Below are 120,630 nucleotides of genomic sequence, written 5' to 3' on the forward strand. Positions count from 1 at the left end.
GTTAGTTAGTCCACTAGCGGTTAGATAACCACCAAAACTAGCTAATGTTATCAATATGAGATAATTAGCTATGGTAAGAGGTCATGGAGGGATTGCAAATTTGCAAATTCACGTATTTTAATTCAACTCAATCTAAGTATTTTCATTGACGCTTATTGTTTAGAGATCTCAGGCATTGTAATTACTTTTAGGCCATGAAACCTTTCATGCTATAAACAATTCCAGTGATGAATTTTCCCAGAGCCGATTAGAAAGTATACTAAAACTTGGCATGTCAGTCAGAATATTTTTGAGACATGCCCAGTCAGAAACACAGAGTGAAATGAGGTAGGAGGAGCAGTGCATGCTTTTCCACTGACTTTCCCACGTCTCTGTGTCTCCTGAAGTCTTTATCAGTGGCATCAGACATGCTGAAGCATGTTCTTTATTTTTCTTTTTTTTTCACGCCCCTTTTTGCAGCTACTTTCTATAGGAATCTGTTGCAGAAGTGAGTTCCCCATGATAGCCTCAGATGCTTGTTCTTGACCGGCAGCACTGTAAACTAATGCGGTCTTGTGCAGTTGCAGTCATCCACCTCGAGGTTCTATGTTTTTGTTCATGCGGATGCACCAGAACAGGGTGAAGACATCACAGAGGGCCTACTCAGTGTTTTTTGTATTTTGCACCAACTCAGAGACTGTGTGAAAATCCAAGCAGATCAGTGGTTTATAAAAATAACACTTACATTACCAACACCTATGCCATGGTCAAAGACCACAGTGATCACGTTTTTTCTGTATGCTCACCGTGTGTGTGTGTGTGTGTGTGAAAGAAAGAAAGAGAGAGAGAGAGAGAGAGAGAAACTATAACAGCTCCAATCTGGCAACATGTCCCTCCTGCGGATTTGCTAGCCACACCCCTTTCCCTCGTGGCCCCGCCCCTCTGCTCTAGGTCTCTTCATTCTGACTGATCCTGCGGAGGCTGTAACACATCAAAGGGCTCGCGTGCCTCACATTGTCTTTCCCGCTGCAACCTGTCGCGTGAGGATTTTTTCCTAAAAACACGGTAGAGAAAATCGTTGAGGATTTCAACTGTAACGGGAAAAACACACGTTAAAGGATTTTAACGGAAATCCGCCGGATCCGGCGAGATCTCGCGCGCTGTTTAACTGAGGTAAAGCCAGGCTGTTTAATGTCTACCATTAAAATAACACCCCTTAAACCTGTCACGCGCATTTGCGCCTTTTTTTTTGTTTGGGTGGTGGTGCTGGTGGTGCTGGTGGTGTTGGGGGGGGGATTTGTTGTTTGTGTGTTGACCGGATGTAGTTCTTAACCACATCAAGGGAATTTCACGTCCATTAACGTGCCTTTTGAGTTATAATAAAGTGAAATTTTTCTGTTGGAGTTTATAAATGTATTTAAAGTTTATAATAAATGTACTGTTAGTAAACCATGAAAGCCATGTGGTGCACGTGGGTTAAGTAAGGGTGCTCTCATTCTGGTACCCTACTAAGTAAAGTTATTGGAGGTGGAGTAGGAAGCTGAAACTCGCATAGCTTTCTGCTGACCATGTGCACTAATGTCCATCCAGTGTAGGAGCCATTATCTCACATTGCATGTAGTAAAACTTTTCAGGAAGCTGAAACAAGTATTTTTATACCATATGTAGTGTTCTTGTATAGGGAGTACCTAACCCCTTAATATTATATTTAATATCAATTATAAACTGCAGTACACATGTTAAATATCCCATTTGTTAATATCTAAACCTTTCAAAACTCCATCCTGGACAAGAGTTTTTACTTTATATCCTATGTATGGTGCACTATATAGGCTCCAGTGACAGGGTTTGTACATAGCCTGTGTAGTGTCCCTTTTTAGGGAGTAGGGAGCTGAATGCTAAATGGTTCCCCTTTTGTCAATACAGTGCACTGGCCTGGAAGGAACCCGGAGGCTTTATATCATGTAATTCAGCAGGTTAGCATTGACACGAAACTTTCAGAGGGACTGCAGAGTTGAGGAACTGCCCTAAAGCAGATCTCTGGTTCCTGTACAGTTTCCTGTTCCTACAGGAACCTGCTAGTTTATTGTCTATAAAGGAAATGATGTCGAAGTGTATAATGGTGACATCATTTTCTCTACCCTTTTTTCCACTGATATGAAACTGCAGCTTTTTTGGGAACTTCCTTTTTTGAGAAGCGAGCTAATTTGCATCAGGTTTAGCGGCGAGACTTTTGCTTCCTTTTCTTGAACAAGTTTCTGTAATGTTCAATTTATGAGTCATTTGCTGCTCCGAAATGTATGTTCACAGTTCTATGAATCAGATAGTATGAGTTGGTGACCTAAAGCCAAAGACTTGGCGTCAGTGTTAATTATTAGGGGTCAGATAACGATCAAAATCGTCTGTGTATAGTTCACGTCTCGGAGCACTCCAGATGTTCACTGGGAAGATGCAGAATTTTCATTTAAGCCCAAAAAAAATAAAAAATGGACTGAAAATTAGCATTTTATCCTTAAAATGATTTAAAAATGAAAAAAAGACTTATAAAATTTTATATATATATATATATATATATATATATATATATATATATATATATATATATATATATAGGAGTCTAATATGTTGCCAGTATATATATTGGTGGATAAATAGTCAAGGTCTAGTTGTAATGATCAATGCACATTTAGTTTACTTGAATAATATTCCCTCATTCCTCAGCAACCTGATTGCACACATTCTATTATTTTGCTTTTTATTTATTTTTATATACATTAAAATGTATAATTTGAGCAGTTATTATTTATGTATTTTATTTAGGCTATTTTATTGCAACTTTTAATAAATAAATAAATAATTTATTAATAAATAATAAATTAATTAATTAATTAATAATCAAAGGTTTTTTTGGATATTTGTTGTGTGTATGTATATGTATATATATGTGTATATATATGTGTGTATATATATATATATATATATATATATATATATATATGTATGTGTGTGTGTATGTGTGTATGTGTGTATGTATGTATAAATATATATATACATATATATATATATATATATATATATATATATATATACATACATACATACATACATACATACATACATACATACATATATATATATATATATATATATATATATATATATATATATATATATATATATATATATATATATATATATATATATATATATATATATATACATACATACATACATACATACATACATACATACATACATACATACATATATAAAACCTGCTATGCTTCCATCTCGGGTCATCTACGGGTTATTTTATCATTGAATTAAACAATGTCTGTGTGTAAGAAGTGTCTTCTACAATGTCATTGCTTTTCATTGGCTATAAAGCGACATTACTGTTAATGAATTCATTATTTAATTAACAGCATTGTGTTTACTTATTTAATATTAGTATGGAGTAGTATTCAAACACAAATTTCAGCGTAGATACACCGATCAGCCATAACATTATGACCCCTGACAGGTGAAGGGAATAACACTGATTATCTCCTCATCATGGCACCTATTAATGGGTGGGATATATTAGGCAGCAAGTGAACATTTTGTTCTCAAAGTCGATGTGTTAGAAGCAGGAAAAATGGACAAGCTTAAGGATTTGAGCGAGTTTGATGAAGGGCCAAATTGTGATGGCTAGACGACTGGATCAGAGCATCTCCAAAACTGCAGCTCTTGTGGGGTGTTCCCTGTCTGCAGTGGTCAGTATCTATCAAAAGAAGGAACAGTGGTGAACCAGCGACAGGGTCATGGGCGGCAAAAGGCTCATTGATGCATGTGGGGAGCGAAGGCTGGTGGCAGGTGGTCATAATGTTATGCCTGATCGGTGTACATCAAACTGCCAAGCTCAGAACTGAAACTCCATTGCTTATATGTAACTCTCAAGCAGATTCTGAATAATCCTGAGGTCTGAATAACAAAGTGCTCAATTATGGTATTAAAGCCTAAACTATCAATACAGATGTGTACACATTCTAGGCTATAAATCTATATAAAGTCTATATATTTATATAAACAGTGAATATAAGATCTTCTTTTGTTTTAGCATGCAGATCTGAGTATGCAGTGTTTGAGGTGAAGCTCTCTAGGATGCTGCTGATGTGCGGATGATTGCAGTATAAAGCTGCACATCATCACTACGTTGTAGAAATTAAGAGCCGAAGTGTGTTTAGTGAATAAAATAATGAGTGTTGACTAAAATGACAGGTGATTACACATAGATCCTGGCTGTTATTGTGTATACACACACACGCACACACACGGAGCCTTGGTGAGTGGTTAAGTGAAACCCACTCTGACGCTGTAACCTAAGCCGTGTCTTGTCTTGTTTTCGTTATTGACGTGTCGGACCTGTAGGCCTGGAGACTTAACGTCAGGATGTTCAGGTGCATTCCTCTCCGTCTCCTGAACAAACACAGTCTCAGCCCTCAGGGAACCGATTTCCTTATGAATAGGACATGCGTTAACCGTACATATAATAACGCTGACGTCTGAAATGCTGGAAGATGCTTTCACCCTTTCACTGTGCATGGTGGGCATCAGAATATTTGAATGGGAGCGTGTTCGAAAGTGGACTTTTAGCCTGGACTGGATAATGTGATGGAAAACTAGACCGTTTAAAGAGTCTGTAATGTAAAGGGTAATGATTGATCGCAAGTTAATATCATAAAGCTGTGAAAGTTTTTTCTTTCCTTTTATAATGGACACCAAATCAGCATGGTTTCTGCAGTTTCTCACCTCAGATGGCTAATCATTAGTGGACAGTAGGCAGGTCTGATTTGAATTTCAAGCAGGCTACCAATGTGTTGTACCTGTGTCTCTGTGTCTGAGATTTTTGTGCAGACTGATGTGTCTGTGATCTCTTTTTTTCTGTGCAGACTGATGTGTGTGTGTGTGTGTGTTTTGAGATTTATTTTCCTGTACAGATTGATGTGTGCTGACTCATGGCTATATGATATTGATTTTGAAATCTATATGAATACAATTATATCCACTTTTCTGACTATAATCCTGATCATCGGGTGTCAGTCCTTTTTATAAAAGCGTCATTGGGCAGTGAGACGTGTAACTGGATGGAGTCTGTTTGTGTACCAGCTACGATTACATGCTTAGTCACGGCGTATGATTTGATATACCTCACTCTCAACTTTTTTTAAAATGCATTTTTAGTCTATTAATGTCTAACCCCCCCCCGCCATTCCATTCCCCTTTCTCCAATGCTTCTCATCCCTTTTGTGTCTGGCTGCGACTCCCCAAAAATTTCACACACCCCCTCCCTCAGGACTCGCCCTGAATCACTGTACAGCAGCTCTGTTTCTCGGCACAGGGCCACGACTGTGCTGTAAACTCTTTAATCCTCTACTACTGTAAACACCTCCTATTGCCGCTCCGAGCGGGTTTCCTACTCGAAGCCGCACACATAACGGCTATCAAGCGTTCACAGAAGTGCATTTCTGACCCGAACTAAACCACATAGCGCTCTCATTTTTTCAACACCGAACACTGCTGTGCTAGTTACTTTTTTTTTTGGCCTTAACAGAAACAATGGGCCTCATTTAACAACAAACGGATCTTTCAGACAGGCGTTGGCACGAGAAACGTGTTCGTTAAAATCCTGAGTGTGCGTGTCGGCATCATCGGCATGGATTTCTGTGCTCTTATATAGCCATTATAGCATCACGTTTGAATATAGCTTATTTAGCAGATTCAGAAACACGTCCTTATGCGAGTTCACTAGGTCAGAGATTATGAAAAAATGAATGTAAAAAAAATAATAAAAAGTTTTATATTATTGCCGTTCATTGAAGAATTTAAAAAGTAAGTCGACGCAAAAGTATAGCCAAGTAAAACGTTTAATGGCATGGTAGCGAGTCAAAATAACTTCCCCTTCTCCCCCCTGTTTATTTCTTTTTCCCAAGATATCTGTGCAATTCCGTTTTTATGGGTTTTGAGATGCGTCACGACATCGATAGGAGCTGCACCATGCACGTTTTAGGTGATTAACATGCTACACACGTGTGTATGTAGGAAATTAGAAACCCAAACCTCCATAAATCCGGCAGAAAATTTCAGATCGTTTAGGCTTACGCAGACTTTTACACACAACTTCACTGTAAGAATGATATCTGAGGCTGTGTGTAAGATGTCGTTCTCAAAGATCTCGTTGTGAGGAAAGAATCGTTTTATTTTCTTCTGGTTTTTTTTATTATACTCGCGAGCGTGTGCAAAGACACTTTTCTACTAAGAATTTATAACAAATCTCATTTGTCACTAATAGCTAGATATTGTGAAACAGTGACATTTTTAGACTAGGTTATTCGAACTTTGTCATTACAATTTAGTCTCCTTTACAACATTAAATATATATTTTATGATTTCTCGACTTGCTTCATGTTTTGTTGATAGCTCTGTTTAGTAAAGCCTCGGTAAAACTAGATGATGTGATGTATACAGTCTGTCGAGATGCCGAAATGTCGCAGTGTGTTCTTTTGGACTCGTCCACCAAATTCGTATTTAACAGCAATCAACTAACAGAGGATTCTCACACCCAAACCTAATTATCCAGCAGCAAGACACCGACACAGTTCACGCACGTCTTTAAATAAACTGGTGTAACTTTACACTGTTAATGTTGTCATCACACACACTGTCTCTCTGACTCAGTTATTTAAACAGTTTATCTCAGGTGTATCTGGAGCAATGTTTAATCCAAGAACAATTTTTTTTTTTTTTTTGAGAAATATAATCAGATAAGAATCAGAAAAAGACAGTCTTGCGACTCAGGCATTTTACACAGGGTCACAGGGAGCCAGGGGACATGCTGGATGGTGTGGCAACCCATCACAGGAAACACACATACATTTACATTTCTGGTATTTGACCGTTATCCAGAGCAACTTACAGTTCATCTCATTTTATACAACTTAGCATTTGAGGGATAAGGGCCTTGCTCCAGGGGCCCAGCAGTGGCAGTTTGGTAGACCTGGGCTTTGAGCTCACAACCTTCTGTTAGGTCCAATGCCTTAACCATGAGCTCTTCTGTATTCATTTTGAAAAACACAGTATTCTAGATAGTCAGTAATGAGGTCTCTAACATTTAGCTGAACATTAGTGTGACACAATGTCTCTCCACAGCAATGAACCCACATTAACGCTCATCTCATCCGTTCTGTCCACTTCTTTCCCTTCATTAAGAAGAAAATGAAGTCAGTCTGTTCCTTAGTGGTTCATTTCATTTCTCACTATAATAGTAACATGGAATTTAACTTGGGCTCATTTCTCCTGCCTCGTTATTAGTCACGGATTTGAATAGGCTAACCTTTTAGTTAGCCTTCAATCAAACATTAATTAATACAGGCATTAACATTACTGGTAATAAACGCTACAGATGCAGTTAAACAGGAAGAAGTATTAATTTCTTACAGGAGCATGTTCAAAGTGATTTTATTTAATTTCTTGCGCCACGGCAGTTTGCCTATAGTTATGATACACCGATCAAGCATAACATTATGACCACCTGCCTAATATTGTGTTCCCCCTCATGCTGCCAAAACATCCCTCACCCGTCATGCACTGTGTATTCTGACACCTTTCTATCAGAACCAGCATTAACGTCTTCAGCAATTTGAGCAACAGTAGCTCGTCTGTTGGATCGGACCACACGGGTCATCCTTCGCTCGCTCCCCACGTGCATCAGTGAGTCTTGGTCGCCCATGACCCTGTCGTCAGTTCACCACTGTTCCTTCCTTGGACCACTTTTGATAGATACTGACCACTGCAGACCGGGAACACCCCACAAGAGCTGCAGTTTCGGAGATGCTCTGATCCAGTCGTCTAGCCATCACAATTTGACCCTTCATCAAACTCGCTCAAATCCTTACTCTTGCCCATTTTTCCTGCTTCTAACACATCAACTTTGAGGACAAAATGTTCACTTGCTGCCTAATATATCCCAGTTATCCCATAGTTAATAATGTGTAAACTCCTCTCCTCTCTTATTCCCATGTAGGAAAATCTAAAGTTATGGTTTTATATCAACAGTTACATAATTTTGAATAATCTGTTTAAGTGAAACATCAAGTTTATGAGTCCCCCTGAATGAGGTATTTCTGTAGAAAGGATATGTTTTAGAATAAGCGCATTAATATAAACTGGTGATTTACAGTCTCTGTTATGGAAATTGAATCAACACCAAACAAACAGTGCTGTGGGATGATCTCAAGCTGAATTTAAAGCGTTATCAAGGTGTGTTATATGACAGAAACCCTGTAGCAAGCAACTGTGTTCCTCTGGAAACTGTGTGTGTGTGTGTGTGTGTAATGGGTGGAGCCGCCTAACAACCTGACTTCCTGTGATGAAACTAAAAGCAGGACAAAGGTGAAGTTTCTGCCCTTTGTGTGTGTGTGTGTGTGTGTGTGTGTGTTTGACCTTGTTCCTCACCCTTGTGGTGCGAAACTCGCCATGGTGTGAGTCACTAACCCTATCTCACACACACACATTCCTAGCATTCCTGCTTTCACCAGTGAGATTCCTCATGAGTGTTTTATTGGATTTGACGATTGTGCTGAATTGTGGTGCTTCACAGACAAAACCTGCCCCAGCATGAGGACTCGCCTCGTTTATGGACGTAAAACTCCAGGAGGAGCAGAACAGTGACATGAAACATGCCCTGACCAGGCCTGGCCTGAAATACATTACATTAATACGCATCCAGCAGGATTTGATCTGCTAGTTCAGAAGCCGTGATTAAAATCAGTCACCTCAGGATCAATCCCAGGTTGCTGGAGCAGCGAGGCCGCAAAATTGACCACCACACAAGGCTTAATTCTGGTAGTTTAATACTGTAGTTATTTCTTCCTGACGGCGCCGACATCCTCGCGTAAATCTGACCAAACACATACTCCCTGGTTCTCAGTGTAGCTCGACTCCTCACATTCCAACACTGAGACCCGGTCAGTGAGAACACGCCTCTTCTGGGCCGCTCCAGCAAAAATGGATTCTTTAAATTGCAGTCTCCTTTACTATTACCTTTTTTAAAAAGAGAGAAAAAACAAACAAACAACAACATGCAGTAATGTATGTAAGCAGTACATCAGGCTCTAGCACCAATCTAGCCACTCTACACGGTCATTAATTTTACTCTCAAAATAAATGTCAAATGTTAGCCCTTTGCCCTGGTTGTACCTCTTATTTGAGATGACTAATTTGCGTTTCTTTAGAATTTTATTATTCATTTAAATAATGAATTGTTTCTGCTCATTTTGCAGTAATAGATTTTATTATTAGTATTGTGATTTATCACACGTCTCTCACTAGGGCTTTCCTGCATTTCAATAAATAGATTAAATGAAAACTCTTGGCATGTGTTTGCTCTGTTTAATGGATCTTTCGAAAATGAAACAGTCTTTGCGCTGCTGCTTTGGGTGTTTAGACTGAGTTCAGTATGTACATACAGGGTCACTGACGAGTCACACAATATATACTATTATCAGCTGTGTTTAGCAGCAGCTGTATACAATTGCTGTGTGTAGAATCAGTTTGAATGCTCCGTCTCCATTTCCCCCCCCCCCAGGTGTCTGAGGTCTCGCATTCGTCAACGCATCATGACCTGCGAGCCTTCTCTCTGCTCCGCCCGTTTCACCCACCTGTAATCCAGAGCTCCATCCTGCCCCAACAGGAAGCGTGTCGCATAAAATGTCAGCGTGCAGTGAGTTTGCAGAGCACGTGTGGAAACCGGGATCCTGTAAGAACTGCTTCCACCCTCGTAGTGCCCACGCTAACACTAGAGGCAGGAAGAGCTTGTGCAGGGACGAAGAGGAGGATGAAGGTGCCTCGGCCTCGACCCACATTAAGCCCACTATCGCTGTCAAGCCCACAATGATGAATTTAGACACAACCGAGAAGACGGCGGAGTTTACCATGAACACACAGCAGGTATTTGTGGGAAAACTCTTGCTCTTCCTTTTGCATGTGCACCAGTCACCTGAAACGTCCATTAAATGTCAAAATGGAACTATGTTACCACTCTTTATGTGTATTATACACACCTATTATTTCTTTCTTTAATTTGTCCGTTCATTTATTTTTCTAAAGGCCCATAAGAGTTCAATTGGACTGAAGAACATTCTGGATTTGTCATCTCTCTACATCAGCAGTAATGGCTGCAGTACAACTCTGAAGGACATGATGCTGCAGAATGGCATTTCCACAAAGCTGGATTATTCAAGCAGGACTCCTGCATCTCCTAAAGCACCGCCCAACCCAGGCTGTGTGTTTATCATGCAGGAGGATTGCCGCAGTCCTATTGGGCTAAAAGAGAACTTCAGTCCTCAGGTGGCCAAAACACCGAAGTGCACTTACATCACTTCCTGTGATTCCCTTCTACATCATCATAAGCAGGAAGTGCAGGTCATAATAAACACAGCGACGGGAAATATAAACGGGACTGTTAACGGTGCATCCGCAGAGACACACAGTGTTCTGTCATCGCCCGTGGCGAGCCCGGAATCCCTTAATAACGCCGGCGTGTCGGATTTGTTTTCACATTGCAGCAGTTCAGACTCACTGCCTGGCCTGGCCGCAATCCAGTCAGAGCCCATCTACGCAGAGAGCTCAAAGAGGAAGTGCCGTCCTCGCCGAAACGCTGATCTCATCACCGAGGTCAGTGATGATGCGGACAGTCAAAGGGCGACCATCACTGTTATGGCCGCCCACACGGAGGAAAACAACCGCACCTTTTACCTGAGCAGCCCCGATTCTGCTGTTAGTACTCAATGGCGCAGATTCAGCCCTACAACCCCTGATGATCCCTCCAGCCCCGTCTTCAGCTGGCCATCTTCCCCTGTCGTCACGGGAACAACCCCTTTGTCCGCCGACCTGTCCGGGCAAACCGAGACCAAAGCGAGCCCGCCCATTCCTCCCAAAAGAAACTCACGTTCTCCGAAACTGGGCACGTCCAGTTTGTCTCCTCTTCCTGAACTTAACTTCCACGTGTCTCCACCCCTCAAACTGTCTCAGGGTGAAGCCCACTCCTCCTGCCCAGGTACAAATGCTCATGGGACGTGTATGTATAAGAGTAGGTTTAGTAACACAGTAATTTCAGAGATTGTTCCTTAGTGCTGATTAGCTGTAACAACTTTTCTTCACAGTATTGAGCAGCTTGTGGAGCTCAGAGCCTCGAGCTGAGGAGGAGAGAAGGGAGGAGGAGAAGAAGAAAACAGAAAGAGAATGGAAGGACAAGTGTGACTCTACGCCTGGCACCGATGAGAGGAACAACAGTCCCAGTGAGAAACAGGCGGAGATGAAATCTGACAGCAGCAGCAGTGAGCCCAGACCTCCACTGCCTCCACCCAAAAAACACCACCGGTAAGGACCACTTTCAGTGTCATTTTATCTGTTAATATACTGTATAGTGTTCTTTCTGTCATCTACAATAGATCCACTTTAAAGCTTGATTTTTTTTTTTTTGTACTGGAAATTTGATGCTAAATTAGCCAACAAGTAACAGACTCTCCATTTTTTCAGTCTCATGTCTCAGTGCCTCAAATAGATTTGTTCATGTGGTTTCTGGCTCTGTATGATGACTGTTATTCATAAACATGTACAAAGGGACAAAGAGGGGAAAAAAAAGTCTACAGATTTAGATCAGTGCAGATTAATAAACTCAAAACATCCTTTATTGCGGTTAAACTATAAGCACTCTAAGCGAAACATTTTCGAACACAAAATAAAAGTAAGGGAACTGTATATGTGACTGGGTGGAAGAGGAAACTGTGTGCGATGTTGAGCTGTAATTGCACACTCGTGTATGTTCACGTTACACCACAGTCCTCTGGATGCTGGGTGATCCGTAGGTGCGGAGTCATTTGTGCAATCAACTCAGAATCAGAAGGTTTACGTTAATATCTAATGGGATAATTCCAGCTCTTTCAGAACATGGTAACGTCAGAGGTAAAACTGATCAACCTTAAAAGTTAACACTAACGCTTAGTAACTATCATATAACAGAATATACTCCAGCAGTGTGTAGTGAAGGAAATTGTCACTGTGGTGCTCAGTCCTGCCTCACTCCACAACACACACATACACGCACATACACACACACACACACACACACACACACACACAGTCTTCTTGTTAGATAGAACAAATCCACAACCCCCCATGACACACACACACCCATTCATTCACACACTCTGAATGAGTTTGTATTAGAGCTGAATTAATTCCTTGTTATTTCAGGTTTTTCAAATTCTAATTTAATATGCAATTGTATTCTATTAAAATTTGATTTAAACGGTATGGGGGGTGTGTGTGTGTGTGTGTTTCTGACAGTTAAAACTCCTTGTGCTTTCACAACAAACAGCAAATGATAAAGAGCCTCTGAGTTGGTGGTGTCCTCTTACCCTGAGGTCCCATCACCAACTATTAATCCTCTCACCCTGCCTGAATACTCACCCAGTGTTCCTGATTCAGATTTAGTGCTGGTTGCCATGGTTTCCTAGCAGCACCTAGCTAGTGCAGTAGCCTCTACATTAACTTTCTCTCCTGTGTAGCGTAAAGTGTACATTCGGTACATAACCAATTATTTATTCAGTTCATTATTTATTTGCACACTAATTAAAACACTTAATTATTAGACAACTTTGACACTGATTAATTGACTATGAGAAGTACAATGTGTTCTGATTGGCTGTGAACAATACAACATGTTCTCATTGGCTGAGAGGAGTACAATGTGTTCTGATTGGCTGTGAACAATACATGTTCTCATTGGCTGAGAGCAGTACAGTGTGCTCTGATTGGCTGAGAGTAGTACTGTGTGCTCTGATTGGCTGAGAGCAGTACAGTGTGTTCTGATTGGCTGAGAGTAGTACTGTGTGCTCTGATTGGCTGAGAGCAGTACAGTGTGTTCTGATTGGCTGAGAGTAGTACTGTGTGCTCTGATTGGCTGAGAGCAGTACAGTGTGCTCTGATTGGCTGAGAGTAGTACTGTGTGCTCTGATTGGCTGAGAGCAGTACAGTGTGTTCTGATTGGCTGAGAGCAGTACAGTGTGTGCTGATTGGCTGTGAACAATACAACATGTTCTGACTGGCTGAGAGCAGTACAGTGTGTTCTGATTGGCTGAGAGCAGTGCAACGCGTTCTCATTGGCTGAGAGCAGTCCAACGCGTTCTCATTGGCTGAGAGCAGTGCAACGCGTTCTCATTGGCTGAGAGCAGTGCAACGCGTTCTCATTGGCTGAGAGCAGTGCAACGCGTTCTCATTGGCTGAGAGCAGTGCAACGCGTTCTCATTGGCTGTGAACAATACATGTTCTCATTGGCTGAGAGCAGTACAGTGTGCTCTGATTGGCTGAGAGTAGTACTGTGTGCTCTGATTGGCTGAGAGCAGTACAGTGTGTTCTGATTGGCTGAGAGTAGTACTGTGTGCTCTGATTGGCTGAGAGCAGTACAGTGTGTTCTGATTGGCTGAGAGTAGTACTGTGTGCTCTGATTGGCTGAGAGCAGTACAGTGTGCTCTGATTGGCTGAGAGTAGTACTGTGTGCTCTGATTGGCTGAGAGCAGTACAGTGTGTTCTGATTGGCTGAGAGCAGTACAGTGTGTGCTGATTGGCTGTGAACAATACAACATGTTCTGACTGGCTGAGAGCAGTACAGTGTGTTCTGATTGGCTGAGAGCAGTGCAACGCGTTCTCATTGGCTGAGAGCAGTCCAACGCGTTCTCATTGGCTGAGAGCAGTGCAACGCGTTCTCATTGGCTGAGAGCAGTGCAACGCGTTCTCATTGGCTGAGAGCAGTGCAACGCGTTCTCATTGGCTGAGAGCAGTGCAACGCGTTCTCATTGGCTGAGAGCAGTGCAACGCGTTCTCATTGGCTGAGAGCAGTCCAACGCGTTCTCATTGGCTGAGAGCAGTCCAACGCGTTCTCATTGGCAGAGAGCAGTGCAACGCGTTCTCATTGGCAGAGAGCAGTGCAACGCGTTCTCATTGGCAGAGAGCAGTGCAACGCGTTCTCATTGGCTGAGAGCAGTGCAACGCGTTCTCATTGGCTGAGAGCAGTCCAACGCGTTCTCAATGGCTGAGAGCAGTCCAACGCGTTCTCAATGGCTGAGAGCAGTGCAACGCGTTCTCATTGGCTGAGAGCAGTGCAACGCGTTCTCATTGGCTGAGAGCAGTGCAACGCGTTCTCATTGGCTGAGAGCAGTGCAACGCGTTCTCATTGGCTGAGAGCAGTGCAACGCGTTCTCATTGGCTGAGAGCAGTGCAACGCGTTCTCATTGGCTGAGAGCAGTGCAACGCGTTCTCATTGGCAGAGAGCAGTGCAACGCGTTCTCATTGGCTGAGAGCAGTATAGTACTGATTGGCTAAGAGAAATGGTACAACTTTTTTGGGTAGTGTATTTAGTGTCACCCCACATGCTCCAGGTCTCATTCCAATCACACTATCTAGTTGCCCTAGCTTTGTGACAGTATTGTATATGTTTGTGAGAGGCCATGAGGAACAGAGCTGGATATATAGTGATAGACTGATAATAACAGACAGACATGCACAGAGAAAGGGACAGAAAGAGAGACCGGGGGAGAGAGATGGACAGATACAAAGATTGAGGAAGAAAACGAGACAGGAGAAAAACTGACAGGAAACGAGAGCCACCTTAGTAGGTTTCAGGTAAGTGTCAGTGATTCATCATTCCACTAAATGCAGCATGGGATCATCAGGGGTTGTAGAGCTGAAGCGGCACCACTGAGTTCATGCAGCAAACATACTGCAGTACTGTGAGCAATACATTACACCCTAACTGCTGTGAGGACGAGATTAAAACTGAACACAGCAAATTAAAAAGGCAGTGAAGTGTTACTGTAATGAAACAAATATTTATTCAACCTTCTGGATATATCAAATATTAGATTTATTTTCCATGCCCATTATTTTAATGAGTTCAGAGTGTGTTTATGTTTATGTGGTGAGCTGTGAATTTAATGTGTGTGTGTGTGTGTGTGTGTGTGTGTGTGTGTGTACATACAGCTCCTGTGTTAAGCTCAGTGTGAGCAGTATGGAATTGGATCACCGGGGATCAGTGGAGTCACTCCCTCACTCAATGAAGGAAATGAACACAACCTCTTCAGATAGTCTGCCGGCTCTGAACGATTCTGGTGAGTTCACCACACCATCACAAGCGACTGCCCTGGGTCCAGCTCTCCAACTCTCTAGCAGACTAAAGAGGAGTGGTAAATGATAAGGGGACAGATAATGAGAGGATAATAAGAGGAAATAAGGGTTTGTCATTCACCACAGGCATTTATCCCCATGAAACTACTCATTACACACACACACACACATACAGTTCTCTATCTCTTTCACTCTGTTTATCTTTTTACTATTTCTCATTCCCTGCCCTTTTCTCATTCTATTTATTTTTCTTTCCAGTTATTTTTTGTTTGTCTGTGTGTCTCAGGTGTGTGTAATCCTGTTTCAGGTAGTAATCAGTGCTGTCTCACTATGTTTACGCAGACCACACACACCCTGATAAAACACACTGCTCTCATTCCACGTCTCACTGTGTTAAAGGCGTTACCTAGTTAAACAGTAACACACACACACAAAGGGGAGGCAGTCTGTCTGTCTCTCCAGTGCTCATATAATCTAGCCATCATGTCTCTCTGTTTTTGGCATGGCATTCCCAAAGACTGAGAATGATTTTCTGACTGGAAGTCACATGGCCAGTATAATAAATCTCTCTCTCTCTCTCTCTCTCTCTCTCTCTCTCTCACTAGTTGTTCAGGAATCGACTCAGCACTCCTGTCCTTCTCTGTTCCCAAGTCCGAGTCTTTGTCCACCTCCATTACCAGAGAAAAAGCTCCTGAGCCGCACCACCTCCTCCGACATCGAAACAAAGTTCAGAAGTCACTCTGTCACTTCCTGTTCATCTCCTCAGCTCTCGTATTCGTCCTCAGCGTCTCTGCAGACACTCCTGAGTGGTGGAGCAAGTCGGGAATGCGTGTACGCTCGGCTGGGTGGGCTGTACGGCGAGTGTGTGCGGCGTTTGTCACTGAAGTGTGAGGAGCGTTTTACGCACACACAGAAACACACACACCGCTTCTTCAATGAGCACGAGTGGAGCTTGTTCAAACTGAGCTGCAGCCATGCCGTGTGTGTGACCAGGGATGCCGCATACTACCCCGCCTCCTGCTCTTCTGACATGCACACACCCTACGCTGTCAAGGTCAGAGAGAGAGCGAGAGTGTGTGTGTGTGAGAATATGTGCACAGATTTTTATACATTTCTATTAGAATTGTGATGATGCATTGTGCATCACAGTGCAAAACATCTGAAGATGTGCATTGTGGGAATGCATGATTCACAAGATCCAGATTTTTATTAATTATGTATATCATGTAATTGCACTGTTTGAACACTAGAGGTCTCCATTACTCATAAAGTTAAAGAGCACACTGGGCCCAATAGCTCTGAATTGCAACACCTGACACATTATAGGTTATAATGTGATGCAGCCATGTTATATCCATTAAAAGAAGCTCTTCAGTAGCTTTTAAATGACACCAGCAATGTGGTGTTTGACCTACAGCACCTAATAAAGAAACCATGGAATTAGGGTGTTTTAATAGCCAATTTTGGAGCTCTATTTCCAGTTAAAATGACACTTTAGGTGCTGTTAGAGAGCTCATTATGTTTCAGTTGATCACTTTCCAAAGGTCAGAGCATATTATTGAATGAAATGTGAAAATAGTAATAGGCAGTGAATGTGAGAAAAATGGATGGATGGAAGAATAAAAAGGAAAACGGGGTGGAAGATAAGACAGAATGAGAGCACAGATACAGGGAAGAATTAGATAAAGAAAGTGATCAAACATATATCTCTAACTATTTACATGTCTGTCTTCTGTCCTATATGCAGATCTGTAAAGGTCATACCCAGGAAGTAAGGCGGTCTCACCTGTTTGGTCTATCTGTTCAGCAGTCGATTCCACCCCACTTTAACCTGCAGCAGGACTGCGGTCACTTCATCGCCTGCGTCCCTCTGAGCATGCTCCCTGGCCAAGAAGAGACTCTAGCCCCGCCTTCTTCCCCAGCAAGTACCACCCCCTTGGATCAACAGGAGCGTGTGGTGGTAATCACACGTGATGTGCCAAGTCAGAGTGTGGCAGACTTTGTGAGCGAGTATCAGTCTTTCCATCGCTCTCACCCCGAGGTGTATGAGCGGCGTGTGTGTTTCCTCCTGTTGCAGCTCTGTAATGCTCTTGAGCACCTTAAAGCTCATGGCGTCACTCACCGTGACCTCTGCCTCGAAAACATGATCCTGGTGCCTCAGAGACAACCCGTAACCTCCAACCCCACCCATCAGGAGCCTTTACCTCGCCTCCTAATTAGCAACTTCTCCAAAGCGAAGCGGCGCTGTGAGACAGACGAGAAACAGCGAGCCGAGCTGACCCGCATGGCTCCTGAGATCGTGTCTGCCTCTCAGTACCGCAAGGTTGACGAGTTCCAGACGGGTATCCTGATCTATGAGATGCTGCACCTGCCGAACCCTTTCGAGGCCGTCCCATCACTCCGTAACCGCCATTACCGCATCGAGGAGCTTCCCTCCATCCCTTCCGTTTCCATCTACTCGTCCGGACTGGAGCGCCTCGCCCGTCTCCTGCTGCGTCCCGACCCGGATGAGAGGATCCATATCGCGGAGGCTAAGCGTGGCCTGCAGAGTCTACTGTGGGGGCCGCGCCGAGAGCTCCTCGACCGTGTCACTGCTGACAACAGGAAGGACAAGGACCAGGACACGCTGTTGAACTGGCTGGATGTGAAGCGCGCATTGCTCATGATGAAGTTTGCCGAGCGCTCGCTGGAACCTGAAAAGAGCCCAGAGCTCGAGGACTGGCTCTGCTGTCAGTATTTCTCCAACACGCACCCACCGTCCCTACTGCTCACTGCCCAGATGATGCACCTTATCAAACCCACACATTGACATAGGGGGGCATGACTGCATTCGAGTATTGTTTGCATTGCTTTTTCCGTTCCTGCTGTTTTTAAACAAGACTTTTAATCATGAAATGTTGATTAATTCATGCATTTGTTTAAACAAGTTATTTTCAGGACACTTTCAGCTGTCCTGCTGGCTTTCAAACACGTCCTAAAAATTATTCTCACTGCCACAGAGTGACCGCTGTCCTGCTGAACATACACAATGTGTGAGATTTCCAGAAAAAGCCACAATAAAGACAGAGAAGGACTGATACCTGTGTGCTGATATTAAATTTCTGTATTACTATTTTTGATGAGACATTTCATGTGCATTTCCCTGTATTTCAGCACTGACATTACCTCATACTGCCTAGTGTTAACGTAAGAAGCGTTAGTTAATCGGCTCAGATGTAGAGAATGCAGTTTCTTTATTAACATTTAACACTGAGATCCTGAACTCTTTATTTGCTGATGATCCAGTCAGAGTTGTCACACAAAGCTTTGGGTCCTGTACATGCTGTATCTAATGATCTAAATTTATATCTAAATAACATTACAGGGTTAACATCTTCAGCCACAATAATAATTATAAACACAGGTAGTGTAAATGAGGTCTTTATACACCGTGTTGTAGTGTGTTCAGACTGTTTAAAAAAAAAAAGTGAAATGTGTACAGAAACTGTGTCAAGCAAGTCTTAATGAGAATGACATCTGATCACTGATATGCCTGTTTGCCTGTCTGTAATAAGCCAGTGTGTATGCTGTTTGTTTTTACAGCCAGAATTCAATGCGAAAATCACTGTAGTGATGCTGTGAGTTATAAATGTTGCGCTGAATATTATTGTCTGTAATTAACCTGCTGGAAATCCATCAATAAACTGTAAATATCTTTTCAGTACTGAGGGATTTTATTGTTTCTTTACATATTTCAAAATACACCAATCAGGCATAACATTATGAGCACTGAGAGGTGAAGTGAATAACACTGATGATCTCCTTATCATGGCTCCTGTTAGTGGGTGGGATATATTAGGTAGCAAGTGAACATTTTGTCCTCAAAGTTGATGTGTTAGAAGCAGGAAAAATGGACAAGTGTAAGGATTTGAGCGAGTTTGACAAAGGGCCAAATTGTGATGGCTAGACGACTGGATCAGAGCATCTCCAAAACTGCAGCTCATGTAGGGTGTTCCCGGTCTGCAGTGGTCAGTATCTATCAAAAGTATCCTTTAAGTCCTTTAAGTTGCAAGGTGGAGGGGTGGGGCCAGTTTACAGGACTTCTAACATCTTGGTGCCAGATACCACAGCACACCTTCAGGGATCCATGCCTCGTCAGGTCAGGGCTGTTTTGGCAGCAGAAGGAGGACCGACACAAAATTAGGCAGGTGGTCATAATGTTATGCCTGATTGGTGTAGATTATAGTTTGTATTGCTCTCATAGGATATCTTAATTTATATGTATTGGTTTGACAGATGCATTATCAAGAACAGCCGAAAGATGCAAGTGATTGGTCTCGTATATTGGGCGCGTATATCTTCTATAAGGTGGATAGAGTAATAAAGTTATCAATGCGACGGCGCCAATGGAAGCTATGCAGTCTGTTCAGAGATATGTTTTACAATAATCAGGTACATCATTTGTGCTGAAATGAAAACAAAATGAAACAAATCGGACACTTCAGGTTGTTTCAGGGTCACAGACATCTTTACAGATGTTCCAGCAGGGGGCGAGATGAGCATTGTCACGTGACTGCAGGGGATTTTTTTTGGGGGAAAGTCCCCTGGGGATCTGCGGACTTTGATGGCACCGCGATCAGGAACACATCGTGTTATATGTACAAGCCAAACTTCTTTTCTTTTTTCATTTTAAAGTGAGAATAAGGTGTGTGTGTTTAAAAAAGTTCACCAGACTTTACCCATAAGCTGTTTCAGTGCTTCATTAGTATCATTAGTAACAGGGGTAAACAGAACATCTGCATTTCTGTGAGCTCTAAGGTTATTGTGGTTTATAGCATTTTTATCTACTAGTGTATCTTTTATCTAAGCTGGTTTCAACTGTGAGTCAGTTTAACATACACTATATTGGCAAACGTTTTGGGACGTCTGCCTTTACATGCACATGAATGTTATGTGGAGTTGTCCGGCCCTTTGCATCAGCTTCAAACCTTCTAGGGAGGCTTTCCACAAGGTTTAGGAGTGTGTTTATGGGACTTTTTGACCATTCCTCTAGATGTGCATTTGTGAGGCACTGATGTTGGACGAGAAGGTCTGACTCATAGTCTCCGCTCTGATTCATCCCAAATGTGTTCTGTCAGGTTGAGGTCAGGACTCAGTCAAGTTCCTCCACACCAAACTCGCTCATCCATGTCTTTATGGACCTTGCTTTGTACACTGGTGTGCAGTCATGTTGGAACAAGAACGGGGTCATCCCCAAACTGTTCCCACAAAGTTGGGTGCATGAAATTGTCCAAAATGTCTTGGTATGCTGAAGCATTAAGAGTGCCTTTCACTGGAGCTAAGGGGCCGAGCCAAACCCCTGAAAAACAACACCTGAATTCAATGATTTGGCTCGGTGTCCCAAAACTTTTCGCAAAATATAGTGTGTTTTTGCTTCAAAGAAATTACTCACATTGTCTGAATTCATGTCATAGCTTTGCACTTTAGCATTCAATGTACCTTGTCTCCAAGCAGCTTTACATAACATAAGAAACATAGTACAAAAGTCCAAGATTAATGTTAGACAAAAACTTAGACAGCTGAGGCGACTGAGATTCTTTATACTAGCATGAAATTTAAAAGCACAAATACATCGTAGAAAATGATTTACAAAAGAAAAAGTACATTTCTGATGGTAGATGAGCCAAGGAAGATGTGAAGACATTGAATAAGGAACTTACAACAGCTTTATTTCTATTGACTCAAACAATGATAATAACTCTGATCACACAAACTAACTGAACAAACATACACATACAAACTGTTCACAGCAGCAGACAGATTATGAGCATGATATTTTGCATCACTTGCTGTTAAAATTTCATTTTGAAGCTGTCTGATGTCCTATATTAATTTACAGACATTATTAGAGAGAGACTTAGTCACAAGTGAAATAGTGAAAACTTAACAACCAGACTAACAAATGTACTCTATGAATGTAACTTATACCATACCATATACCATAAGAGCTGTATAACCTGCATATACCTTATAACTCTAACTTATATCTGTTATACTGTGGAATTCTGGTTTCTGATTGGTCAGATTAGTTTTCTATAACAGCAGTGCAAGTGCTAATAACAGCTTTATATAAAAGTCTTTTATATAAATTAAAATATATATATTAAATATATATATTTATAAATTAAATAAATATATTTTATTACATTATTGTTTCTATAGCAACACCTCATTCACAAGGGACAGACATGGCAGATGTTCCACATAAAGTTTTCTGTAAGTGTCAGTGTACCATTTAGAGGTCAAGCTGTACTTTTAAAGACTTCAGGACAAAGGAGTGCATGGTCAGTGGTTTCTTGGGAACCTCCAAGGTGCATTTTTGCTTGTCTTGTAAACAAGAGAGAGATAAAAACCTTGTGGTGTGACTTGATATCTGTATATCTGATCTGATCTGTTTTATCTAACTTGCTGATTTGTTCACATAATTGCTGTCACTGAATTACTATATGACCACAGATAACATCACTATAAAATGAATGTTCTAGGTAAAGTCTGTGCTAAATGACCCTGAGGCTGCTTTTAGCTGATGTAAGTCGTTTGAAGACGTCACGTCGCTCACGGCTGTGTGCTTTCACTGGTCATGTCGTTTGAAGAAAAAAAAACAGCTGAGAGTGTACACAACAGAGTGTGTATAATTTAGGGTTTTTAGTTAGAAACATGCAATCTATGCACATTAACAAGGCAAAACTTGCTGGGAAACTTGTGAAAATGCTCATGGGATCATGGCTGGGGTCAAGAAAAAGTCACAGAGTGGCAACTAACACCCATTTCTCATGTATCAGCTTTTAAAGTTCCAAATTTCCAAATGATTCAATTGATTACAAAACTTTCATTAACACACATTTCCGCTCACAAAACACATCACATCCCGATTACAGGTACAATAGAGACCAAATAGTTCAAGAATACTAGAATGACCACTGAGAGGTGAAGTGAATAACACTGATGATCTCCTCATCATGGCCCCTGTTAGTGGGTGGGATATATTAGGCAGCAAGTGAACATTTTGTCCTCAGATTTGATGTGTTAGAAGCAGGAAAAATGGGCAAGTGTAAGGATTTGAGCGAGTCAAGGGCCAAATTGTGATGGCCAGACGACTGGATCAGAGCATCTCCAAAACTGCAGCTCTTGCGGGGTGTTCCCGGTCTGCAGTGGTCAGTATCTATCGAAAGTGTCCTTTAAGCTTACAGGACTTCTAACATCTTGGTGCCAGATACCACAGCACACCTTCAGGGATCCATGCCTCATCAGGTCAGGGCTGTTTTGGCAGCAAAAGGGGGACTGACACAAAATTAGGCAGGTGGTCATAATGTTATGCCTGATTGGTGTAGATTATAGTTTGTGTTGCTCTTATAGAATATCTTAATTTATATGTATTGGTTTGACAGATGAATTATCAAGAACAGCCGAAAGATGCAAGTGATTGGTCTCCACCAAGAAGTGATGTCTGAAAGGCACGTATATCTTCTATAAGGTGGATAGAGTAATTTGAGTGAGTTTGACAAGGGCCAAATTGTGATGGCTAGATGACTGGATCAGAGCATCTCCAAAACTGCAGCTCTTGTGGGGTGTTCCCGGTCTGCAGTGGTCAGTATCTATCAAAAGTGGTCCAAGGAGGGAACAGTGGTGACCTGGCGACAGTGTCATGGGCGGCCAAGGCTCACTGATACATGTGGGGAGCTAAGGCTGGCCCGTGTGATCCGATACAACAGATGAGCTACTGTTGCTCAAATTGCTGAAGAAGTTAATGCTGGTTCTGATAGAAAGGTGTCAGAATACACAGTGCATGACAGGCCAGGGCTGTTTTGGCAGCAAAAGGAGGACCAACACAATATTAGGGAGGTGGTCATAATGTTATGTCTGATCTGTGTATATATAGATCTTTTTTGTTTTCCTCCATGATGAAGTGTAAAAACAAAGTGTACATACCTTTAAGATCCCACCAGATTGGAGGCGATGGTATGATTCAGTAGAGGGCAAGTAGTGAATCAAGTAGCAAAAACTAAATGAGAAAAATATTGTACTAGAATGCACAAGACAAAACAGGAAGTGAAAGAAAGAATAAATGCAAGATGGAGATTAAAAGCTACACAACAACATGAGAAGAATGGAATTCAAATAGGAAGCACTTTTTTTGTTTAAAGTTCATTTAAAAAAAGGTCATCGTTATGAAAAGAGAATACACATTGTGATATGCATGAAGGAAAAAAACAAAAGCAAAAAAAAAGATTTAAAACTTTAGTGTCTTAACCACAGAGTTGTTTCATGAAAAGCTGTACTTTTACATGTTTATTTCATATCAAGAACCCTGACCAAGTGTCTCTGTGTTTGCACTACACAAGGGAAAAGTGAAAATATTTAACCCCCTTCTTCCCTGCAACAGATGATGTATGAACAATTTAGTCAGCTCTGCTTCCTCTGTTTTTATCTGCAGCTCTCAGTAATTTTCCACTGCCCCTGCGTCGTTTCAGTAAAAAACAACAGCCGAGTCCCAAACGCCTCTTTGCTCCCTACACCCGCGTGCTACGAAGGGTATACAAACAAACGCGTTCTATGGGTGACTCGGCGCATGCGCATTAAATAACAGGTCGTTTTGGAACACGACCCTTGGTTTTAAAGAGCGACACACAAGCAACTTGCGTTTTCTTCAGTCCCGGAGCTGAGAGCTAGTCAGGCCGCCGTGAACCCTTCCGAGGCCGGATGGTCAAATCCAACCTCCAGCGGATACTCAACAGTCATTGTTTCGCCCGTGAAAAAGAAGGAAAACCTCAGTGTCAAAGCCAAATGGATGCTTTAAACTGTAATAATCTTTCTGACATGATTAGCAAGTAAGTAAAAAAGGAGGAAGCGGTGGTGGGGGGAAGGGCCTGCCTTACTAATGCTGACATTCTCTTAAAACTGTTAACTGGAAGACGTTTTATATTTCTTTAGGCTTGTTGTATTTTCTTAAAATATTTTATCCAAGTATTTCTCACGTTTCCATTTGCTGAACCTCAAAAGATCCGATCACGCAGTTCAGATAACCCTGTAGTCGCCATAAATTAGTGCTGTAAAGTTTGATATAACACACTTAATTTCTCTTGGCTCATATTTAACAAGGACACTAAATCTCAAAACCTACTTTGATCACAGTAAAATGACGAAGTAGCTAAGTCGGATTAGCCTGCTAGCATTAACGTCGCAGTTTATTTAAACGCTGGTCTCGAGGATTAGCTAACTAGCTGGGCTTTTTCCCCCGCATCATCATCTTATCGACTATCTAACTAACCCAAACTGTCTGGAATAAAACTCTACACACGGTAACGCGTCTAGATGACGTGTTCGGTCGCATGTCTGTTTATTTTTTTATGTATCTATTTATTTATTGTTGTCCGATGGTTGCTAGTAAATTAGCATGCTCATCTTAGCCGTCTAGGCCTCGTTTCTTGACAGTTGCGTCACAGGTTCCTCATGCTGGTATGACGTCACATGATTGACGGCTCGTGGTCGTTTGCATGATGCCCCAAAACACACAGGAGAACTACTTTATATTTTATAATAAATAAAAATAATCCCAGGGATTTTTGTAACCTGCATCCGTCAAGATATGCTATATTAAGATCTTGAAAAAGAAGCAATGTAGTATTATTTTTAAATTAAATTGTATTATAAATTTGTAATTATAAAACTTATATAAATTTTGTAATACAATTTATTTTAAAAAGTAGCAATGTGTTTTTAAATAAATTGTTATAAATTTGATATATAGTGTGTGTATGGGTGTGTATATATATGTATAGTGTATATATTTATTTATATATACACACTTTTTGTGTATATATGTGCAATTAAACATTAATTGCTTTGTTGCAACCAGCTCACCTTAACATTGTATAGGTATGGAGTGATGCATGGTGTGAGTAAGTAATGTAAGTGTGTGTGTACACTTGAACAGAACTGTGGTGTGGTTCCTCTCAGTGCAGTTCTTTAGGAAGTTAAAGGCATAGCACTCGATCAGCGTGAGGAGATCTGTTTACTTCCAGGTTTAACTAAAATGTGAATTTAAATCCACTATTACAGGAAGTGAAATAAACAAAACGGTGTGTTTTCAGTGACTAGGGTTTTTTTAAGGTTGGTGGATGTGAGCTGCTGAACCAAGTCACAGGGTGTGAAAGCTGTGGAGGATCTGGAACAATGAAACAAGAGAAAAACTAAACAAAAAATTAACAGCGCACAAAATATTTTCAACGAGTTCTATATGTAAATATCATTTTTATTCTGTTAACTGTGATCTGCCAATTTTTGTGACTTCTCTGCATGCTCGGTAAAGGGTTGTATAGTTTTTGTTTTAGTTTTATAGTGTTTGTTTTTTTAATTACTTCATGGTGTTTCTACATGTGTTCAGCCTTACGTGGTTGCCCATGAACATTATTATATTATTGTAAGCATGTCTGTGTTAGAGATACCTGATGCTGTATGTAAACAGTTTGTTAATGGATTAAAAGATGCTTTTGTACACAAGACAGAAATGCGAACCATGCGGTTGACCCCACATTCAAGACTTCACTATGCTATGTAATCCTGCGGCATAAATCTCAACAACGAAGTATCCGGATCCTCCAACTTAAAATCTGTTGCTGTAGTAACCGACATGAAGGTCACATTTCTGTATGGGTGCGCTGACCGACTGTCGTTATGGTGATGCCGCTTCCACTAGTTATCTTGCCAATTGTGTCGCATCTCATTTGTTTACCAAAAGAACCTGAATTTGTTCCTGAAACCTCTTGGATGCAGAAATTCTGTTAATCATTGAGTTAACGTTAGGGAGTGGTGACTCGATAGTGTATGCTTTTATAGCCTACTCCCGTTGGCCTTGACCTTAGTGTGTAATCGGGTGGAGGTCATAGGTGTGATGTAAGACTTGTGCTTTTAGATCATTTATCACAAACCGGCTGGTTTTTCAAGTTCTGTGTGGCAACATGGAGATCTGTAAGAGTGGAGTGCACTGAGTAACCCCAAAAAAAACAGGATCCTGCTCAATCAATTCCTTTTTTTTTTTTTTTGTCACCTTTGCAGCTGGTAGCCATTAAAATGTGATGTAATTAAACAAAAAAAAACCCTGAGAGGCACATGGTGTCTGGGGCAGTTAAATATGGAGGAATCATAATGACTCCATTAACTTTTTATGAACGTTGTAATAGCACCATTTATCTGGTCAGGGCCTCTCTGAGTGCATCTCTGCATGTTTATCCTGGTTTCGTGAGGTCACTTCCTGTTTCCCTAAAGCTGTTCTCATTTTAATCGTTAACTTTTTTTAATCCGGTTAATCTGGGTTTTGGCTTTAGGGGTAGAGCGCTTGGCTATGTGTCCAAGCCAAAAAGTGACTGTAAATAAATATTACAGACTCAAATGTGTTTAAATGGAGTTGGCCCTTTTAGTAAAGAGTACAGGTGTGGCTATGTTCGTCAGCCTACATTAATAACCTGCTTTAGTATGTTTGTCTGAAGAATGTCTAACCTTTCTCCAACTAACCTCTGTGTGTTTCTCTGTAGTCTGTCTCTCAGTTGTAGTAGTACTCCTGGTCCCGGGCCTCTGTGGTGTTCCTGATGCCCCTCTCCCACCCCTGAAGATCCCAGGTGGGCGAGGGAATGGCACACGGGATCACTCTCCCTCAGCTCGGCCACTCTACACGGTGAGGAAAAGACTAAACAGAAAAGCTGTTGCTAACAGAATGCTAATTTTGAGTCATTTCAACTGCTCCACATGGGTACTCATGTGGTTTGTCAGAATATGCATGACCTTGTTTTTACACCCTGTTTACACTTTTAGTTCTCAGATTAAAGAAATAACTGTTCGGGATTGCTTTCACCATGAATTACTGCATAATCTAGAACATGGTCCTGTGTTTAGGTTGTGATCTGCTCATGTTAGTCTGTTGAATTACTTTACAGACTGCAGTGTGAAAAAATTAGTCTGTACAACGTATAGATTGTATTTAAAGGGTTCTGGTTTGCTTGCCAGAAACCTTTTGTTGAACACCTTTCCAGTCTTGAATGTCCTCCTTTTGGACGTTTTCTAACATTTAAATGTCTCTTTCTCTCCCCAGGACAGGAAGTTAAGTGTGATCGAACGTCCTGCTGGAGGTGGTTGCCCGGCGACGCTGCACTTCCTTAGTCGTCCCACGATCTCTCGTGTGATTAGCTGGGAAGCTGTTGTCCGCGGCGAAGCCCTTTACATCGAGATTCCTCGCGAGCCGCTTCCAGAGGGCAGCAAGGAGAGGTTAGGGATCATCTAGTGATTTTGGGGGGGGGTTTACAAAAGTGACGTCAGTTAGTTAACTCGAATATTGGTGAAATTAACATTCAAATCTTAATTATATTTCATATAGTGAGTAATGTAACTAGATATTTTGTTTTTCCTCCTTCCAGCTTTGCATCTCTGCTGGAGTTTGCTGAAGAACATTTAAAGGTCACCAGCGTGTTTGTTTGCTTTTACAAGAACAGAGACGATCGTGGTATGTTCCCGCTAAACTTCACTATCATTAGTATTTATGAAGTCATGATGTAATGGATTCTGGGAAATCTCTCATTTTTTGTTTGTGATTGGAAAAAAGTGTGTAGATGTTTAGAAGATGACGTGCTGTGTGCATACGTACACAAACGCACACCTACTGTGACTGTCCTCTTCTGAACATGTCTAAGATTTATGAAAATACATTCACATGTTACTTGAAAAATTATCCTGTCTGGTTTTAACCAACAGCCATAGATGTCAAAATCAAAAAAAGTTGCCATGACAACCACCACCCATCCATATCTAACATTAGTTAAAAATAGCCGTTTCACCACACAGACAGCCTCTAAAGTGCTGGATATTGCATCGTTTTATGGTCTCGGATATCCATGTTGTATTTAGTTATCTTGCAATCTGATTTTAAGCCATGGTTTTAATGATTTGAAATGAAACTAAGTGAACCTTTTTGTTTTGTTTTTTTTGTTTTTTTCCTGTAGCTAAGTTGGTGCGTACGTTTAGTTTCCTGGGCTTTGAGGTTGTGAGTCCGGGCCGCTCCCCTGTCCCTCCTCGACCTGACGTCTTCTTCATGGCTTACAACTTTGATCGAGACTCATCGGATGAAGATTAGACTCCTCCTTCCCAACCCTTATACCCATCACATCAAGTCTCAGCTTCTTTTTTTTTTTTATTATTTCCCCTGTTCTCTTCACTTGTTCACATCTCTGCTTCTGTTTATTGTAATAGAGCCAATTTATTGTTGTAATGCGGGCTGACATTATTCCTTTTCTCTCTCTCCATTTATCATTCCTTCATCTTGAGCCCTTTAAGTTTTGGTCTATATTATAATCCTATTGTATAAGAAGAAATCATTAGTATGTTGTAATTCTCACAGCTATAAAAAAAAAAAAAACCTGTTTGCTTTATTTTTGAATGTACATCAAAAAGGTCATTCAGTTTACACTTTATAGGTACTGTTTAACTGCATTTTGATTGGCGACAAGGTTTAAAGTGAATTTTTATAGTATTGGACATTAGCAGAGGAAAAAGTCATTATTTGTAAAGTTCTGATGCTTGTTGCGTCATAGCCAAGTGAAACTAGGATGTGAGCTTTGTACAGGGCGTAAAGTTGTAAGTGCTTGAAGCATCTACCAATAGAGCGACGATCCTGTTGGGTGAAAATTGGTACGACGCCAAAGTGGCTTTACTGCCTGTTGTTTGACTGTCTTTGTGCATCATATAACTTGCATTATGATTCAATTCTCCACCCCTGTCATGGTTTGGCTCTGTTGATGTTCCCAGCTTTAGTGTTGTGCTTATGTGAGAAATAAAAAAAGAAACAAAAGCAATGGGTGTGTCTTGTTCAATAGAGCTTTATTTACACTAAATGTCAGCATTCTGCATCTCTCCCTTGCCTCCCAGGACTACTTGGTTTGGGGCATCCCAACTGGATTGGGGTGGGGATTGTGAACACTAGTCATGAAAGCTGATCTGTTTTACAGATGTTAATGTATTGAACAAACCGAACATGTATTTAAGCAATACTATCCATTACGTGTTGCTATTCAATGAAAAATATCACCTGCTTAAAGTCTCAAGATGCCCAAAGCAAACAGTTGGAAGAGTTCAGATGAGGGTTCTTAAGCTCAAGTCTAGTATTATAGACTAGATTTGCTGCTGTAGTGGGTTATATCTAACAATCAGATGGCTAAATTTTTCCCCTTTAACAAAGTATGTGTCTTTGGGGCCCAAAAGATTGTAAAGTGCATGTCATCTATTAAAACTGTTCTCCATTTTGTTGGGTCTAAAATCCTGTTATGTTTACTCTCGGACTAGTGAACTAATTATTGCACAGTCCAGGTAGTGGGCAATCTGGAGTAGTCTGATTGCATATAATGAAAATCTGTTGCTCTAGATCTCTTAGAAATACCTGACATTGATGCAACACTACTAGATTCTCTTCCATAAGAAGTGGCCCTAATGATGAACTGGTGAGGATCACAGTTAATTGTACTGCAAAAATCCAGATACAAAAACTGTAGGGCATCTTTTTTGTCATCCACCTCGATATTAGCACATTAATGTCCTCTAAGTGTTATAATTTTTATTTTTGCAGCACTTCTTATTAAAGCTGTGTGCTCGGACTTTGTTTTGTGTTTGGATTAAACGCAAACCCCTCTACGTATTTTCCACTAGAGGTCGCTCTGACCACACTTTCTCATCCCATCCATGTAATTCTTCCACAGGTTCCACAGGAAATCCTCTGAGGATGATCACGCTCCTATCCTCTCCATTTTCCCTCCATTTTCCCCCACTTGGTTTTTGCTTTCTCTCTGAGTTCTTATTAATGACCCACAATGGGTTTATCACTGTAACATGGCTGCAGATTCTATAATACTAACAAAACTGTGTTCTTACTATACATCTCAACACCAGCCACATATATACAATGCTTGTTACATCTATACTGTCTTTATATCATGTTAATAAATATTTTTTATTAATAATTATTTGTTTTTATTTTAAATATTACTTTATAACATTTAAATTTTTAATAAATTATTTTATAATTATTTAAATATTTTTTATTAACAAGAAATGTTCACTATTTGCTTCTTTTTATCCACAGCAGTTTTTTTTTTTTTTACCAGATTTATATAATCTATATATAGTATAATAATAGTATGATAATAATCTCCGTGTATGAGGTGAGAATAAGGATCAAGATATTTTTGTTCATTTTAACACTTCTGTGCTGATTTCTTTTTTTATTTTGGTAGAAAAACCTGCATGCAAGAACACCAAAATGCAGACAAACAAACAAACAAACAAACAAATACTAATCCCTTTAATCAACCTCCAGAGACCTTATTTGTAGTCACTGGGGCAAAAATGTTAGTTTTTAACCTCCTACTACATTACAGAACAATATTTAATTCTGTAAATGGGCAACATATATATATATATATATATATATATATATATATATATATATATATGTGTGTGTGTGTGTGTGTGTGATCACCTCTATAGTATTTCAAACCCCATTTTATGATCATTTTATTTCTCTTTGTCTAATTTTATTCTATATTTCTAATTATGTAATTAGTTTTGTGTGCATGTTCTTTACACTCGAGCCATCTCTCTCTCTCTCTCTCTATATATATACATATACACATATATATATATATATATATATATATATATATATATACAATAAAGAATCTTCATCACGTTAAAAAAAGAAGCGTATTTGTGGAGACACATTTTTTTATTTTTTAAAAAATGACATATTTGGGATTTGCAGCCTGAGAATTTACATAACTCGAATGGAAACACGTTAGCAACAGGCTAATTTACAAATTACCTCAGAGGTGCGCGTGGCGTCTTTAAAAAGGCGCGAATTTGTAACGTCGCGTGCGTGTTTTTTTCCCCCCCGCTGGCGCCACGTGACTGCTTTGAGTGAGTAACGCCTCCTAAAGCTGAGAGAGAGAGAGAGAGAGAGAGAGAGAGAGAGAGAGAGTGAGTGAGTGTATGGAGACGTGAACACTTTCTCTCAGAGCCCCCCTTATTCCCCTCCCTACGACCCCCGAAACCGGATTAAACCGATTTATTTTTTTTCCGTTAAACGTGACCGTTATTCGGGGCTAAACCGAGGCGCGATGTGGATTCAGGTCCGCACTATAGACGGGACGGAGACCCGCACGGTGGAGGATCTGTCCCGGCTCACCAAGATCGAGTCTCTGCGTCTCAAAATACAGGAGATCTTCAATGTGGACCCGGAGAGACAGCGCTTATTCTACAGAGGCAAACAGGTCCGGAATGTCTGTTTTTAATGCTTTCAGACTCGCATTTCTCTCTTGCTGGTTGTCTTTATTATCTTGGGAGGGGGGGAATAGCTATGCTGCTAGCTAGCCAGGTTGCTAAGTTAGATGGCTAGCTGGCTGGCTAACGCTTCCTGTTTGGCTGGGAATGTTACCCTGCAGTTTGTTGCGCAAGAAACGCTACCATAAACCCCTCGAAATGGAGTGAAAGTAATTCGATTTGATCACTTCGCGAAATGACAGACCTTGGACCTTGACAAAGTGAATAAACGCCTGCAGTGTTATATAAGTCTGGCTGAACCCGGATAAACACTGGATGTCAAGTCAACACTGGGCTGTTTATCGACTTATTTGTGCTATTCGGATCATCTTGGGTAGTGTTTTAGTTTGCTCATTATAAACATCACTGCCAATAATACAACTTCCACTCTGTAGATTTTGTTATAAATCCGTTTAAAGCCCCAGTCTGAACACTAACTTAATGCAAGGTGTTTGGACCGTGCTGTAATGATGTACTGTAGTGACACTATTCAGACTGAGAGTATTATGGTTTGGGACGTAGCCATGGTTACCTGAAGACACGCGCCACTTAATAGCGTATAAAGTAACCTCTTGGTTTTTTTTTTTTGTGCTAATCATCATCAGCATTTCGGATTGCGTCGTGTTATTTTACTCTGCTGTCGAGCCTGTGTCGCATTTCCGTTTGTTATTGTTATTTGTATTAATAGCACCTCGCGACGTCCCAGCAGCTGTTGGTGTTGTTTGTGTTTTTCTCGCTGCACGTGCGCTGCCCCTAAGCGAAGCTGCTGGAAAGCTCTATGTATGTATGTGCGCGCGCGCGTGTGTGTTTTGTTTTGACGTCGTGCATGCGGATGGAACGTCACAACGTGAAAGAAAAAAGGGACTTGAGAGACGAATACAGATGCAGAGAGAGAGAGAGAGAGAGAGGGGAGAAGGGGAAACAAAAGCGAAGTATTCTTTCTTTCCGGTTTCCTGTCAGCTGCACGTGCTGATGAATGAAAGGCGGAGGTTTTGAAGAAAAAAAACAAAAACGCATGCGGCCATGTGAAATTTTTTTTTTTATATACCTACACCTTTATGTTAATGTGTAATTATGCCTTAATAACTGCTTTGTGCTTACTGTTATATATAAGCTATATTTTTTTTATTTACAGCTGGACACTAACTCACACAGCACTGACAATATTTCATACCTAAATACTATGGAAGTTGTGAGCGCTTTCGATTTTGAATCTCTCAGGTTGTGTATGTTGGTCTTAAATTATTGTAATTAAGTTTGGAGTGGTTTTGGTTGCACTTTTTTTTTTTACATATGTCCTTCTTTGAGCTGACCCACAAGAGTGTCGTCCCCCCCCCCCCAGCTGCCCTGGCACACGTGAGTGTGTTTGTGACAGGCTCACTGATGAATATTGACCTCTTGTCAATAAATGTGCTGCACTCCTTTTTTCCCGTTATATTGAAATATCTAGAACACCTACAAAAGCAGTTAGTTCCTGTCATCACGTCAGGTTATAGCAGCTATAAATGCTCGTTCCCTCACCAGCATCTATTTTTTTTCTCCTGAACCGAATAAAACAAAAACACAGCTTGTCACTGTACCAAGAAATATGCCAAGTATAAAGCTGTAACAAAGTGCTGATACTGGAGACCCCTTCTATAAACGTTACATAAATGTCTTTTAAAAGAAAACTACCTTACAACAACAGTCACACACATTTTTGATCTGTTTAATTGGTGCATCCACCATACCACTCCCTGTGAATAAGTTTTTCCGTTTAAAATGATTGTGATGAACAAATAGTAAGGACTGGGATAACTGGATCAGAGCATCTTCAAAACTGCAGCTCTTGTGGGGCGTTCCCAGGCTGCAGTGGTCAGTATCTATCAAAAATGGTCCAAGGAAGGAACAGTGGTGAGCCGGCAATGGGGTCATGGGCAGCCAAGGCTCATTGATGCATGTGATCCGATCCAACAGATGAGCTACTGTTGTTGAAGAAGTTAACGCTGGTTCTGATAGAAAGGTGTCAGAATACACAGTGCATCACAGTTTGTTGTGTATGTGGCTGCATAGCCACAGACCAGTCAGAGTGCCCATGCTGACCCTTGTGCACTGCAGAAAGCAGCAACAATGAGGATTAGAATTGGACCACAGAGCAATGGAAGAAGGTGACCTGGTCTGATGAATCACATTCTGCAGAAGGTCCTGTGAAGTGTTCCCATTATGTAGTGATCAGTATGTACCAAAAGTGGTACCAAAAGGAAGGACAACCAGTGAACTGAGGACAGGGTCATGAGCGGCCAGTGCTTATTGATGTGTGTGGGGAGCAAAGGCTAGCCCAACTGGTCCGATCCACAGAAGAACTACTGTAGCACAAATTGCTGAAAAGTTAATGGTGGTTATATTAAAAAAAGCTATCAGAACACAGTGCATTGCAGCCTGCTGCATATGGGACTTCGTAGCCACAGGCCTGTTGGAGTTCCCATGTTGAACCCTGTCCACTGCCAAATGTGCCTAAAGTGGGCATGAGATGTATTAGAATCTGACCATGGAGCAATGGAAAAAGGTGTCCTGGTCTGATAAATCACATTTACCTGGGGAAGACATGGCACAAGGACGCACTATGAGAAAAAGGCAAGCTGGCAGGTGCAGCGTGATGCCCTGGGGAAAGTTCATGGAAACCTTGGGTCCTGGCAATGATGTGGATTTTACTTTAAAATGTACTACCAACCTAAACATTTTTGCAGACTAAGTACACACCTTCATGACAACATTATTACCTAATGGCATCTTTTAGCAGGATAATTAGCCCTACTACCCTGCAAAAATTGTTCAGGAATGGGTTGAGGAACATGACAGTTCAGAGTGTTCTTGGCCTCCAAATTCCCAAGATCTCAATCTCAACCTTGTATCTTACAGGATTTAAAGAAACTGCTGCTAAAGTTTTGGTGCAAGATAAAGTACTCTTGTAGAGATTACATTACAGGCATTTGGCAGACACCAATGTCCAGAGCAAAATACATTTTTAACTAAGCAATTACAGGTTTTGGGCTTTGCTCAAGGGCCCAGCAGTGGCAGATTGGTGGACTTGAAACTCGCAGACTTCCAATTAGTAGTTCAATGTAGTAGTTCAACCACTAAGCTATCAGATCTTGTGGAGGTCATACCTTGACAGGTCAGAACTGAAGACCACATTGGGTTCCACTCCTCACAGCCAAGAACAGCAATCTAAGGCATGGGGCACAGATTCACCCAAACTTGTAATTTCAACCATATATAGCTGACGCAGTATATAGTGAAATGAAACAATGTTTGTCTAGGACCCTGGTGCTACATAAAACAACACAGAAGGCTAAGTTATCCTAGCCACATAAAGTGCATTGTGTGCAAACAGTGCAAGACAAGACAGTGCAGACAGACAATACCAAACACCACAGGACAGATATAAATAATAGTGCTGATCAGTATACAGTTCGTTACAGGCAATTGTGCAAAGAATAATGATTCTTGTAAACATCTGATGCATCTTAGCAGCAGTCAGTAGCAACAGTAATGATCAGTGATAGCATGATAGTGTGTGTGCAAAAACAGCATATAAACAGTGTTTATATTAGTGGTGCTGTAAACATAGATGTATATTGAATGTAAGTGTGCAGCTGTGTCAGTTCTATTTATGGGTATTGAGAAGTCTGATGGCTTGAGGTAAGAAACTGTTTGCACAATCTCAGTCTGGTTGTGAGGGCCTGAATGCTTTGTTACCTTTTTTCAGATGGCATGAGGGAGAAGAGTGTGTGGGGTCAGCCACAGTGCTGTTGGCTTTGTGAATGCAGCATGTGGTGTAAATGTCTGTGATAGAGGGAAGATAGACTGATGATCTTCTCAGCTGTCCTCACTATCCCCTACAGGGTCTCGCGATCCAAGACGGTGCAATTCCCAACCCAGGCAGTGATGCAGCTGATCAGTGTGCTCTCGATGGTACCTCTGTAGAACATGGTCAGGATAGGGGGAGGGAGAAGGGCTTTCCTCACCTTTTGTAAGAAGTAGAGATGTTGCTGGGCTTTCTTGCTGGTAGAGCTGGTGTTGATTGACCAGGTGAGGTTCTCCACCAAGTAAACAACAAGAAGTTTAGTGCTCTTGACGATCTCCATGTAGTATTCATCGATGTTCAGCAGGGTGGTTGCTCTGTGCTCTCCTGAAGTCAATAACTATCTCTTTAGTTTAGTCAACATTCAAAAGCAGAGTGAGCAGCAGTGGACTAAACACACAGCCCTGAGAGGCCCCACTGCTGAGAGGCCCCTAGTCACAATGTCTAGGATCCAGTTGCAGAGGAAGGTGTTCAGGCCCAGCAGACTCAGCTACTCAATCAGGTGCAGAGGAATGAGTGTGTGGAATGCTGAACTGAAGTCTGTAAACAGCATTCGTATGTAAGTGTCCTTTCTGTTGAGATGTATAGGGGCCAGATGGAGGGTTGTGGCAGTGGCATCATCTGTGGAGCAGTTTGGACAATACGCAAACTGCAAGGATTCCAGTGAAAGTGGCAGCAGGGTCTTGATGTGCCTTATGACAAGCCTCTCAAAGCACTTCCTAACAATGGGTGTAAGTGCATCAGGACAACAGTAGTTGAGGTAGGACACTGTTGACTTCTTCAGCATGGGGACGGTGGTGGTGGACTTTAGCATGTAGGAACAACAGTGCTGCTCAGTGAAATGTCGAAGACATCCACTAGCTATTCTGCACATTCCCTGAGCACTCTGCTAGGAATTTTGTCTGGTCTGACAGACCTCTGTGGGTTTACTCTGCATAGAGTTCTCCTCACATCATCTGTGGTTAGACAGAGCACCTGGTCATTTGGAGGAGAGATTGTCTTCCCCGCCGCCACGTTGTTCTGCACCTCATACCGAGTGTAGAAGTCATCCAGTGCATCTGGAAGGGAGGCATTATTATCACAGGCAGGTGAAGTTGTCCTGTAGTTAGTGATTGTCTGTATGCCCAGCCACATGGACTAGGTGTTGCCACTGTCAAGTGGTTGTGGATTCTCTGGGCATGTGTGCTCTTTGCCTCTCTGATGGCGTTAGACAGTTTGGCCATTTCTGTTCTTAAGGCCATCTAGTCATCTAGTCTAGTGTCTGAACTTCAGCAGCACATGCACCTTTAAGGTCATCCACAGCTTGTGATTGGAGCGTGTGGTGATGGTCTTGGAGACAGTCACATCTTCAATGCATCTTCAAATACTCTTATTTCAATTGGTCTACCATCCGTTAACTTACAGCAGTTTCTAAAACCTGGACTCAAGGGAATTCCTGAGGAGCAACAAAGGACGCGACCCCAAGGAAGCAAGCCACTGTCAGGAACATGCTAACCTGCCTAGCATCCTGTTAGCCTCAGGGCCAGGGTAAAATTCAAGACGGACATTCAAGTCTGCAATCTCCTCTGCTTTACCGAGGCATGGCTGAACCCAGCGGCACTGGAGCACGCGTTCTTCTCGGTAGGCCACATGGACAGAACAGTGGAGTCAGGGAAGTCAAGGGGTGGAGTGTGACTGATGGTAAACAACAACTGGTGCGACTGACCATCAAATGTCTCCCTTTCTACCTCTGGAATTTTGCTCAGTCATAGTCAGTGCCATTTATATTCCACCTCAGGTGGACTGAGATACTGATTTATGGGAGATACTCACTCTGTATCAAACACAGTGTCATGACTCTGAGCTCATTGTTTCAGCTGACTTTAACAGTGCCAAATGTGCAGAGCCAAACTTTTACCAGCACATCACCTGCGCCACCAAAGGCAAGAGGACACTGGACCATGCCTAGGTAGAAACAAAGGCTCAAGCAGGAAGCTCTGTTTCAGAGGGAAGTTGCGCGCTGGACGGACCAATTGGTGGCCACTCTGCAGGATGCTGTGGATGACACAGATTAGGACATATTAAAACATATGTGTTTTAAGGAGTCTGTGGCAGGGACTAAGAACTATACAAAACACCATCCTTCAGAAGGTGAATGCAGAGGCTTCTCTGGTGGACAAGCTAAACACCTGGAATGCTTGCTACAAGACTGTAGCGTACAGCACTAACAGCATTAGCAGTGCTAATAACATTACAGGCAACATGCATGCAGACAGTGCCGGAGCGGAAAAACATTCATCAATTCGGCGCACAATATCAGGAAGGCATTCAGGCATACCAGGAAGGCAGCAGGACCAGATGGCATCCCAGAACGGGTCCTGAGAGCCTGCGCTGACCAGCTAGCATCAACCAGTGTTCTAGTGTTCACCAAGATATTTAACTTCTCTCTAGAACAGTCTACAATCCCCACGTGCAGTCCTTAGCCCGCCTGCCTCAATGACTATCGGCCAGTTGCCCTGACCTCCGTAGTGATGAAATGCTTAGAAAGTCATGGACTTCATCACTTCTTCAACACTCTATTGAGGATGCCATTGCACATCTCCATTACACAGACCTGAACCACCTGGACAGCAGAAAAGGGAATTATGATAAAATGCTGTTTGTAGACTACAGTTAGAGTTAAACACCATAATTCTCTCCATACTCACTTCTGGTTGGAGGTCCTGGCATCCTGAGCCAAACCATGAGTAGATAGATCTCCAACTCCCTGACAGACCACAAACATGTTTCATCTTTCCTCATCCTCAGCACTGGAAACCCCCCTTAGGGTTGTGTTCTGAGCCCTCTGCTGTGCTCACTGTACACATATGACTGTGTGCCCACTTCCAACTCCACCACCATCAAGTTTGCTGATGACACAATTGTGGTGGGCCTGATCAATGACAACAACAAGATGGCCAACCTGGAAGAGATTAAAAACCTGGAGACTTGGTGCCAGGAGAACAATCTCCTCCTGAACATCAGCATGACAAAGGAGTTAGTGGACTTCAGCACAAAGCAGGAGAGGAACTACCAGCCACCTAATGATCATCGGGAGCCTAGTGGAGAGAGTGGACTGTTTCCAGTACCTAGGTGTCCACCTCATGCTGGAGCTGTCAAGGTCCTGTCACATCAGCACTATGGTGAAGAAAGTCTGGCAGTGTCTATACCATCTCAGACGCTTAAAGGACTTTAAACTGCGATCTCAGGTGTTAAGGACATTCTACACCTGCACTACAGAGAGCATCCTGATGGGAAATATCACAACTTGGGTTGGGAACAGCACCAAACAGAACAGACGAGCTCTCCAGTGGGTGATGCGATCAGCTGAATGTACCATCCGAAACCGAGCTCTATGACTTCTACAGCAAGCGGTGCTGGACCAAGGCCAGAAAAATAGTGAAAGACCTCAGCCATCCCAACAATGGACTCTTTTCTCTGTTGCATTCCCCCAGGCCATTTGGGCTATCAACCAGGAAAACACCTAGAGCCTGAACCTTTTCTGGACATTGCCATAACACCCACTACCTCAGCCAGACTTTTGCACAGTAGCACAATTTGCACTACAGGCATGTTGTTGTACTTTTCCAATATATTTAACATTCAATATTCATACAACATCACTGTTACATATACAGATCTAATCACTGTATTCAGATATTACCTTTTCTATGTTTTATATATTATTATTTTCTGTTGCAGTTTTACACCATATTTTCTCTATATACCCTATAAGTCATATTAATGTTAAATGGTTCTATTTTTAAAGCATTTAACTACATGTTGTACTGTCTATGATTGGGTATGTAAAATTTGGCAAATTTGATTTGGCTAATACCATCACTATAAATATTGTGCTATAGGGTACTCTCAGTGGCAGGGACAAAGAGAATGGTAACAACTGAGTGACAGGTGAATGTCACCAAATACAGGAACCTCCTTGAATAAAACCTACCCCAGAGCACACACAAACTCCAAGTGGAATCACAATTCACCTGTCAACATGACAGTTTACCTAAGCATACAGCTAAAAAACACTGGAGTGGCTTTGGGGCAAGTCTCTGAATGTCCTTGTTTGCCCCAGCCAAAGCCCAGACTGAAACCCCATCAAACATCTGAGCTAAGACCCGAAGATGGCAGTTCACAGAGGTTAAAAAGATCTGCCACGAAGAATGAGATAAAGTGCCCATGATCACATGTGCAAAGCTTGTAGAGACTTGTAGTTGTTTCTGCGAAACGAGCTCATGCAAAATATTAGATATAAAGGATATAAATACTTGCTATGAATAACAGATTTCAGTGTTTATTCTCAAAACTCACTTTAAACATGTTTTCGTCTCATTATTGTGGGTGATTACATGTAGATTGACGGGTAAAAATGGCACAATAAAGTGTGCAGATAATAAATTGTGTATATACAGACAGGCGACAGATGATCACAGGTAGGTGTTTATTGTTTGCTCCATCAGTAAAAACACATCCCGAAGAAGCCACAGCTGGATACAGTGTTGAGTGTTGCCATGCAGTGCACTGACTGACTGACAGCCTATAGTATCAGTTTCAATGTAATCAATCTATTACAAAAAATCAGAATCTTATGTAGTTAACACCGCTGTGATATAAAGTGATACGAACACTGACATGTACAAGTGCTTTTATACTTTTATGCACTCATAGAACAAGACTAACCCAATCAGATTGGTGGAGCTAAAGAAACTGTTGTATAAATGTATATTATGTATGAAATAAAAATATTCTCCATTAACTGTCACAGAAAGCGAGGGCGTTTGTGAAAGCATCCCTGCATGAGACAAGAGCCCATGAGATTGGGGGAGGTGAGCTCGGCTTCCTGGAAGTGCTGGTTAACGTCAGAGAGCTCAAAACACCTGTGCAGATTCATGTGTCATTTTGGGGGGAAAAATGATGTATTTTTGGGATGTTTTTGTAGCGCTACTATGATAAATGTAGGTATCATGGCAGCGTAATACTTTTATATTACTTAATCCTTGATGTTACTATAGTAAAAGATAACACAAATGAATGAGTGCATTAACATACACCTGCACCTTTGTTAGAGCTGCTCTTATTAATCTGATCAATCAGAGTCAAACAGTGCTGTAACATAAATAACAATAGGATACAGGACTTATAACACTGTTATTCAGCACTATTATGCCTTACCTATTTATAATAATGTTATATTGTACCTGAAAACTAACACTGTTTTTTAACATATCACTGAGTTTTACTGTGATTTTATGTCCAATTCTATTCGTCAACGTTGTATACAAGTTTTGCATCACAATAATCAGCATTTTATAAGTATAGCTAAATGAGCACTGTATCTGACAGATAACTGATTGCAGTATTGGGATCGATGTATCCCAGGTTCGGCTTTGTTAAGGGAATGAACACTGACAGTACACAGAGAATTTGAGATCATCAGCCACATCTTCCTAGCTTGAGTAAGAAGATATTAAAACAACCAAACTGCGAATATTATTCCACTCACTAGCTCTTTCTCTGACTCAGTGCTGCCTGTAAACCAAAAAATCTAGAATATGTAAGACTGTCTGCTGCTGGTTGTCACACCGTGCTTCTGGTCTCTAGCATACATTTTCTCCCGCTTTGCCTTTCTGCATTGCTCAAAGGTTTCTGCTCACCACTGAAGCGAGTACTCTTTGTAGCCGGGGGACTTTGCCAGACGCTGAGAGAGCATTTCACCGCATTTCTCTCTGTCCCTCAAGAAATGACTCACCCCATCTAATAAAACTTCTACAAAGAATCTGTAAACTGGATTTTGTTTAACGTCAAATCAGCACAAATATCATTTGTTTAAAAGTGACCTGGATTTTACAGTGCATCAAATCAATGGTCAATTAAAAATCTAAAACATGTTAACAGGAAAAAATGTTAATTTAATGCAACCGTGGTAATTTTGTTGGAAAAATAAAGTGTAAAAGAAAAACATGATCAAAATTAAATAATAATTACATAAATCACTGCTGTATGCTAATACTTTGTGGTTGGAAAATGTGCTGTTGTAGTCCTGAAACGCTACATAACTATCAGCTACAGTCAAAAAAATTTTAGTAAGCTAAATTAGCTTTTAGTAACTGCTTCATTATGGTCAGGGTCTCCGTCAATCCAGAAACCTATTCTGGGAACACTGGGTGCAAGGTGGGCAGATTCACCCCAGATGAAATGCAGGGCACATTCACACCTAGGGGCATTTTAACATTGTCCACCTACCTGCATGTTTTTGGAGAGTAAGAGGAAACTATAGATCTTGGAGGAAACCCATACCAACACAATGAGAACATGGCCCAGACAGTAACCTGAGCTTGGGAGTGAATACAGGACCCTGGAGCTGTGATGTTTTGCTGCCATAGAAAAAAACTGTGTTTTGTAATGTCAGTGTAGTTGGGTTTAGCTAACTGGAGCTGTCGTAACTGATGAGCCACTAAAATTAATTTTATGTAATTAAATACACTATATGGGCAGATGTTTGTGACACATAAGGTAGGAGTTGAAGAACCTGAGTGGCCTGTAGAAAGCCCTGACCTCAACCCCTAAGGAATACCTTTGGGGTGAAAGATTGTAAGTGTAAGTGTGTCTGTTGATTAATCTAAAGTAACTTGTACTTGTATATACAGCATCATTTAAAGGTAAGAAGTGCTGCTTTGTTTACTTCTGATGTTGTGTGTAATGGTGTTGGTTTGGCATTACTTTGTAGACTGGGAAGGAACTCGTAGCTGGGAAAATGGTAATAATTTTGCGGTCATAAATGTCGTGGTAGAGTTGAAGTAAGAATGACACGTGATGTTAAAAGCAAGATTATCAAACTACTTTTGGTCCAAAAATATGCTAGGGTTGCTACTTCCTGAAACCGCTCTCTTAGGGATGAAATTGGGGTTTTCTGTTTTTGAATGTAACCTTAAAAGTGCTAAGTGCTCAAAATGTATGTCCTGTTAATTAAACATAAACAGATGCTGTGGCAGCATGGGTGGGGTTGAAGACAGAGAGAAGGCAGTTGAACACAACACATCTTGTGTAATTACTGCCAATTTACTTATATGTTTTTTTATAGCACCATTGGTGAGATCAAGACACAGAGCTGGCAAAGTTGGTACACAACACACACACACAGTGTGATCCAGTTAGAATTGAACTTGAACTTGAATAAAGGGGAAGCAGTGAACTAGTGCAATTATTTGGTCTTGAGTAAATAAAAACTGTGCTTTAAAACATGATAACTTGATGGCCGAGGAAAATTCACTTGCCCTCACCCTGGGTTCTACAGTGGCGCTGAAACCTGGGAGGTTCAACCGCGCTCAATGGGATAATTAAGGTATCTTTTCAACCTCCACCAAAAATAACATCAGGCACTCATTGACAAGCGCCAGCATTGCTTAGAAGGATGGATAGGTGCTCCCGATGCTTCTGCAACAAAGAACTCCTCCAGCTGCAGTCCCTCCATCCACAGCTTCACATGTCAGCTGAGCCATAATGCTAGTGTCCTCCACAGATAGGTTGTTGTGGAACTTTTTGAATGCACAGCACTTGCACAAGGATGGCTGGAGAATGAGTGGGCCCTAGCCCTCCTCCCCTTGCTGTCAGTGAAAACCCAATACTCTGCCCAGTAGCTGCCACCATACATGAATGTGAATTACTTGAGCATCAGAAGTGTAGTACTGCAAAGGGTTGACCAGTTCCCTGACACTCTGACCTTGCCTTCTCCCACTGCCTTTCCACAGGCAGCCCCATCTGTGCCCAACCTGACCACAGCAAAGCCTGTACAGGTTTGCTGGTGCTGCAGATAATCCAGGCATTTCCTGGATCAGTGTTACTTCATGGACGTGGGAGAACTCATTTGGGTCCCTGACATGCCTTAGGTCTCCGCAATCAAACGGCACCGTCCGTGCACCCACTGTGGGAATTCCCTTTGGGGATTTTCCCTTGGAGCAGTGACACAATGAAACCCTGATGCATGCCTTCAAGAAAGTGAGAGTAATTGATAGTCAGCGAATTCAGCAACATGTTGAATTATCCCAACAGTACTTCAAAAATAGGCTATATTGAGTGTTGAAAGACACTCAAATGAAGGACGACCCAACAGTTTTTCGTGCTTTTCCATGTGGCTCATCATAATACCATGGCTAGGCATTTAGGGCAGGATAAGCCAGGAAACCATCTTGTGGCTGTTTCTATTTCCTGGGTATTCGCAGGTTGGGTCTGGCATGTCGGGGAAACGTCAGCTGGTGAATCTGCTAGCCATCACAAAAGAGCCATTGCACACATTAATCAAGGTTCCTCCTTGGAACGAAATGGTTTGTATATTGCTGGGCCATTAGATCAGAGTGCCCAAAGGCATCAGGGTCTGAAAGGGTCCCAAAGGAGATTCTGAATGACTAACGCATCTTTCATTTCACCCAACTCTTTGTGAATTGTTTAAATTATTGGGGAAATCAATTTCCAACAGTTTTTACCACCCGAAAACAGAAGTTTCTTTGTGATGATGCTTTGAATTGGTATAAGTTATTTGCAGTACAAGAGGTCCCACAAACCTCCACAGGGTTCTTCCCTATTTGAATTACTGTCCAAGTGCAAGCCCTTTGGCATTTTGGACAATATTAAGGAAAAGCAGAATTTGCATCAGGCCCAAGAAGCTGGAAATTACAGGGATTGGAGCAACCCAGTGGTGTTGGTGCCTGAGGCTGACGGGTTGGTCTGTTTTTGTGCGAATGTTAGAAAAGTCAATGTGTGTCTAAATTTGATGCATACTCAATGGCATGCATTGATTAACTTCTTGATTCAGCCTCACCTCACTTTTATTTACACTGGTTTAACCAAGGGTTATTGGCTGCTTTCCTTGACTCCAGTATCTTGATGTCTGTCAGATTTTTGCAGTCTATTTGGGCTTCACCATTTTGTCACAGTTCTGTTTGGGCTGTTTGGAGCACCAGCTGTATCATGTACAAGAATACAACACCCAGGCAGCACATATGATGCTGTATATCTTAATAATATAACTAATAGTACCAATTGTCAGCAGCATTAACAACATCTAAGCTTTTCTGAGATCCTTGAAATGATCATAACTCAAATGCAGTATGCAGCAAGAAGTATGCTGTTGGACATGGGGAAGTATGGTGTCTGGGCTTACACCAAATTGGACAAGAAAGCAGTGACAGCAGCCTGCCTGAGACCCCAGTCAAAGGGGGGCAAAGAAGTTCTAAGGCCTGGATGGCAAGTATTGTAGTTTTGCACCATTTATCAGACATCGCCAACCCGTTGAATGACCTCACTGTATAGGGAAGTATGGATGGTACAATGGCCAGAGCCATGCAAGCAGGCTTTCTGCCAGGTAAAAGCAGTTTTGCTTGGGGACCTCCTGAATCTCTTCTGACTTTTCCTTGTTCTACAGATTTATGGGTCAGACAGATGCAGGGGCTGTTTTCTCCTATGTGGTGTAGAAGCATCCAGTGCTGTACATTAGTTAAAGGCTCTAAAAGAGCGTAAGTATGCAAGATAGAGAAGGAGTGTTTGGCGGACAGTCCTCACCCACTGATACTACCTAATGGGCTGCCCCTTTAGACCTGGTTCAATGCTCCGATGGCTCCACTGCATGAAGGAATCCAATGGGTTCATCACACGTTGATATCTGGCAATTCAGCCATTCAAGTTTGGAATGGTCAACGGGTCGGGGGTGCACATGGCTGTGGCAAATTTCCTAGCATGCCAAAGCCTGGGGGTTGGGGGTGGCTGGAGTTAGCTTCATTTGGGGCGGGGGTATGGTGGAGCATTGTTGGCTCACAACATATGCGTGCATGGAATGTGATCCAGTTTGAAGTGAGCTTGAACGAAGAGGAAGTCATGAACTTTTGAGACTGTATTATTCTTTAGTGCTATGTTAAGTAAATGAAAAGTTTGTTGAAAAGCTTGTTTGAGAAAATAAAAGCTCAGAGAAATTCGCCTTCCTTTTTCCTGTGTTCTCTTGCACGCACATGTACTAGGTTCTACAGACACATCTATGATTAACTAATAACAGACTAAATAATTTCTTACCCAGTCTGAACATACAGACTTTTATGAATCATCTACAAATTGAGCAGTTCTCTTTAAAGAAGTGCCAACTGGGGGATGCATTGTAAAAACACACACCCTTTTAATCTTTTTATATGTATTTAATATAGGTGGAATACAATGCCACTACCTTTATCTGTATCTTTCTTTATTTCTTCACCTGCAGGAAAGTAACCCCACCCCACTTGCACATCTCTTTTTGTCGTATCCTGTGGGATCCCAATCACAATGCACGCTAATCTCAACCACATGCCCTGTGAACCTCTCTGGCAAGTTTTCTAAAAACTGTAGTGTACCTCTGATTCACATCTGTATTTCTATCCACTTCCATCATAGTATCTGTTGATTCCAAACAATGCATTTGTTTTTAGTTTCTTTGTTTTGTTTTTTTTCTTTTTAACTAATGATGCCCTTTATAAAATACATCAAAATTCAGATAACCAATTTATTAACAAAATAGTCAGCAGTGTATATGCTGTTAGAAGATCATTCATTTTCTGTCAAATTTACACCTTACAGGATTGTGGTACACTTTTACTTTTGCAGTGCTTTACATTTATTCCCACTGAATTATTGAAAGGTCAAATAAATCCATCCCTACATGAGCTTTTCACCTGATTAATATAGCAATACAAGGCAAATATAGTACAATAAATATAAACAATGCAACTACAATACAATAAATATACTATAGTCAAAAATTCATGCAGTACAGAGAATCACACATAAATGATACTAGTGGTGACAAAATATACAAAAAAAAAAAAACCCACACAAAACCCGTACACAAAAAATAGAGAGGTCTGAATGTTGGAAGGGAATAAACAGTGAAATATCTGAGCTGTGAGTGTTTTGTGTAATTATGTTCTTGCAGTAAAGCGAACACATGAGAGTGGAGCTTCTCTTGAAGGAGGTTTATGGCATGGGGACATAAGCTATGTCAGCGGGTGAGAGAACTTCAGGGTTCTCTCCAGTTCTTGGTTTCTGTTATGATGGAAACAATCCTTCAAAAATTGCAGTTTGTAGATGGGGTGTGACGGGATGGCCGTGATTTAATAAAAATTACAGCCGCAGCTATGTCTGACGGTTACAATGTGCTGATGCTGTTAAACGTAATAAAGAGAAACGAGTAAATATAGCAGTTCAGTAGGTGGAGTTCAACTAATTCTTTCTTTATTTTACTTGAGTGGCTTATCGTCTAATGACGTTTTAGCAAGTACTCTTCTTGTCATAGCAGTCCTGAGTGCAGGCTGGATGATAACCTTAGCATTTTAGACGACATGGGCTTTTCACCCACTCGGCCGTTCACCCGCTATATAACACTATAAACATGCTAAATTTGGCTCATACTGATTTAAGACAATAGTCTGTAGTGTCTTTGCTGTACTGTTGTTCTTTGTAAAGATTTCATATACAGTACATTTAGTATTACATACTGTCTGTGAACGTGGTTCATGCAAAGCAGAACATTTCCTGATGAAAGAATTAAGAATTAGCGTTAACATAGAGTTTTTGTCTAGGAACGACATTCACTAAACATCATATTGGAAAAGTACTGTCAGGTATTTTTTTGAAGCCCAGCATGTTTGTTTTCTTCACTGTGAAAGTATCTGAGCTCTTACCATCTTCAGCCATGATTTCTGTTTTCAAACAGCATATGTCTGTAAGAAGAAGGCCCTTATAAACACAAATAAGCAGATTGTCGTAACCTACAGTTTCTCTAATGGATTATATCATGCTCTATGACTGTTGTACCTTTAATATGTTTTTTTTTTTATCTATTTATTGTTAGACTATAATAGATAGATAATAATAATGCAGCACAAGTTCCTGTGAATGAGTTAAAGGATAACATAGAAATGTGAATCTGTGATCTGCAGTAGAGGATTCTGAACGTCCTTTTAATACGCCTTTACTTTTCTACACCTATACATTTTAATACATTTCAATCCCACTGGGCATTACCCAGGATATTTATTTATTTAAAGGAGAGAATGGGTTGTTCCTCATCTAGGTTTTCTTCCTCATGTCGTCTCAGGGAGTTTTTCTCTTTCGCCACTCTTCGCTCATAAATGCTCCTTATGTGTTCAAACCTTCATCCAGATTTCTATGGATTGGTGACAGTTTTCCGTCGTACGCAAATGAAACTGAATCGATGTGAATGTGCAACATTCAACAGCTTGTGTGTTTCAATGGGTGAACTGATATTTTTACAGCGAAAATATGTAAAATCCGTACCGTAGCACCCAGACTCGTGCTTTGCTGTAAGCTGTGAATGCATACTCCCTCTAGCTAGCATATCCGTATACTGTGCAGGAGAAAACGAGATCCGATCACGACGTGAACAAGACGGAGACGAGAGCGAGTCCAAACCCCGAGTGAAACCCGACTGCTCAGTGAGCAGACAGCGATATTCAGCTACGTAGCACACGTTACTGCAGGCTGTAAAGCAGAGAGAGAAGGATTTAATTGTCTATGTCGCACGTTGTTTAATAATCAATCAGTTGTGTTTTATTACCCAGTTGCACTTTAGTACACCGTTGTGTCGATGTTGTATTGTTATTAGAACGTGACCTAATTCTTTCTCTCTTCCTCCTCTTCTTCTTCTTCTTCTTTTTTTTTTTTTTTTGTAATTTTTGTTCTTTCGCTTGCTTGCGCTCTGTCTGCCTGGTGGTGGGGGAGGGGAGCTGCTCCTCAAATTTCCCAGAATTCTCTTTTCCTTGAAGCTGAAATGGCGGTTGGGCACACACACATACACACACACATGCGCGCTTTGGCCTCTTTTTGTGAACTTGCAAGTCAACTCGTCAAACTAAGGCTACTGTGCACACGCACACACACACACGGGTTTAAGACAGGACACGTGTGCGAAAGCACTGAAATATAGTTGGGAAGAATTTAAATATTCTCACGCACACAGACACACACATACACACTCTAGCTTAAGACATTTGAGTGCAAAACACGCAGACACTCTAACACATACTTTGTAACACACACACACACACACACACACACTGATCCAGGAGAGCGTGATTGTGCACCAGCGAGCTTTTTTTTTTTTCCTTAACACATCGTGATGCCGTGTCTCGCTCTTAAAGAACCCGCCATTTTACCACTCGCGCAAAAACCACGGCGTGAAAACGGAGGGATGAAATGGAGGAGGAAAATACAGAGGAAACTGACGGGAGTGGAACAAAGAGATTAAAACCTGAGACCAGAGACTGAGGAAATTTCATTGGCAGTTAAAGACATACATTAATGTTCACTAACGATCAAATACTGGATTCATGAATTAATAACTGCCCTAATGAAAGGGGTAACCTCACTAACGAGGTACGGGTGTGTGCTTGTCAGTCATTAGACGAAGACGGTGCTCATTGCTCGCTCACACAAACACACACACACACATAAACTTAGCTACTGTAGTTGTTAATTAATGTATTTTTATACCTACAACATGCCCAACTAGAACCCCAATGTGTGTGTGTGTGTTTGTGTTTGTGTTTTTTGTGTATGTGTTTCCATAGCAACTCCTTGCCCTTTTTCTCACTATTGGAATATGTTTATGTTGGTAATATGTATTTATATTAGTACTATCCATTTGCCTTTATTCTCATTTCGCGGAATTAGTAGCATATACGTACACACACACACACACACACACACACACACAGGCATATATGAGAATGTGAGTTTGCTGAATAAAACTCTAATTTTTCAACTTCTTTCTTTCTTTCTTTCTTTCTTTCTTTCTTTCTTTCTTTCTTTCTTTCTTTCTTTCTGTCTGTCTGTCTGTCTGTCTTTCTGTCTATCTTTCTGTCTGTCTGTCTTTCTGTCTGTCTGTCTTTCTGTCTGTCTTTTTTTCTGTCTGTCTGTCTTTCTTTCTTTCTTTCTTTCTTTCTTTCTTTCTTTCTTTCTTTCTTTCTTTCTGTCTGTTTGTCTTTCTGTCTGTCTTTCTGTCTTTCTTTCTGTCTGTCTGTCTTTCTGTCTGTCTTTCTTTCTTTCTGTCTGTCTTTCTGTCTGTCTGTCTGTCTGTCTGTCTGTCTTTCTTTCTGTCTATCATTCTGTCTGTCTGTCTTTCTGTCTGTCTGTCTGTCTGTCTGTCTGTCTGTCTGTCTGTCTGTCTTTCTGTCTGTCTGTCTTTCTGTCTGTCTTTCTTTCTTTCTTTCTGTCTGTCTTTTGTTCTGTCTGTCTGTCTGTCTTTCTTTCTTTCTTTCTTTCTTTCTTTCTTTCTTTCCAAACGGTTGAACTTTCCCAGTCAGTCTGTGAAAAAGGGATGCAGTACCATTACCTGTATCCATTTAGTGCAACAAATCTCAGTATCTGTATTTGGATATAAGCCCTAAGCTCTTCTTTTTCTTTTTTCTTTTTTTTTCTTTTCTCCTTAATGGACAAACAATGGAAAAAACCTTGAGGTAAAAACGGCAGAAACGTCAGCATGGTGTGTGACTTACGGCTCTGACAGTTCCTCGACCCCAACTACTTCACTGCAGTTCATGTTCGGTCCGGAGACGTGCACGGGACGTTTATTTTAGCCGAGTCACTCGGTTATTTTCTGGCTATATTTCCTTTTTACCAGCTCACAGTATATTCTAACAAATTTAGATCGAAATATAAATGAATTAGAAGCCGATTTAAAGCACCATTTTTCCAACCAGGCAGTTACTAAGGGTGAATGAACGAACGCTGTCAGTGTGCCACATGTGTTAATGTGTAATGTTCGTATTAATGACCGCGGTCTTTGTTTGTCCTGCAAGCTGTAATCTGTCTGCTTGCTTGCACCCACATCATTTCTATTCGTTCTTTTTATCCCTGTTTTTCCTCTCTCTCTTTCTCTTTCTCTCTCTGTCTCTCCTGCTTTCTTTCTCTCTCTCTCTCTCTCTCTCTCTCTCTGTTATATCTCACTCCATTTTCTCGCTGTGGTTTTGGGAGCGTGTTAAGATGGCGGGTTGGTGAGAGTCTCTGCGCGTCAGAGCGATTCAGTGCGTCTTCTCCGTGCTCATTTTTATTTCTCTCTTTCGTGAGCGCGAGCAGTTCGCATTCAGGATTTCATATGAATGCTTTATGGTTGATTTTTTTATTTTTTTATCAACAGATACTCTGATTGCTCGTATATAAACTACTGAGAGGTGAAGCATGGGGGTGCGATAGATGGGGGAGGGGGGGTGGAACCGGGGTGGCACTGATCCTGACAAGCGGGGTAATAAAATAACATGGCGTCGTGAGCACTCAGCATTAAAGGGCTGTTATAGCGATGGCTGCACAGATAGAAAACCCTCACACACACAGCACACAATTTCACACAACTAAGTTTACAATCAAACAAACAAACATGATCATATGACCAGCAAGAGGTCCAACAGCGTGAAGGTTTCAGCTTAGATTTCTAGGAGAAAAACGGACAAAAGCGGGAGAGACAGACAGACAGTCAGGTGTCTCTCTTTGTGTGTTTGAGTGTCTCTCTCTTCTTTTTCTGTGTATCTGTTTTCTTCTTTGTGCTCGTGGAGTTGCTTCCTTCTCTGTATACTCCATTTACACACATACGCATAATCACAGAGAAAATGGCGATGCCGTCTGCTTCATGCTCGTCCCAGAGAGAGGGTTCAGGAAAAATCACACAGTTCTTCATGCACTGTTTCGCAATATGAACGCAAGCACACACACACACACACACACACATACACAAACACAGAGATTATCAACGGAAAATGTGATGATAGAGGGTGATAGTTGCCGTCATGTACACTGGAAGTCATTTTCCCACTACCACCCCATTACGACAGTGGCATCTTACACTAACATGGAGTGTGTGTATCTGTGTCTGAATTCTCCTGCGCCAGTCAACATGGCGGAGTGTGTGCTGCTTTTCCCACTCCCTCAAACAGAGCGAAGAAGAAGCCGCCATTTTGCTCTCATTGTGTGTGTGTGTTTGCGCGTGTGCTTGGGCTGAAGGTGAGGTGGGAGGGATTTTGTGTGTGTGTGTGTTTGTGTGTGTGTGTGTGTGTGTGTTTGTGTGTAGGTGTTTCCATAGCAACTCCTTGCCCTTTTTGTCACTATTGGAATATGTTTATGTTGGTAATATGTATTTATATTAGTACTATCCATTTGCCTTTATTCTCAGTTCGCGGATTTAGTAGCACATGCGTAGACACACACACACACACACACACACACACTGGCGTATATGAGAATGTGAGTTTGCTGCAGAAAACTCTTATTTTTCTTTCTTTCTTTCTTTCTTTCTTTCTTTCTTTCTGTCTGTCTGTCTGTCTGTCTGTCTGTCTGTCTGTCTTTCTTTCTTTTCCCCTATTACCTTTTCTTGTTTTCTTTCCCACTTCCATTCCTACTTTCCTCTTTCCTTTTTTATGGAATTGTTCCTTTCCCCTTTTTCTTTATGTGGACTTATTTAGGTCTTTTTTTCTATGTCTTCTTCCCCTTACTTACTTTTTTATCGCATATGTTTTGTTTCCCTTTTCCATTCTTCCTTCCTTCCTTCCTTCCTTACCTCCATACATATCATCCCTTCTCTGTTTTACTCAAATCTTCACATTTCTTAATTGACTTAATTAATTAATTAATTAATTACTATCACACCTTATTCAGTCAACTTAGTATAGAGTGGCAGAATAACATGATCTCTCTCTCTCTCTCTCCTTATGACTTTCAGATGGAAGATGGACAGACACTATTCGATTATAATGTTGGCCTTAATGACATCGTCCAGCTTCTCATTCGCTCTCACACTGATCCAGCTGACAGTCCAAGCCCTACTCCCAACAATGGAGAGGTCATGACTGGTAACGCTACTCCTCCCAGCAGCAGCAGCAGCAGCAGCAGCTCTACCACACCCACAGCAACCACAGTAACCACAGCAACCACGGCTTCCCCAGCAACGGTCAGCAGCAATAGTGGGTCAGCATTAGAAAGTCAGCCTTCGACATCATCATCTGCTGACCTCGTCAATCCAGGGATTGGAGTTTATAAGGTCAGAACAGACTTTCAGGGTGTAAGTGTAAAGGATGTAGGCGTAAAGAGCAGGTGTAAAGGGTGTAGGGGAAGGACCATTTATAAAGCATCTAAAAGTAACAGGTATAAAGGAGCTGGTGTAAATGATTAGTTGTAAAGGGTGTATGGTGAGGGGGCAGGTGTAAAGGGTGTAGGGGAGGGTGTAGTTGTGAAGGGTGTAAATGTAGCAGGTGTAAACAGCAGGTGTAATTGGTGCAAAGGAGGCAGCAAATGTAAAGGGAATAGTACAGCTGTAAAGCCTAAAGGTGTATAAAGCAGGCTATTGGGGAGGGAGCAGGTATAAAGTGTGTAGGTGTAAAGGAGCTTGTGCAAAATGGGCTGGGGCAGTTGTGTAAGGGTTATATGTCTAACGTGAAAGGGGTGTAGGTGTAAAGAGCAGGTGGAAAGGTGTAGACGTAAAAAGCATATATAAAAGTTGTAGGTGTGAAGGGCAGGTGTAAATGGTATAGGTACAAAGTGCATGTAAACAGGAGGGGGCAGATGGGTGGTGTAAAGAGGGGGTAGGTATAAAGAGCAGGTGTAAATGAAGAAGGAGAAGAACAGGAGTATGTGTAAATGGATAAAAGGACAGATGTAAATGGATTATGTATAAAGAGCAGATAGAAAGATTATAGATGTAAAAAGCATATATAAAAGGTGTAGGTGTAAAGGGCAGGTGTAAAGGGTGTCAGTGTTAAGAGCAGGTGTAAAGGGAGTAAGTGTAAGAACACATGTAAAGGGTGGAAGTGTAAAGTATAGTTGTTAAGGGTATAGAGGAGGGGAGGTGTAAAGGGAGTACATGTACACAGATGTAAGGGCTTAGGTGTAAAGTGCAATTGTAAATGGTGTAGGTGAAGAGAGCAATCATAAGGTGTGTAGGTGTAAAGTACAGTTGTAAAAGGTGTAAATTGTGTACATGAAAAGAGGAGGTTTAAAGTATGTAAGTAAAGAACATTTGTAATGGGTGTAGATGTAAAGAGTAGGTGAAAGAGAGTACATATGAACAACAGGTGTAAAGAGTGTAGGTGTAAGGTTCAGTTGTAAACGCTGCAAGTGTAGGCGAAGTAAAGGATTAATATGAATGTTGTGCTTTCAGATTAACGAGCTGGTGGACTGCAGGGATGTTAGCATTGGCGCCTGGTTCGAGGCCACTATCGAGAGAGTCACGCTGTCCAGCAAAGGGAGCAAAAGCAAAGCTGAGACCGCAGCATCCTCTACAGGCAGAGCAGGAAGGAACGGCAAGCGCATTAATGGGAAGGTGGAGATGGAGTCAGACACAAACGGCACTGTGCCGCCATACTCGAACAGTGAAGAGCCTTCAACATCTCAGACTGAAGCAGAAGATTCTGGAAAAGACGATATCAGCTACCACATTAAATACGAGGAGTGGGTGCATTTAACATTTCAATTAATGCACAGATTTAACAGGCCACTGTCCTGCTTTTACAGCCCTGCCACATCCTGCTGTTTTAGCCGTCTAGCTAAAAGCAGCTAACCTATGATTTCACAGGTGCCAATTAACTGTTATCCAGGAAGCTAGTCCTGAGTTTCTGTGTGTATGGTTGTGTGTATGTGAGTGTGTGCGAGTTCCGCACTGAGTATGAATTTAAAGGTATGTATGTGTGTGTCTGTGCATGTGTATATCCATGTGTGTGTTAGGATTCATCACTGTTGCATGGGTGTGTGTGTGAGAGAGAGTCTTTAGTAAACACCTTACTCCCTTCTTCTTCCTCAGATTTCTGCCTGCAGCTGAAGGAGCGGCAGAATGCACACTCGTCTTATTTCTCTCGCTCCGTTTTTTTTTTCCCCCTTCCGTGGCAAATTCATCCGGAACGCGCCGTTGCCATGGAGACGAGCGACCTCTCTCGAGCGGCGAACGTTCCTTTCTCATTTTCTCCCCTTTTTTTCACGCTATCTTCATGAAAAAATAAACAACCAAACACAACATAGCTATAAAATCGATTAGATATATACTGCAAGTGATCTGCAGCTGTAAATACACGTATACGCTTATGCGTGCAAAGCCATAAATCATTAAGCACATGTGGCAAAACGGACGTGTCTGTTTCTGCGCTTCGTTTAAGGGATTATTCTGCCTAGCTAGCAGCATGTTTAGGCACAGTTAATGGGATCATGTCTGTCTGATTCAAAAGGGCAGCTAAAATGACTGGGTCCATATTTAAGCCAATAGAAAAGGATCGTATGTCCTGCTGAGAAAATCTGATAATACAATCCACTAAACCAGTGATTAGAAATATGTTTTAAATTAGGAATATATGACAGTTTTGATATTATGGGGACATTTGGCTGGAATTTTTGTTTTGTTTTTTTTCACAAGGATAGTATGAGAAACCCTGTATGTGTGGTAGAGAGGTAATGTACCCTGCGTGACCATCATGCTGCCTTTGTTAGCGACGTTTTCTAACAAACAAATAAACCAAACAAACAAATAAAAATAAAAATCTTGAATGAACGAATATTTCAGTGAATCCATATTAGTAGTTAGCAGCTATATGAGCTATGAATTTTTTTGCTTTTTTGTTCAGACGTTTTTAAGCAAAACATCCTTCAGATCCTGAAAGTAATACCCAAATATCAATGACATTTCCCGATCAAATAAAAACATATCAACTTCATCAAAACAAAAACAAAAATTCATAGCTAAAATTCTGTACATGAAGTGTGAAGAGCCCCGGGCTGTACCATTCACAAGACATGGGGGTGGAATAACAGCTGGGAATAAGAGCGCTCTGCTCATCTCAGATATGTCATATTAGCAAAGTATATGTTAATCATATTTTATGTTAATGTCTCAGCACACAGTTGGAAATTGTCTTTAATTATTAACACTCCCTCCTTCTAAACCGTTCCCTTTCTCCCCGCACTCTACATTAAGATGGCAGCGGCAGAGGGATTTAACACAGTCGGGTGCTTTGTTGTTTTTCCCCGCTGAGCTGTGCACGCTCTCGTTTCTCCTCACCGTGTGTGTGTGTGTGTGTGTCTGTGTGTGTGTGGTATCATTTGCGAGGGGAAAAACAGCTTGTCAGAAATGCGAGCCACCTGGGATGGAAACAGTGGAGAGGATTTCTAAGAAATCTTTGCAGCAGGATCAGACTTGAAACAACACTGTTTCGTTGTAATATTTTTTTTTAGCTTTTTATTAAGTCAGTTTTAATCTTTAAACTAGTGTTTGATACAGGATTTGGGGGATTCTCAATGGTCAGAAAGTGTTGATTCATGTTCTTCATCGGCAGTACTTTAGGTTTTCTGACATAGGAAGGTCTTAGGGATTGAGGAGTTTATCCTTTGTGGTTTCTTGCTAAAAGAAACCGTTTTTTTTGTCTTATTAACTCTAAGAGACAGAGGCTGGTGAGAGAACAGCTGTTTATGGCTGCTATAATGGAAGTAATAATAGAAACAAACATTTTTATTGAAATTCACTGTTTATAGGAAATTATCTATAAAGTGTTTAATTATCTTAACTTTGGGGTGGTAACAGTAATTCCCCTTCAGAACACCCAGTCACTCAGAATATTACTATAATAACAAAACACCAGGTATTTTATGAATTTTTAAGGGCTTTCTCGACTAGGAATGACGAGTTACCTTTTTAATACCTTTTTTTAAGACTGTCCAAGAATTTTATTATATATAATCTTTTATGATTAGAGATAATGATAGCTGTATAGTGTGGGTTAAAAGTGGGCCTCGGATTGGCAAAGAAGGGTAGACTGATTTGTGTCATCACATCATGTTAGGATTACAGTAATTACTAAACAAGATAGCAGCTCATCTCCTTGGAAAGGAAAACAATTTTGACCTTAAACGATTAAACAGACCTAGAAATGAAGTGTCGGATCTACCTGCTGGTGATAATTAGAAAGTGGTGTGTACTGTTCATCATTTTGTTCATGTAATAATGTATGGTGAGCAAGTTAGCTGGTTAGTTAGTAGGAAATGGACATGGCATTGGCTATGAGCTGTGCCGTTCTGTCTTATTCATACTGACATCTGTATTTTCTCTCAGTGTGTTTAACCGAAAAGTAACTGTGTGTAATAGGCAGGAGAGTCATATGATAGTTTATATGATGCATTTTACTTTGCTCTGTTTCTCAGTGTTTCCACATATGTGTGTGCTTCAGTTTTTACAAAGATCACCTGTCACCCATGCACACTAAATGAATCGCCTAGTAGATACAGTTCTAATGTGAGCCAGATCACATCACAGCTGGTGAGTGTACTGCAGCAGGAGGTGGGATTCAGAAAGTGTAGCTCATGCTCATTGCAGCATTAAGATGTGTCATACCACAATGTGTGTTTATGTGGTGTAGTAAGGTTTATTTCAGCGTTGAACTTGCTTGTCCTCTGAGCAACCATAAATATACACTATATGAATATTCACTATGTGAAAGTTAAGTGTATAAAGTTTTTCAGACGTTACAAGTTCATCGAAGACATAAAAGCTTCTACAAAGTTGGAATTCTGTAATAAGTGCAATTCTGTTGTAACTGCAGTAAACTGATAGGCAGTGAGTATCTTGTCTAAATGTCAGCATTGGCCTGGAACTGAATGAGTACTGGATTTAAAAAACTGAGCCGAATGAAAGAAGCATTTTATTCGGCTTGTTGCCTAACCAGACTGTCCTTCCCAAACTAAAGAGCTAAGAATTTTCAACTGTTTTGATCACCAGTGTATTTGTACAAATATTTAAATGTCACATGTCTGCAGTTACCCAGAGAACGGTGTGGTGGAAATGAGCGCCGAGGACGTGCGTCCTCGAGCTCGGACACTGCTACGGTTCGAACAGCTGGAGGTGGGACAGGTGGTGATGGTCAACTACAACCTGGAGCTTCCAGAAGAGAGGGGATTCTGGTATGATGCTGAAATCACCACGCTCAACCACATCTCCAGAACCAAAAAGGAGGTGCGCGTCAAAATTCTGCTCGGGTAAGAGTGCCACGCACGCTTAATATAGTGCTTACTGTCCTAAAGCATTTTATAGGGATCAGCTTAACCCTTTTCACCACAAATGTTGTTGATCAGCCAAGACCATGTTTGCTGTCTGAAATTTACTTACTATGTACTTAAGTAAGTACTTATTTCTAAGAAGTTCAGCATGGTTCACTATGCACTCACTGAGGAAAAAGTACTTTAACCATGATATGGTTGTTGGTGCCAGATGGACTGGCCTGAGTATTCCACAAACTATAGCCTTCCTGGGATTTTCACATACAGCAGTCTCTAGAGTGTACACAGAATGGTTTGAGCAGTCTGGTTTGGGCACAGATTCACTGAAACCTGGCAGTTGAAGATTATCCGGTTTTCAGCTGTCCAGTTTGGGTCAGTCTCTGGCCTTAGTAGCAGCAAATACGTGTTCTCTGCTGACGGATGTGAAAACCAGTGTGTGAAAACCACAATTTCACAGAGATTACACTTCTATTTCTACACTTCTATTCTGATGTTTGTATCTGCATGATTTTATGCATTGCACTGCTCAAGATAGTTGTTTGGTGAAATAATCGCATAAATATGCAGGTGTACTAGTGTTCCTAATAAAGTGGACGGCACACACACAGTGCAAAAAAATAGTATGTGCTGGATCAAATGCTATGTTACAAGCTGCTGAATCATGAGGCTGTATGCCATATTGTTTAAATGAAACCAAATTAGTGATTTTATATTTATTTTATATACCTGATATAGAGTGCTATAGATATTTCAGAAACAACCCATCTCTAAATATGCGTAAGTTTCCTCACATAGATATTGATGGAACCTTGGGCCATGCATCGCTACATTCATAGAGATAAAAACTTTTCGGACTGAGACACAATGTCTCTTGAACTGAGTGTGTGATGAATAATACATGATGCTTAAACTGGTAGGTAAAAGCCCTGGTTGTTCAGCCTTGGTCACATTGGCTGAATAGCTATATTTAAGGTGAAAAGGAACATTGTGAATATTTGATTTTTACCCAGACTGTAACTTTATAATGGTGTAATGATGATTGGTGCTGGATTTTCTCCTGTTTTTATGTAGTCTGTACCATCTCAGTCTTTCCTCTGGTTGTTTTACAGAGGCCCAACCGATGTGATTAGTGACTGTAAGCTATTGTTTCTGGAGGAAATCTACCAAATTGAGAAACCCGGAGCTCCTCCTCTCTCTGTCACCAACGGCCAGTTTAAACGTAGGCTATAACATGCACCCCCAATATTATACCCCGTGTCATGGAGAGCAAAAGGTTTATTCGCCACCCTGTATGTGTGTGTATAGGTAAGAGTGGGCCGGAGTGTAAGCACTGTAAAGCCGACCCGGATGCCGAGTGTCGGTTCTGTTCATGCTGCGTGTGTGGGGGAAAGCAGGACGCACACATGCAGCTGCTGTGTGATGAGTGTAACATGGCCTTCCATTTGTACTGCCTCAACCCCCCACTGTCCACCATTCCAGAGGACGAAGACTGGTGAGAACACAAACACAGACAAGTACACAGGTGCATTAATGCCGTGTGACCCTGAAGGCTACAGGTGTCAGAATCAAGACCTATGATCGTAAAACGGCCGGCTGCCAAGTTTCAGTCAGCCCACGCAAACTTACAGTAATACTGCCTGTAGTACACAACTCCTTTTTTCACACTGTCGAGAATTCACAGCAGTCCTACAGTGTAGCAACCACCTGTGTACCACTATAGAGTATATATGGGCTTTATGTACATCACAGAGCTGAAATAATGGCTAAAATCCACACCTGTTAGATCACCAGCTTTCAGAGCCTAGTTTGGTATTAATCCAAAGAATACATAATATTTTGAAGTATCATGCCCTTGCTGTGGGGTGCAGTAAGAGAAATATGATATTTTAATCATAATAAATGACCTAACAATGCACTTGTATTTATATATTGCTGGTATTGCTGGTATTTTTTTTAACATTACCAACTTTACTGTAGCTGACTGCATTTTTCTATAGTGTTTTGTTTTCTCTGCTATGTTAAATGATCAAGAGTCAAGAATCAAGAAGCTTTTATCGCCATTTCAACCACATATAGCTGATGCAGTACATAGTGAACTGAGACGTTTTTCCAGGGCCCTGGTGCTACATAAAACAACACAAAGACATATAGCTACAAAACAAAAACAACAACACAGAGCTAAGGACAGAAGCTAAGGATAGAAAGTTGTCTTAGCTACTAAAAGTGCAAACAATTATGTGATCTTGTGCATTACATTAAGCCCATCATTAAACTTTTTAAATGCAGTACTGCTGTTTACAATTACCTACGCCTGCTTCACTGGCTGTGTGTGTGTTTGTGTGTGTGTGTGTGTGTGTGTGTGTAGGTACTGCCCCACATGTAAGAATGACACCACGGAAGTGGTGAAAGCAGGTGAAAGGCTGAAAGAGAGTAAGAAGAGGGCTAAGATGCCTTCAGCAACCAATGGCAGCCAGCGGGACTGGGGAAAGGTGACAACAAACACACACACACACATACAAACTCTGCATATGGTAGATAAATGCACAAAAAATGCACAACTAAATGTCCTCTGCTCACAAATGTATGTATGCAGTGGATCTCCAGATAGGTTTTTGGTGTATCTTTGTATCTTTCGTTTGCATTTTCAGTTTTGCAATGGAGCTCTGAGACTAATGTAGTAGCTTTATAGCCTTCAATGTGTAACCATGTGACTTATTTAAGCCAGTGAAAATAAAACAAATCTATTACATAACAGGGTTGAGCTTATTGGGGAAGCAACACGTCTGTGTTGTTAGGAATTGCCACAGTTCCTTGGTTGGTCATGGTGTGTGATCAGACATTTTACCTCTTCTCATAGGTTTTGTGTCTGGCAGCAACTCCCGAAAAATTTCACACCCCTCCCCCCTGGACTCGCCCTAAATCACACTACGGCAGTTCGGTCCTGACGCAGGGACGCCACAGCACTGAAAACGCTTTATCCGTATTTAACCTGCTACTGCTTTAAAGCACCTCTGCTGCTACTAAATTGAACATGCGTGATGACTATCAAGCACACAGAAGAACACGGCGTTGCTGTGCTCCACCATTACGTTGCTAAACTCAATGTTCTATTTTGGGCTAAGCTGCGCGGCACACTGCCACGCTACTTAGCTTCTTTTTTTTTTTCGCTACGCTTGCAACCACTCTTTCTTTTAGCTTATAACAACATGATAGATGGGGACAATGTAAGATTTTAGGAAAAACGTTATTCGCAAATATACTTTTGTAAGAAAAAGCTGGGATTTGATGTGAGACATTTAATTGTCTTTAAATAAGCTTGTGTGGTTTAAATGGTCTATTAATACTGTGAAACCATGATACTTTTATACTAGGCCATCATACCATGAAATATATAAAGCGTAACACCCCTATTAGGAATTTAAAGTCGGTTTCTTATTCATCACTGGATGAGTGTTTGATGTTGTAGCTATTCATAATACAAGACCATTTTAGGAGTCTTAGAAACCTCCTGAAAGAACTGTTGTGTTTTTAGCACTGCTTGATATTTTAATCCATTTACAGTGATTGGTTTGAGATTAGTCAAGGCTTTAAATCCTGGGTATAGTGTCGGTTCTAGGGTTTAGATATCGAGCTAGGTTACATATACCTCCACACCAGTCTTAAATCTCACTGCTAGGAAGCTAGCAAGGGATTCTGCGTCATGCTATCTTCTCTGCTACTCATATAGAACATATAGTGCCACCCTTTTTCTCGAGGAGCGATACACCAATAACTGCTTTTGAACAAAACAAAGTCAAATGTATTTATTTTAGCAGGACTCCACAAATATCCCACAAAAGAGTTAGCTAGCTGTAAATATTTATTCCACCATACCAAACTAGCTGGATAATGTTTACTAGTGCAACCTCGATTTACTACTACATGGATAAAAAATCTCCAACGCTGAGGCGAGTGAGTGTGTTTTATACTAGACAACTAGTGCCAACACTGAGTGAATAATGTAGTGAGTCATAACAGGGAAACACTTCCAGTGCTCCTTGTTAGCACTGTGGCTAAGAGAACGCAGCAGGAGGGATTAGTATGTGTGTGAACAGTGGCATTAGACAGTGTGTCTGCGTGTATTTATGTGTGTATTTACATGTGACATCGCATTGAGTCATATCCTCTTCTGTAACTCAGGCTGAGATCAGTCACAGCACAAAATGTTGTTACTGGAAACACCAGAATAAAAACAACACAGACACGCACACATTCATTCATTCCTGGAAACACAGAACCAAAGCTAATTCAAAACACCAGCATGACTTAAAGTGCTCAGAGCAGTCACCTCTGACCTGGTTAACAACAGACATGTGCTGATACTCGGATATGTGACACACCTCACACATACAAGTGTTTTTCGTGTTTTAGGGTAAACCGTGATATCATGAGTATTCTTAAAAAGCCGGCTAGATAGCATCTTTCGTTGGTGTTTCTGCTCCTGTAATAATGTTTATAAGAACACTTGTACTGTTTTTGGACAAATTTTAATACAGTTAAATTGTGTGTGTGTGTTTTTATTCTCCGGGTTGAAAAACAGGACAAAATTCCGATTTAATATACAGACATGCTGCAACATTTAATAAGATAATAATTGCCCTGCTTTTTATCTAGATTCCCCAAATTTTCACACTCTTGTATTATGAAAATGTTCATCTGGAAGGGGGTTTTAATGGCAATATTACACAGTTTCTCTGGTTATTCATGGGATTGGACAAGTGATTTATTTTGATATCACTATTGATATAGATGTTGAAATGATGTAAGTGAATTTGTTTATTAATCAACCAGGAACATCATGGAAAAATTTATTTAGCTCTGTTTATGTTTCCCCTTGATTAAATTTGACTATAATATGAGTGTGTGTGTGTGTATTGTAGGGAATGGCGTGTGTGGGTCGAACTAAAGAATGCACCATTGTTCCATCCAATCACTATGGTCCGATTCCTGGAATTCCTGTGGGAACCACTTGGAAGTTTCGTGTGCAGGTGAGGACGCAGTGTGAAGATATGTTTTCGTTTTTGCTTTCAAGGTTTGTTTTAATTACGTTTGCTCTAATGTTTGTCATTACCTCGCACTGGGCTTTCTTGTGGCGGTGTTGCTGTAGGTGAGTGAGGCGGGGGTGCATAGGCCGCATGTGGGTGGGATTCATGGACGCAGTAATGATGGCTCCTATTCGCTCGTGCTGGCCGGAGGATTTGAAGACGAAGTGGTGAGCTTCACAGAGACATCTCACACACACTCCTTTTCTTTCTCTCTCTTTCTCTTTCTCTCTCTCTCTCTCACACACACACACACACACAGTCTCTATCTGTCTCTCTAACACAAACTACATTGCTGTCTTTTTCGCTATCTTTGCTTTTCCCCTCTATTTTCCATGTTTCTCTTCTTTGCTCCCTCTCTCATTCCGCTTCTTTCTCTCGATTAGTACGTTTTTCTGTTCCCCTCCCCACCTCATCCACTGATTGTCCCATTGCTCTTGTATGAGTTCTAGTTTAGGAATGTACTAGACTCTTTTTTTCCTTCTCTCTCTCTCTCTCTCTCTCTCTCTGCCTCTTTCTCTCTCTTCCCTGATTGAAATTCTCCGCCTCATTTGTAGTGAGTAAAGGAGGATCCTGAAGATTGAATTTCGTCTTCTCATGTTCACATCTCACGCTCGACTGCTGAGTTTAATAAAGAACTTTATGAAGCAGAAATCTTTACCTTAGATCAGACTGACAAAGGATAATACAACTTAACACAGCCCTGCGGATCTGCCGGCGCTTTCACAACAGCTGACTGAGGATCAGCTTGTTGGCGTTTCCGGAGAATACGCAGCATTAATGTGGCGGCCATTTTTATTTTACGTAATTTGTGTGTACTTCCTCTAAATCAGCGCTTCAGAGCCCCCTGGTGGTGTAGTCCTCTTTAGTGTTTGTCACGTTGGTGTAAGCCGCTTTGTTTGAACTGACATTAGGATAATGTTAACTTCCTGTATTATCTTGTGGTCTGTGTGACATTAGCACTAAGCTAACAGCAGAGTAGCCTTTGCAGCTGTAGTATCATGGTTAATGTAAACACATTTACAATAACACATTTAAACAAATGCATTCCTGCATCTGTTCTTAACTTTGACCTTTCTGTTGTAGGACCGGGGAGATGAGTTCACGTACACAGGCAGTGGAGGTCGTGACCTTTCAGGAAACAAGCGAATCGGAGAGCACTCCTTTGATCAGACTCTAACACACATGAACAGGTGCAATTCTACTGTACTATGGTCACTTATAATCGGTTTTGTTTTTGGGTCGAAATGACCCTGTGTAATGGAATTTTTTACAAGGTTAGGGTTAAGGAATTTCTTGCATATGGATGAATTTCATATTTTGCATGTGATGTGCAATTGTATGGTGTGTTTAAAAAGTTAAGCATTTGAGCCTTTATCATATCGAGCCTTTATATAAGCCTATGTTTAATTAAAGTTGACATATTTTGTGATTTTGTTTTGTGAGGATTTGAGAGCAAATACAGGAAATGAGCACTGACCTAGCATTTAAGCCAGATGTAGATGTAGGGATAGCCAAAGTGTAGGGTGAGGATTCTTCTGTCCAATCCACAAGGTTTGTGATTTAATCATGCTGCCAGGTTGTTTATCTTGACCTCTAAACTTGACCGTTGGTTTCTCAGGGCACTTGCTCTGAACTGTGATGCTCCTTTGAATGATAAAGATGGGGCGGAGTCTCGTAACTGGAGGGCGGGGAAACCGGTCAGAGTGATCCGAAGCTCGAAAGGCAGACGAATCAGCAAATATGCACCAGAGGAAGGAAACCGCTATGATGGAATCTACAAGGTAACACACATGTACACCTGAGATATTTCTGACTTCTATCACTCATTTTGTCAGTCATGTTTCACTGCCTCTCATTTAATACACATTTTTTGCATGTTAGCTTGACAAAGATCAATCTGTGACGCTTATCCTTGCCCAATTAAACAACAATTTGTAAAGCAAGCCCTGTTCACAATAGTTTCTGGTCTCCAACCCTGGTGCAGGAAGTGAAATTGGCTCTGGTTTCTCATTGGTGGTCTTATTATGTGACTTTTGATTTTATTCATCAGGCCCTTGTTTTTTTTCGTTCCTCAGGTAGTCAAATATTGGCCTGAAATTGGAAAATGCGGCTTCCTGGTCTGGCGTTACCTGCTGAGACGTGATGATGTGGAACCTGCACCGTGGACACCTGAGGGACTCGAGCGCAGCAAAAAACTCGGACTGAAAGTGCAGGTGAGGACATGGGACACCCACATGCCCACGTGCACCTTTTTATTATATACCAAGTCTTTGTTTGTTTCTTTATTTCTCTGTCTCAGTATCCTCCTGGTTATTTGGAGGCAATGGCCAATAAGAGCAAGAAGGAGGCGAGTGTGCGAGGGGGAAGAGGTGGCACGCCACGTGGCAAGCGACACGGAGGAAGAGGAAGGCCAAGATGTGGACGGCCGCCAAAGAGGGTAAAGGAAGAAGAGGAGGGGGAAAGAGAGGAGGAGGAACCGGCAGAGCACAAGGACGGAGAAACACAGAAGAACGGAGGAGAGGACTCGCAGAAAGAGACAGGTCAGTGTGTGGGATGAAGTGACAGTCATCCCAGGGAGCTTCAATCATCTACTCATTTTGAAATACTTTGTACATTTAACCTCTTCAGCAATAGTGATGCGATGTGATAAATGTGTGTGTGTGTGTGTGTGTGTATATATATGAGCAGTGTGTAAGGAGCAGCAGGAGCCCAAAGCAAAACGGTTAAAGGAAGTGGAGGCATTTGTGTTATCCGAGCAGCAGCGTTCACTTATACAGGAGGATCATGTGAACAAGAAAGTGTGGGATGAAGCTATGGGCTTCCTCACTGAAGGACCGGTACACACACACACACACACACACACACACACAGGTAATTAAGCTGTATTTATTTTTGATCACATGTTACTTTCTGTTTTTTTGCAGAACTTCCTGCGTAAGGTGGAGCAGATCTTCATGTGTGTGTGCTGCCAGGAGCTCGCTTACCAGCCCGTCACCACACCTTGCCAGCACAATGTCTGCAAGGTGTGTGTGTGTAGTTTTATTTTGGTTTACAAATGAATGGTTTACAGAAATCAGAAAAAGTTTTATTGCCAGGTACAGCTAAGGGTCAGCAAAGAGCACTTTACAGTACTAGGAATTTGTCTTGGTGTCAGGTGCAAACATATACACAGGTATGAAATGTCTGTACAAATGTACACAATTTTAGAATAAAATTACTTTTGAATTATTCACCATTAATTGTTTTGTAAATAAAATATGACAAAATGAAAATAATATCATGTAGTCATTATTATTTTTGGAATTTTTGGCATATTTCAGTGAGTTGTTTTAGTCGATGATGGATAGCTGTAGAGTAGAGAGGTAGCTGAAACATGATAATATTATTGCCTACTATTTTCTACTTGTGCATCTCATATCCTTTTACTTTTCAATGCTGTTTCACCAGGAATTTTTTTCTTTCACAAAGTTGTCCCTGTGAATGATCTTACACTGCTGCTGTGTTGTTGTGATTACAGACCTGCTTACACCGATCGTTCAGAGCTGAAGTGTTCACCTGCCCAGCATGTCGCTACGATTTGGGGAAAGATTACATCATGGTGCTGAATAAAAACCTGCAGCAGCTCCTGGATCAGTTTTTTCCTGGATACAGCAAGGGACGATGAGACGTCACCGGAGATACGGACAGAAATAATCTCCATCCAGCTCAATGGCACTTACACACACACACACACACACACACACACAAAGAGAATCAGTGCACTAGCTCCTACATCCAACATGATAACAAACAAAACACACACACACAATCAGTGCACTAAGACCTACACTCAACATAATAACAAAGCGCACATGTACACACACACACACACACACACACAAAAATGCTTCATGTAGATGTTTCTTTCATTAACACCAGCCTGATACTTGTATCCCAAGGACACCCAGGTCATCACCATGACCACGACCTCTGCTGGTTGTGCGTGGATTTATTCCTTCATACACATCTCTCGATTGAAGGATACACACACAAATTCACAAACACACTCTCTACAAAGGAGCAGCGGAAAACTAGCGACAACTCGTTCCTTTCAACGGATCCGTTAAGGATGGACTAATGGCTAATGCTAATCAAGTGCTAACTGTTGCTAACAGGGGAAAAAATGGCTCACAAATCTCCACAAAAGTGACATAATTTAACCAAACAATGCTAACCCGGCATCAAAGAATCAACGCTAGGGGTGGCTAGTAAGAATAGACGGGTTTTATTTACTGTTAAAACAGGCGTGTAGCTCAGTATCCTTTCGTTATCCGTTAATCCCAGCCAGGTTGATAGCTAGACAACAGATTACTGAATTTCAATTAGGTTAATTGCTTTTATGTTTTGGGATTGCTAAAAATCTACAGCTAGCTGGCTAGCTAACCCTCATGCCTACTTTCTTTCACTTCTCAAATTTCGATTTTTTTATGTTTGACAATAAAAGTTTGTTCAACTTTAATGTTTCACTCAAATTGCCTGGATTAGTATATCGATTAGCATCACAGCTCATACATTATGTAACAAAATAATAGCCAAAGATTTATCTATATGATGGCTGTATCTGTTGGAATACAATAGCCGATCACGCGGATCTGAGCTTGTATACGGAAGAGGGCAGATAGCACTTTTCTCAGAGGAAGCATGTGTTCGGCTCCAGCCTAATATGAGGAGAATAAGAGTGTACTTAATTAGCTGCAGCTAACTAGGTAAAGAATGCTGTAGTGGGATGCTGGTTTATTATGTTTAAATTTGATAAAAGCATTGAGAATGTACAGTCCTAAAGATCGTCCTGGTTGTTTTCCGTTCCAGAACAGACGGACTTGCCAGCAACCCTAGCTGTGCTGTTTTGGGGCTAATATTGGCTAGCTAGCAGCTCAGAGTCAGATATCCTGCAACTTTAAGTTAATGCTAATAATTTAATACTTTGCCAGGATCAGGAAAGGGTGAGATCAGGGTTCTAGGAACATGTAGCGACTGGAAAATTCTTGTGATTTTTGGGAATGTTTGTTGCACCAATGTAGTAATATTTCACAAAACAGTCCTGGTTAGCCAGTCAGCAAGCTAATGCTAGGCGCTTTGATTATTGTTTATTGTTGCTGGGTTAATAATGTTTGGTTAAAATAATCATTGCTTCTACCAGGGACAGTTTTTATTTAAACAATTTTCTAAAATCCACAAAAAATGGTGCAAAAGTCCATAATGGTGAGTTGCGATTGGCTGAGAGCAGCAGGACTCGGGAGTATTTTGTACAGAGGCAGTGGCAATTAACACAGTCTTTCCTTTAGGGTGAAATAAATACAGGGAGAATTTGTCATACAGGTAAACTGCGTCAATATTCAATTCTCAATTCGATGAATAGGATTGAGCAACTGAATAGCAGATAAATTATACAATTATTGTATAGAGGTGCAGTGACTGAACTGGAGTTAAATTCATTCAGTAGTAAAAGCTGATTTAAAGGTTTGGCTGAAAAACATAGCCGATGCCCCAGACTGGGTCCAGTCAGGACACGGCTGTGGTGTAATGTTATCGTGTCATTGATTTTTTTCAGATTTAAATTTAGCCTCAGAGACGTTGCAGTTATTTTTTCTATCACAGACCTGCCAACCTTCATGCAATGTGCATAGGAGTGACGCAGTCTCACATCGGAGTTGTCATTCATTTATTCGTTAATATAAACGGCAGCTAATCAATATATAAATCTGGAATTATATATATATATATATATATATATATATATAATTATATATTATTATATATACATATCCTATATTAAGTGACGGAACGCGTCCCACCCCTCATACTCATCTTTCCACATCTCAACATCTCACGTGAGTAAAAGTTTGGTTCATCTCAATTAAATTTTCACGCACTTTCTGTCATGCTAAATGGAAAAGATGTTTTGTTTTCGTTAATCTAACTTAAACTCTATCAGTGTTCCATTTCCAACGTTACACAAGTATACAAATACACCTAGTAAACATCATGTAATTATCGTTATTCAGAGATGCAACCAAAGGTTTTTCAGCCAAATGAGAGAAAAAAAGGTAGGCTCACAAGGATATGAGAACTCCATAACACACAAATGTAGTTCAATTTCATTCGTATTACGCTTGTAACAGTGGACTTCGCAACCTTACAGAAATAAAGCTTTACAGAAAGCTTGACATGTCTCAGAGGAAGTGCGTGGCTCTTACACTCCCCGATTATTAGCTGTAATGTGACAGAGGAGAGCTGGCTATTGAGTGGAAAATGGTAAATAACCAAAACTCATTGGTTTACCTGCAAACAATTCTGATGTTTTCCATTAAGCCAGAAACAAAAGACTCAAACAAATACTGCATACCAGTAATGACCTTGATAGCTAATATATCCATGATACCATAAGTTTTTGTCTCATGTCTGTATCATCATTATGAATAAGATCCAGTGATAGTTTCTATATCACTGTTAATACACTTGTTAGCTATATTAATTCCAGATATATATTTATACATTTATCCCTAATGATCAAGCCAGAGGCAACGAAAAACTCCCTGAGACGCCATGAGGAAGAAATCTTGATAGAAACCAGACTCCAACTTCTATGACACATTAATGGTAATGAATATTTGAAACTTATTATAAATCAGGCTGCACGTATATACAGGGTTTTACAGTAACTACCAGGCAGTTTGGGGAGAAAGTTTATAGGCACACTTATTAATGGGCTACTTACACACACACACTTCCGCCTTTTGACCTAAACAGCACTTCTACTTTTGGCTCATCTACTATAATGTCTCTGTTTTACAGCTAGTGTCTGCAGCAACTCTCAAAAAATGATCATATATGTAAGAACTGTACGACTGGAAAAAAAACCCAAAAGGTAGATGGTGCTCCTTTGCTGTTCTGCCAAATGTAAACAATCCTCCTGGAGACATGAGATCCACACTGTATCAGAATGGAAGAGTAGTAGCTTTGTGCTGTTTGGAACTTGTTCCTTGCAATCAGTAGAAAGAAATTGTGCTTGAAAAACCTTTCTGTTGTCTACATCTCAACTAAAATAGACAGCAGCTTGTCCTCATCAGCCCCTGGTGTTTACCGTAAAAACCCTGTATGTGCTCACTCCCGCTTCTACTTTAGACACATGATTTTTTTTGTGTATGAATAATGCAGGATTACGCATTGTTCCTCTTCAGGTTGGCAGGTCTGTGATTGATTATTTGAGATTAAGCTACAATGAGTTCTGGAGCTTTATAATAGTGTTCTAAGAAATGAAGGCAAACTAAACATCACTTTTGGATTATGAGCCATTCAATATCTGATCTAGATCAGACTTTTTTTGCCCTGTTTCCGCAAACGTCACAAAACCACTTGCTGTTATTATCCACACAAAGTCCAGAGAGGTTACGCAGTATTATTACTTTTCTGTCCGGATCATCTCAACTTTTCATTACGTTATTGGCTAAAAGAGGACATCTCAAGCTAACAGATATAACAGTTACATAATCAATCGCATCTGATCTTTAGTTTTCCATTGTTTTTAACCGTTCATTATTGCCGTCATTTTAAAATACGAACGAACATTTGTATGGAGTTATTTTATTACTTGTGAAATGTACTGTAAAAAAAAAAAACAAAAAAAAAAAAAAACATTTTTATGAATTGAAAATTCATTATGATATTAGAAAACTGTAATTGCAATTTCACAGTTACATGTGTTTATTTACAGCATTTTATACTTTTATTACATTCAGATTAAGTGTCGCAGTTTATCCATTTACGCAATACGTACAGCTCTGAGAAAGACAGCCAATGGGACAGCACCGGGGAGTTAAAGAGGGTGGGGCTAATGCAAAAAAAAAAAATGAAATAATAATGACAATTATAAACAAAATCATACGCAAAAAGTACAGGTTTATGTACATATAGAGTTGTGATTCCTAAAATAACATTATTACTTAAAAAAAGAAATGTGATGTTTTGTTGTTTGGACTTTTGTTCATCATTACCAATGCATAGCCTCACTGGACTTCAATAGGTCTTTTATTTTCCAGCAAAAAAAAGTCCATTTTTCTTGCACACAATGGAAAAGTCAACATTATGGTGAATAGTGTTAAAACATGTAGTCCCATGGCCAGCATTATGTCAGCATCATGGTCCCAATGAGTGACAGGCATAACTGGGTCATCAAATGGGGGGCGGGGCTTAAGTTTAAATTTGATCAGCCAATTGCAGACTTCAATTTGTGACATTGCCTTTTTTAATAAAAAATAATTTTTACATTTTTGATTCGGTGGAATCACAAAATACCGGGTTCGACATAACGTTAGCCGCGGCAGAACCTATTTTGCTAGCATCAGCACAGTCCTGTTTTCATGTAGCTTGCTAGTTAAGCAGATGCAGGAGAACCGTTATGTTTTATAGTAAAAAGGAAAAACATTTACAACTGGCTAATCGGATGTAACTTATGCTACGCCCCTGTGGTCATGGCGACACATGACACTGCAAAACCAGGATTTGAGCCCGTGTCTCTTGTTCTCACTCGTGTGTTTGTCTCCTAAATCGTCTGTCCTGTTCGTGGAGGGAGAGAGCATGTGATTTTTTTTTTTTTTTCAGTTTATTTTTGTTTGAAAGAGTTACCTGATAAAACTGCTTCATAAACTGCTCTACTGTCTCTGTAGCTAAATGTGATTTGCAGCCTGATTTTTCCTTTATTTCCCCTTCGAAAAAGATTCTTTTGAGTTACCCTTGCAATAGTAGGTGATGCTAGTAAACCCCTTTTGTGAGTTTCACTCTCTCTCGCTCTCTCTCTCTCTCTCTCGTCGGTTCTCTCTTGTTCTAGTTCTAGTTCCCGTTCTGCCGCTTTGCTTTTCGGCCTTCATGTCTGTTCTGTTTCGCAGCACGTACTGAAGAAGGAGAAGACTTTTAAACAATGTAAAAACAGTCGATGTGTTATTCTCACGAGCGCTGATCACGACCTTGTTTTTTTTTTTTTTTTCTAGTGTTTAATCCCTGGTTTATGTTCATCATCAGTTCTGTTGATGTGGCAAACACTTACCTAATGACGCACAACCTGCCTCAGCAGCAACATGGCTTCATATTGTGATCCCAAAATTTTATACATGGTATTATACTTGATATGTACCTATTAAATATTTTGATTTCAGAAATAACGTCCGGTTGTTTTTGGATGTGTTTTGTGTGTCAAGGGAAATCAAGCAGCCATGTGGACAACTTTACTCTAAATGTAGTTAGAGAACTAAGTTATGATGCCTCAGTATGTAGCTATATAGCTAACAAGTAATAGAAATTTACAGCTACCAGTTTTTGTGAGTGTAAATCATCACATGTACGTTAAACTCCCAGTGATTACACACACACATGAAACACTCCTGATAGAAATGTGTGGACTGGAAATAACTGAAAAAAACCAACCATGTATTATTTATTTCTTACACCCTCGCTCCTCAGCGCCGTTCTAACAGTAATCGTCTTTTTGATCATAGCTGTTACTGAAATCATTCTGGGTTACGGATTTTGTTCCACATTTGGTCAAAAAAGGCTATTTTCACCTGAACAGTGCAGAAGGGTAAACAGTGAAATAACAGCATTCGGAACAAGAAAAAGTCTTGGTTACCATGGAAACAGTAGCTGCAACAAAAAGGGGGTGATGTGTAAATTATTGAGAAAGTGTAAGATGGAGTCTGGCTAGAGAAGGACATTTACAGCAGTATTACTCGGCAGGACAACGTGAAGAATCAGAGAAAATTCAACTTGAAAACATGAGAGACGCAAAACATGAAAAATGTTCATTAGATGACTTGAGCTCACGAAATAGAAAAATGTGTGATGCGAGAAATCTGATGTAAACCAGCAGAGTTTCAATTCCGTTCTGAAGGCAGCATTGGGGGGTGTGTGTGTGTGTGTGTGTGTGTGTGTGTGTGTGTGTTGCAGACTCTGGCACCTCCTGGTGGTAATCACAGTGAAACTAGTCTTTAAGAAACAGTGTTTGAAATCACACACTGATGGTTTACTTGCTGTTTCATCACTGAGTGCCTGGAGATTTCAGCCATTATTTAATACTTTGTCTGAACAAATTTCTGCACCCTCTTGAAGATGGTTCAAACTATAATAGAGTATGTTAAACATTACATTGAAATCTTTAGAGAAGGATCATAATGATCACAGTTCACTGCAATTAACAGATCTTACTTGTTTCTTCATTTCAGGATGGGCCTGAAATAAGCTCCACCCCAATTTGAAGCAGAGCTGCTCAGTTACGCACTTCTCCTTAAAAGAGGTAACTTACAAGAAGTACATCATTTCAGCTGGGGGGGAAAAGAGTTAACAGGACTGTCAAAAGTGTTTTTATTAGCCTTCACCTCACAGGATCATGTGTTCGTGTTTGAATCATACAAGACGGGTGAACTGTTCAAGGTTACGCCCACCCACACAATCAAATCAGTCACTGAAACATTTGAACATAAATACTAGTTCAGTCACTTTAATTCCAGCCTCCTGCAGTAAACCCTGATTAGTCTGCAGGAGGAATGGCGTATTGGTCCGGTTCCTTAAACACACAAGTCCTCAAAGATAGATGAAAGCACGCTGCATACACTTCACTCGCAGAATCAACATCCATCACTGACAGGTTTAAAAGCCTGGTCCTGTCTATCACTGCACGTCTGTAATGTCTGTAAACCTGAGGTCCGAGATCATCCTGAGGTCAGGGGGCAATCTAGAGACTCCAGACTCTCTGCAACATCCTCTAGCTTTTCCAGTAGGTCAGCAAAGGATGGCCGCCGATATGCGTCCATCTGAATACAAAGGAGAATTTATCGGTTTAGCATCAAACTAAATTCTGTCTGCTTTCAGAAAAAAAAAATCGACGTTTATATTTATTATGCTGCATCAAGTTCAGTACTTTTCACCTCATTAGCATTTTGCTCCAGAGACTAAAACATCAACAAAGCTTCTGTTTACTGGACCATTAACTTTCTGTTCATTTCACTGAAGTAGCTCAGAGCTTCATTTTCACAGGGTTTAGCACAGGCCCTTATCCTGAGCCACTTTCAAAAGTGCTTTGTACTCTCTATCAAAAACACAGTTTACTAAGTAACTCCAAACACTCTTGGAGGAGGTTATTAAATATAAAAGGTGTTGATTCACAGGCTTGATGAAGTGGTAGGTCTTTAGTCAATATTTGAATACTGCAAGCGACTTCAGACAACCAAGGGAAGTTTATTCCACCACCTGGGTGCCAGGACAGAGAAGAGTCTTCATGCATGTCTTCCTAGTATTTTGAGGGATGGTCCGGTCGAGCCGTTCTAGAGAGCATGGTGTGTTAAATGCTTTAAGGTATGTGGATGCTAGTCCATGGAATAGCTTTGTAGGTAAACATAAGTGCTTCAAGTCTGATGCAGTAAAATAATCCAGCAATGGGATTAGAGTAATCTGGATCAACTGCACTCTGGATGGTGCGCTGAAGGCATACCTGTCAGGAGTGAGCTGTAAGAGTCCAGTCTTCAGATGACCTGATTGATCAAGCACCTGATGTAGACAGGAAAGGCCAGTTGCTGTAAAGGAGAAACCTACACGACTGAGTCAGGTTATCGATGCTAGATGAGAAGGATGGTTGTAAATGTCGTCCAGGGAAATCATAAGATCTTGACATGGAGATGTGTCCACAGAGATGTGCTGAAAGGTGAAGGAGAATGATGACCGAGGACTCTTTGGCTGTTCTAGTGGCATGAAGCTTCTCACTAACAGCCACAAGGGTGGTTTCTGTATAGTGTGCAGCTTTAAAGCCAGACTGGTTAGGATCTTGGATCTAGAGAGACATCTGATATAATACATAACAGATTCAATAACTTTGGAAAGAAGTTAGAGGATGTAAAACACGCAGATGGTGGATGATGTCTGGGGTATCTAGAGTAGGCTTATTGTCTTGAAGGCAGCTGGTACATGACCAGATATTATGGTCTCATTTATAATGGAAGTAATATTTGTTCAGAAACAGTGACACAAACAATGTGCAACATGCAATGTGGAAAACAAACTTCCACAAATTTTCCTTATTGTCTCTCTGTGCTGTCTTTCTGTACCATCCCTCCATACTGTCTCTCTATACTTTACCAGCATACTGCCTTAACACATGCATCATTTCAAAATGCCGACACGCCATACTGGTTCATTGTACCATCTCTCTGTACTGGTTCACCGTACCATCTCTCTGTACTGGTTCATTGTACCATCTCTCTGTACTGGTTCACCGTACCATCTCTCTGTACTGGTTCATTGTACCATCTCTCTGTACTGGTTCACCGTACCATCTCTCTGTACTGGTTCACCGTACCATCTCTCTGTACTGGTTCATTGTACCATCTCTCTGTACTGGTTCACCGTACCATCTCTCTGTACTGGTTCATTGTACCATCTCTCTGTACTGGTTCACCGTACCATCTCTCTGTACTGGTTCATTGTACCATCTCTCTGTACTGGTTCACCGTACCATCTCTCTGTACTGGTTCACCGTACCATCTCTCTGTACTGGTTCATTGTACCATCTCTCTGTACTGGTTCACCGTACCATCTCTCTGTACTGGTTCATTGTACCATCTCTCTGTACTGGTTCACTGTACCATCTCTCTGTACTGGTTCACTGTACCATCTCTCTGTACTGGTTCACCGTACCATCTCTCTGTACTGGTTTACTGTACAATCTCTCTGTACTGGTTTACTGTACAATCTCTCTGTACTGGTTCACTGTACCATCTCTCTGTACTGGTTCACTGTACCATCTCTCTGTACTGGTTTACTGTACAATCTCTCTGTACTGGTTCACTGTACCATCACTCTGTACTGGTTCACAGTACAATCTCTCTGTACTGGTTTACTGTACAATCTCTCTGTACTGGTTCACAGTACAATCTCTCTGTACTGGTTTACTGTACAATCTCTCTGTACTGGTTCACTGTACCATCTCTCTGTACTGGTTTACTGTACAATCTCTCTGTACTGGTTCACAGTACAATCTCTCTGTACTGGTTTACTGTACAATCTCTCTGTACTGGTTTACTGTACAATCTCTCTGTACTGGTTCACTGTACCATCTCTCTGTACTGGTTCACTGTACCATCTCTCTGTACTGGTTCACTGTACCATCTCTCTGTACTGGTTTACTGTACAATCTCTCTGTACTGGTTCACAGTACAATCTCTCTGTACTGGTTTACTGTACAATCTCTCTGTACTGGTTCACAGTACAATCTCTCTGTACTGGTTTACTGTACAATCTCTCTGTACTGGTTCACTGTACAATCTCTCTGCATCATCTCATTGTACCGTCTCTCTATACTGTATCACCATGCTGCCTCAACGCATCATCTCAATGTACCATCTCTCCATATTATCTCACGGTCTGTCTCCATACTATCTCTCCATACTATCTAGTGCATCATCTCTCTGTACAATTTACTGTCTTTCTCTGAACCGTCTCTCTCTAATGCTTACTGCACCATCACTCCATGCCTTCTCACAGCACCATTTCTCTCCATCATCTCTCCTGCTTACCTGACAGCAGTTGGCTGAGAGCTCCAGAACTTTCTGTGGACATCCCAGTACCAGCTCACTGAATGCCACCACATCCAGACCAAAGTCCTGAAGAGAAGAGAAACACAGATGTCTGTAAAATATTACGTGTGTGTGTGTGTGTGTGTGTACACAAGAATGAATATGAGAGTGTGTCTGAGTGTTTGAGTGTGTGCTGGCTTTTTACCTGTGTTCTTGGCAAAATTTCCGGGTCAGCAGGAATTCTAGCCAGAATCTCACACAGCATGATCCCAAAGGAGAAAACGTCCACCTGTGATTGGTCAAAGGGTTTGGATGACACTGAGTATGTCTAATTAATTTCAGCATCTTAAGACAGATACACTGACAGGAAGGACAGTAAAGATGATACATGGGGTATACATGGGGTCTGATCTGTCAATCATCCACTATTGACCAATCAAAATTTAGTTCTATGAATTGTGTTTTGCTACTGAGCTCTAATGCACATATTCTTAGTACATATTAGCACATGGCAAGCTGGTTAGTTAATTGCTAGTAAACTGGGTCACATTAGTCACATGACCTGTCCAGACATCAGCTTGTTTACTAGCAAATTCTGTCTCAGTTTACATTCTCATTTTCTCACTGAGACAAATCAGTGACAAGCAGCACAAATTAACTATGTAGTGCCCTTTGATGTTTATCATAACAGACTGTAATAGGTTCAACCCACGAACACACACACACATGCACACACACACCTTGCGGTCATACGGTTCCCCTCTCAGCATCTCGGGGGCCATCCAGAATGCAGAACCCACCAAGGACATCTTTCTGTCAGGACTGTTGACAGGAAGCTCCACCACCTCTCGGGCGAGGCCGAAATCTGTCACCACTGCCTCTCTGCCCTGTGCTGTGACTCGGATCAGGCAGTTCTGCAAACGTGAGTTCAGATTTCATAGATAGAGACACGCAGACAGGACGGAAACAGCAGCATCAGGTTCTTCTCTGCCAAATATTATGACTTCATGATCAACTAGACGGATGGAGAGACAGAAATATTGCTTTGTCTAACTTTATATCTGTTGTAATGCTGATATGTGTAATACCACTGAACCACCACAAGAGGGAAGTGATGTTTTGGGGGGGGGTTACACTTTTTTTTTCTTTACACTTTTGTGAACTCCACCTGTCGATTATCCATCTGCCACTGGAAAAATGTTCATTACCAACATGTTAGACAGACAACATGCAGAAAGACACTCCTCCCTGTCAGAAGTTCTGTTTCTCCTGTCCACAGACAAATAATACACAACTCACTTCACAAAAACAAACGAAACAGTGTTCCCCTGTCCACAGTTTGTTTCTTTCATTTTTAGCCTTGTAGATCTAACGCAAATCTAATGAAAACCTGGAGACCCGGTTTATTGTGTAACTGGTATGCATCTCAAGGACAGCACTTTGTTTCCACTTCCAACAGAGACGGAAACAGAATCCATCCTGCTTGTTTAAATAATAAAATACACACTGACGCTTCTCTGTGCGGAGCCGTCGTCCGGCACCATGGTGAAATCTGAACCTGGAACAACAACGAGCCGGCTAATGAACTGCACACGACCCTGCGTGTTTGGCTTACGTATCTTCTTATCTATTCTCACACCACAGTGCTGCTGAATTCTGGATTCTGGTTGATTAATGTCATATAACAGCAGCTCTGGCAGTGGTACTGTTTTTGTTCTTCAAATCTGTTTTTACATTCAGATTTTCCTACGTCTTCCCTTCCACTCTGGGACTTGTATATTATTCTTTTTCTCTTGAAGCACTAACTGCTAGCTAGAATTGCTATCGCTGGCTTAGCTAGTTAGCTTACACGATAGCTAGGCTCTTGTTTCCCATCTTGATTACTGCTCACACCAGCTCACTCAGAGCCATTATCACTACATGGGGCAAGCTTGTTCTTCAGTCCCTTGCCCTACTGCCAACTAAACATCCATTAAAGTGGCCATTCATCAGCTGCACCATTGTTAACGTGTTTAGAGCTGTGCTCCACTCCTTTCCTCCCCATATCCTCTTATAAACAGAGGTGTGCGAGACTGATCCAGCAACCAGAGACACTAAAGCCTGTCTACACACCAGCACCAGCATTTAAAATGTCTCCAAACCACCGGCTTCTGAACTTTAGGGCATAAATGTACACAGAGTGGCACATTACACATGCAAATGAAACAAATTAGAGTTTATTTGATATGCAAACGTGTAAGGAAAAATGCTAATCACAGTTTCATTTCATCCCGTCATATACAACATCTTATTAATTGTGTATAGAGACATTAGGAAGAAAAATGAAAGCTCGGAAGCAAGGAACAGAGATAACTGGTGCCTCTGGTCAGTGTACATAGGTAGTACAATTAGTCTGCTGTGCTTTGCTCTGTCAACAAAGCTAAAGCAAAGCCTAGCATGGAGCATGGGAATCAGACAAGCATTTTACATAGCGATGAGTACATTATTTCCTTTGTGTTTATCTAGTAAAGCTTTTGAAGCTTTATGTAGTTGCTATTGTTTCTCATCAGGACTAAACAAGAATACTGGACAGTACAAGAACACTCACGAGCAACAGGAATAACTTTTCATTGACATTTCTCAGGGTTGTGTGTGTGTGTGCTCTGTGTTCTGACCTTAGAGTTCAGGTCTCTATGGTAGATGTTCCTGGAGTGGAGGTACGTCATTCCTCTGCAGATGTCACAGGCCAGTTCAACTTTCTCTCTCCAACACAGTGAGATGTCACTGCTTGCCAAGAGCTCCTCCAGACAGCCGCCGCTTACATACTGTGTGTACACACACACACACACACACACACACACCTTGATATAGAAACCTAACCAGGCCTTTATACGCTTCTCATTTCTTTAAAAGCAAGACATACACCACTAATTATTAAACGCATTTCAATGTGTCCTCTTTAGACATCTGTCCTCTCTCCTGTCCGTCCTAAATTAAGGTTCTGTCACATTTGTCCAGCTTTAGGATAGCATTTGTCACCTACACAGTTATATACATTATGAATGAATAGAAACTAAGAAATAATTATAATATGGAACAGAATTTGATGCAGAGTTACGTTCACTGTTGTAACAGTATCCAGAAGGAAAAGTGATGTACCAAAGGTGCAGAAGTGTTACATGTAGTAACTGTGTAACATGCAGTGTGCAGAGTGTATACTCTGAATATTAACTTCATTTTGTGGACCCAGGTTTGGATCTGGATGTTGATTTGCCTTTTCTGTATGAACTTTATGAAATTTTGCATTAAATACACATTTTGCACATGGTTCCCTTTGAATCCTGTATGTTACACACTGTAGCATGAATTAATAAAGAGCTTCTAGACTACTGTAGAGCAGAATATAATGATGTGCATGTCTTTAGATTTAGATTAAAATAAATAAAACTCACCTCGAGGATCGGGTGTAGCTTATTCTCTTGGACACAAATCCCCAGATACCTTCAGAAAAGATACAAGACATTTTTATTCCTGACAGTCATAGACAATTTATATTCTATTTTATATTCTATAATCACGCAATTGATGCGAGTTGCAGTGTAAATATTAAGAAATCTTGATATTGTTGTTAATTTACGACTACGTTAAAACCTCATGCACGAAACACGTCTCATCTGCTCTGAGATCTGATACAGTATTTGTGTACAGGAACACTGAACATTTTTTCTTTTGACCTAACTGCTGCATTTAGGCTAAACTGAATTTCCAATCAAAGGGAGACAGTTATCAACACACAAAAAGCTGAGTAGATTCTGATCATCAAATTAGCGCAAATCATGAGCTTGTTAAGTGCATGAAGTAAAGGAATAATGAAATATTTGTAGTGGCAAAGACTTACTGGCTACTACAAATATAAAACTGATACAGTGAACACATCATCTGCTTTGTTGACTCACTTCACCACATTGGGGTGTGAGAGTTTCTGCAGGAGGCTGATCTCCCTCATGATGCTTTCCTGATCCACGTCGTTCTTGTAAACCTTCACCACCATCACCTTCGCTGTGGTGTTATGCATCACCTGTTGCACATAAGAAATAGCTCTGAGAGTCTGGATCCATGGTTCCTACTGTATGATGTCATAAGCTCTGAGTATCGGTCAGTCCTGGAGAAGAATTCAGCACCTGAGTGTTAATAAGCTTTACTCTGGGTGTGTAACTGTAAGTTACATTTATAGCTCATCAGTGACTTCACTACACAGTTATTTTACATTTCTGAGACATTTATAAACTATAAATAGATGAAAATAATATACATTTTACCATTTACAGTATACTGTACTCACTTTTAATGGTGTAGAAATTCCACAAACAAGCTACTGCCTATGTTACTGCAGATATAACCAGTCAGCCCTCATCAGCCTTTCTTTCTCTCTCTCTCTCTCTCTCTCTCTCTCTCACACACACACACACACACATTTCTGGCATTTGGCAGATGCCCTTATTCAGTGCAACTTACATTTTATACAACTGAGCAGTTGAGGATTAAGAGGCAATGACTGATGGCAAATGTATATACTTCTATATAAAATAAAACATGAATTTAATTCAGATAAACAATAAGCCTAACATACAAATTTCTGAAACACAATATAAATTCGATTCGATTTTACATCACTAATTCAGATCAGCAAACGTTAGTGTTACAGACGTGATGCCATACCGATCCGGCCCTAAGGACGGCTCTGTGATGTATATCGTAGACTTCCTAGTTTTAGTAAGAGTGTCTGAGGTTTTACTGAACTGAAAATAATGATAACTGTGGATATAAATGAGCATGTCCAGTCATATATTCTGTTTGTGCATCACATGTGTTATACCACTGCATGATGTCATTGAGTCCTTCGGTGTAGTGAAATAACACACTGAGGTGACTGAAGTGCATTATTATCTTTAGAAACATGCTGTTTTCAGGATTAAGCAGCTGCATGATACACACAGAGACCAAAGCCAAAACAACTGGAGACATGAGGACATTGTCTTCACTCTGAACTCACAAACTGGTCAAAGAACACAACAACCATATGTCCTGCTCCTCTGTCACCTTTAGACTATTGATTATAAATACAGATTTTAGACATCACAGTACACGTAAGAGGGGAAAGTTCAAATATACAAAGAAAATTATTATTATTATTATTATTATTATTATATTTTATTCAAATATAATATATATATAATAATATATAATAATAAATGGCACAGTCTAAAACTTTATTTTTGTATATATAGATTTTCATTTTACTAGTGAAAAATTAACCATAAATATATATTATTATTATTTTTTCTGTCTTAACACAAGTGCCCAAATTTATATTTTTAAAATGTTAATGCTTTACAGTGAAATCAGTATCTCTGTAATTTAACAATTATTTATTTTTATTTAACAGTCACAGCGGCTACTTAGAGGGCAAAAAAAGGGTGTTAAAGGTTAAATGGTAATGTGTAATCTGTGTGTTTGTACCTTGTAGACTTTAGAGAAAAAGCCACTCCCTATGAGCTCGGTGCTGAAATCCTCCCAGAAGTGCAGTTTGCAGACACGGGTACGAAGGCAGCTCTGGCTCTCGGCCTGACAGTACGTATCTGTACACTCACTGAGGAGGGTGGGTCTGCCAGGCTCGGGGGACACGCCCACATCAGATACACCTGTGATTTCATCTACAAAGCACAGACATGACCGAGATTGTCAATAAACACTGTGTGACAGGAGCACTGAAAAAAACCCTACTTACTTTACCCTTAACTAAAAAGATGACACCACTCTGACATTTATTCCATCAATCAGTGGCTTATCGCATTACACTAGGACAGATCTCAAACAAACCCCAGCCAATTTTGCAATGACTTTAGACTGAGAGATACTGATGCCACATGTCCTTTACTATTATGGACAATTACTGAGGCCAAACATCCTTTCATATCATGGACAAATACTGAGACCACACCTCCTTTACTACCATGGACAGATACTGAGGCTACACCTCCTTCAATGAGATACAGATACAAAGGCCACAGCTCCTTCAGTGATAGATACAGATACAGAAGCCACACCTTCACTAATATGCACAGATACAGAGGCCACACCTCCTTCAATGAGAGATACAGACACAGAGGCCACACCTCCTTCAATGAGATACAGACACAGAGGCCACACCTCCTTCAGTGAGAGATACAGACACAGAGGCCACACCTCCTTCAATGAGATACAGATACAAAGGCCACAGCTCCTTCAATGATAGATACAGATACAGAAGCCACACCTTCACTAATATGCACAGATACAGAGGCCACACCTCCTTCAATGAGAGATACAGACACAGAGGCCACACCTCCTTCAATGAGAGATACAGACACAGAGGCCACACCTCCTTCAATGAGAGATACAGACACAGAGGGCACACCTCCTTCAATGAGAGATACAGACACAGAGGGCACACCTCCTTCAATGAGAGATACAGACACAGAGGCCACGCCTCCTTCAATGAGAGATACAGACAGAGGGCACACCTCCTTCAATGAGAGATACAGACACAGAGGCCACACCTCCTTCAATGAGAGATACAGACACAGAGGGCACACCTCCTTCAATGAGAGATACAGACACAGAGGCCACACCTCCTTCAATGAGAGATACAGACACAGAGGGCACACCTCCTTCAATGAGAGATACAGACACAGAGGCCACGCCTCCTTCAATGAGAGATACAGACACAGAGGCCACACCTCCTTCAATGAGAGATACAGACACAGAGGCCACACCTCCTTCAATGAGAGATACAGACACAGAGGCCACACCTCCTTCAATGAGAGATACAGACACAGAGGCCACACCTCCTTCAATGAGAGATACAGACACAGAGGCCACACCTCCTTCAATGAGAGATACAGACACAGAGGCCACACCTCCTTCAATGAGAGATACAGACACAGAGGCCACACCTCCTTCAATGAGAGATACAGACACAGAGGCCACACCTCCTTCAATGAGAGATACAGAGACAGAGGCTACACCTTCTTTCCTAAGACTCAGACACTGAACTTGTTTCACCAGAAGTAAAATGCAAAGGTCATACCCCTTCAAATAAATAAGCAATATAATTATTGTTATGAGATAAACGATGAATTCAAACAATTAGTCAAGTCAGTTAAATAAATTAACCCTGTAACTGACAATGATGCATCGGTGTAGGCCACATGTTTACCAAGGCTACAAGAGCTCAGTCGGTCTGTCTAGCTAGCAAACAGCCTGCTCTTACATATGAAGTTTATGTGAAGTTACTGCTAATTTTTTTTTCTATAAATCAAGAATAAATCTTAAGACAGGAAACAGTTAAAAAGTCAAATGAGGCTGCGAAACAAGCAAGGTGTAGAGACTAGAGGTCACACCTCCTTCAATAACAGTAAGAGAGATTAAAAATAGCAATAGACAGAAAGACCTGAGGCTTCAGGTAATTGTTTTGAGGCAGCCCCTGGTTTCTCTATGGTTTGTGGAGTTCTGTGGTACGCATTTTACTTTTTACTGGTTAAATGGTCCGTCAACCTAAAAAACCCTGGCTGGAATGATGGTGAGAATAAAGGAAGTAAACGATAGAAATATGTTACTCACTCCAGCTATTCAGCAGATTATTCATGTGCATGGTGGCAAGGTGAAAAGTCTACATCTCACTCTCAGCTTCAGTCTGACTCACAGCAGCTGAAACACACCAAACATTCAAAGAACCATTACAAAATGCTAAGAACATACATTTTGCTCCGTCACTATCAATGTGTTTACAATATGTTCTGTGTACTTTTTTTTAATTCAGTAGTAAGCGAACTGTTAGCATTGGCATCCATCTGTATGTTGGTGCCATTACTTTTGGGGTACTAGCTACTGAAGATTTCAAATGTGTAAATATTTATATTAGTTATCTGCATTAATTTAAAGATATTGCTCTTTGGCCAAAAAAAAGGTACTTAAAGGTGAGTGTTTACCTCAGACATACACCGACCAGGCATAACATTATGACCACCTCCCTAATATTGTGTTGGTCCTCCTTTTGCTGCCAAAACACCCCTGACCCGTCATGCACTGTGACACCTTTCTATCAGAACCAGCATTAACTTCTTCAGCAATTTGAGCAACAGTAGCCTGTCTGTTGGATTGGATCACACGGGCCAGCCTTCGCTCCCCACGTCCATCAATGAGCCTTGGCCGCCCATGACCCTGTCGCAGGGTCACCACTGTTCCTTCCTTGGAACACTTGTGATAGATACTGACCACTGCAGACCGGGAACACCCCACAAGCGCTGCAGTTTTGGAGATTCTCTTTTCCAGTCGTCTAGCCGTCACAATTTGGCCCTTGTCAAACTCACTCAAATCCTTACACTTGTCCATTTTTCCTGCTTCTAACACATCAACTTTGAGGACAAAATGTTCACTTGCTGCCTAATATATCCCACCCACTAACAGGTGCCATGATGAGGAGATAATCAGTGTCTTTCACTTCACCTCTCAGGGCTCATAATGTTATGCCTGATCGGTCTCAAAATCACAAATAGATTATAATCTGAAAAGTTCAAATAGACTCCGATCTTAATTTCACTAACCAAAATTAAAGTGAATTAAAAGAATAAAAGCTTCATTTTTAGGTATCTTAAACCTAAAGTTGAATTTAAACAGGGACTACTGCAGTGGTCTTGTCACAGGTTTTCAGACACGAGCACATCACTATAATTCTCACCTGATCACACAAGATCCGGTTTATAATGCATTAAATAATATACAGCTCTGGAAAAAAATCAGTGCAAAATAATCAGTTTCTTATGTTTTTTTTCTTACAGGTGCATGTATTGGTGAGATGAAGAGTTTTGTTTTATTTTTTGTGAACTGCTGACAATATTTCTCCTAAATTCAAAATATAACTATTGTTATTTATAGTGTATATTTAAGGGAAATGACAACACATCAAAATAACCCAAGATCATACAGAGCTTTAATAACTCAAATAAAACAAAATGCAAACAAATTGTAAACAAATTGTGTTAATGCTTTGGCTAAATAGCATTAAGAAATCAGTATTTGGTGGAATAACCCCGATTTGCAGGCGTTTCGGCTCCATGCTCTCCACCAGTTTTTCACATTGCTGTTGGGGAACTTTATACCACTCTTTTTGCAAAAAAAAAGCAAACAGCTCAGCTTTACTTGATGGTTTGTGACCAATCCATCTTCCTCTTGATGACATTCCAGAGGTTTTCAATATGGTTCACATCTGGAGATTGGTCAGTGGTCTCTCTTTTTTTTTTTTTTTTTTCCAGAGCTGTATATCACTGGAGATGTAAACCACACACATTATAATATAATGAAATATATTGATCAGTCAGATGATAGGACTAGAGGATTTCAGATGTAGTATACAAATCTCAGGCATGATCATATATATACTGAAAAGCTTTCAGGTTCTCATGTGATGTTGATTGAAATCCTACACTAATTATTTAATCATAGCCATATTTCTTTCTCCTTTATTCATTTATTTATCGATCTAACATCGATGTTTATATCTGTGTAAAGTGAATGTATAGTAGAGGTACAGTACAGTACACACAAGGCTATAAGTGTTTTTGGCTTGTTTTTAAGGGAACACAGTATCCACTACGTGGATTAATAGTGAGATTACTTTATTAATTATTTTTTATCTTTATTTCAATCAATTCTTTTTTTCCAAATTCACTCTTTATTACCTAACTCTTACCGTAAACACAGGGTAAAGGGTAGAGCCCACAGAAGATGTACTTATTACCTTAATAACACATTATGTGTATTTTTTCTGCCTTTTAGAAGTCTAGACTGTAAGAAAAACAGTCTGTAGTCAGTATATCGATAACTATTTTTATACAAACATTACACTAATGGTTTAATTCACTTCTGCACATCACTTCACAATCCTTCCAGATATAATGTCCAAGATATCCCCGTCCTCCACATTGAAGAGTTCTCTCTGCTTTCATACTCCTGAAGCAGTGTTAATGAGCTATTCTTTAAATCAGGAAAAGGCTCAAATGGTCAGGAACAGGACAGTAAGGAATTTTTAGGGAAATTTTTGGGCTTTTATAACACACACAAACTGCACAACTGAGAGAGAGAGAGAGACAGCTCTTCATGGACACACAGTACCTCAGGCTCGTGTTTCATTCACGTGAAAAAAGAGACTTTTATCACGAATAAATCACCAAGGTATGAATCTAAAAAGTTTATACAGGCTCGTAAATTGTTTTAACAACAAAGAACACTGTTATTAAAAAAAATACAAAAAACAATAAAAATATACATAAAGCGTTTAATACTCACGGGACAGAGTTTCCTCTGAACGGACCGTCGTGTAGGATGAACTGAACTGCGTCTCATAATAAATAAACAACACACGCGTGCGCGCGCACACACTCTCACACTCCTCCCCGCATCTAACCAGTCAATGGCCTGGTCTCTCTCCCTTGCGCGCGCATGGTTGCTCGTGGTGACGCAGGCACGCGCTTCATCGTCTCTCCGGTATGTTTAATGTGATTATTCAGTTTATTTGAGCTGAGGTGATTTAGAAAGACTCACACCTGCCCTGTGCATGAGGTCTCACAATAATGGCAAAATAAAATACTACTGCTCATTATACTACGGCAGCATGGTGTTAAAGGGGTGGCATCTCAGCACGTGGTTTACATTTGGGGGAAAAATCTAAAGTGAGAATGAAAATAAAGAGTGCAGAGCAGGTATGTGGTAGCTTAGTGGTTAGGTTTTGGGTTACTGGTCAGAAGGTTGAGTTTGAATAGCAGGTCCACCATGCTGCCAGTGCTGGGCCCCTGAGCAACTCTGTTATATAAAATGAGACAAGTTGCTCTGGATAAGGGCCTCTGCCAAATGCCAGAAATGTAGAGTGTCTCAATCATATTAGTGTCTTTGGGACAATACTCTGGATGTTCATGAGTGGCCTAGCAAACGCACAGACCTAAAGCTCCATATGGAGATGCTCCGGTTCATATGCCACTCATCCATTCTTAAGGAACTTGAGAGGTTCTGCTAAGTATAATAGAACAATGGCAGGTGTGCAAAACTTGTAGACTGACCCAAAATGACTTGAAGCTGTAAATGCTGCCAAAGTACCAAATAAAGGATCTGAATACTTAAAGAGATCTTCGAATTTTAATAAACTTATTTCACTTTGACATTATGGATCATTGTATATAGGCTGATGTTAAAAAGGACATTTAATTCTAATTTAAACTTCAATACAAACAGATATAGAAGGAAACCCAGTGTGTGTGTGTGTGTGTATATATATATATATATATATATATATATATATATATATATATAAAAAGGTATAATTAATGTGAAGGGTATAATGTTGCCTTTTCTGAGGAAATCAACAGAATTGATATTTCACCTTCATGGTTTAAATGGATTTGAAGACCGAAAACAAGTGTGCGTCACACCTGAGGGTAAAATTCATTGACTAAAAAAAACAAAAAACAAAAAAACCAACAAAAGTGTACATATTGACAGATCAGTAGATGATGCTTAAGATTGTGCTGAACTAATTTAATATTTCAATTCATTAAAGTCAGGACAGTCAGCTGTCTGTATATATTTGATATTTGTTGACAGTATTAAGCAAAAGTTCATTCCACCATCAAAAAGTTAAGAAACATGAACTTTCATGTCAACTCATCTCGATCTACACAAAAATAAACACAGTAACATAGAAACGAAGACTGCTCCGAATGTGATGTAGCTAAATAGTGTAGATCATGAAAAAGAAAGCAAGCGAGCAAAAACAAAAATAATAATAGGTTGTATGGCTGCCACTTGGGGAGTTGGGTTAGCGGTAGATAAAAAGACCCAAATGTGAATTTCCTCGTGAGATTCTACAAGTTTTATTATCACTCGTTTAAATAGTCCTTTAATGTCCAAGCTCAAAATTACAAGAAGGAATTTTTTTTGTGTGTGTTTTATTTTTATTAAAAATGTAAATTTCAAACCTCATGGGTGTTTGTAAAACATTACAATGAAAATTCAAATCAACACAAAACCCAAAGATGTTGATGTGTCGCTGACCCCACTCACCCCACCCGACCCCCGGTTTAATCTGCCTACGATAACAACGGCCATTACCCTGATCATCTCGTATCCACCCCGAAATGTTTACAAGAGGTGATGAGAACAAGCTGGTGCGTTCCTTGTCCGACATTACATTAGGAAAAACTGTCGACTCTCTGTAGCAGAAATCCCGCATTAAACCATATTACAATATACAGAAAGGAACAGGAGGAAGAAGGAAAAAAAAAAAAAAAAAAAATGAGTGGCTAGTTATGTACGCTATGATTAGCTCATCACTGCACCATGGCTTATTATTTTATATCACAACCATTCACAGAAGAAAAAAAAATGAATTTATGTACTCATATAAATTGCTATTTACTTCAGTTTAGTCTACAGAGGATGACGTGCAGATCGTTAATATCTCGTACGTGTCTTTGGAGATGGACGATGCGAGAGGCTTCAGCAAAGAGATGCCACTAGTTTTCAGAATGCAGGAAGAAAATGTCCAGGGAATTAACTCTGATTAGACATGGGAAGAACAGGAGAGGCTTCAGAACAGAAGATGGAGCACAAAAATAAAAAATAAACAAAAAAAGGAAAAAAATTTTTTTTTTTTTTTGCTCCCTCAGGCCAGAGGATGACTTCAAATTGAAAGAACAGGTACAGAAGGGGTTGGAATATCAATATGTCCATGTGAACTTTAGTCATCCTCACCATCATCCTGCAAAAGAAAAAAAAAAGACCGCGATTTAGCCGAATTACTATCAGTGCCAACGCTGAACACTACATACTACTGTTAATCACTTCCATCTGAGTGGGATAGCTCACCTCTCCATCCTCTCCCTCATCCTCCTCTTCATCCTCCTCACCCTCATCTTCATCCCCTTCCTCATCAATATCTTCCAAACCTTCCTCCTCCTCTTCATCATCCTCATCTTCACCCTCACCTTCCTCATCATCCATGTCTGGGACCTGTAAAGGAAAACATTTTTAAAGACTGTGTGCATGTCCATCTATAATAACAAATGCAATATATACATTTTACAGTCACAAGGGATCTCTGGCTGCCAAAAGTTTAAGAGCCCATGTGCCATCCCACAGGCTTTCAAACCTTGGGATGCCCAAGATGCAGATAAAGGCGTTAGAGATTTTTACTAACCATTATAAAAATCTCATTTTTAAATTATGCACTAGTCTGCAATATGGTTGTGATTTCCATCTAGAACTACTATAAAATACAATATTTAAACGCTAGATTTCGCAATATACACCTAAAAGCTAAACACATGGGGTTAAACTCCAAACCTGGTGAAAGCACCAAGTGTCCTGGAGTATAAAAGAAACCCAGATCAACTTGGGTGTGTCTTATCTTACACAACTGCTCAGAAAACAAAAACAGAAAGTCTGGTGTTTGTTTTGAAATCGCATCCAATGACAGTAACGAAGTGAAGGTCTTGTTCAGAAATACATCCTTTCTGCAAAATGTAAACTAGAGTGCCATCTAGTGGCTCAACCGAGTCCACTAAACAGCCCGTGACTTTAGTGCAAACTTGTTGAACAAAGTGCATTAAACCCAAGTTTCCGTAGTGTAACCACAGGGTGTGCATTCAGTCATGTCCTTTAAAACATGAGCTTCACTTCGTAATTTCGAGTCCTGTTGAGGATAATATTGTTAGTTTTCAGAAGGCAGAAACCGTACCAGGTAATACTGCAAAGGATTGGGCCAGATGTCATCCTTGATCACTTCTCCAAGCTCATCAGCCCCAGCGTCTGAGTGATCAGTGAACCAGGTGAAGAAGCTCTCAGGCTCCTCATGTTGCCTCTTCTTGCCAGCCTTGTTCTGCGTCTGCCCTGCCCTCTTGGTCAAGTCCTGAAATGCATTTGATTTTGTAGAAATTTACAACTGATACATTTTTAAAAGTTGCACTAATATTAAAACCCAACAATCTGCAGGATCCAAACACCCTTTTCAACAAGAAACACACTTCATGGATTCTTGATGAAAGCTCAGGGTTAACTCGGAATCACCTGCTAATGACCATATTTAACAAGATTTCATTGAAAATGTGTGGAACACTGACCTTTCCAGCCTTCCATTTAATCTCGGTGGATTTTGAAGACGGGTCCCCGCTTTCGTTCAAGTGGAACTCTTTCGACAGGACTTTGTTTTCAAAGTAGGGATTTTCATCAAAGTACTGAAGCAAAAAGAAAGAAAATTTGTGCCCAGTGTCCCACAGCAAGCTTGTCTCTAGTAAAGTGCAAAGTAGAAGAAAAGCAGCTACTTACAAAATCTATTCTGTAACCTGATTTGATGTCCTCAAACTCTGTGACCTCCACCCTGGTCAGATAATGAAGGGCTTCTTCATCCTCCTCACCAAGCAGAGCTGAAACTGTAACACACACACACACGCATCATAAACACAAAGCACAGGCCGGAATTTTCTAGATTCCTTTCATTGAAAACCATTTTTAAACAAATTTTGATTATGCCCTACATCAAAACTTCTCCAGAGTGAACACACTGATTGTAGAGCCAACAATCTGATTTGGATTTCATTTTATTGCAATACCTAATGCATTTACAGAAAATCTTGTGTTCTCTAAACAGAAAACAATTACACCACGTATCGTCCCGAATGTAATGCATGTTTAGGACACTCATTTTGAAAACATTTAATATCTTTGTGACTACTTATATTTGGTTAGAAAAAAAAAAATAGATTTAATACCTAAATAAATGGTCTATATCATACGTAAACAGCCTTATAATTAATTGCGTGTAATTAAGGTTAATTTAACCCAAGTTAATTGTTAAATACAAGTATAAAATCACAACACTGAAACCATTTGTAGCTATATGTGAATTATTTATTGTACAAAACTACTAGGCTTACTGTAGTTCCATCTGAGCAGGCAGAATGAGCTTTACTGTTATGTTACTATTCAAACGTATAATATTTACATATGCAAATAAAAAATCCACAATGGAATGTGTACATCAAGAGCACGCATTCTAGTTGCTGCAAAACAATATACAATGCCTCCCACTTTTTCTTCCGGAAATACTCAGTACTGTTCATGCACCAGAGGCTTAGGTGAGAATTAGATTCGGGTTTCACAAACTGATGCAGGAACATTTTTAAAGAACAACCACAAACATTTGTTAATCGCCTGTTCGCACTGATGCATATTCATGAGGATCGGAAGCAGAACGACTCGGTAAGTCACTGTACACCTCAGTCACTTCTCACCTTGTGGATGGTTGACAAATGTTGTGACCCAGAAGTTTGGAATTTTGGCTATGAGTTCTGAACGCTTCTGGAAAAAGGGCTGGCGTAGCTTATTGTACTTCTGCTCTACTTTTAGGATTTCCTCACTTGCTTGTTCATTCAATCTGAGGAAGAAAAAACAAAAAACAAACATCTTAACAAAATTTCACTTAACAGGGACGAGAAGCTGAGCAAAGGCCTGAATGAAATGCAGCAGGTTGATATTACCTGTCGATTTCGTTCTGTACTTCATCGATGTGTTCAATAGCCTCCTGCTGTTCTTTCTCTAAAACACAACAAGAGAGTCATATATTAAAAGCAGATTCACAGCACAGATTTCATTGAAAGTTTGTAAAGAAAATATGAACTGTGCAAGAACCCCCCCCCAATAAAAAAAATTAATAAATCCTTTAAAATGAAAAGCACAAATTGATGTGCACGAGTGTAGAACAAATAAATAAATAACCTGGACCCTGTATTATTTTGGTTGCACGTGCAGTTATAAAGAATACCCCTATTGTATTACACACTATAGACTCCTCCATTTCCACACATCATGCCCAGTAATTCTGAAACCTGTGCAAATGTTTAAATATCCCCAAAACCAGAAAGATTAATCTCGTTGTTAATAAAACTAAAGATAATGGAAACTTTTTTTGTGGCTATTAAATATTAAGAAACGACTAATTTTAAATACCAGAGGAAGGGATGAATGTGGCGCGTAAACACAGCTGACTTCACTACTACACGTAAACACGCGTGGTGATGCTGAATAAACCCGGAACTTCAGCTAAAGCTAATACCAGAAAAAAAAAATAAAAACACTCAAGGCGAACAGGTTCGGTTCGGTTCCATTATGGTACAGATGTACTGAATAAGTCCATATTACCCGCTCAAGACGCCGTTTCCGGTTAACTGAACTGCTGGGCCGCGTGGTTTGAATGAACAAGGCCTGGATGTGGCTAACGCAGATAAGCTAGCACGCTAAGAAAACTTAAATACAATTAAATTAACCCGCTTTTTAAAAAGCTACACCCATAAGCAATCGCTTAATGCACAAATGGAACCCATCCCTTCCGTTTCGCTAGCTATTTTGTGCCGTTGTTGTCCGCTGCCCGCACGGAGAGTTAGCCGTGATGGCGGGGAGACACAATAAACCCGACATCGCGCTAACTAGCACGCTAGTTAGCATGCTAACGCGGAGCGCATTAACGCATTTGCTGACATTTCCGAAGCAGAAACAATAAAATCATTGTCTGGTCGGTTGCGAGCCATTTAATAAAACCGTCCCGGAACAAACCGCGCGTTTTCACAGCAGAAAATCTCAAGGCGCTGAGTAAATGAGTGTGCAGCGAACATGCGTGGCACAATGAGCGGCGAACATGGCCGTGGGTCACCGCTGCAGTCTTCACCGTCTCGGGCTAAAGTTACCGCCACGGGCTAAACTTGAACATTTGAAGCGTTTTAAACGCTAAAACCACGACGTCTAATCATGTATCAGGAATTAAAACGGGTGAAACAAACACGTTACGATTAAAAAGAAAAGAGAGTGATGAAAATGGCGGTGGTTAGCCGTAGGAGGCCGCCATGTCTGTCTTTACCCGAGGTCTCGTCCGCTCCGTCATGGTTCGAGTTCTGCTCCTTCCTGCTCACTTTCGCCGCCGAGGCCGACATGCTGATTCTCTTCGCCTGCGCAACTTTTATCTAACAAAAACTCCAGAAGAACGTTTTCGCGAACGTATTCGTTACAGCTCCCACCTCAAGGAAGAAGAGAAAACTCTGCTCTACCTGTGTGTGAGAGAAGTGAAATGCGGTTATAAAGCGTTATAATGTCGCGCTTCTCTACTTCAGATTAGCGCGCGACTCAACACAGCGCCGTTCTCTATTCTCTAGCTGGCGCGATCCCGCTCTACGTGCACGCGCTTTAGGAATGGAACACTAGCGAGAACAACAAACCCCGCCTTTCAGTTTTATAAAACGCCGCTCGCTCCCGTCCATCGCGCCCTGATTGGCTGCATGACCGGAAATGCTCCAAATCGCTTACAACAAAAAAAAATTATATATTAAAAAATTATTTTAATTTAAATTGTGTTTTTATTGTACACACAGTGTGCCAAAACCCGGATGGTTAATTATTTTAATATTATTATATTTTTCCCTATTGTTTAACTTTAAGTTATTTATTTCTGTTTTGTCCTGGCGTGTCCGATATATTTTGTACTTTATTTATTTATTTATTTTTTTATTTTTTTATTAAGAAAAACCCCTCTAAAACTTTGATTCTATTACATTTATTCTCCACCCTATTTTATTGTGGGTTCTGATTGGTCAGAAGGTGCTGATAAATTTATTACATCAGCAGATTGTAAATAGTGCAGCTACAGATCCCATTTCATGTGTCCGTCCTGAACCTCATCATTTCTCTAGAAACAGCTCTTGTTCGGTGAGCACTGCATAACCTTAATCTAATTATAAACCAGTGTAAAAATGTGTAATGAACTAAAATATATCATGGAATAATATTGTGAAGTTCTCTGTAAGGAGGAGGTTTATTTATTTATAGAAGAAAGTCTCCAGTGTTGGCTTCTCGTACAAGTCAAAGATACAGCTGTAACATCTGTCATAAAAAAAAGGAGTTTAAATGTTCTTATGAACCTCAAGAAAAAAAAAAGAGAGAATCTGTGGGTAAATAGCTGTTTATATCTGCTATAACATGAGTGATAACTGGAACTAACATCTTTTGTGTATGTTCCATAACAGTAATGTAACTATAAATGTATCAAAGGTTCCATGTGTGTTGTATTATAATAAATAAAAAGTTGTAATCAAGGACCCATTTGCATGGTGCTGTGACTAAAAACCTTACGGATATGCTATTGTTGGAAATGAATCAACTTCAGGGTGGCTTTATGTTACGCCACATCACACCACCCCAATGATGATTATTTTCCTATAAAAGCACGACACACATATGTTTAATGTAATTTGACTTAGGTTAATATTACTGGCCCTATCAATAATTTAAAAATATGTAATTGCACTGTTGGTATTCTATTACCTGCACTAGTGTTTTTATGTAGCTTAAATGAACTAAATGCAACTATATCAGCTTATGTTTAACATGGACACTAGGATATGTGATTATATTTGTTTGTTTGTTTGTTTGTGGGTTAAGGAAACTTGCTAAATGACAATGTTTTTGACTTAAACCTGAAAACCTTTTGTTCTCCGCTTTCACTGTAAGTGATGTTATACAGTACCATTATCTAATTTTATTATCGAAAGTATTTTCATATTCACTAGGGTAATATTTTTGCTAAACATTCATCTTTAATTTAACGTAAATAACTATTTTAATTATTTATTCCACAAACAATAGAATTGCCATGTTTTTGTTTGTAGTAGGCGTATGTCTGTTAAAAAGATATTTTTTTTTACAATTCCAAGAAAAGGCCCTTACTAGACATTCCCCATTTAATTGTAATATTAATAAAAATATGAAGTATGTTTAGACAATTTCAACATTTGACAATGTACAAATAATTTATTCGGCAGATTGACGTCTCGTTATTAGTCGACTTTTGTTTTGAAACCTGTTTTCCTCGGCAGGGAGGAGCTCTTACTGTCTGACCTTTATGAATCACTTCACTGATTCGACTCTTTTGAACTGTTCGTCTATGTCAAGTCTATTCTTTTGTTGGCTATTCTTTTGTTTTTCGGCCCTATCGTTATTCAGTTTCTCAATCAAACAATGATCTCGAATAAAATACCTAAAGGGTGATGGAAATGTTTAGACAGTGCGTCTTTTTCTGGAAATGAAAAAGGGTGAATCGATTTCGTCGATTCACCGTAAAGGAGTCGTTCAGAAAAGTCTCAGTGGGGAATCGCTGATTCTTTCTGCAGATTCACTCCACATTGTCGGCCGTGCTGCTCCCCTGATGAGCCGCAAACTAAAGCTGGGGCTGAGCAGCTGTATGAACCGGGAGGAGGCTCCTTCTGTCCCGGGTTAGAAACGGCTTATAAACGGGGGACGTTTTTTACACCGCGGTTATAGTGGATTACGGATGAAAAGCTGTGGGCATCACACACAGTCTCTGGAAGGAAAGGACTCTCTGAAGGTAAAACCGAGGGTGTTTTTTAGGTTTTGAGGGGTTTGAGATGGCGCTGCTTGGGGCTGTGGCTCGGGTTTGAGGGAATAGCGGCACTTTGAGGCCTAATGTTACAGAGTAACAACAAAAAGGGCACGGATACTGTGTATCCATAGGGAATGGTCTGTGACGCAATTTCCGGTCTACATTTTCTTATCTAGTACAGTTTTAAAGGATTTTATAGATTGTGATTTAAAAGTTGTCAAGAATCCCTCAGTCACTTCTACTCTAGGTTTTTTAAAGCGTGTTTTAATAGAAAAAGTGTTTGACCCCCCAATTACTATATTTATACTATAGAAATTATATTTCTACTTAATACCACATTCACTGAAATAGATGACGTAATTCTTGATCTTAAAGGCAATTTGTTCATATATATATTTATATATGTGTGTGTGTGTGTGTGTGTGTGTATATATATATATATTGTATATATATTGTATGTACATACATAATTTTTTGAAGGGGGTTTCTATAAGTGACAAAAGTCTAAAAAGATGTATTTGTATGTATATGACTTTCAGAACATAAAGACAGAAGTGATGTGGGTTTTTTTTCCCCTTATTTATTTATTTCCCCCTAAGCTCTTTGAACATTAATGATCACGGTCAAAATGTACTGTACCCTGGCATCGTGTGTGTTCTTAGATGCAAGATGTTAATAATAGATTTCATCCTCGAACATCTTCTCTCCTCTCTTTCTTCATTTAAGCCTCCCAGACACGTCCTCAGTTCTCCTCTTTTTTTTTTATTTATGTCAGGAATGTCAGGAATTTTGGACAGAAAATAATACACCATGGCCTCCAGGTTGCATGCACTACTGATTAAAATATAAGAGGGCTAAAAAATGAGCATCTTATTATATCACAATATTTGCAGTTGGCGACAAAACCAGTCACAATGGATAATTCTTAACATTGGGAAAGGAATAGAGAATAGAGTATGAAGCAAACTGAATGGGATTTAAAGCTTATGTAGTCAGTCAGGGCCAAATGGGTTATTTGTTTTTCAGGTCAGTGCTAAAGACTTAAATTGTACAAAATATAGAATTTTGTTTAAAAATCTTAAAATAATTCAGGAAATTGAGTTGTCAATTATAGAAATACCTGAGTTGTCGGTGTTGTCTTTAACTGGTGTGATCTTTTTTCTGTTCTTTGTGACATTCCAGTTCACTGGAGTTTGACGTCTGGATGGTTAAAAAAAAAAAAAGCATCAACGAGTCTTTCATCTTGGCCTTAAAGAGACTTTCAGGTTCCCATTAGACCTGATGACTTGCAGTTGTCTGGAATAAATTCATTACAGTTCTGGACAGGGCTTTATGCAGGCTGCCATGCATTAGCACAGAGTCTGAACATGTGAACTCAAAATAACAGGTTTCTAAAAACGCTGAGCTGCTAATATGCGTAAGAAGTAATGAATAAAACCTGACAGGGGCATGCTATTATAGAAAATGATCAAATCCAGGATGATGTGGCGTGGAACAAAAAGCTTTTTTTTTTATTTAATGTAGTGCAAGCTTTTTTATCCATTTATTGGTGTGCTTAATGCTGTGGCATATTGTTGAAACTTATCATAGATATAAGCAGTCATTTCCTTACCAGCTTCTCTTTTCCTCCTTTCCCTCTCTCAAGGTTTATAAGTCAAAGAACCACAGTTTGTCATGTTACTGAAAAACTGCCAGCTCCTCTGTCCTGAAGACTTTCCTGTGTAGGGGGAAAAGTTGAAGTTGCTGACTGTTTGTTTAAAGCTCTGACACTGGAGTTTCCTTCTGTACTTATTAATTCAATTCAATTTTATTTGTATAGGACAATGGACATTGTCTCAAAGCAGCTTTACAAAAGAAGATAAACAGAGAAAGGAGAGGGGGAAAATAAATAAATAAAAACAAATAACTAGAAATAAAAATAAAATTTTAAACTATTTTATCCTTATTTTATTTTATTCCTATTATTATTATTATTATTATTACTCCATTTATGTAGAGTACTATATGCAAGTCCCTGTAATGAGCTGCTACTATCAAAGCGATAAGATGTTGTAATGTAGATCTGTGATACACAGCTACTGTCCTGATAGAAAATGAATAATCACGCTCTCTGATGTTATCCAGATGAGGATGGTTTCCCTTTTGGTTTCTCTCAATGACTGTTCCTAATATTGCCTCAAGGAGCTGCTCCTCACCACCATCACCACTGGCTTGTTCATTAAGAACAAGTTGATAAATGTATGTGGTTTTATGATTTAGATCCAGAATGTATATTTTTGCATATATCTATAAAGCTGCTTTGTGAGAAGGTCCGTTGTTAAAAACGCTAATATCGATAGAATTTAATCAATATAAAATTCGGACTTAGTATTTATCGTGTTCCCGGACATCGTCTCCACATCACCTCATAGCCCTGCATTTATGGAGCGAATGATTTTAAAAATGTCTGTCAATTTAAAAAAAAAAAAAAAAAAAGACGCACAAAGCACTTCATTCATTCCTTCAGCTCAGTGATGAAGTACAGCAGTGTGTGGTTATGAACGACTGCAGCCTGACTATTAAAACACTGTGGCATGTAAACACCACCACTGGCCTCAATAACCACCCTGTTCTTTGTGGCTCTCTGTGAAGGTCTGAGTCACAGGAAACTTCCCTAGTTCCTCAGTTCAGAGAGAATAAAACGTGCATAATGCGTCATGTCTCCTTCACCTTAGGACTGTGACTTTGTACTTTTTTTCTGTGCTTATAGATGACATCGTGTCATACAGTGGCAGAAACTGCTTCAGCAAGTCTGTTTGACGACTCCACAAAGCCTACTTAGAAAGCACTATAATCCGTCAGCCTCCAGTTCGTGTTAACTACAGAAGCAAACTTGAAACACCGAGCGGTTTCTGCTGATTAACATTACATTCGGAGCAAAAGAACACTGCAGCCACTTCATTCGAATCCAAACTAAAAGTTTATTTTCTGGACGTTGAACAGAAACCCGAGTCTGTGTCCGATAGCCATTTCGAAACGGTTGTAGGGCTTCGGAGACTCCGTGGTCGTGGTTTGTTGTGGGCTGTAGCAAGCGTGTGCATGTCGACATGGTTTAAGCTCCTCTCACCACCTCCTTCACCCCTTCCCTCTACCCCCCTTCCCTAGGCCCTTCTCTTCTTCCCGTCTCAGAATTTCAACTATGTTATGATTTCCACTCACTGTTATTGTCTGGCAGAGCTCTGGGAAAAATCCCAGCATGCTGAGCATCAGGCTTGCTGAGCTGGCACCACTTAATGATGTTTATTTACAGAGGTGGAGTCACCCTTTTTTTTTTTTTCTTCTTGCCCCCCAATCCTTACAGAATACAGTGTCATAATTATCATATTGCTGTGTTCTAACATTTACTTGGGCTTCAGACAAGAAGATTAAGAATGCTGATGTGCTCCTCCACCCTGTTTGGTCAGCAAGGCATGCTGGGTGACTGTGCGTGTTTTCATACAGGCGTACGTAAAGGCATGTGGGTGTTTCGGCTGAATCATAATCTGCAGCGATCGGCCCCTCAGAGCATTGGGGTTTTAGAAGAATGAGACTCCACTCTGTGCAAAATAGGTGGTTATTAAATTAAACGTGGATAAAGAAAAGCGAATAGAAATTGTTTCTTTTTCATTTTTATTGTTTGTCACTTCTGGGAGTATATATATATATATATATATATATATATATATATATATATATATATATATATATATATATATATATATATATATATATATATATATATATAAAATTTTTGATGATTCATCCTGTACTACTTTTGTGTTCATCCAATTAAATGCTGTCTAGAATGTAAAAGCCCCACCCTCTCGATCCACAGTAACAGCTTGTTGGTAGCAATTATAGTTTTTTTTTTTGCTATACACTTTTCCAACAATTGCTTGGTTGAAAAGAGGAATTGGAGTATATTTATTTGGAAGTTTGCGTGAGTCGGTGTTTTTATGAGAAGCATTTATCAGAGGAATGTTTCACCAACTTAGATACCTTAGATTGATCAGGAATGTTCTGCTGTCTTTAAATAAATGTCTGGACTTCGCCACCAAAAAGAGTAAGTAATAGAATTTTTTTTCAGCATTCAGACAAGCCTTTAGGTGACATGAACAGCATAACTCCAAACACACATGATATCTTGTCATCTAGGATATCATTCTGGTTAAAGTAGACAGATGTGGGAGAACGCATTCCTCCACAGCTGGGAAAAGGCTTGTTAAGCTAGCTAGCTCATTAAGCTACTCTCAGTTTTGTTTAGATTCAGCTTCTGACCAGTCCAGCACTTCAGTATGCCATCACTCTGTCTTCTTGGTTCTAAATAAATTACGTCAACATGAGGAAGTTTCATGGGGGACTGTGTAGCTCACATTTAGCCACGGGCCACTGACCTTGACCTTGAGGGCTGGGTGATGAGCAATATTGTGATATTTATAGACATTTCTGAGTTAGATGATAAACAGGGTTACAAAAAAAGCAATGAGCAAATTCATAGAGCTGCTCTAAGATAATGTAAAAGAAAATGGAGCTGTCACTTTAACATCTGCTGCTTCCGAACAGTATATTCTGTTAGTGTTTGCTCTATAAATGATCAGTACTGTACCCAACACCGCTGCTCGTTTCTCCTGGTACCTTGTGAAGTTTTGCCAACTTAGTGACAGTGATGTTTGACATTTTAGACCACTTTAGTGAATGGGTAGAGTGGGTTTAATTATTTTCATTGACCAGTCGCATTTCTTTTTAATGATTATCTGCTGATCTCTGTTCCCAATGACCTATTTTATTCTATTCTAGAAAGGTTTTCCTGTAATGTATGATTGCATATTCAGTGTATTATTATAGCTAATTAGACTAGAATGTCACCTGGAGTATTGCATTAGCTTCTTTCCCTTGAAAGAGTTTATTGTGAGGTCACAGAGATGGACCAAATTCAGTACTTTGTTACGCTCATTAAATGTATTAGAAGAACGTGTACGATTCTTCAACACCAGCTGAATATTTACACGTTGTAATGTCAAATTAAAAACTGTACGTTTATGATCTTTACACACCCTTTATGATCTGGCTCTTCTCCTCTGTACTGTGGTTAAACGCCTACTCAGATTTCTGAAAGCCTTTTAAGGATATTGTAGGTGAACTTCGTTGAGACTCGGCCCCACTAACGGCCGTGATGATGTGATAAGAAAAGCAGCTACAGCTTTTCTCCTGCCCCCGTCCTCCAATCACACTGTGTGTGTGCATTCAAACGGTCCAGCGGTTCTTCCTTCCGAACGATTCGTGTGTGTATAAATAGAGCCCGAGAGGACTGCACTGGTATTTATGACTGTCGAGCACACAGTACTAGTGTTTAATAAGCCATGTGTTCTCCGAGGAAAATGATGACTTCTGCGGTTAGGTAATGGAGACATTTATTTCCTATTGATTTTGCTGAAGGTTTCTAGAAAGTTCTCTGGTTCTACAGCATGATTTTTTTGTGTGTGAATGTCATGTAGCCGAGTGATTGACTTGGTAGAAGGGACAGCCTTCCTCTCTACCGTCAATCAGAGCAGTTAGCATCTTTCCTGTGAATGTTCATCATCAAAGTGCATTATTTATCTGTATACTTTAGAAAATACATGAAGACTAATGTTATTTTACTGATTGTTTTATTTTATGTAGTGTTCATCAGTGCGTTCTAGGCATTAGAAATTAATTAATTCTATAGTAATCGCTATATACTGACCACGATGCTAGTGGATCCGTAGTCTCTACTTGGAACACTAAGCATATACACCAGTCCCTCGAAGGGCACCATCAAGACCACATTAACAACTAGAACAGCCATCCCAACCTCTAGGAAGTGGGAGGAAAGTGGAGAACCTGTGCAAATACAGAGAGAACATCGGAAACTCCATACAGATGGTAACCTGAGCTGATGACTGGAGCTGTATCCCCGAAGCTGGAGCTTTACTAGAGATCCTGCCACTGTGCTGTGTTCATCTGTTTTCTCCCTCTTGCAGATTGCGCCATAAATGTATCAAGAACTTGGAGCCCAGTATGAAAAAGGCGAGCAGGCCCACAGGTGCCTCCAGCAAAACCACCACAGCCACTAAACCCACAGGCAAAACTGAGCCCAGTGGCAGTATGGGCACCGGAGGAAAGAGCACCACCAAGAACCAGAACTCGGCCCTTCTGTCCAAGGTGAGTCTCTGAGCATGCGTCTTCATTCTATTTTTAGTCTTTCTCCAGCAATGTCTAGAACTTCCCATGAAATTTGCAAAAACGTCCTGGAGTAATCTCAGGAATTTTGCTTTGCAGTGGCTTTTCTATTCATACAAATTTACACAATATGCTTGCATTGTCAAAATAAGAATTTTACTTTATTTAATATCATCACTTCTCTAACACATTATGCAATTTGCTAATTTCTTGAAGTGTTATTGATTTACAGTTTAAACAGTATGGTGGGACTTTGAATAATCTTGTGAATGACAAAGGTAGTGGGTTAATACTATTAAAACAGAGAGTGGAGTTAAGTCCCTTGTAAAAGCCTTTTATCACACTATCTGGCCAAAAGTATATAGAAGTAAAAGTATGGCCAGGATTTTGCCATAAAGCTGAAAGCACGCAGTTAGTATGTCTAGTATGTCTTAGCCTGCTGTAGCATTAAGATTCCCCTTCATTGGAACTAAGGGGCCCAAACCAGCATCATTTCCTGAGCGCTCTAATGATCATGTAATTGAGTGAATTCAAATCCCTACAGCCATGTTCCAAAGCCTTCCCAGAACAGTGAGGGTTATTATAAAAGATAAGGGGGTCTGGAATGATTGTCGGGTATACACACACTTTTGGCCACATATTGTATTTTATTTAATGTTCCTAACTGGAAATTAAGCAATTATATGGTGAAAATCATCCGATTTGTAATGGATTTTAATGCTTCCATGAAAAAATCAGCAATTATCTTCTGTATATTAAATAGCAAAGGCTTGTAGCTCTGACTTCCTTGTCTTGGATAATTCCATGCTATATGTCACTTCATACATTAGAGTATTATGATCCAGGAAAGGTAAAATAGAGTGCAGTAGTATTATTGATTCATTATGATAACTATCACATCCATGCACAAATGCCTTCCCCCATATTGCCATATATTAACCAGACAAAGAGCAACGATGACCTTGCAGCCATGAGTGCGGGAAGTGGAGGAGCCTCAGTGGGTAGCGGCAGCAGCGCTACAACGAGGAGCAAGAGGAGCGCCAGCTCTGCTCAGAGCAACAACGAGACAAAGACCAAGGCCAACTCAGGTACAAGGAGTTAATCTGAGCTTCAGAATATACCAGTGTATATATAGTGTATTCTGGATTGATGGAATGCTTCTGATTGTATTTTTGAATAAGTTTATGAGGAGTCCTGTAGAAAGAAATCTTTATGCAACATAACAAAATAATCTATTATAATCTGTTCTTTGTCTTGTAGGCTCCTCAGGAAGACGCGGGATGTCTTCTGCAGTAAAGGAACCTGGAGTGACCCGTGAGAAAACCAACGCTGCCAAGAAGCAATCTGGGCCCTCTAACTCTGTGGCTTCGAAGCGTTCTCGCTGTCGCACGTCAACTGAATCTGAAACCCAGTCGAGCAAATTGCGCTATGATATCAGCAACAAAGCAATACTGGAGTCAAGAGTAAAGGACTTGCTGGGCTTGGCAAAAAGCAAAGACCTTGAGATCCTGCACTTGCGGTCTGAGTTACGTGGGATGAGGGCTCAACTGGGTTTGGAGGACCAGGAACTGCCTGAACAAGAAGAGCAGTGTGAGGCTGAGCTGCCACAAGAGAAGGAAACTGTATCTGGGATAAGCGCTGCTGATGTGGAGTCGACGCTTCTGTTACTGCAGGACCAGAACCAGGGCATTCGTGGGGAGCTTAACTTGCTGAAGAGTGAGAATCGAATGTTAAAGGACCGACTAAATGCGCTTGGATTCTCACTGGAGCAGCGCCTGGACAGTCCTGAGAAAGGACTTCGCTGTGCCTCTCTCAGTCCTGAACCGACAACCAGTGGTGGGGGCAGCAGCAGTGGTGGGGATGCAGGTACTCGAACCTCCTCAACTGAAGGTTCTGCCAGGGGTTCAACTGAAGACCTGCTGTCAGAGGCACGGCGAGTGGGGTCTCCAGATGTTCCGGACAGCGAGTGCAGTGAACCTTGCCAAGCCGTGATGTCTAGTGATGATGCCCTGGATGCACCATCTGGTTGCGGTTCCTCGTCTGAGTCAGAAGGTGGCTCACCAGGCCGAAGGCGCTCACGCCGGGGAAGTAGTGGCACTGCTAGTGAGGTCTCTGTGGCCTGCCTGACTGAGCGCATTCACCAGATGGAGGAGAGCCAACACAGCACAGCAGAGGAGTTACAGGCAACGCTACAGGAGCTCGCAGACCTTCAGCAGATTGCACAGGAGTTGAGCGCAGAGAACGAACGCCTGGGTGAGGAGCGCGCCATCTTGGTGGACTCGCTGCGGCAGCAAGGTGATCGGCTGGAACTCTATAGCCGACAGCTGGACTACTTGCGTGGCTTGCTGGATGAGCATCGTGTAGCTTACGCCAAAGATGATGAGGATGCCAAGAGCAGTCGCTTCATGGAGCTGGAGAGGCGCTACACTGAATTAAACGAAAACTCGCGCCTTGAGAGGGAGCAGCTTCTTGGTGTCCAGCAGCAGCTGAGCAGTGCACTGAAAATGGCCGAGCAGGAGAATGCTGAGGCACAGAGCCTTATGGGAGCCCTGAAGGAGCGTGTGCACCTGGCTGAGAGGGCTGCCGAGCTGGAGCGAAGAGAACGTGAGGCTACTGCTGTTGACCTTGATGCCATGAGGATGCAGTCCGAGGACGAGCAGGCTGAACTGGTCCGCTGTCGCCTCCAACTGGAGCAGGAGAGGCAGAGAGTGGCCCAACTCCTCTCCATCCAGGGTGGTGGGGACATGACTGACATACGCCACCTGCTGGACAGTGAGAGATTAGACAAAGAGAGAGCTGAAACCAAAGCAGCAGAGCTGCAGGAGGAACTGGGGCACACCCGCAATGAGGCTGCTCAGCTTCAGGATGCAATTCGAAAGGTGAAAGTCTGAGAGTGTGTCAGTGTTTGGCTTAGTCAAACATATTTAGCTGCCTTACCAAAGTAGTGAAGTGCTGATTACTGTTTATTGCAATGAAAACTAGAAGTTACTGGCTCTAAATTGAGCCAAAATGTTTTTCAGCAGTGGCATGTAGTTGAGTTGTTTTTACTATAAAGTTGATCGGTTAAACATTATGGAAGAGTCAACGTAAGATTTTCAAAGCTGAGGATTTCTGTGAGCTAACAGCAGGGCATATCATTACATAGGTTTCTGCAAATTTGTGCTTTTTTTCATGAATCAATTTTTTAAAGTGAAGATTTCTAGAGATCTCAGTTCTGTTAATATGGCATCACATGGCCTAGTTTTACTTTAGTTTTGCTTTGGGTACTACCAAGGGCAAAAAACGTATAGAAAACGCTGCATAAATATTCAAAATGAAGTGGACTGTACTGATTTATTTAAATAATATTATTTGCTTTGGTCATAATAGTAAAGAGTGTGTGTATGTGTGTGTGTCTCCAGCTGGAAGCAGATTTCCAGTCATTCCGGGATGAGGTGCAGAAACAGCTAGCCGAGCAGAAGCGTGCTCTGGCTCAGCAGTGCTCAGAGCTGGAGGAGAAGGACACAGAGATTGCTGACATGAAGGAAACCATCTTTGAGCTCGAGGATGAAGTGGAGCAGCATCGAGCCGTCAAACTCCACGACAACCTCATCATCTCAGACCTGGAGAGTGAGTCAGCCAGGACATCACGATAAAGCCATAATGGATTTTAATAATAATAGTGCATGCAAATGAATTATTAAAATGTGTTCTCTTCCTGAATCACCTCATTTCCACCACAGAGTTCATGGCTTTAGCCAGAGAGGGGTGCCAGAGAGTCACATTTAGTCTTGCATTCCTGATTTCTGCCCAAGTTAACATTCTTTATCTCTCTTGTAGATTCGATTAAAAAACTTCATGACCAGAAATATGACATGGAAAAGGAGATTAAAACCCTTCACCGCAAACTGCGGGTAATGATCTTTTACTTCTCTATATTTTACTGACTGTCTTCCTATGAGTCTGGCTTCCTATAAAATCTTTAAAAATCACAGTGACTGACTAAAGCATGATTCAGTGAATTAATAATTAATAATGTCATTTGGATCGATTCTGTTTGCTCAAAAAGAGTATAGATATGACTGCATATACAATGCTTTTATTTCACAGGAAGAGTCTGCAGAGTGGAGACAGTTCCAGGCTGATCTCCAAACTGCTGTAGTCATTGCCAATGACATCAAATCAGAGGCTCAGGAGGAGATCGGGGACTTGCGGCGCCGCCTTCAAGAGGCCCAGGAGAAGAATGAAAAGATGAGCAAAGAGCTGGATGAGCTCAAGAGCAGGAAGTAAGACACGTTTCAATTCAATCTAGTCCTGGACACAATTTCCAAATCTGTGTCATTGGTTGAATGTTCAAAGCCAGCAGGGTGTGGAAGTAAGTATGGAGGTTGCTTACAAAACACATCCTGAAAATCTTTTTTAGACTGTAGAGACCCCGACATGGGTTAAAATGAATCAGTGGGCCCAATTCATTTATAAAGGAGCAAATTCCAAATAAACCGCCCACAATATCACAAATGTAGTGGATCGAAACAATTGACTCAGATTTGACTCATTTTGGTCTGTGCTTATTTTAAAGTTTTTGATGCATTTGCAGGAAGAGAACTGAGTGCTGTGTGAAAGTTTGAGTTTTGTGGTCTTACAATATACAAGTAGACAAGTACGTCTTGTTCAGAAATGGAAATGATGTGTGTGTGTTTTTTGTGTGTTTGTGAATCTATTAGGCAGGATGAGGAACGTGGGCGTGTCTATAACTACATGAACGCTGTAGAGAGAGATCTGGCTGCACTGAGACAGGGGATGGGGCTTAGCCGTCGATCCTCCACCTCATCAGAGCCCTCACCCACCGTCAAAACCCTCATCAAGAGCTTTGACAGTGCATCCCAAGGTATGTATACACACACACACACACACACACACACACACACACACACACAGGCCCTTACTCCTTGTTAAGCATTTAGTACACATTAAATGCAGTAAGAGCTATTAAAAAGTGTAATACTTTAAAAAATATAAATATATTACCCACAGTACTGTTCTCTTGTTGCTGATATTTAATTTGAACAGATTACAATTCACTACATACATCGATCAGGCATAACATTATGACCACCTTCCTAATGCCGTGTTGGTCCTCCTTTTGCTGCCAAAACAGCCCTGACCCGTCATGCACTGTGTATTCTGACACCTTTCTATCAGAACCAGCATTAACAACTTCATCAATTTGAGCAACAGTAGCTCATCTGTTGAATCGGATCATACCGGCCAGTCTTCGCTCCCCACGTGCATCAGTGAGACTCGGCCGCCCATGACCCTGTTGCCAGTTCACCACTGTTGGATCACTTTTGATAGATACTGACCACTGTAGACCGGGAACACCCCACAAGATGCTCTGATCCAGTCGTCTAGCCATCACAATTTGGCCTTTGTCAATCTCGCTCAAATCCTTACACTTGCCCATTTTCCTGCTTCTAACACATCAACTTTGAGGACAAAATGTTCACTTGCTGCCTAATATATCCCACCCACTAACAGGTGCCATGATGAGGAGATAATCAGTGTTATTCACTTCACCTCTCACTGCTCATAATGTTATGCCTGATCAGTGTATAATGCTCAGTACATAGGGTATAAGGTAGACCGATATATAATGCACTAGATTCTTGAGGGAAAGGCAGTTATACTTAATTGATTATTTTAATATATTATTAACTATTTTAATATTTAATACATAATAGATAAATTATTTAATGTATATTTTTAGATTTTTTAAAAATAATATAACAAATTATTTTATATAATTATATTACTTGCACGTATGTATAATCTAACTTAATTAAATCTCTCCATGCTTACATACTTATTAGTTTTAAACAACCAAGTTCTGTTTTGAGTAATTAATCTCTATCTATCTCTGTGTGTGTGTGTGTGTGTGTGTGTGTGTGTGTGTGTTTTTGGTAGGCCCTATTCCTGGCACTCCAGCATCCGCTGTTCCAGCTGTAGTCGCCGCTGCTATTTCTCGAACCCCTCTCAGCCCAAGTCCACTGAAAACCCCTCCAGCTGCTGCCGTGTCCCCCATTCAGGTACAAATAAAGACATTAATACAATTCTCTACTCATCTCCTCATCCTCATAGCAGGACTACTGTAATAAATGGGTACAATAAAATCAAGTTACTTGCTGAATCATATGTAATGATCATGCTGATAACATTAATCAGCTTGTGCCATCTTAGCAGAAATTTAATAAGACTCATCTTAAACATGGCTCAACAATTCAGTGATTTTCTCTGACACTTAAAAACTGAAGCTGGATTGATTTCTGATTTCTCCAACATGATGATCTACAGGGCATAACATATGAAATGGAATTAATGTTTCTCTTTAAAGCGATTGTTATCGATACTTGTTGTTTTCTTTTTAAATAAAAAGAAATAGAACTTTATAAAGTTTCAGTAATTCATCTAGTATTCACTACAGTGTAGGAAATTTAATTGCGGTAAGTGAGTACTGTCTGTATGTATGTTCCTTGCCAGAAGCCTTAGGAGGAGCAGAGCGTTTAGGCGACATAATAGAGCTTGCAGAAAAACCATAAAAATACAGCGTACACAGAACAAAACGAAACGCTCGGGACAGTGACAAGCGAAAAACTGGGATGCTGGAGAATTCTGCTTCCCTTTCCCCAACTGCACACACATCCAGCAGCCAATCACAACCATGATTAAATGAATGGGGCATTCCGATTGGCCAGACTCGTTCCTCCAGCCGTACTGTGTTTTGATTTTCAGCATCCCCGCACCGGGCTTTCCTAAACAACGCTACACTGTACAGTATTTGATATATTATCAACATTTTACTTTATTTTAATTAATGTTTATATTTTGTAATCAATAATTATATTTTTATTAATAAATTACCTTATTTCAAAATAAAAACAATTCACTATAAGGTTTGTGGATACCGCAATATGAACCGTGATACTGTATAACAAATCACCTGGCCTAAATGTTTGTTAAATGCACTTACAGTTCCATTTAACTGATGAACACTGACTTAATTCAGAGTCTGATATTATGTCTTACGTTTAATGACACATTAAGTAAAAAGAGGGAAATGCATAAACTTGAAACCCGGAAAGCATTCCTTCTATGATTCTCTGTTGTACTTCACCCAAATTCCTCAACAAACAAACTCCATGCTAAGACTGAATAATTGCAGCCACATGATCTTAACTCCTTTTATTCACTAAACAGTTCCTGCAGAATTCAGGCAGAAACAAGACCAACCATTTCTTTACTCACTGGTTTAACATTTTAACAGTTCATTTGGCTTTAGTTTTAGTCTTTTGTCTTCTGTAGTTATTGTTAGTTTTGGTGAAGATAGATAGAAAAACTTGTGAATTAAAACCAAAACGTTTTAATAGTTCATTTTCTCTCAACTTTCTACAATACATCCTTACTGCAGATATATCCGAAACTTGATTGACCCTAACCACTGGCTCATTTTACAAATACATAGCATCATTACAGTCTTACTAAAGCTTTCCTGTTAAGAAATGAAACTCTTATGGTATGCTGCTTACAGTGAGGTGTTGTGATGAAGCAGACTTACTGTTCCCACCCTGAATTTGATTAACTTCCTGTCACAGCACGTCTCGAGTGTCTTAATCCTCTTATACCACAGCAGTTTGCCAACGATTCAATTTTTTATTTAATAAAGATCGACACAGCATACTTTTTAAACCTATTTATAGTTCCATTTAATGTAGTGGCATGTCTGCAAACCAAATTGGTTCCTGTTACCACTCGCTGACCTATATACAGTCCTTCTCATAGATTGTTACCCAGAACCACAAATCATGCATCAGACTCCTCTATCTTAAAGACTTTTCCATGTCAGAGAAAATACAGTAAATTTTATTTCTGATAGTTGCAAAGTGCTGTTACGTTACCGAGACACTGGAGATGTTTTTTTTTTTTTTTTTTTAGAAATCTTTACATACAATTTTCTTTCTTAAAAAGCATCACACTGTTTCAGTTTGTTTGTTATTAATCTTCTGGAGCTCACCTGTAATACACATCCCTGTGAATGAGTTATTAGGACAGGCATGTTTAATATAAACCTGGCATTTCCAGATGAACTACCCTTAGAGCTCCTATCACAAAAAAAAAATTAAAAAAAATAAATAAATACAGATTAAACAGCATGACTGCACACAGTGGGAGAAAAAATTATGAATATAATATGTAATCCAAGCAGGCAATGACTTAATAACCAAGGCTTATTATTATTCAGTTTTCTTTTTTTCTTTTGAATCACATAGAAAACGATGTAGTTACTAAACCTGTCAATGGATCATGATAGTGTGAGAATTGAATAGCAGAGATTTTTTTTATTCAAAAAATAATATTTTAACAGTTTTAATGATGTTTGTTCGGAAATAATGCAAGCTCAGCTGTGGCCAGTAGGAGGCGCAGTGTGTCCCTTAAAAAAACGCCCAAAATTCTGGTGTGTCTCTGAAGTAAAAATCTCAGCACTAAAACTTTATAATTTACGAAACACATTAATAAGCACTTTTAATGTTCAACAACAATAATAATTTTATTATTATAATTTAATCACAGAATGTGAGGATGTACACTGTACACACTGCTTCCTGATTGGTTTAGCAGATGTCTGCATTCTTCACTTTAGAAGTCCTTTGAGCTTCAAAAAGATTTACAGCTTTTCTCTTTTCCCATCCCTCTTACATGGCTCTTCTCTGGAATTTTCTCTTGCCGAAACAGGATGTTTTCATGTAGGGCAGGGCGATTTTATTTTTTTTTTTAAAATGTACTTTTGTTTATTTGTGAAGAAAGACCGGGTTTATTCACTTGCTCCGTCTCAGGTCTCTACGTCTCTGTAGATGCTCTTAGATTCTGGTTTTAAATTTCATTCCACCCAAAAGCAATAATTACTGCTTTTATCTGAGCTGTACATTTCCTTGTTGCTGGAACGGTACTATTTGCACCTTCAGTACATTTATATTTTGTCAAATTACCTACCATAAATCTTTTTACAAAGACCATTCTCTCTCTCTACATACATACATACATGTATGTGTATATATATGTATATATATGTATGTATGTATGTATGTGTGTGTGTGTGTGTGTGTGTATATATATATATATATATATATATATATATATATATATATATATATATATATATATATATATATATATATATATATATATATATATATATATATATATATATATAATGTGTATGTGTGTATATATATATATATGTGTATGTGTGTATATATATATATATATGTGTATATATAATTTTGAGGGTGTTTTAATGTCATGATGCTAAACCGGAGGCTGTTAGCTTAGCTTCCATTGCCTAACCCATGATCTTTTTGTTTTATTTGGTTGAGTTCTCAGAGAATAAGATCATGTGCTATAAATACTATGACTATATTGCAGTGACAGCTTTTTGTAGATTTCATGAATAATGAGGTTTTGCAGTTCTGCTGAAACCATCATCACTTTTTTGGATGCCAAGAATGTAATATTTATTGCGTTGGTTTATAAATCACACAGTTGTCCTGATCAGCAGCTGTCAGACTTTATCGTGTCTCAGCAGCGTTATAAAAGGATAAAAATATATAAAAAGGAAAAAAAACACTTCTCACATCAGTGAAGCAGATGTTAAAGGCAGTAAGGTTTAATAAAAGCTTCGTGTTAATTCATCGTGTTTTTTTGTCTGCTTGTCTTCCAGAGACACACGATCAGCACTCCCAAAACCCTCTCCTCGCTGGTGGATAAGAGAGGTAGCTATCCGGAGCTAAGTATGCCGGGTATGTAGCAAATCTGTACAGTTTTAACCTGCTATCAGTAGTATGCGATTTGGGACACAGTCCCCGCAAACCATGATCACCGAATTGTCATGGTGTCTGATGGAGTGTCACATATTTGTTACTGAAAATTAGCATTGCTACATATTACAAGTCTCCTATGGTTTATTATTAGCAGTATGTGTCAGTACCTGCTGGTTGTTTTAGACACACTGACCTGATTTGAAGTTTTATTTTGTCAGTTTCTCGCAGAAGCAGTGAGGAACTAAAGAGGGACCTGTCAGTCACTGATTCACCAAACCCCGCCTCAATCATCACATTAGGCTCTGCCTCCCCTCAGCTCACCCTGTCCTCAAACTCCTCCTCCCCCACAGCTTCGGTCACGCCCACTACACGCGGCCGTCTACGGTAGGCTACATCTGATTGTTTTTCCTGTCCCTCCTTTCTTGTCTCACCTGTCTGTTATTTTATTTTAGATGTCTGTTCCGTCTGGCTCTCGTGTCTTTTCTTTCTCTTCTGGTTTCTGTCCATCTTGTTCTTTTTGCCTGTTCTGTCTATCTCGTCCATGTCTGTTCACCCAGTTTTGTTCGTTTTGTCTGTTGTCTCTAACTATTTATTCTTTTGGGTTCTACCTGTCCATGTCCCTCGTACTTGCCTCCTGACTTTTAAGAAAACTTCCCTCTGTGTGAATAAAGCATTTCCAGATTATAGCGCTCATAGATGATTCAGGCCCTCTGCTCTGAATTCTTCACACTTCACACTTTCTCACAGCTTGCATAAATCAGGACTCAACCCAGTATATCCTTCATCTTATCGTCTTTCTTCTGATAGAAAGACAGAAGGCGTAAGGATGAGGTTATGTTCTTTCTCTTTTTTTCTTATTGGAATTAAACAGAGGAAACTCATGAGATAAGTAAAGGTCTATTCAAGTTAAACACCTATGGAAACAGAAAAGCTAGTGAAAACATTAAATGTGCACAAATATCCTCTTCACAGCGAGCAAAGTTTAGCTGGGACATCTTTTGTGAATTTTGCCCACTTATTTTTGCATTTGGAGCTAGCAGGCTAGTGTAGCTGCCTCTTAGTCCCATCCCCAGGGAATGCTGATGATGGGTTTCCACTTTTAATGGTACTGTTATCGAATGGTTTGTGCTAATGTTATTATTAATGTAACATTTCGATGTAATTTGGCTGCGGTTTTGGGGTTATACAGCTGTCACATCTGCTATCTGGCAAGAATTATTTCTACATATGTACCATTTACACTGATCCTTAAACTGGAACTGTAACTTTATTAATAATGCTTATTCTTAATAATAATGCGGTTAGCTTAAAGACATGGACAGATGTGGATTTTTGTTTTTAATTAGTGGGGAGGAATGTCGGTGCACATCCCACCCCTTCAAGCTTTCCCCCACTCGGTCATGACCCTAATGCGAATATCTCACTGATACAGGATGACTAACAAGTTGCAAATGCACACAGGAATTTTACAGCGAATTTCATTCCCTTACTTTGAGCATTTACAGAAAAGGTACATTTGTGGTCATGACCTTGAGTAAACCCTTAATCTACAGATATCCACTTGTTTTGCCTTTTCGAGTTTATAAAGCAGCCTCTTCTCTCTCATATGAACAAGAAGTAGTTGCTTTGTGAAACTTCAGCTGAAATGATATTTGTGGTTTTTAAAGTTCAACTCTGATGTGTTGTGTACCGAGAGTTAGTTTATTTTATTTTTTTTTATTTATTAACAGAGAGGAGAGGAAGGACCCGCTCGCTGCTCTGGCCAGAGAATACGGAGGATCAAAAAGAAACGCTCTCCTCAGGTGGTGTCAAAAGAAAACAGAAGGCTATCAGGTACGACATGTTTACCAGAATCCCGGTATATATTTGTAGTTTCTTTCCTATGATAAGATAAAAAGTCCACGAAACTTGGAGAAGAATTACTCGTGGGGAAGATTGTATGATGTAAATTATATAAATAGATTAAGTTGAAATTATAATGATTAATTTGCTGGATGTGAAGAAAAACAGACAGATTTTGGGGCTCATTTTGGCCATATAGCTATATATGTAACAATAGTAAGCTATATATATAAAACAATAAAAAGAAAACAGATCAGATTTCTGCTGTAATGTAACAGATATATGGGGGTTTTTTTCGGGACTGTGTGGTTACAATAATCTGACACTTCCTATTTCTAACAATTCTTATCTCACACTTGAGACACTTTTCTAATTAAATGCGGATGTGTGTATCAGATATCAGAGTTGTCATTATCTGGTGTCATCTGTGCAGCAGAATGAGCATAGAGAACAGTAATAATATTGAGTGGAAGGATGGGCAATTGGTGGTTTATTTTGTGTTATTAAGGGTATTTAGGGAATTTAATTAATTGCTACTGAACCCAAGCAGTGTTTAACACTTTTGCCCAAGAAAGAAAAGGAAAAAAAACATCATATAAATACTTTACTGGCTCCTTTCCTGTACCCACATATCAGTTGGTGCAGCAGTGCCAGCAAAAGCTAACCATCTGCCTTTTTTTTTGCCTCCTCTTCCTGCTGATTACTGTCCTCCAGAGCAAACTAGGATGCAGGAGTGCATTCATTCCTTGCTTCTACTGTGATAAATTGTCGCATGAATATACACTATGTTGCCAAAGGTTTTGGGACACCCTCCAAATCACTGAATGCAGGTGTGGTGTATCAGGGCTTGGCCTCGGCCCCTTAGTTCCAGTGAAAGGAACACTTAATGCTTCAGCATACCAAGACATTTTGGACAATTTCATGCTCCCAACTTTGTGGGAACAGTTTGGAGCTGGCCCCTTTCTGTTCCAACATGACTGCACACCAGTGCACAAAGCAAGGTCCATAAAGACATGGATGAGTGAGTTTGGTGTCGAGGAACTTCAGAGTCCTGACCTCAACCTGATAGAACACCTTTGGGATGAATTACAGTGGACACTGCGAGCCATGCCAGAACTGAAACGCCTGCCTTTACATGCACATGAATATAATATGGAGTTGACCCGCCCTTTGCAGCTATAACAGCTTCAACTCTTCAGGGAAGGCTGTCCACAAGATTTAGGAGTGTATTTAGGGGAATTTTTGACCATTCCTCTAGAAGCGCATTTGTGAGGTCAGGCACTGATGTTGGATGAGAAGGCCTGGCTCACAGTCTCCGCTCTAATTCATCCCAAAGGTGTTCTATCGGGTTGAGGTCAGGACTCTTTGAAGTTCGTCCACACCAAACTCGCTTATCCATGTCTTTATGGACCTTGCTTCATTTGCATAAGCATGACATTTAAACAATTAAACACAAATGACTACAGAGCAGTGTGATTTTAAGTTTATTTAGTTAAATAAACTTTCCATGTGATAAAATAGAAAGGAAATCACAGAACTTATGTTGTATCTTTATTGGAGCTGTAATAAAATTTTAAAAAGAAAACCTGATTGGTAATTACCTATTTAATTTCACGTTATAGAAGCGTGCAAATGATAAATATCCAAAACACTGGAAATGACAAAGCAAAGTCTCTCTTTCTGTCCATGGTTCCTGAACCGTAAATAAAATATATTAGTTTTCAAAGAAAGAGCACAAATTAAACTGCATCATTCTGCAATTTACAGTGTTATAAGTTGATAATTATTACATTTTCCACACTGATTTTAGATGTGATGGATAATTATTCTCATTCAGTGGCTGTAGAGAGAGAAGTCTATTTCCGGCTTTAAATGTCAATTCATTCGTTTCTTTTTTCCACTTCAAAATGAGAAAATTTTGCACAGCACTTTAAAGTCGTCGCTTGTTAAATTGCTTGTTTATGGTTCAATTTGAATAATCTGTGAGTATGTTCATGTCTTTTATTGTGTCTTTATTTCCTGTCGAGCTTTAGACCTTTTTTGGTGTTTGCTTTGAAACAGGAGTCTGAGATTTCTCATGCATCGTCTCCTGTCATCATGTACAAACTATCTGTGTTCACCTCAGCTCTCTCTGTCTCAGTGATTTAATGTATTTAAAGCCATTTATTTTATTAAATGTGATTCACATTATAGACATGGAACATAATTCCAAACTAACCATAAAACATACACAGAGCTATGTACTCATGAAGCATCAGGCAGAAATCACTTTTTCACATATGTATATAAATCTAAATGGATGTACACTTATCAGGCATAACATTATGAGCAGTGAGAGGTGAAGTGAATAACACTGATTATCTCCTCATCATGAAACCTGTTAGTGGGTGGGATATATTAGACAGCAAGTGAACATTTTGTCCTCAAAGTTGATGTGTTAGAAGCAGGAAAAATGGACAAATGTAAGGATTTGAGCGAGTTTGATGAAGGGCCAAATTGTGATGGCTAGATGACTGGATCAGATCATCTCCAAAACTGCAGCTCTTGTGGGGCGTTCCCGGTCTGCAGTGGTCAGTATCTATCAAAAGTGGTCCAAGGAAGGAACAGTGATGAACTGGTGACAGGGTCATGGGCGGCCAAGGCTCATTGATGCACGTGGGGAACGAAAGCTGGTGCATGTGATCTGATCCAACACACAAGCTACTGTTGCTCAAATTGCTGAAGAAGTTAATGCTGGTTCAGATAGAAAGGTGTCAGAATACACAGTGCATCACAGGACAGGGCTGTTTTGGCAGCAAAAGGGGGACCAACACAATATTAGATGTTACGCCTGATTGGTGTATGTTGGTTGTTCTGAGTATCTGGACTGAGATCTCTCAGGACTAGTGTGTGTGTATTTCTGAGCATGAGTGCATTGATGAAGAAGGGAGCTGATGCAGCACTACAAATTTGCTGAGCATTTTAGCACAGGGTCTCCTCATAACGTTGCATAACTATTACACATACACACAAGTGTTTGTCATGCATGTGAACAATACAAAGGAAATCTGCATTATCCATTAGCTCACTCTTTCATTCAAGCTACATTAAACCTTCTGGTCTGTTGTCTGTCCTTTTGTGTCAATTTTTTTTTTTTTTTTTTGCTTTGATAGGGCAAGAAGGTAATCCACTTAGATCCATTTTATTAAATGCGACTGTATTTCATGTGCTTCTTAATCATTGCTGATGATTGAGAAATCCAGGGGTCACCCAATGAAACACAGTGAAAGGCTGCATGAAGCTACAGTTTGTGTTAGAAATCAGTCTCAATCTGTCTGTGACTGTTGCTGTTAGTTCCACACTAATCCAGTTTAAGACTCATCGCCGCCATGCCACCTCAGTGGCTCTGTATTTTTCTGACCAAGAGAACTTATTCCAAGTCTTCAAAACTAGCCCTTTTTAAAAGCAGCTGTGAACTGTTAATAATTTATAATAAGCTTTCTTAATCCAGTCCTGATGAAAACAAAATGCGACCAGGACACGCATACGCATTACGCACACATGATGCACAATACATGCAATCTCTAGAACACATTCAAAGTGAGTTTGTAAAATCATAAGACATTACTCTTCACATCCAACTGGTTAAAGATGTAAAAACACAGTTGCCAGGCAACCAGGACCTCAGACATTCTCCCATATTACAGTTTACGATGTATATGTATGAATGGCTCTACTATAATGTTTATTATTATATTTTGATTTGTTATTATTAAAAGAAATCAGTTATCAGAAGCTGCTGTCTTGTTTAGGACGTATTTTATTGATTTTATTGTTTTTAAAAGCTTTTCAAGGCATGATGAATTTTGTATATCTCTACACGTCTGAATCAGGCTCCAGTCTTGAGTGTACTGTAAACAGTCATTTCTGTACGAATGAAGCCTTAAAGTAAACTCCTCAAAATCTGTTTTTCTCTTTTTCCTCAGAATATAGACATCACTAATTTTAGCAGCAGTTGGAACGATGGTCTGGCTTTCTGTGCGGTGCTGCACACGTACCTGCCAGCTCACATCCCATACCAGGAGCTCAGCAGCCAGGACAAGGTGTTGTCTCTACACATACACACACACACACACACACACACTAACACACAGATTTCCTGCTTTGCTGTATCTAATAAATATGTGTTGTGTGTGTTTTTCAGAGAAGAAATTTTACGTTGGCCTTCCAGGCAGCAGAAAGTGTGGGGATCAAATCTACACTTGTGAGTTCATTTTAAATGAATACTTCATACTTCATTAATCAAAACCATTTTTAGATATAGATTTTTATTTATATTAATCTATCCAGTAGATGGGATTAATTGGATTTACTGACTATATTTATTAACAATATTTACAATCCTTTTGCATATCTTAACCTCACACATAACCTTGATTTAGCGCCATCCACAACCCCCAACTTAGGCCCACCCATAACGCTGCCCTAGCCCCATCCATAACCCTGATTTAGGCCCACCCATAACGCTGCCCTTGCCCCATCCATAACCCTGTCTTAGGCCCACCCATAACGCTACCCTAGCCCCATCCATAACCCTGCCTTAGGCCCACCCATAACACCACCCTATGCACTGAACATTGCCCTAGGCATCAAAATTTTTTACTGTTATATCATGCTTGGGGAAAAACATATAGATCCTAATTTTAGTTTCAGCTATTATCTATGTTGAAGTGTGGACATTTTAATCAACCTCCCCAACCTCTCTCTCTCTCTCTCTCTCTCTCCCAGGACATAAGTGAGATGGTCCACACAGAGAGACCTGATTGGCAGAGTGTGATGACGTACGTCACCTCCATCTATAAATATTTTGAGACCTGACTGTCGGACCAGTTCTCTCACTCTTGAGTCCATGTGCTAAAGTGCTATGTTACATAGACAATTAGTCACACTCAAGCTGGAGGACTCCTTTCACAGTCACAGCTATGCAGGTCTACTCGTTAAGTCACTCGTTATAAGCTACTATTCCTCTTTAATCAGGCAGCATTGTGCAGCTTCTTTAATTAATGGCAGGCCATAACTATAAAACTGTTATTATAATTATTATAATAATAATAATAATAATACTCATAATGTGTGCTGGTTAAATGCCTAATAGCTGAGTGGTATTTTAACGAGTCGCTCACTTTCTATGTCACAGCTTGTGTGTGTTAATGTGAAAGGGTTTCAGGTGAGTAGAACTGAAAAGACTGAAACTCAGAGCTTTTATGCTTTTATTCAAACTCCACTGTAGATCACTCGCTCACTTGGTGCCTAAGAAGTGCTGAATGCATTATTATGGAGATGAAAAGGCCAAGTTCTCCAGCACGTTCCTCTTAGGACTGCTTTTAAAAGCACATGATAGGATTGTATGCTGAGGTAAAATGTGAATTTTTCTCCACATGCGCAGAAGGTTTCTAAGCTCAAATACCAGCTAGCTCTGATGTTGTCACTGCACTGCGTTAAATACTGTATTATAAAGAAACGTTTCTAACCAAATTGTTTTGCCGTATGAAATATCTTTGAACTAATTGAGAGATTTATTGCCTTTAACACCCACACATAGTTTTTTTTTTTTTTTTATATTAAAGAATTTGAAGTGCATATATTTTTATTTTCTCCTGACATTTCAGTTATCTAAACTAAATAAAAAGGCACAATCGATACTTTATTCCAGAAGAGAGTGCCTTGAGTGAAAACTGTTGTGTGTCGTCGTCCCCCCCCCCAAAAGCTGCTGTCATGTTAAAATGTCTTGTCGTCTTCACAACAAATCCTCTTACAGGATCAGCTGCTGTTTAGACCATCGTTAATTTGGCCAGTTTAACAGCTGCTGAAAACATTTACGTAAAATAAAATATATTTATTTTATTTCATCAAATCTGTTCATATTCAAAAAGTCACGTTTGCCAAGATTTCACAGATGTTTATGTCAGAATTTTAATTTCTTGATAAGGATGTTGTTTAGATCGTGTTGTATAATTTTTTTATTTTTTTAAAACTCTGTTCTCTCGTCCTTTCGAACCAAGGAGCTTCTGCTAAGTATCGGCGTCAACCGAGGTTTCCTCTTCATTTCAATGATTCGTTTAATAATGTTGTGGATATTTTTATTTGCTTTGTCATCAATATCATTTACGGGATTTCTGTGTGAAGTTCTTGTGTTTTTTTTTTTTTTTTTTTTTTTTTTTTAAACATTCCTGGATGTCTGAGTCTAATACCAATAAATCATTACTCTGACTATCAGTGGCTCCATTGTTAATGGTCCTGTCTGGTTACACCACTCCATGTCACCACACACACACACACACAGGTTCACATTAACTTGTGTGTCTGTGTGTGTGTGTGTGTGTATGGGTGAAATCAAGGACACCCAGAAGTAAAACATGAGCTTGTCCACCCATAAAAGCAAATGTTTTCTTACTATTGAAACCGGATCTGACTGATAAAATAACACTGACCTAAGGATACGTCTAAGTTTTTTATTAAAGAAGGGAGCTACATTTTACCTGTATGTGGGTCTCTGTGGATGCTGCGCTGTCACCAGCACATTTATTTATTTAGGCTTTGCTTAATGCTTAAATACATGACTTAAAAATTGCATTAAATACTAAATGCGACAATAAATGGACGAACTTTACATCCAGCTCTAAAATTAAAATTGACTAAAACTAACTGAAACCCCATTAAGTTAGTTGGTTAACTACTGGTTAATAATGTTTTTGGAGAAATTGATCAGGGCTTGTTCTGGATGCTCACAATACACAAATTCCCCCACAGGTTTCAGTATATACAATCTAGTACAGCTCTCAGTATCGGTTCAGTATCGAGAGCGTGATTAACCAGCGATAAACCGCGCGCACCGGTATAGGAGAGATCTTTATCACTAATGATGAAGTCAGGACGCTGTGATAAAGATCTAAGGAGTCTTTCGATTCCACAAAGTGATCAATAAACAGGATTAATGGTTCGGGCACCTCGACTACGTGCAAAATCGCATGCT

General features: G+C 40.3%; 6 protein-coding genes across 8 annotated transcripts; 4 read left to right on the forward strand and 2 right to left on the reverse strand.

Annotated features, from left to right (window-relative positions):
• Positions 1-940: 940 nt before the first annotated feature.
• On the forward strand, positions 941-18,901 carry LOC131369334 (inactive tyrosine-protein kinase PRAG1). Its single transcript, XM_058415924.1, has 7 exons — positions 941-1,152; positions 9,605-9,966; positions 10,126-11,074; positions 11,181-11,397; positions 15,058-15,185; positions 15,807-16,255; positions 16,949-18,901. Exons 2-7 carry the CDS (start codon positions 9,727-9,729, stop codon positions 18,008-18,010), a joined length of 3,045 nt encoding a protein of 1,014 aa, XP_058271907.1. The 5' UTR covers positions 941-1,152; positions 9,605-9,726; the 3' UTR covers positions 18,011-18,901.
• A 4,970-nt stretch (positions 18,902-23,871) lies between these two features.
• oaz1b (ornithine decarboxylase antizyme 1b) lies at positions 23,872-29,078 on the forward strand. Its single transcript, XM_058415349.1, is given in 6 exon segments — positions 23,872-24,068; positions 26,772-26,823; positions 26,825-26,911; positions 27,326-27,498; positions 27,648-27,733; positions 28,230-29,078. Coding segments are annotated over 6 exon segments (657 nt in total). The 5' UTR covers positions 23,872-23,940; the 3' UTR covers positions 28,361-29,078.
• Positions 29,079-31,228: 2,150 nt separating this feature from the next.
• Positions 31,229-79,498, forward strand: LOC131369202 (E3 ubiquitin-protein ligase UHRF2-like). Of its 2 annotated transcripts, XR_009207239.1 has the most exons (18): positions 31,229-31,544; positions 52,212-52,529; positions 53,646-53,935; positions 57,278-57,496; positions 58,627-58,736; positions 58,823-59,009; positions 59,883-60,006; positions 62,437-62,544; positions 62,664-62,768; positions 63,685-63,791; positions 64,220-64,382; positions 64,677-64,814; positions 64,901-65,141; positions 65,290-65,438; positions 65,526-65,624; positions 66,119-71,750; positions 72,855-72,925; positions 78,856-79,498. XR_009207239.1 is itself a non-coding variant. In XM_058415685.1 (16 exons), the coding sequence occupies exons 1-16, from the start codon at positions 31,392-31,394 to the stop codon at positions 66,263-66,265; spliced, it is 2,658 nt and encodes an 885-aa protein (XP_058271668.1). In that variant the 5' UTR covers positions 31,229-31,391; the 3' UTR covers positions 66,266-71,798. The 2 variants fall into 2 exon arrangements, 1 of the variants encoding a protein (XP_058271668.1); XM_058415685.1 differs by lacking the exons at positions 72,855-72,925; positions 78,856-79,498 and having other exon boundaries at positions 66,119-71,798.
• Positions 71,605-87,267, reverse strand: zgc:113162 (uncharacterized protein LOC553743 homolog). Its single transcript, XM_058415686.1, has 10 exons — positions 86,562-87,267; positions 83,838-83,924; positions 81,696-81,889; positions 80,132-80,253; positions 79,628-79,676; positions 78,851-79,000; positions 76,937-77,110; positions 76,402-76,485; positions 76,197-76,283; positions 71,605-73,442 (listed from the first exon to the last, which is right to left on the reverse strand). Exons 2-10 carry the CDS (start codon positions 83,866-83,868, stop codon positions 73,341-73,343), a joined length of 993 nt encoding a protein of 330 aa, XP_058271669.1. The 5' UTR covers positions 83,869-83,924; positions 86,562-87,267; the 3' UTR covers positions 71,605-73,340.
• An 855-nt stretch (positions 87,268-88,122) lies between these two features.
• On the reverse strand, positions 88,123-93,503 carry setb (SET nuclear proto-oncogene b). The gene is made up of 8 exons (XM_058415688.1): positions 93,175-93,503; positions 91,802-91,859; positions 91,556-91,698; positions 90,591-90,694; positions 90,386-90,499; positions 90,004-90,174; positions 89,133-89,276; positions 88,123-89,025 (listed from the first exon to the last, which is right to left on the reverse strand). The coding sequence occupies exons 1-8, from the start codon at positions 93,245-93,247 to the stop codon at positions 89,005-89,007; spliced, it is 828 nt and encodes a 275-aa protein (XP_058271671.1). The 5' UTR covers positions 93,248-93,503; the 3' UTR covers positions 88,123-89,004.
• A 1,781-nt stretch (positions 93,504-95,284) lies between these two features.
• Positions 95,285-119,867, forward strand: specc1lb (sperm antigen with calponin homology and coiled-coil domains 1-like b). Of its 2 annotated transcripts, none has more exons than XM_058415777.1 (15): positions 95,285-95,691; positions 101,727-101,907; positions 102,869-103,013; positions 103,186-104,804; positions 105,327-105,534; positions 105,745-105,818; positions 106,015-106,190; positions 106,629-106,792; positions 107,869-107,990; positions 111,677-111,755; positions 111,995-112,160; positions 113,507-113,609; positions 117,584-117,700; positions 117,802-117,861; positions 118,386-119,867. In XM_058415777.1, the coding sequence occupies exons 2-15, from the start codon at positions 101,764-101,766 to the stop codon at positions 118,473-118,475; spliced, it is 3,267 nt and encodes a 1,088-aa protein (XP_058271760.1). In that variant the 5' UTR covers positions 95,285-95,691; positions 101,727-101,763; the 3' UTR covers positions 118,476-119,867. The 2 variants fall into 2 exon arrangements, with proteins under 2 accessions (XP_058271760.1, XP_058271759.1); XM_058415776.1 differs by lacking the exon at positions 95,285-95,691 and adding an exon at positions 100,970-101,122.
• Positions 119,868-120,630: the final 763 nt, after the last annotated feature.

Source organism: Hemibagrus wyckioides, linkage group LG18 (assembly GCF_019097595.1).
Source record: "Hemibagrus wyckioides isolate EC202008001 linkage group LG18, SWU_Hwy_1.0, whole genome shotgun sequence".
Lineage (NCBI taxonomy): Eukaryota > Metazoa > Chordata > Actinopteri > Siluriformes > Bagridae > Hemibagrus > Hemibagrus wyckioides.

Coding starts and splice junctions, on each gene's coding strand:
- setb (XM_058415688.1), bottom strand. CDS start 93,247: ATGTCGGCCTCGGCGGCGAAAGTGAGCAGGAAGGAGCAGAACTCGAAC. Junction 90,695..91,555: donor ATTTGTCAACCATCCACAAG/GTGAGAAGTGAC, acceptor TGTGTGTTACAG/TTTCAGCTCTGCTTGGTGAG. Junction 90,500..90,590: donor CAGGTTACAGAATAGATTTT/GTAAGTAGCTGC, acceptor TTTTTGCTTCAG/TACTTTGATGAAAATCCCTA.
- zgc:113162 (XM_058415686.1), bottom strand. CDS start 83,868: ATGCACATGAATAATCTGCTGAATAGCTGGA. Junction 80,254..81,695: donor TTTTCTCTAAAGTCTACAAG/GTACAAACACAC, acceptor TATGTGCAACAG/GTGATGCATAACACCACAGC. Junction 77,111..78,850: donor ATAGAGACCTGAACTCTAAG/GTCAGAACACAG, acceptor TCACGTTTGCAG/AACTGCCTGATCCGAGTCAC.
- LOC131369334 (XM_058415924.1), top strand. CDS start 9,727: ATGTCAGCGTGCAGTGAGTTTGCAGAGCACGTGTGGAAACCGGGATCC. Junction 9,967..10,125: donor TTACCATGAACACACAGCAG/GTATTTGTGGGA, acceptor ATTTTTCTAAAG/GCCCATAAGAGTTCAATTGG. Junction 11,398..15,057: donor CCACCCAAAAAACACCACCG/GTAAGGACCACT, acceptor GTGTACATACAG/CTCCTGTGTTAAGCTCAGTG.
- LOC131369202 (XM_058415685.1), top strand. CDS start 31,392: ATGTGGATTCAGGTCCGCACTATAGACGGGACGGAGACCCGCACGGTG. Junction 53,936..57,277: donor TACCACATTAAATACGAGGA/GTGGGTGCATTT, acceptor ACATGTCTGCAG/TTACCCAGAGAACGGTGTGG. Junction 64,815..64,900: donor AACTCGGACTGAAAGTGCAG/GTGAGGACATGG, acceptor TCTCTGTCTCAG/TATCCTCCTGGTTATTTGGA.
- specc1lb (XM_058415776.1), top strand. CDS start 101,085: ATGTGTTCTCCGAGGAAAATGATGACTTCTGCGGTTAG. Junction 106,191..106,628: donor GATGAGCTCAAGAGCAGGAA/GTAAGACACGTT, acceptor TGAATCTATTAG/GCAGGATGAGGAACGTGGGC. Junction 112,161..113,506: donor ACTACACGCGGCCGTCTACG/GTAGGCTACATC, acceptor ATTTATTAACAG/AGAGGAGAGGAAGGACCCGC.